Source organism: Ictalurus punctatus, chromosome 19 (assembly GCF_001660625.3).
Source record: "Ictalurus punctatus breed USDA103 chromosome 19, Coco_2.0, whole genome shotgun sequence".
In the NCBI taxonomy this organism is placed as follows: domain Eukaryota; kingdom Metazoa; phylum Chordata; class Actinopteri; order Siluriformes; family Ictaluridae; genus Ictalurus; species Ictalurus punctatus.
The window spans coordinates 4,925,343-5,069,521 of record NC_030434.2 but is presented as its reverse complement, the minus strand read 5'-3'; the positions used below and the strand labels follow the sequence as shown (position 1 = coordinate 5,069,521).

The window sequence follows — 144,179 nt, the reverse complement described above, 5'->3', positions numbered from 1 at the left end:
TTGGAATGGACTGATTAACAACAAACAGATTAGAGCCCAGGAAAACACCATGTGCTGGCCTGCAGCTTAATCTGCCAGCAGTGCACATTGCTGTGACGTGCCTTCACCTTTGAGCCTGGGCACAGCCAGCAGGAGATACGAACACATAAGAGTTGGAGTTAGGAGGGAGGTTAGAGCATGCCAAGCAAAGTCTTAGCTGGTCTTACTGGCTGTGAAACTATGTCCGGCCACAATCACCATGTCCACATGATTAAAACAAGGTTTAGCCAAGAGCAAGTACAGTGTAAAATGAACACAGGAAAGCTTCATTTAGACTTCATTCATAATGGTGTTCATTCATTCAAAGTTTTGCTTTCCTGCATTACTATAGAAATGTGTGTTCAGGTTTTAATGCTGCTTGACTACTCTTAGCCTGTTATAAAACCTGATTAATACACAAATGTGAATCACCTGATTAACTTCCTCACTGCTCCAGCCTAGTGTGCAGAACTTGAGACACAATGAGTGCCAGGAAATAAATGACTTAATTTTGTAACCATAGCAGTGCTTAATATTCAAACATCTGATCATAGGAGTAAATGGCAGGATCCTTTGTGACACTGATTCCATGCTTACATAGATCTCCGTTTTGTTGTCAATTTATAAATTGTTTTGCATTTTTCTTTTGTAACACTGAAAGTGAGGAGACGGTTGGACAAACAGTCAAGAATACTTAGAATATTTATGATTTTAAAAAAAAAATGCTTTAGAAATCCACATTATTCTAATATCTAAGTGCTTTCAGCATACTAATGCATGGTTAGATTGTATTGTCTTAGAGTGTCCTAACAAAATATCTATCATTGCACAAAAAAAAGACATATTATCAAGTGAAAATATATTGAATATAGTCAAATTGATCTAGTATTTGGTATTAATCAACATATTTCTTTTAATAATTTCAACAATGAAATAGTCATGTTCTATAAACGTTAGAATTTTTACAAATTTGTTTCCAGAAAGAATCAAAATGATCTGCAAATACAATAATCTTAGATCTGATTTATAATAATCTCATATAAAGAAATATTAGATAAACTTGTCTATATTCAAGATACTTTCAAGTGCAGTGAGCATATTCAGTGTAAGCTATTTTCATGCCATTGAAGGTACATCGTCGTACCTCCTAAAGTGTGGAAGTTTGTAGTGTCTAGACTCCTGACATACCCTGTGTTTGTCCCTCTGTAGGAGTCCTCCTGTGCCTATGTGCTGATTGTGACAGCAGTGTACTGGGTGTCAGAGGCAGTGCCATTGGGGGCTGCAGCGTTGGTGCCAGCATTCTTATACCCGCTCTTTGGGGTTCTCAAATCAAGTGAGGTGAGTAAACTGTTATGACTGGCACAGTTGAATTAATAACCTTATTCAGTGTTCCAAAATGGGAATTTTCAAATGAGAATTTTTTTTATATAGATGTTTGATAGATGGTACAAAGTCAAGATTTTACATGAAATCATGCTGGACATGTACTTGAACCTGGATTAACTGTAAAGCTATTGATTAGTTTCACATCAAATATATTAAAACATTTGTCAAAGTAGTATTCAGTGAGTCCAGAAAGTATTGACCCCCATTGTTTATTTCCCTTCATGTTGTATTGCAACATCAAATTGAAGTATAAAATATAATTATATAGTAAGTATATGTATAAAATATAAGTACGTGTTTGGTAGAAATCAAATACAGCTCAAGATCCAGGTAACACCATTCATGTGATCAAGCACGATGGTGGTAGCATCATGCTCTAGGGTTACAATTCAGTAGGAGAGACTGGAAATATATGTTCCTGTAGGACAGTGAGCCAAAGCACAGGGCAAAAAACTACAAAGGAATGACTTGAAGAAAAAAAAGAAGGTTTGGGTTTTGAAATGGTAGAGTCAAAGCCCAGGCTTAAATCTAATTGAAAACTTGTGGCATGGCCGGAAAATTGTTGTCCACCAACATTCTCCATCTGATTTGGCAGAGTTCAAAATCCAAATGTGCAAAGCTCATAGAGACACATCCAAGACAACTCAAATCTGTAATTGCTGCTAAAGGACAGTTCACACTGAGGGGATGAAAACCGATAAACTAAGCAGTTTTTGAAATGTAAAAAAAAAAAAAAATATATATATATATATATATATATATATATATATATATATATATATATATATATATATATATAATTTTATTTCTGTGGAGAGTCACTTTAAAAAGGAGCAGAAAAAACTTGTAACTAATATACGTAAATGTGATGTTGCAATACAGCAGAAAGAGAAATAATCACTAGGATGTGAATACTTTCTGGAGGCACTGTATATTAGAATTTGTATTTCAGAAAGACAGAGAATGAGGCAGAGAGTGAAGAGAGTCAGATGGTCAGATGAACTTGCGCAATAGTCCTTCACTGTGGGGCCATGTGCTCTCGACCTTTTGTTAAATTCTCTCAGCATCAGATCACGGATATACTGCTGAGTACACCTGTATAAGTAAAAGAAGCAATAGTAGGGTCTTTTCTAGGCCATATATTAATGGAAGTGTATTGTGGACAAGGCATATTAAGTATTAAATGATATTTTGACTCTTAGACAATGTAGATAAATGGAAAACACATTTATTTTAGAGTAATCAGAGAATTTTAATAAGATGAATAAGAAGGAAAGTGGAAGTAAAAAAAAAAAATGATTAGCAATAATATACTGTATAGTGTAGGTAATTATATGGGTCTGCTCTTGGACCTGCTAATATACAATACCAGTCAAATTTTAGACACACTCATTCTTTATTTTTATTGTTTTCCCCCCACATTTTAGAATAATACTAAACTCATCAAAACTCTGGAATAACACAAATGGAACTATGGGAATTATGTTTTTGATAAAAAATCCAAAATAAATCCAAAATAATTTAGTATTTTAGCATCTTCAAAGTACACACCCTTTTCCCCTACTTATTATAAATACAATGTTAGATTTCTAATGAAAGAAATGAATGTCGGCACAATTATATTTTTGTCTACAACACCGATTTCAAACATTTCATCATACACCTTCAGATCAAAAGGTTTTTAAGATCATGAGAAACCTTTCAGTCAAGTGTCTCCAAACTTTTGACTGGTAGTGTACATAATTTCCAAAATAATGAAATTAAATGTTTCTACATAAAAAAATACTATTAAGAGCAGTAAACAGTAAATGAAACAAAGTCAATGTTTAGTGTGACGACCCTTTGCTTTAAAAAAAAAATTGTAGTCTCAGGTAAAATTAGTGCAGTTTTATAAGGAAATGAGCTGTAAGTTTTATTGAGCATCTTTCAGAACTAGCCACAGTTCTTCTGAAGACTTTGCCTGGTGCACTTGTATATTATTTTTGCAGTGAAACCCAGCAGCCATCATTATGTTTTTAGTCTGACAAAATGGTCTGTTACATAATATGCTCCTTTCTTTACTGTTACATTTAATGACAATAACAACAATAACATTATTATTATTATTATTATTATTATTATTATTATTATTATTATTATTATTATTATTATTATTATCATTATCATTATTATTATTATTATTTAAAATTAGGTTGACCAAAAGTAGTAAGTGATTAGATACAAATAACTCTATGTCATGGACTAAGACTTTTGGACTTTACTGTGCTACATCTGAAAGTATGCCATGATTAGTGCATTGCAGCAAACAAATGCATCTCAAAAGTCTTGCGAAAGGGATTTTTTTGCTGACGGTTTATTTTCCAAGGGCCCTTTGGTTTAGAAATATTTTCCTTTAACACAACACAACATACTGTGGTTTCAAAGACTTCACATTGCATGCAGTATGGATACTCAGTACAGTGGGATATAACATTCACCCCACTTGACTGTTAGTTATTTGAGCCACTCTGTTATAGAACACAAATTAAACCCAGAGGTCTTATGTAAACCACAATGCTGACACATGTGACTAAATTCCACTGACAAACATGAAAAAGCAACCAGTTATCTTAAGTTGGTCGAATCATGTTCAGTAAATATGTCTTCTTCTTTTTTTTTTTTTTTTACACAAGACCACCATGTTATGCGGTCGTGCATATGCATGAGTGATGTGTAGAAGAGCAGTATACAAGGCCTGTGCTGAGAGACTCTGGTCATAGATCACTGTGAGGATTAGGATTAGAGGTAATATAAGATCATAGTCAAAGTGACCAAAGCAAATACAGCTGTTTAAACTGATCTCACTATTTGGTTCTCACAATTCTACATATTATTTCATTTATGTTTTATTGTTGTGGTTCACTGCTGCTGCTTCTTAAATGATAGCTGGTAGATGCTTGTGCTATATGTGTTATCATCACTACTACTTTCAGTAATGAATAAATACTCTTCTATTTACATGCAGTGTAAAACATTTACTGTAAAATGTATAGTAATTCAGTAGCAGCAGAGTTGCCAGTATAAATGTACTAAACTGCCAGTTAAATAAATAACTGTAAAGTAAAGCACTGTAGTATCTTATTTAGTGTAAATAACACATAATCCAGTACATTTGCTATTTAAGATGATGGTTTTTTTTTTAATTGACTTGGATACAACTGAGCAGAAGGTTAAGGGTTTTGCTCAAGGTTCCATCCATGGCAGTTTGGCAGTGCTGGGATTTGAACACACGACTATCTAAATCTATAACTCAAAGCCTTAGCCACAGAGACAGCACAACTATTGACTCAACCACTTAAGCTTTACTAAACCAAAGTTTTACGAGCACATAAACTTTCTTCACCTAAAATAGTCGCTAAAATAAAGGCCTTATATTTCAACCATTCTCACCCCACCAAAGACTTTGATATCCAACCATGCATTGCATTTTCTGGTATTTTACTGTATAATGCACTGCTCTAATTCCCTAATCATTTTTGTGAAATCCTGTAAAATAATAAAACAGTATTTTTCTGTAAAAATAAATACTGTAAATTTACAGTGTACCTTTTTTTTTTTACAGTGTACCTTTACAGTGGTGCTTGAAAGTTTTGTGAAGCCTTTAAAATTATCTATATATTTCTATAAATATGACCGAAAACCATCAGATTTTCACACAAGTACTAAAAGTAGATAAAGAGAACCCAATTAAACAAATGAGAAAAAAATATTGGTCATTTATTTACTGAGGAAAATGATCCAATATTACATATCTGTGAGTGGCAAAAGTATGCGAACCTCTAGGATTAGCAGTTAATTTGAAGTTAAGGTGAAGTAACAGTCAGGTGTTTTCAGGCAATGGGATGACAATCAGGTGTGAAAGAGTGCACTGTTTTATTTAAAGAACAGAGATCTATCAATGTTTGATCTTCACAACACATGTTTGTGGAAGTGTATCATGGCATGAACAAATAAGTTTTCTGAGGACCTCAGGAAAAGAGTTGTTGATGGTCACCAGGCTGGAAAAGGTTATAAAACCATCTCAAGAGTTTGGACTCCACCAATCCACAGTCAGACAGGTTATGTACAAATGGAGGAAATTCAAGACCAGTGTTGCCCTCCCCAGGCATGGAGACCAACAAAGATCACTCCAGGGGCAAGACGTGTAATAGTCCACGAGGTCAAAAAGGAACCCAGGGTAACTTCTAAACAACTAAAGGCCTCTTTCACATTGGCTAATGTTAATGTTCATGAGTCCACCATCAGGAGAACACTGAATAACAATGGTGTGCATGGCAGGGTTGCAAGGAGAAAGCCACTGCTCTCTAAAATTAATATTGCTGCCTTTCTGCAGTTTGCTAAAGATCACATAGACAAGCCTGGAGGCTATTGGAAAAAATGTTTTGTGGATGAATGAGACCAAAATAGAACATTTTGGTTTGAAATGAGAAGCATTATGTTTGGAGAAAGGAAAACACTGCACTGCAGCATAAGAACCTCATCCCATCTGTGAGACATGATGGTGGTAGTATCATGGTTTGTGGCTGTTTTGCTGCATCTGGGCCAGGATGGCTTGCCATCATTGGTGTAACAATGAATTCTGAAGAATTCATTTTCTAAAGGAAAATGTCAGGACATCTGTCAGTGAACTGAATCTCAAGAGAAAGTGGGTCATGCAGCAAGACAACGACTCTAAACACAAAGTCATTCTACTAAAGAATGGTTAAAGAAGTATAAAATTAATGTTTTGGAATTCAAGTCAACGTCCTGACCTTAATCCAATAGAAAAGTTGTGGAAGGAATGTATGTGAGGAAAACCACCAACAGAGTTGAAGCTGTTCTGTACTGAGGAACGCGCTAAAATTCCTCCAAGCCGATGTGCAGGACTGATCAACAGTTACAGGAAATGTTTAGTTGTACTTATTGCTGCACATGGGGGTCACACCACATACTGAAAGCAAAGGTTCACATACTCACAGATATGTAATATTGGATCATTTTCCTCAATAAATAAATAACCAAGTATAATATTTTTTGTCTCATTTCTTTAATTGGGTTCTCTTTATTTACGTTAAGGATGCTGATGTTTTAGGTCATATGTATGCAGAAATATAGAAAATTCAAAAGGATTAACAAACTTTCAAGCACCACTATGCATCACAATAATTGATTATAATTAATTAATAATTAATAATACAGCCTTCATAGCAAACCTAGACCCTTTGCCTCAACAACAGCACAAAATGTTATTATAATCGCAACCTTTAATTAATATTTCTAAACTTGCATGGATTAATCTCATTCAGAGCAAGGAAATAATTTTTTTTTACTCTAATTATACAAGTTTTCGTATGTTTATGTTTTCAGGTGGCCTCAGAGTACTTTAAGGACACAACGCTCCTGCTGATGGGAGTTATCTGCCTGGCTGCTTCTATAGAAAAGTGGAACCTGCACAAACGCATTGCTCTGCGCATGGTTATGATAGCGGGAGCCAAACCTGGAATGTATGTCTAACCTGCAGTTTCATAAACAAAAACTTTCATTACACAGAAAAGCAAAGTTGATACACTGATAATTTGAACAAATCTGTAAAATCATTTAATAATTATGTGCTATGTCATTCAAGCATTAGATTCTGGGTGTGTTAGGGATAAAAGAGGAAACCTGGGAGTTAAAAGGAATGAGAGTGTTTCCTGGATGAGTAAAAAAAAAAATTTAAGAAGCTTATTAGCTTCTTTTATTAAACATTAGTAAGGTTCCTGAAACTTTTTTAGGGAACATTATTTAATACGTTTCCTGATCCTGTAGTCAAACTGATTGAAATATTAACGACTTATCTCTCAGCAGCACATAATTGTAACAAACTTCTGAAATTGCACTGGGGAAAAAAAGCTGTTATGTAAAATCCATAAGGAAGAATTTGTCATATCAAGAAGAAATCCTGATGTCTGGCAGTGATTTATACCTGATATTGTCCCAACCATCTCCTGTGTTTTGTAGGGAACTGCAATTAGTATAAATGGATAGGTAATACTACAGCTCTTGGCAATTCTGAATACATACACTACATGGCCAAAAGTATGTGGACACCTGACCATCACACCCATATGTGGTTCTTCCCCAAACTGGTGTCACAAAGTTGGAAGCACACAGTTGTACAGAATGTCTTTGTATGCTGTAACCGTACAATTTCCCTTCTCTGGAACTAAGGGGCCCAGACCTGTTCCAGCATGAAAATGCCTCTGTTCACAAAGCGAGCTCCATGAAGACATGGTGTGTCCTGAATACAAATCCCTAAAGCCATGCTCCAAACTGCATTGGAAAGTCTTACCAGAAGAGTTGAGCTTTTTATAATAGCAAAGCGGAACTAAATCTGGAATGGGATGTTCAATACACACATATGGGAGTGATGGCCAGGTGTCCACAAACATTTGGCCATATAGTGTTTTTCGCTTGGCTTGATGTCAGTAAATATACTGTGTGGGTTGAATATTGATCAGGTTGGTGTTGGAATTCAATGTGATGCTGAAGTGTCAGAAGTTTTGGGTAGATGTATTACGGACCCATGTAGGAGTTGATGTGTTAAAAGCTAGCGTTGGTTGGATGTGTTGCAGGCTGGTGTTAGGGTTCATGTGCTGCACTGTTTTCCTGTCAATGTGGCTGAGTAACACCTCCACTACGGCCATGGTGATGCCTATTGCTGAGGCTGTGCTGCAGCAGCTCATCTGCACTGGCATCGCTGACTCTCACGATGACTCGGATACTGTGGAGACACAAGAGGACGAAAACGGTACACACATATCATACTATAACATACTGTACTATAAAGTAAATTATATAACTCTTCATTGTTTTACCATCATGTAATGTGTAGCTGAAATAATCTTTATAAAACCTTCACTTTATTTTGCATATAAAGAGAGGAACCTGAGCAAGAATCAGCTCGAGCTTTCATTCTGCAACAACAGGTGGGGAAATGTAATGGATCAACTTCTTCAACAAGGCTTTTCATTCTGAAATTCATTCTATATTATATCTTTGTTTATTTCCATAGCTGTAAGAAACCAGAGCTTTGCACAGTTGCTGAGGTAAGACACATGACCTCATCATCATCATCATCATCATCATCATCAGCAGCAGCAGCAGCAGCAGCAGCAGCCATAATGCCATATAGTGTTAAGTGTGCTACATTGCATTTTTTTTCCTTTTCTGCCCCACAGGAATTTAATGGTGTTGCATTGAAGCCAATTCAGGAAAGAGACTTTCCAAAGCAGACTAATGGACATCTGCCTGAGGTAATAAGATCAGAATATGAGGCTGTGATCTTACAGTAACATACTGTGCGACTAGAGTACGATGTTCAGCAGACATTTCAACTCTGCCACTTTCACAACAACTCAAACCTGCAGACCCGAGTGTCATGAGCGTTTAAGTGTTTATCAAATACAGCGAAGAAATACCAGAATTTCTAACAGATTATGAGTCAAGTTTAAAACAAACTGCTGAACATCTGAACATAGTGAAACATTCCTCCTTGTTAAATCAGCACTAACCATTTGCACTCGGCAGGTTTCAATTGATGTTCCTGTGCCAAGGAAACCCAAAATCCGGAGGGACTCCATGTACCCAACCAAGAGGGACCACATGATCTGCAAGTGTCTGTCTCTGAGCATCACGTATGCAGCTACCATCGGTGGCCTCATAACCATCACAGGCACCTCCACCAATCTCATCTTTGCAGAGCAGTTCAACAAGTAAGTTGTCTCTTGTGAATGATGTTAAGTCTTTTGCTCAATTAGTGATCATGAGTTTTAAGGATTTGTTTAAGCAGGTGTACACAAGCCACTCACAGACTTTCCCAGGAAATAAACAGCCTTTTGATGTAAACTGATTGTAGTTCAAAGGTCTGTTGTACCTTTCCATACAGTGACTATATAGAAATAGGGGGGGAATGGCAAGCAAGTGTGGCCTTCCGAGTATTTATTAATGTAATAAAGTGACAATTTGCTATTGAATTATATTGAGAGTGCAATAAAGACACTTTTAGTCTGATGTCACATAGTGCTGATCAAAGTTTTTTACTACAAACTATGAGTGTTCTGCTCATCCACAGCAAGTGAAGAGATAAAATTGAGTGTTAGTCTGAAGTAGTCCTGACAGTTTCCTTACACAGGCCATATACTCATCAGACCCACAAGTTTGCTCTTATAGGAAAATAAAAAGATACATTTTAGTAAGTAGGTAAGTAAGTGATTAAAATTGGGTATACACTACAGGTCAGTTTAGACACACTCATACTTTATTTTAATTTTTTCCCCACATTTTATAATAATAATAAAGTCATCAAAACTCAGGAATAACACAAACGGAACTATGGAAATTATGTTGTGATTAAAAAAAAATCCAAAATAAAACAAAATAATTGAGTATTTTAGCATATTTAAAGTAGACACCCTTTTTGTCTAGAATTTCCAGAAATGTATTCTTGGTGTTTTCTCGACCGATTTCTTGAGGAATTTCCCTGAGATGCTTTTTAAACAGTATTAAAGGAGTTCACACCGATGCTGGACTCTTATCGGCTGCTTTTCCGAATATTTCTCTCCGAGTCGTCTGTTTAAAAAAATATTTTTTTTGTAAATAAGATGTAAGATTTCTAATGAAAGAAATGAATATGTCGGCACAATTATATTTTTGTCTATGACACCGATTTCAAACGTTTAATCACACACCTTCAGATCAAAAGGTTTTTAATATCATGAGAAACCTTTCAGTCGAGTGTCTCCAAACTTTTGACCGGTAGTGTATATAAAAATGTATAAATAAATACATATATACATACATACACACAGTATAGCACTTATATATCTTTCTATAATATATATATATATATATATATATATATATATATATATATGTGTATGTATATACCTTGTACATATAAGTACCTTGTACCTTTAACAGAAAGACTGAGTTTCAGACCCTTTGACCTAGAAATAAAGGGAACAATCAGTTGAGGGAAAATTGCAGCCACATAGAGGCGGAGCGGTCAGTGATCACATACAGAGTTAAGCTTCAGAATTTAACCAAAGCGTGACATTATGAGATTAGGGGACGTTCGAGTAAAAACCGGAGATAACATTAAGTGTGCTAAATCAATGAGCTCTTGGAATGTACAGAGGTTAACCTGCTTCATGACTGTGTTTATAATGGGTGACGTTAGTTTACTAAAAATGTCAACTTTGTGTAAATTAACCAATACAACTGAATTCATATCTACAAAGGGTTCATGGAGAAGAAGGTCAAATTAAACTCCATCAATCAAAATGAACTGTATATATTTCTCTAATCCTGCCTAGGTTATGTACAGTATATTCATATAATGAATGTTTACTGTATTAACTTTATAACAATTTACATACCAGTGTAATGAATTTATACCGAAATACCGAAATTCTTTTGCAGTCGATATCCAGATGCCAAAGTCATCAATTTTGGAACATGGTTCATCTTCAGCTTGCCTATTGCTCTCATTATGTTGGTGTTAACTTGGCTCTGGCTCCACTTCCTGTTCCTTGGATGCAAGTAAGAATAAATGTTTTGTTCCTCTTTAGACGTAGATTATTTCAGTAAAATTGTATATAACCTTCATAAAAGCAGATCGTTTGGAGAAATGTTGCTTCATTTTTTCCAAAGGGGTCATGTTATTTTGAAGTTCATGATAGATTTAACAAGTAGGCATATGACTGTATTTATTTCTGAAACCTGTGATGTGCTTAGTTTCAGGGAAACTTGTTCTTGGAGTAAGAAACGCAAAACCAAGCGGGAGATTCTCTCTGAGAAACGCATCCAAGAAGAGTACCAGAAGCTTGGTGCCATAAGGTAAAAACACCAAATAGCTCTCACTGGCAGTTATAAACAATAGAGTTATAATATGTTTGCAGTATAGTGTGGAAACTACATCACTTTTTTTTTTTTTACCAAACAGTTATCCAGAAGTTGTGACAGGAGTCTTTTTCATACTGATGACCTTGCTGTGGTTCACAAGAGAACCAGGATTTGTCCCTGGCTGGACGTTCCTGTTTGAGGAGTGTGTGAAAATCTAATATGCTAATTTTCCACATATATCTTGATTTCTGTTCATGATCATAATGACATTATGACTGATGATTAACCCTTTCTTTCAGTATACTGGTGTTCCATTCCACCAGAATAAGCAAGTTAATTATTTTATTGCCATAAGTCTGCTATAAGATTAGTCAGGATACTGCTGGGTTGCTGTGTGTAGAGTATCATGACTCTGGGTTTAGCTACTGGTGAGCAGGCCGATGGGAAATGTCAGGGGTGTGAGCCCCCTGCTGGACAAACAATACACACCTCTCCACAATAACACTGGTACAAAGATAAAATGGACAGCACAACTAAAGGTTTTTTGATAGTAAAACACTGTATACAACTGCCACAATATAATTATAATATTTAAACCTAGTAGGCTAGGTAAAAAAGAGAAATACTTATGTAAAAACTGTAAATTCTTAAATCTCTGAGTGTCTATGTTAATATGAGCCATTAACCACTACTGTGGAGTGTACTGTGATTAATGATTATATAAATTACATAAATTCGATCAAATGTACAGTATAATATAAGAACTACTAATGAAGGCAGAGCTACAAACAGTTCAGTGGATAATCATAAAAATATGAAGGTGCAGTAATCTGATTATATTAAGAAACATGAATGTTTATTGAATACAGTGCATTTATATGGAAATATACGAATGTGGAATTTACTGCTTGATCGCCACAGATAATCTCAATCAGCACAAATAATTGCGATTATATCAATTTATGCCAGGTCTATCAGTGTGACTAAAAAGACTAAAAGGCTGAACATCACATTGTGTTCACTGTACAAGACAAAAAGAGAAATGAAAAACTCAAAACATTACTTCAATAGAATATCTGGCACTGACGTTACCTGAATTCTGTTGTGCAGGAAAGGCTACAGGACTGATGCCACAGTCTCTGTGCTGCTTGGCTTCCTCCTCTTCCTCATCCCTGCACGCAAGCCCTGGTCATGTTTCTCTTCGAGCGGAAGCACGGGTCAGAACTTACATTTTTACTTTTTCTCAACCTTCACATTCAGCAGGTCACAAACTCATTTGATAAAATTCTGTTGGTATCTTCTTACATAGTGATTGATTCTGAGGAGGACAATGAGGATGAAGAGGAAGGCCCATTGGCACCCATGATCACGTGGAAAGACTTCTTGAGACTGATGCCATGGGAAATAGTTATTCTGGTTGGAGCAGGGTATGCGCTGGCAGCAGGGTGTAAGGTGGGCTAAGAATATATACATCTTAAGCACATATACTCTATATCATATACAGTTCCCTCCACTAATATTGGCACCCTTGGTAAATATGAGCAAAGAAGGCTGTGAAAAATTCTTTGTTTAACCTTTTGATCTTTTGTTTAAAAAAATCACAAAAATACTCTCCAAAAAAAAAAAAAAAAAACTTTGTTAAATATAGGTGTTAAATAAACATGTTAAATGATTTAATGAAATTAATCAAAGCACTAAAGTTATTTTGTTTTATTCAGCTTTTAGTAATAAAATAAAATGAATCTTTATAAACGTAAATTGTTAGTTTGTTCACAATGTGTACTGTACATAATGTGCACAGGTGTCGGGTTTGTCCATGTGGATTGGACGTCAGCTGGAGCCGATGAGTGGCCTGCCACTGTGGGCCGTCACACTACTTGCTTGCTTGCTCGTGTCTACTGTGACTGAATTCGCCAGCAATCCTGCCACTCTCACTGTCTTCCTACCCATCCTTTCTGCTTTGGTAAGAAAGCACAGGGCAGATTTCAAATAAGGTCTACGTCCAGGTTTCCGTTAAAGCCACTATTGACAATGACTGTTGTTTAAAATGCAACAAAATTGAAAATTCAGGCCTGCATTCCCAAAATGACACCAGAAACACTCACTTAGTATTGAAGTTCTGCAGGTCCTAAAGTACACTCTCGCAAGGAATCAAATGCAAATGTTCATATTAGCTACTATTTTGTGAATATTCTGTAATGGGGACATGGAAATCCAAATAGTCACTGCATAAGCGGCAATCATGGATCATTTTGTGACTCAAATAAATAGTAAATTAATTGACTAAGAATATACAGATCCGATATTGGTGTCGTAAGTATTGGCCAATACCTGATTCTGACTTTTTCCCCCCAACTTTAATAATACAAGAACTGTTCAATGGTGCTGTTGTGAGGAAGTCTGGTTTGCAATATTTCTTTAGTATTATGTTGAGCTTATAAGAGGAAACAACTAAACTGTGTATAATGCATGAATCAAAGATATCCAGAGCTGTATGTTGTAAAAACTGCTGTAAAAGATGTCAAAAATGTCAGCGGGAAATAGTCCAGCTAGAAAATATCCAGATCTTATCTGTGACAGATGCAACAGTGTGATATACGTTTTGGCATTTCATTTTTAGAACTGCCACAACAAAATTTTTGCAACAGCACCATCATTTCATATTAAAATCAGCAATACATTTTAAAAAAAAAGTGATTCCAAGGACTGTTTCAGCAAAAAAAGAAACGTGACTCTAATTACGTTCTGTATTGAATGGCCTCTTTCTTTTTTACCCTCACAGTCAGAGACTCTGCAGATAAACCCCCTGAACACACTCATCCCAGCCACCATGTGTGTTTCCTTTGGAGTCATGCTGCCTGTAGGAAACCCACCAAACGCCATTGTGTTCAGTTATGGACATTTGAAAATCAGCGACATGGTTAGACACGTTTATGGACATACTAAGAGATAAACAGTTCCAGTTATTAATTGTGTAGTCTTGCATACACAAAATCAGTATGGTGATAAATAAATTCAGATGATCCTGTCCACACAGTAAATAAATTTGTTCTGTTGTGTCTCTGATCAAGGTTAAGGCTGGTTTCGGGGTGAACCTGATTGGAGTTATGGTGGTCATGGTGGCTATAACCACATGGGGCGTCCCGCTTTTCCAGCTGTCGGAGTTCCCTGCCTGGGCAGTAATGAGAAATGTAACCGATGGCTTGTAGAAAACATGGAGAGAGAGAGCTGCTGAAATGACAGAAAGGAATGGACAACTTTTTATACATATGCTGCAAGAGGCACATTTTTCTCCTCCGATTCCCTCGGTTTGTGCTCCTTGTGCTTGCTTCAAGTGAATGGCCTTAGGTAAAATGCCTTAGACAACATGGGAAATATGGAGACCTCCTCATGGTGTCCACCTTTTCTTTGAGGGTGATGCTATTTTCTCTCAAATTTGGTTTTCACATGAATGTTAAATAATGCATTTAAACACACAATGAAGTACAGTTTTTTTTTTTTTTTTTTTAAACATAGATCAGCGTTGTGTTGAGCTGGGATTTATTTTCACCATTAAATTATGGTTGATGTAGAACTCGTGCAAGCGGCTTTTATAAGGTGGTTGGAAAAGCGTTGTGTACCTTGTTGAGTGATCTCACACTGCTACTGTAATTTGTTTAAACAACAGCCACATATTGCAACATTTAAAACATCATAAATCACTGTACATACTAAGAACTGTTTCATTATGTACTACGATAGGACATTTATTTGCAACCAACACCTATACAAACTATAATAAAATAATGATAACATAAAACAATCATAATTGATATGTTTCTGCATTAAACATCACAAAAATATGGACTGTTCATTATGCTTATTGTTAAAGCCTTTTGTCCTCCCACATGTATATAAATCACACTAGTCAGAAATGACCACGGAAGACAATCTAGGATCCTTTATCGACTCCAGTGTTGGCTTTGTGCAGTTCAAATATAGATCTTTTCAATGATCTATAATTTTGGCGCTTCCTTAGCCGGTTCAAATCCATCCTTCTCAATTTTCTCCTTGTACTTCAGGAAGTCCCTTCGTTTGTTGAAGTACTTCACCTGTCAATAGAAAATAATGCACATCACTGTACATAAGCACTTCACAACAGGATATTAATGAAAATAAATAAATTTTATATATATATATATATATATATATATATATATATATATATATATATATAAAATCAGTGCCCTCCACTAATATGGCACCCTTGGTAAATAGGAGCAAAGAAGGCTGTGAAGAATTGTTTGTATTGTTTAACCTTTTGATATTTATTCAAAGAATTTTCAAAGAAAATATGCTGCTGTCATGGATAACAAACAATTGCAAACACAACACAGATTTATAAAATAAAATCTTTGTTAAATATAGGTGTGCAACAATTATTGGCAGTCCTATGAATTCATATGAGAAAAATAGATCTGAAGTATATTCCCATTGATATTTAACTTTTTTTAGCACTCCTGGGTGAATAGGAACAGGAAATTGTTCAACCATGACTTCCTGTTTCACATGGGTATAAATATGAGGTAACACAGAGGCCAAATTCCATTAGTCATTCATAACAATGGGTAAGAGCAAGGAATGTAGCGATGATGTGCGGCAAAAGGTTGTTGAGCTCCACAAAATTGGGCGTGGCTATAAGAAAATAGCACAAGCAATGAAAATGCCCATTTCCACCATCAGGGCAATAATTAAGAAGTTCCAGTCAACTGGAAATGTTATGAATCAACCTGGAATTGGACGCGTGTCTGTATCGTCTCAACACACTGTGAAGATGGTCTGAGTGGCAAATGAATCGCCAAAGATCACAGCTGGAGAATTGCAGAAGTTAGTTGTGTCTTGGGGTCAGGAAAACTACAATCCGAAGTCAACTACATCACCACAAGTTGTTTGGAAGGGTTTCAAGAAAAAAGCCTCTACTCTCATCCAAAAACAAACTCAAAAATCTTCAGTTTGCCAGATACTACTGGAACTTCAAATGGGATCGGGTTCTATGGTCAGATGAAACCAAAATAGAGGTTTTTGGCAATAAACACCAGAGGTGGTTTTGGAGCACACAGAGAGGTAGCCATATGGAAAAGTACCTCATGCCCACGGTTAAATATGGAGGTGGAAAGAAAATGTTTTGGGGCTGTTTTTCTGCCAGAGGACTCTATCAAATATCAACAGATATTAAATGAAAACCTGACTGCCTCTGCCAGAAAGATTAAAATGGGCCGTGGTTGGATCTTCCAGCAGGAAGATTATTCCAGCAGAATGGTCCAAAACATACATCAGTCCACTACTGTTCACTCTGCTGACTCGCGACTATGCAACAATGCACAGCTCGAATCATATCAGCAAGTTCGCCGATGACATGACCGTGGTGAGTCTCATCAGCAAGAATGAGCAAGAATCAGCATACAGAGAGGAGGTGCAGAAGCTAATGGACTGGTGCAGAGCCAACATCCTGTCTCTGAATGTGGACAAAACAAAAGAGATGGTTGTTGACTTCAGGAGAGAACGGAGCGTCCACTTTCTACTGAACATCAATGGCTCCGCCGTAGAGATCGCCAAGAATTCCTTGGTGTTCACCCTGAGGACAGCTGAGAAGATTGGGGTCTCTCTTCCCTCCATCAAAGACATTTACACAACACGCTGCATCCGCAAACTCACCAGCATTGTGAATGAACCCACATATCCCTCACACAACCTCTTCACTCTCCTGCTGTCGGGACAAAGATATCGAAGCATTTGGGCCCTCATGGCCATACTGTGTGACAGCTTCTTCTCCCAAGCCATCAGACTCCTTAATACTCCGAGATTGGACTCTCTCTCACACACACACACTCAACTGAACACGATCCCACTCCCATTGCAATATTTGTACACTTCAGTATTGACTGCATTTTTCTGCTGCTACTGTACTTATAAAAAAGATCATATTTAATTTCTTGTCACTATTATACACTTTACCTGGCTGCTACCACCTGTTATATCAGACACTTCCACACTAAAACTGTGTACTGGTCAGTGCTACATTGTCACTTACTGTGCCCATTGTCCGGTTTTAGTAGTTACTGTACTTTCTTGTGTTGTTAGCACACGTTTGCACGTACACTTTATTTAAAAATGTGTAGATCTTATTTAGTTCAGTATCATCTTGTGGTTAGTGTGTTGTTTGATGTAGCACCAAGGTCCTTGAGGAACATTGTTTCGTTTCACTGTGTACTGTACGAGCTGTATATGGTTGAAATGACAATAAAGCCACTTGACTTGACATCAAAATCAACACAAAAATGGTTTACTGACTACAAAATCAAGGTCCTGCCATGACCATCCTAGTCCCCTGACTGAAAATCATAGAAAACCTGTGTGGTGAACTGAAGAGGAGATTCCACCAGCGTGCCTCGGAATGTGAAGGATCTGGAGAGATTGGTCTCAGATCCCTTGCCATGTATTCTCCAAACTCATCAGGCATTATAGGAGACGACTTAGAGGTCTTATCTTGGCAACGTGAGGTAGCACAAAGTATTGACTAAAGGGGTGCCAATAATTGTTGCACACCTATATTTAACAAAGTTATATATATATATATATATATATATATATATATATATATATATATATATATATATATATATATATATATACACACACACACACATATATACACACACATACGTGTGTTGTGTTTGCAATTGTTTGATATCCATGAGAGCAGAGTTTTCTTGTGAACTGTTTTTAACAAAAGATCAAAAGGTTAAACAATAAAAAAAAATAATTCACAGCCTTCTATGCTCATATTTACCACTGGTGCCAATATTAGTGGAGGGCACTGTATATATCTTAATGTATGTATAAATAACTAATGTAATGTTCCAACTGAAAATACCATACTGGTAAAGAACAGTCAGCATTTACACTCAAACATATTTGTTGTTGCTTTTTTTTTTGATGAAGAAAAAAAAAAAACACAGCTGTCCAAAATTTTCATCTAGCTCTGATACCTGCATCTGAGTGGAGAAGTGTTGTTCTATCCTTTGCTCATTCTGGCAATGCAGTTTGTTTAAAAAGGAGAGACTGGCTAATCATACCAATCTACTCTCTGTGTTCACTAAGGTCTTACAGTCTAAATATACATGTTAGCTGCCTGGGTGCATGTAATCACCACGTTCACTCATGATGGCTAGTTATTATATAACTATAACGAGCTTCAGCTTACATCAAAATGAACAACATACCCGAAAACCTCTAAAGACGTCCCCACTGAAGGTCTGTTACACCAGCAGAACAGGACATGGCTTTGTTACAGATCTGTCAAGAGCTTCAGGTGTGTATCGTAGAGTACATGCGTGTTCATGACTCGACTGTCATGTTCAAAACTGTCAATCATCTCATCAACCATGCACTTTTATTCATTACCTATAAATATATAACTCTTATAGAACACATTTATGATAAGGAAAAATACTTGGAGAGATATCAGGGTCAAGTGAATGTGTAACAACGACAGAACACTGTTCCCGATAATAATTTGTGGAGATGTGAACTGAAAATAGTAATCTGCCTGGGTGCCATTCAACCTGGGAATGAGCGGTGTTAAAAACTGTATGGCAGTCAGCCACTAGAGGGCCTCAGAGACATTTTGGATTCACTTTTAAATCCACATAGACACTCACCATCCACTTTAATAGGAACACCTGCTCATTTATGCAGTTATCCGGATCGGCCAATCATGTGGCTCAGCACAATTCATAAAATCATACAGATACGGGTCAAGAGCTTCAGTTAATGCTCACATCAAACATCATAATGAAGAAAAAATATGATCTCTGTGATTTTAATAGTGGCATGGTTGTTGGTGCCAGAAGGGCTGGTTTGAGTATTTCAGAAACTGCCGATCTCCTGGGAATTTCACACACAACAGTCTCTAGAGTTTACACAGAATGGTGCAAAATAACAAAAAATACATCCTGTGAGTGGAGGGTCTGCATGCTGATACACCTTGTTGACGAGAGAGATCAGAGGAGAATGACCAGACTGGTCTGATCTGACAGGAGATCTATAGTAACTCAAATAAACACTCTTTAGAACTGTGGTGAGTAGAAAAACATCTGAGAATGCACATCAAACATCAGACTTTGAGGTGGATGGGCTACAACAGCAGAAGACCACATCAGGCCCCACTCCTGTCAGCCAAGAACAAGAATCTGAAGCTATCATGAGCACCTTACGCTAACTGAAATGTTAACATTAACTGCGTGATTTTATGCATTGTGCTGAGCCACATGATTGGCCGCCTAGATTACTGCATAAATGAGCAGATATACAGGTGTTTCTAATAAAGTGGACAGTGAGTGTATGCAGTCATTTACATGCACGTGTCAACACAACCTTGTTGCACTATGTAATAATCACTAGAGTACTGTTAAAATCTTGGAGCTGAATATTCGTTTATAGCAGCAGCTTTGACAGTAGTTCTGCAAGGTTTAGATTAACGCACTTGTTTTTATAAGTCATTGTTTCTATAGTAACAGATTCACAGGAACTTGTATAATAAATGGGCTTTAAAATGTTGCTGTTTAATATTGAAATGGTGAAGTATTGTTTATTTAACATTTATGGAAGGCGTCTCCAGTGTCAGCAGTCAGGTATAAGACCTTCAGAGACTTCAAGAGAGAAGAATTTTGCCCTTTCTGGGTTCTCTGTAACAGGATATGGTGAGACGTTGTCTTCAAGAGAAAGAAAAGTAAACAAACTGATTTTACAGATAAGTGATAACAGGAACGATTTTGCAAACATTCCATTAAATTAAATTAAATTAAAACTATAAATCACTCACCGTTGTTGATTATTTTCCTATAATACCAAAGTATATAGCTGAATAGCATACAGATCTTGTGTTAGTGACAAACGTCCTAGTTCATAGTGATGGATATTTCAACTGATTTTTCTGAATCAATTCGAATGAACTGCCCAATAGATAAACTGAACTTTTGAGGTTTTGATCTGTTTACCACACACAGAGAGAGAGAGGGAGAGCGAGAGAGAGAGAGAGAGCGCGCGCATCCAAACATACCTATAGTACCTCACATTTAATGGTTTTATATGGTCACTCTGTTTCTTTGGATAAGACGTAACACTATAGAGAGACAGAAACCCATCACAGCCTAAACTACTGGATCAAATGTGCATTAAAACTTACCCACTGAGCAGGACAATTGGCCTCAAATTCTTTGCGATAGTTCTCGCAGGTGGTTGCGTTGTCTTGGTTGAGGTCCAGGCACTTCCACAGCTCATCTCTCGCTCCCCAGCAGGCTTTCCTCTGCTTAGAGTTTGGAGCGCTCATAGCTCCCCAGTGAGTCCTGTATGAACTTGTATAAGCTGTGAGAATGAGGCTCCTGTGTGGAATAAATCACAACTCATTAGCTGTATTTATAAAACTATCATTATAAAACTCATTTTAAGGTATACATAGAGCAAAGTTCCATCCATCCATCCATCTTCTATACCGCTTTATCCTTTTCAGGGTCACGGGGAACCTGGAGCCTATCCCAGGGAGCATCGGGCACAAGGTGGGGTACACCCTGGACAGGGTGCCAGTCCATCGCAGGGCACACTCACACTCACACACCCATTCATACACTACGGACACTTTAGACACGCATGTCTTTGGACTGGGGGAGGAAACCCCCGCAGCACGGGGAGAACATGCAAACTCCGCACACACACAGAGACCAGCAGCAGGAATCGAACCAGCGACCCTGGAGGTGCGAGGTGAACGTGCTAACCACTAAGCCACCGTGCAAAGTTATACTTTTAAATTTAATATACTGTTTTGTTGAGAAGCCAAGACAGGTAAAGTTTAGTCACACGTTAAACTGATTATCCGGAGCAGCATGTTAAATCAGGAGTGTATCTGAAGGCAGATCTCCAGGAACAGGGTCGGTGATCACTTTTACTTATCTTTTGATAAATTAATACAAGTACATTTTTCTTCATATATTTTTAATCATTTTTCTTAATGGATTGGTCAATTAAGTTTTGATTTGTCCATTTATCATTAAAAAAATTTAAATGTAACCAGAAGTTACCTAAGGGCCAGTGTTGACCATTCCGTTAAGCCAGTGTTGGGTGCCAATGATGGTACGATGTAATATTGTCCACTGGGCCAACATTGGGCCAAGATAGTCAGTCAACTATACATCGACCTAGCTAACATATAATAGGCAGGCTTATAATGAAAAGTGCACCTTTGCCAACGTTGGGCCAGTCTTGGGTAATATTGTTCACTGGGTCAATCTTAGGCCATCAAGGCTGACTAATATTTAGCCATTTTTAAATCCACCTAGCCAACACTGGCCCAACATTGTATAGGGAGGCCAACATATCCACACAAAACAGACATTGGACTCTATGTTCAAAGGTGAGAGCTTATCTTCATCCTTCATTATGTAATTACTTACTGGTTGAACATCTTCTTTTAAAACGTTTCCTGTCTATGCAATCTGGTCATGTTGTTCTTAATGTAGTCTCAATAACACTTTCTAAATCTGAACTGAGTGTAACTTTTAAGCCCCCATAGTGTTAATAAAAGCTAACAGGAAGAACAGAATCCTGCCTGAACAACAGTTTTAGTAAACTTACCAATGAGAATCACATAGCAGGACGACAGCAAAATAGTTTCAGCTATAATTTAATATGTTTAATATGATCCACAGCTCGTGGTAACGTTGCAACTTATCATATAGAACCAAGGACACAGCTACTACCACAACCACATTCCTGCTACATCCGGCGCCGAGTGATGACGATGGCGGTAACGACTAACTGTAAATGTGATACATGGCCACTAGATGGCGGTGGCGTTACTTACCTCGCTGTGCTGAAAGTGTTTGTATTGACCGAGGGTTTCCTATATTTTAAAATGTTAAAATACTTCTCTTTCTCAGGGAAGACCTGTAGAGAAAATTGTTCAGTCTAAACAGCTTCTTACAACAATTACATTAACTGTTAAACGCCTTTCTTCCAGAAATGTATATAGGTGTATATATGTTAGAATTAGACTAATAAATAAGTTATGTAAAAAAAAACAACAACCAAAAAACAAACAAACAAACAAAAAAAAAACATGAACAATAATAATAAAAAATTACAAAAAAGAGCAAAAGTTTGACACGGCATATATAATATCAACAAACAAACAAACAACAACAACAACAAAACCTTGCAATTAGTACTGTTTTAAATTAAAGATTGGAACATGGTTACAGTCATTGTGATTGACAAAACTATATATATATATATATATATATATAATTACAAAAACATATAACATATATATAACACTATAGAAACATTTCCAATAAAGCTATTCAGAATGTATCTCACTTTTTTAGTGACTTTTCTGAACTACAGTACTTTCTGGAAGAACATATAGTGGATACCATTAAGAACCAATAATGGTAATGGTAATGATTTTAATGCTTAGTTGATGGTTTGTAATGGTATTCTGTGACGGTTTCTATTGTATTTTTCAGCAGGGATGTTGAGTTTCCTTGGGTAGCTTGAGTGTAGGGAATACAGCAGCCCAAAAAGTCACACTGCTGCCTCAAGCCATGACTTCACAATAGTCAGTACAACCAGATCCTCAAGGCCTATGGATATGTCCAGTGAGTTGAAAGCAATGGACAACTGAAGCGCCATCTCCCACCATTACATCTGTGATCACCACTACACCCTTTAGTGTTTGGTCAAGCTCCTCCTCCTAAATATTTTCAACATAAAGACATAAAACTGCCTGATTCGCTTTGATATCAAAAGGCAAAACACTCCATAGGATGAAGTTCTCTTTTATTGATGAAAGTCCACTAGTGGCAATCTAATAGTTTTTCTATATAAAAAAAATAAAAAATAAAAAAATTAAAAAATAAAAAATAAATATCTGTGCTTCAAGGAATAGTGCAGGCCTTAAACTTAAGTGCAATCTCCAATCTGTTTGGTGGACATTTTGGGAGAAACTTTATGTCAGGACTATCTAGTTTGATCTTAGTCATTTAATTTAGGTACAATAAGGAGGAATGGTGGCTTAGTGGTTAGCATGTTTACCTCGCACCTCCAGGGTTGGGGGTTCAATCCCTGCCTCGCCTCCGCCCTGCGTGCCTGGAGCTTACATGTTCTCCTCATGCTTTGGGGGTTTCCTCCAGGTACCCAGGGGTCCTACCCATCCAAAGCCATGCATTGTAGGCTGAGAGTGTGTGAGATTGTGCCCTGCGATGAGTTGGCTGGTTGTGGACATTTTGGGAGAAACTTTAAAAAGAACCTTGTGCTTCGAGTCCCGTGGTATAGGTTCCAGGCACCCTGTTATCCTGTGTATGATAAGCGGTACAGAAAATTGATGAATTGATAAACTAGAAGATTCTCCATCTGGTTTGCTCCTGCTCCATTTGCCTTCATTCAGTCACTCTCTGCTGCTGTTGATGGATCTACATGGTTACCCTAAAGACATGCACTTTCCAAAAACAGCTTAAGCTCTGTTAAGTCTCAGACGGCAGGCAAATCCATGCCCAGATAATGTCCATAATGCGAGATTCATATGACACAAGCTTCCAGGCTTTGGTAGCCATGGCAGTAGGGCATGGGACATCATTGGGTCATCAAGTTACGGTGTTATAATTAACTATAGGATATGCAGTAGACAAGCGGAACTGGCATGTGATGTAACCCAATGTGACAGGCATCAGTTTGTGTCACACTGAATGAAACTGGAGAGTTTGAAGTCGAGCTGATATTACTGCTTGTCAGTACTACTGACAATGACCTGCTTGAATGTCATTCAAATACCACACAAATTTCATACATAAATTGTACAGGGTCGAAGGCTCAATCCCCTCTGGAGGTTATGGAGTCATCTGCTGGATTCAGTTAGTTGAACAGTATCACTGTGCATATTTCATTTGCTTAAATTCAATTCAAATTTAACAGAGATAAAATGCTGGAGTGTAAGTGGCCTAGCGTAATCGGTGCATAGATGTGGTGTGAAAACATGATCAATAGTACCCTGTTTACTACACTTTTAATTTAGATGCTCTCTATTGTAAATCTTGAACATCCCTACAGGTGACCTGTTTTCATTTGTCTTTTCTTCTGTTCATTTACCATCTAGTGGCATGTGGCATTTATTTCGTGTGCCTCTTAGAGTTCCTACTCAGTGGGGCAACAGAACTGTTTATTGATGGACGATTGTGCAGGACTCTTGCACCCTGTACTTAAATATGTACACTAATTCATTATTTATGTCTACTAAGATCATTACTCGTAATTTCCAACCTCAGACTAGGAAAATACAAACTTGGAATTCCTACTCCCAGGAACCCAGGACGGTCTCCTCAACCCCTGTGTTCAGCAAGCGATGTCATGGCTGCTCACAGCATAAACAGTAAACAAAGCATCACTTCTTACCTTTAAATACATTCTAATGTGATACAAGTTGCTTTAGATCAATCAACATACAGACTCATTCACTTGTTAAATCTATAACACTGACAACAGCTTACAGTTCTGAGGAGGAAAATATAAATTACTCAAAACACGTACCTGGATAGCTTGTTGCTCGCGAAAGACGAACATAGAGATGTCCATGTACCCAACATTTTGTAGCTCAAACACACAGAGGTCGAAAGTGACGTAATTCTGGGAACATAGTTCCCATTTCCAAGGTGGTATTACTTCATTATGTTGTTGTTTTTTTGGTATTTTTCCCCAACTGATACCAACATAGAATCCACCATAAAACCTCCACATCCACATTTACACCATATGCATGATGGGAATTTGTGTGCTCCCATTCTCAGGGCTATTTCAGGAAAGACAGAACAATGAAACCCTGCAGACTGAGATCTCGAGCAAAGCTCCAGCGTGGTGCAGTATTCAGAGTGTATGTACACAATGGCCTTTATATAGATGTAAAAGAATCCCTATCAAATGCACTCAAACAAAAATGCTTTCTTGAAAGAGAAGTAAGGAGCCTGCATAAATTAGAGCTAATCTCAGTTCAATTATGTAAATTTATGCAAAAGGATAACAGGAAAGAGCATGTTTGTGTGCACTATGGCTAAAAGACAGGACAGAGGAGACAGTTTCAGTTGCCTGAATTGTTACCTTCTCTCCACTGTGTGATGTGGCTTGATGAAGTGAATTGATTTGGACTAGGCACCAAACTACAGCGTAGTCGTCATGCACATTAACCCATTCATTCATTTTTATTAACTGGTTTATAATGCTCATGTGTGTGGTGGATACATAGACTATCCCAGGAATACCCCTCCCATGTACACACACACACATTGGACACTCCTAGTGGCAATTTAGTGCAGCTGGTCCACCTACTAAGATGTTTTTTGGAGGTTGGAGGAAACAGGAGAGCCCGGAGGAAACCCGTGGAGAGCCAGGTAAAACATGCAAAACTCTCCACAGACACTAACCTGAGCTCAGGATAGAGCCTGGGACCCTGGAGCTGTGAGATGGTGAGGCAACCTGCTGCACCGCCATGCTTTTCAGGAGGTAGAATCTATAAGCATTGTGCTAGCTATGGTATTGGGTAGCAACTGACTAATTAAGCAAACTATTTTACCCCACAGAATGTTTAAAAGATTATACTTTATGTAAATCAGAGGGCTAAGCCAAGCTGCATAATGGAACTTTAATAAGTAGTGGCATAAAGGCAGGGGTGAGGATGATTCCAGAAGCCCAAAGGGACTGTAGGGAGACAAAATTTTCTAGGAAAATGGAAAATCAGTTGCAAATGGTGGATAACACATTTTGCACTTACAGTGAGGGAAAAAAGTATTTGATCCCCTGCTGATTTTGTACGTTTGCCCACTGACAAAGAAATGATCAGTCTATAATTTTAATGGTAGATTTATTTGAACAGTGAGAAACAGAATAACAACAAAAAAATCCAGAAAAACGCATGTCAAAAATGTTATAAATTGATTTGCATTTTAATGAGGGAAATAAGTATTTGACCCCTCTGCAAAACATGACTTAGTACTTGGTGGCAAAACCCTTGTTGACAATCACAGAGGTCAGACGTTTCTTGTAGTTGGCCACCAGGTTTGCACACATCTCAGGAGGGATTTTGTCCCACTTCTCTTTGCAGATCTTCTCCAAGTCATTAAGGTTTCGAGGCTGACGTTTGGCAACTCGAACCTTCAGCTCTCTCCACAGATTTTCTATGGGATTAAGGTCTGGAGACTGGCTAGGCCACTCCAGGACCTTAATGTGCTTCTTCTTGAGCCACTCCTTTGTTGCCTTGGCCGTGTGTTTTGGGTCATTGTCATGCTGGAATACCCATCCACGTCCCATTTTCAATGCCCTGGCTGAGGGAAGGAGGTTCTCACCCATGATTTGATGGTACATGGCCCTGTCCATCGTCCCTTTGATGCGGTGAAGTTGTCTTGTCCCCTTAGCAGAAAAACACCCCCAAAGCATAATGTTTCCACCTCCATGTTTGACGGTGGGGATGGTGTTCCAGGGGTCATAGGCAGCATTCCTCCTCTTCCAAACACGGCAAGTTGAGTTGATGCCAAAGAGCTCCATTTTGGTCTCATTTGACCACAACACTTTCACCCAGTTGTCCTCTGAATCATTCAGATGTTCATTGGCAAACTTCAGACGTTCATGTACATGTGCTTTCTTGAGCAGGGGGACCTTGTGGGCGCTGCAGCATTTCAGTCCTTCACGGCGTAGTGTGTTACCAATTGTTTTCTTGGTGACTATAGTCCCAGCTGCCTTGAGATCATTGACAAGATCTTCCTGTGTAGTTCTGGGCTGATTCCTCACTGTTCTCATGATCATTGCAACTCCATGAGGTGAGATCTTGCATGGAGCCCCAGGCCGAGGGAGATTGACAGTTCTTTTGTGCTTCTTCCATTTGCGAATAATCGCACCAACTGTTGTCACCTTCTCACCAAGCTGCTTGGCAATGGTCTTGTAGCCCATTCCAGACTTGTGTAGATCTACAATCTTGTCCCTGACATCAGTGGAGAGCTCTTTGGTCTTGGCCATGGTGGAGAGTTTGGAATCTGATTGATTGATTGCTTCTGTGGACAGGTGTCTTTTATACAGGTAACAAACTGAGATTAGGAGCACTCCCTTTAAGAGTGTGCTCCTAATCTCAGCTCGTTACCTGTATAAAAGACACCTGGGAGCCAGAAATCTTTCTGATTGAGAGGGGGTCAAATACTTTTTTCCCTCATTAAAATGCAAATCAATTTATAACATTTTTGACATGCGTTTTTCTGGATTTTCTTGTTGTTATTCTGTCTCTCACTGTTCAAATAAACCTACCATTAAAATTATAGACTGATCATTTCTTTGTCAGTGGGCAAACGTACAAAATCAGCAGGGGATCAAATACTTCTTTCCCTCACTGTAAGTTTGAGTACAGCACAAAAACTGCGTATTAAGTTCTTTCTCCGATACCACTCACAGAACCAGAATTTGGACCCTGCTCTGGCTGATTTCCTCTCATCTGTTACCAGGAAGAAGTCACACCGACACCATCGTCCAGTGAAACCTTCTTAGTTTAATGATGCAGAAAACATAGTATATATACACACACTGAAGTATTGATGAAGAATGATAAATGCCAATTGGAACAGGTCACAGATAAAATCAAAACACCTATTATGTATGTTCAAGTGATATAAGAACTACAAGACGTCTAGTCTATCAGATAATAAGAGGAGAAGAAGAACCGAGAGAGAGAGAGAGAGAGAGAGAGAGAGAGAGAGAGAGAGAGAGAGAGAGAGAGAGACAGAGACAGAGAGAGAGAGAGAGGTGATGAAAAAGCGGGGTGATTAGGAATGCTCAAAACAACACATACCAAGAACACAAAACAATTTGGTTCCAGTACAGCGTGACACAAACTAGAGACCTATGGAACTGAGACTGAGAGATCATGCCTGAAACTCATCACTGTGTTAGACAGCATTTAACCACTTTTTGGTATGTGTGGAATGTGGAGTGTGCTTTTTTTAAAATGATTATTTCTGTGCGTTGTCATTAGAGTATGTAAGCTATACGTCATCATTTTCTTTTGATTATTTTATATTATTATTAAGTATTTTCTGTTCTTAATTGGGAAGATAAGAATGATGTTTAATTTGTTTGATGTTTTTCTTTCATGTCAGTAATAAGTGTTACGACCATTTTTTGACCTAGTCTCTGTCCTGATACTCAGATCTACAAAAAAGTCAGTTAATCTCCAGTAAATATTTCTACTACAGTTGTAGTTGGAGGTAATTATCATCTGACATGAACTACACAGCAGATGCTACATGTACTTGTGTTATTTAAATAGAATACAGTTAAATATTGGTTCAACTGATACATTTAAAAAAAAAAAATTTATCTTGTTAGCATTGAGCCACACTATCCACTGACACACACTAAGATTTTTGTGGTAAAATTCTGCTTTATTTACTCTGCCTGTTGGATATTTTCCTGCTGGCAGTGCTGTACATTTTGTGGTGGGCGTTAGTTAGGAAGAGACTTGACCAGGAAGCATGGTTAAAACAACACACTTACTCTTTTATTGGCAACTCGCATTTCCTGCACAGTAAAAGGCCTGTTGGTTAGCCACAGATGTATATATGACAAAAAAAAAAAAGAAACGTGCAGCCACACTACAATATTAATGCTTCTCATTTCTTTAATTGTGCCTCATCATTTCCTTTCCTTGCCTCTCTCCCTCACTTCTTATCTCCTCTCTTCGAGGAAGCAAGAAAGGTATTTAAGGATAAAACAAGGGGAGGAGGAATAGAGAACACATGCATTTGCCCAATGAGACATCCTCAATCACTGAAGTGTCACTTAACTTATTGTCATGTTTCCCAGCTGTATTAACTGTATAACAGATCTGCTTATTCAGAACTTATTACACACTGAATTAACCTTAATTAAAACATTATTGCAATATTATTGCATTAAAACTTCTTGTTTTAGCCTGAACAAGAAACTCATCACCCGAGTCGGTTTTAGAGCATAAGGCATATTAATTTTATCTTTACCTTGGACTTTTTCCAAGGATTTAATTTGTACCCACTGTTTATTGAATTAACATGATTCATCAATTTTATGGTTCTGTTTATTGGATAATAATATAATGAATTATGTGCCAAAATAAATGTGATGCGTAGGAAGCACCTGTGTATCCTCGATTTAGAAACCACCTCTTCACCTCTCTCCTTAAGTCCGCCCAATACAAAGAATTTAAGAATTGATACTTCCTTGGAGATCAATCAATTTGCAGGGCTAAAAGATTATCAATTAAAGTTTTGGGATGTACTCTATACTCCATTTAAAATCATGGGTTTAACTAACTATGAGGACACCAAGGAATTGCATTCCTTGACTACCCAGTTAGCAGTGATGCCTGTTGCTCAGCTGAGGACGACATTGTCGGTTTATAGACAGAGGTGACTTATGTTTAGCTCTCATGGGACATCATAAGCCAGTCTGCGAAACTTGAGTGAATGTATATTAGGGGTTTTATGGTAACCGCCTGGATGGAGCTTGTCTGTTTAAACAGTGTGTAACATCTTTGTCCTAGTATGGAATATTTGTTTTATATAAGTGTGTTCAATGATTTTTATGTAAATATATTATATAAAACAGAGGGGCACATGGAGCAGCAGGTATAAGCTCCGGATCCACAAGACCCTGCCTAGCATAAAGCAATACACAATATGAAGATAATATACAAAACAACGAACATCTCAGTTCTGTTATTCACAATTACTAGAAAATTTTGACTCTTTGTTAATGGTAAGATGTCAACTTGATTGTTCTTTAATTTGAAATCAGTTTACTGTGGCAATGTTGGAAGAATAAAAATAAAGAAAATATTATGTAAGAATCAGTGATAGGTCTTCGATTTGAGGCTAATAAAAAAGCTATGTTTCAATAAGTAGACAAAATAAATGGAATATTCATGCCCTGATCTATACTGTCTGCTCCTACAACATGAAGTCAGAAAATGCACTTCTGGTTGAGAATACTGAGTATACTGTTTATGCCAAAACATATAAATGTGAGCGTTTATGAGGGCAGTTTGTGGTTTGTAAAATTTAAACCTCATTATTAATGTTCTTTTTTAAAAAAATTTAGACTAGAAATCAGCTTGCTAGTTTAGACGTTAGACTACAATCTCCTTAGTTGGCTATACACACTTATTGTTAGTTAAATATTAAGTTGTACTGTGTAGCATTACTCAATAATAACATACAATGAGAATAATTAGTAAGGAAAATCACATGACAGGGTGGTTTGATATAACCTGATGTGAAGCAGAGTGCCATACCACCTTGATGTGGATTTTGTTTCTCCATAAAATCACATGGTCTGGAGTGTGTTTTTCTGCTATTCTTATACCAATTTGTCTTTGATTACAATGTTTAATTTAGGAATTAAACATTATATTTATTAATTTATGCATGTTGCACAGTTTAACGGTGGATTCAATGTTGTGGACCATACGTTTAAGACAGTGGTGCTGCACCAGCATTTCTCTCTCTCTCTCTCTCTCTCTCTCTCTCTCTCTCTCTCTCTCTCTCTCTCTCTCTCTCTCTCTCTCTCTCTCTCTCTCTCGCTCTCGCTCTCTCTCGCTCTCTCTCAATAAACACATATAGTCATTTTACTAAGAAACCAGAAAGTATAAATTCCCCTGTCCTGAAGACATCCCTATGCTGGGAAACTTTACAAAGCAAAAACATTTAACATTCCATAAAATACATTTAAATAAATTTCACCACATCAATGATTAGTATACACGTTAATTTGTTAATCAACAACACATTTTTAAACTATGTTTATTATTAGACTTATATTACAAGAAGATTTTGCTGTACAAGTCCCTGTGTATGAGCTGTTACTATAGAAATGTATTAGAAAGAGGGCATTAATATAAACCTACTGATCATGTTACAGCTGGAACACCTGTCTGACTCTTGCTACTGTCCTGACCAATCAGATTTGAGAATTCAGCTGCGCTGTGGTATAAAGATCATTATTAAGTAATGCATTAAAAGACAGTATCATAATTCAGAAATCGACAGCAGACTTGTAAGCAGGCCTTGTAACACAGCGTGGTGCCCTAGGGCAGTGGTCTTCAAAGTGGGGGCCACCAGGGGGCGCCCGGGGGGCCTCAACAATTTGGTGTGAAAAATAAACAAATGTATGTTTTCTCTTTCTCACTCTCTCTCTCTCTCTCTCTCACACACACACACACACACACACACACACACACACACACACACACACACACACACACACACACACACACACACACACAATCAATTCCTAATGTAATGTAAAGATGTAAGATGTAATTATTAATAAAAAAAAAAAAGGGGGGGATATATTCAGAAGTCTGTATTTTTTATGTGTTTTAAAGACATCTTGCAAAAGGGGGGCCTCGGTTAAATTTTAATGCCATTAAAATTTAGGCCCCCCAGCCTTGCCCTGGAAAAGTTTGGGAACCACCTTATCCCACTTTACACGTAAAAAAAGTTACATTTACTATGAGTATAAAGACCATAGATTTACATGAACCTATAGCTAAAGTACAGGCTCACCATACATACTACAGAAAAATTTAAGACCCAACCAAAATACCTGACACCATAGACACACATGGACCTACAAATGCCATTCTAGCCGTTATGCTCAGTTCTCACAATGCAACTCACATGCCAATGCAACATTCCATGCAAAATATCATTTTTCCATCATAAATGGCCTGTATTAGGACTACATGCAAAACCATTACAGAGTATGCCTAAAGAAATCATTGCACACACGTATCAAATAAGCTAAGTCCAAGAAGGACTGTAACAAGCAACATATCAACAACTGAACTCAGCAGCACAGAGACGCACAGGCGCAAATCACAAACAGGGAAACTTACATACACTGACTTTACAAGCATTACAAGCTGAGCAACCAGTTAAAAGAGAAACCCGTTCCACAAATATCAACTCGACAACAGTGTCACATATTTGCCCAGAAATAATAGTAAATAAGCCTTACCTTTAGCAGAACATCATCTTTCATGACTTTGTGCATGCAACGTCGTTAATTAAATCCTGAAAGTTTTTTTTTATATATCTGAAGAGAAAACTTACAGATACATTGTAAATGGTGGTTATGTGCCTTTGTAGTTGATGTTTATTTTAGTTTGCGTTTCACAAAACCGCCTAGCTGCTGCCTATCCATTCTGAATTGTCTGATTTTTTGTTTTTTTGTGGACTCAAGTGTGTGTGCGTGGTAGGGCACATATACCCAACCACAATTCTTTATATACATATATATTTATATTCACTCTCTATGGCTAATATATATATATATATATATAAGATATGGTAAATATTTTGAAGGTTTAGTTATTATCTTAATCATTTGGTGCCCCCCATTCGTTGATGCCCCAGGGCACTCCCAGGGCCAATCTCATATGGATAATCCTGCCTTGCTTGTAAAGGAAAATATATTGGACTTGATATTGATTGAATTAAACGATCTAACAAGTTTACGGAAGAATGAAAGGATGACAGCTGCATTAACTTGTGGACATCAGTACAGTTTTGATCTTGTCTAATCGATCTCCACCCTCAGTCACTCCTACTTCAAACCAGCAAGGCATATCAATGCGTTTTCTGTCGGATGCCGAAAAGTCCTTGTGCATGTAGCGTTAACAGTGTGAAGTGCAGGGGGTGATCTGGCCGTGTTTATGAGCCGGTTGGCGAACCATATCGGGGACACTGTGGATTGCCGTGTGGAGTGGAATACTGAGTGAGGGGATCGACATGGACCTTCTGTAGCATCCTCACACGCAGCACGTCGCTTCTGCTTTAAGGGTCTTCACTCGCCCGGCTTCAACCACAACCGCTCGACAATGTCCGGGATCAAAATCAGCTTTTGCTTTTTAATCTTTCAGCTGTGCATCATGTGTTCAGTAGGTAAGAACCTGTGCATCTGGAGTACAGACGTGAAGACGCAGGATGAGGTTCAGGATGAGGTTCAGGATTAGGTTCAGGATGAGGTTCAAAGCGCGTTTGCCGTTAGTTAATTATTTTATTGCATATTTGTAACTTTTTTATATGATGATGATTATTCCAACATCTCATTTAATTTCTCCTGTGCATTGCAGTTCAGTCTCACAGCACTGTGACAGTGTGTTGTTTTGCTCCTATGTTTTGGATCTAAAATGAATATAGTCTATCTATTTATCTGTCTGTCTGTCTGTCTGTCTGTCTGTCTCTCTCTCTCTCTCTCTCTCTCTCTCTCTCTCTCTCTCTCTCTCTCTCTCTCTCTCTCAGTCTATCCATATATTTATGAATGATTATATACATAATGTAATTTGTTTATTTAATGTTGACAAATTACTGGTTCCAAATTCTTCATCAAAAAAAGTATGTATTTCTGGACCCACATACATCATCAAAAAAACAAGAGAAAAAAAACCAACTATAGGTTTTTTGCTTCAATGCATTCTTCCATGCATTCAGGCCAGCAATGCATTCATTTGTCAGTCCCTGTTGATGTTCAGGAGCTTCTTGTCTTCTATAGCTTCTTTCAGCCTCACATATACTGCGTTTTGAGATCAGAGTAGAAAGGGGGCTTTTGTTCACTTCAGAAATGATCCTGTTGTCAATAATCACATCATCACTTCCACTCACAGCTCTTTTTTTTTTTAAACAGATTAGGCAGTTTGTGCATTTTTCCACACTGATCTCATGCATTTATTAAAATGTTCGCTAGTATTGTTCGTTTACATTTGCATCTTTCTGAAACCTTCCTTTTCCCCCCTTTTATTATTATTTTTTAAACAACTTTGCCAGTGTTGTGGATTGCACGCTCATAAAAAAAAAAAAAAAAATTCAAAATTCAATCTAAAACTCTTTGGTTTGCACCTCTGGGAAAACACCCATAGGTTAAACAGAGTGTTTCTCTATCAGAAGTACAATCCCTTCAGGAAGCTAATATTCCTTACCTATCGAAGTATTTCCTACAAGCAGCAGCATATAAAATGTACTTTAGTAAAGTGTTATCTGCTTTGCTTTATGCGTGAGCCGATGATGTAGTAACGTACTGTAGAGCTGGCCAAGTGTCAAGTGAGCAGCCAGCTGTCCAGTGACTTATGGGTTCCCAGGCATTCCCACTTTAATGTCACAGGCAGTGTTTCATTTCAAATATAAACTGTGGGAATTCAGAACCTGTTTGCGTGCGGACAAAGTGTTTTCTCAGTGTAGGAAGCACTTTGGATGGATGTGCAGTTTTTAATTCGGCCAGCCTACACAGGACAGAAGTGTGACCAATCAGACCATAGCTGTCCCAGTCTTAAACCAAGTGAAATAGTATTTGATGTAGTGCCTATACTGTGTTTTTGGCTAGAGGTAAGACATCATGGTGTTAATGCCATCTGCTGGAATGAGGTGAAGCATCATCTACCATCTGCCCTTCTGCTCATTAACTCTTAGCCTCTGCTATCAACACTGATATAGTGATCCATCAAAAAAAAAAAAAAAAGATGTCATCTGAAATAATTAAAGTCAGGTCAGTAACAATACTCCATTTTCAGAGTGTGTAGTTTCCCATTCAAATCTACTGCTGATTTTTTTCATGTGTAAAGCTTGTGATGGCAGATTTGCTCTCAGTTTGTGTTTGTGAACTGGCACATGCTACACCACTTAACCCACTGTGTATGGTTGTGTATTTATTATTCAGTGAAGCAAAGACTAAAGGTCCGTAGGACAAGTATGAGGGCTCGCGGGCTTGTATGGCATCAGGGAGCATCTGTCTCATTCAGTACAGCCCATGCCATATTGCATTAGACTGACCTTTTCAAACGTTTGATATCACAGGAAACATAATTCAGTTTTTCCTTTATTGAATGCGCTGGAATGAGAACACTGATATTCCCGTGACAGCCCCAGCAGCATGAATTCACTCAATCCATTTGAACGCTCAGCCATAACATATACACAGGGTCATCAGTGGTTATGACCAGCAATGTTGGAAAGTTAATTAATGAATGATCTTGTTACACAGTTAAAAGTACATTTCACTGTAGTTATGAGTACTTACAATTTCTCAGCCTGCATTTTCATTCGGATGGTGAAAGTCACTCCGAAGGCTTTAGCTGTTGCAGCCGTTCTTTAGCAGTGACTAAAGGGTGATAAACCGTGCTATATTTGTCAAACCATTAGCCTAGAGTTTCTCTAAAGAATGCTACAGAGACTGTTTCATATGCACTGAATATTTCATGGGAGAATCTTATGAAGAGCTGCGTTACGTGCTCCAACCTAATGCAGTTTTCTAGCCTCCATGGCTTTGCCCTAAATAATTTTTGGCAGCACGAGCTGAACATTCACTGCTAGAAATAAATAACATAAGGAAAACTTTCAGACATATTTAGCAGGCACCCGAGGATACACAGAATGATATTATCATATTACCTCATCTTACCTATTAGATTGTTTAAAACAACCTGCCTTCATAATCCATGTCACCTCGACAGGATTATATAATCAGCAGCTATGGTTGTTGGTTTATTGCTTGCGCATGGCATTAGATGCAGACTGCAGCGATAATATTACATGGACTCACATCATATTGAGACTGTATTCTTTAATTTGTGTTGAATTTGAAGTTTGTTGTTGGAATTTCATTAGGATGATGTGCTCAAGACCCCCATAGCTACTCAGATCCTTTTCCCTTTGTATTCTTTTGAAGAATTTAGACATTTTTCTTAACTAAGAATGTAGTCTTGTAGAAAATGATCTCCAGATCCCAAAACCAACTCAATTCAAACCCAACTGTATTTCGGTCAAGATTTGCAGTGATTTCTGTTGGAGGAGGGTTTACCCTTGCATTGGAAGACTCATGATACAGATGCTAGATGAAACCAACATTGTGCACTATGTCTGTTGCCATGGCAGCATAAACCAGGGTTATGAAACATGCTCTTGAATTTTTGATTGAGTCATATTCCACACGGAGCAGTGTCTCTGTAAGACCTTACACGAACCAAAGATGAACCTTTTCTTACATTTCAAAAGGGATATTAGCATATGGTGCTAGATCTCAACTTTTGTTCTGGAAAGCTTCATGCACACAACCCCTTGTTGCTGGTTTAAAGTGCAGTAAGTTTATTTAAGATAAGCCCCCCCCCCCCCCCCCCCCCCCCTTCTGCCTGAGAAATACAATCTGCTCAAATGGGAGCTCTCAGACAGAACAAATCTAGTCAAGCCGTGGAAAGGCCAGTGGTATTAAATTCAGTTTCTGGCGCATTTCCACTGAAAACCTTTTTTTTTTTTTTTTAGTCTACTGGGAGATAAATAAAGTTGTTATTTTTTACCAGTCAGTAGGAGTCCAATACAGAAACCAATTATTGTGCCTTAAATTGTTTTAAGCCATTTTAAGGTGTGAACACGTGTGAAGCTTTGATAGCTTGACAAAAGAACTTTATTGTACTTGACTTAATTACTGTCAGTGTTATTCTTTAAAGCCCTATATTGTAAATGATAATAATTATAGAAAGATTGTTTTCCGTGGTAACTGTAGTACATACAGACCAAAAACAAGAACACGCAAGAACACACAGCGACGGAGCTGATGTTACTTGAGAATTAAAGGTACATACTGTATACTCAAGAGTTTTTAATTTGATCAATTGAAAAAGAGTCCACTTTAAAGAAAAAAAAAAAAGTGAACCGATAATAGAACCGTGACACTTACAATCTTGACTTTTGCATTCTTTTGAACTTTGTGTTGTAACTCTCTTCAACTGCAATGTAAATGTTTAGAAAGGGAAGAAGTAACACTGGGGTCATTGAGGTCTACTTGACTACGGGAAGGTGTTCTGTACCCACACTTAACTGATGACTGCTTGTCCTCGGGTGCTTTGGCAGGAGAGACTAGCAGTGTTAATGTCAGGAAGGATCTAGTCCTGTTAGTTCTGTTTAGGCAAAAGGTTGTTGTTGTTTTTTTATTCATGAATACTTAAATGATTGTTTACTTGAAATAAAAAATGTAAAATAAATTTAATGAATGTATTGATTAAAAATAAATGGCCTGAGTCAGTGAGATGTGGTGAACAATATATCTATTACTAAGTAGTGAACTCAACAGGAGGGATAAAGGGAAATTACAAAGGGGGCTGAGCCTGTGACCATAGTGATGGATGAGGCAGTGCAGGAAGTTCCAGTGGCAAAACGCCATCGCCAACCCTGCGTGTTGTCTAGGAGTTTCCTTTGGCATGTCCTGCATGCTGATTAGAGACCTGCTCCCTGTCGGATATGCTGTGATGAAAAGCGTTGTGTATCATCAGCACTGGCAGCATAGGCGACTGGTTCTCTTAAACACTGGAAGGATCACTATACACATACCAGTTCCACATGCTTTCATTTGGGATGGCAGGTAGTCGTGCTGCCAAAGTGATGTTTCTGCACAGACCTTTACAGCCTAGAAAAGTCTACTTTTTTTCAGCTGGGCCAGTTTCTTCTGTGTACAGCAGCAAAATCCTACAGTACCACCAAAGCTGAAAGTTTAAAAAAGGTGCCCTGAAGTAACACTGAAAGCAGGACAGTAGGTCCTAAATGCCAAGGGATGCTCTTTAATCCAGTGCTTCATATATTAGTTGCAGAAAGAAAGTGGCAAATTTCAGTGCATATCGACTACAGCTTTGTAGTCTATTTTATTCGTAAGTTCCACCATATGGCAACCCCAAAGAAAAGACACACAACAGTGTGAGAAAGCGTAGCCAGCACAGAGGGCATGATTTATAGGCTTTAAACTGCATGAGCTAAACGAATGTCATGGTTGTGGATGTAAGGAACTGTTTCAAGAGAGCCTAAAGCTCACGGCTGTTGCTTGTTTTTTTCACTTTCAGCAACTGGGACTGCTTTCTCATGCTTATTGGATGTCACTTGACTTCTGACCCTCACGCTAACAGCTGGTCTGTAACACATAGTGGATATACATACTCATGCATGCAATAATTAAATCAGTTGGTCACTCAAGCCTCTCCATAGCACACTCTGACACACACACACACATACAGATTCTTAAAACACATTCCTAGAACCGTATTTTGGTTCCTATGATGTGCAGTCTCATATCTCTCTCAAGTAAAAATGTTTGTTAACCCTGACCCTAGGAAATTTCCCGAAAATAACTGATGTCTCGCACACCTACATTGTCCTTGTCACAGTTTATTCAGAGAACAAGAACAGCAATAAGTTTTTATGATGCACTGAAAGGAGTATAACAGTAAATAAGAGGCAACATTGTGACTAAAAACAAACAGACAAACAAACAAACAAAGACATCAAAGTGAACATAACCACTTTTCAAAGTTTCTCTGTAGAGAGACTCTGAACTAGGGTGTAACACAGTGCAACTATCTGCATCTGTGTCTTTTCACTGCTCCAAATAACTTTAGCGCTCTAAATAATCTTAGTGCTCCAAATCTGCCTATCACTATGGAAAACACTGCAAAGAAAAAGGGCTGCTGGAAAAAACAATTTGTAAAAACAATGATGTCTTTCTCAAATCAAATAACTTGTTTATACTTCACCTAATAATATTTGATCAGATTTAATTCAGTTTTTTGGGTTTGTTACGTTCCTGAAGCAACAGAAAAGTTAGTCGGACACGCTATGAGAATCTGTGATGCAGCTTGGACGCAGTGCTGCTGCTGCTCGAAATGGAGTCTTTTAAGCTGCAATTCATTATAGTGCCAGTATGATTTTCAGGGAAGGTTTTCTTTTAATAACAACGAAGAAAGTTTATTTTAGAACTTAAGAACTGGTTTCACAGCTTTCTTAATTTAAAAATAAATAAATAAATAAATAAACATCTTTGTTTTTTTATTCAGCTCTGTATTTGTATCAATTTAGAACACATCTGAATAATGTACTCATGTGAATGCAGGCTCTTTGCTCTCCATTCATTGGTACATAAAAAAAATTGCTCTGCGGAGCACTCTGGTTCCCTTCATTCTCCCTTTCTGGCTCAAAGAAGAAAATATGACTTCTATATTTACGAACATAATGTTCAATCAGCTGTTATATTCTGCACATTTGGTGGAAATAATTAGCATTTAGATTTTTATTAAGGTTATTGTGCTCATTTTGGTGCCTGAGACCCAAGAACTGCGTGTTTCCAGCTTTGATAACTATAACTTGATTACCTGAAAGAGATAATTTGCATGATCTGTCAGATATTGACTTCTCTGGCTAGTTGATAGCAATGCTGTAGAGCTTCGAGAAACTCTGTTTAAGACTTTTAGACCTGCTCAAAACAACTGTTTACATAAATATATTGATTAAAATCCATACAGTAATGAAAGTCTATGTATAGTGATATATTGGTTAGTAAAAAAATACACTAGGGCTATACAGTGGGGCTTTTAAATAATCCAAAAGAATTTAGGAGGACACATAATTCAGTTAGCGGTCTGCAAGCATAGAGCTGTTCGGTTGTTCCAGCCCTGTACAACATGCGTTTCCCACCAGCAATGTCAAAGCCTCTTCACTTGTGTAAGGTTTCAGGCCAAGGCTCAAGACACATGCAGTATAAAGTCTGTGATATTCAGAGCACTGTTGTATGTTAGCCATCCACACATTTACATTAAGGCAAGATTTGACCCTACAGCAAATATATGATTATTTAAACCAGCATGACCTGCATTTGGGCCGTATTTCAGACTTTTATAACAAGATACAGCACATGCTGCATCATCTGTTTTAGGGTCTGCCTAATTATCTTATTTATATGTGAGCAAACATTCAGCAAATGTTTAAAGGCCAACTCATGTCTTGTTATAAGCTGAAACTGCGATTTAGACAAGGGGATAATTTCAAGAATTTCATGCAGGAGGGATTTTATTCTACATTCCCTTTACCAGCTATAAAACTGAAGCGAGCTGTTAGAGGTTTGCTATTGAAGAGTACGCACGCTCTTGTTGTTGTTGTGTCACTCTGAATTATAGCCAGAATGTGTTTTATTAGAACAAAGAACTTTCTCTACGTATAGGGTCATGACCGTGCTGACCTTAGACTGACCTAAGACATTCAGCTTCACTGGAAAATGTATAGGCGCATTTTAAAAAGTGGTGTCACAGTTGTGTATTCCCAAAATATATTCAGTTATGGACTCAACATGATAAGTCGGTATGAATAAACTTCACAGGGTAGAAGTCTGAGCACTCGGATTTAGTAAGACTGCAAATAAACATTGCAGATGTGCATGGTCAGTATGCAGTTAGTGGGAATGTTGTGGGTGACAGTTGTTGCAGATTCACATCTTAAAAAGTCTTCCTTGAAACATAACCTGAGCGATGATTTGGAAAAAATTGTGTGTATATATATATATATATATATATATATATATATATATATATATATATATGTGTGTGTGTGTGTGTGTGTGTGTGTGTGTGTGTGTGTGCGTGTGTGTGTGTGTGTGTGTATAATGAATACATAAGAATACACATAAGTACATTTACATTTGCATTTATTCATTTAGCAGACGGTTTTATCCAAAGCGACATACAGATGAGGAAATATGAGCAAAGCGATATATATCAAGTGGAGAACAATACAAGTAGCGCTACCGTACAAGATATTTTAATTGAGTTCTAGAAAAGCAAAGTGCACAGAGTAGAGGTGTAAGAAATAAGTAATCATTTCAAGGAATTTTCTCATTATTTTGAGATGCTAGCGCATCAGGTCGGCATATTTTTTTATCCATAAGATGTGCATCATTTTGTCTTCATATTGCAGAAATGGCCTTCCACAACTTTAATGCCTGTCCTTTAGTTATGTTAATTTGTGCTCACAATTGCCATTTCCAAAGTGACTTTTAGGGATTGTAAAACGCAATAGTAGTGCAAAATTAATCTATTTGCATTGACACTGCACTGTATTCTTAAAACTTTATGTACGAACACTTTAATGCATTTGAAAGCCACTGTCAAGCCATAGAACCTATTAGTAAATCACGTGTTATCAAGTTCGTTTTTTGTAAAATAAGGGCCGGATTCTAGTACTGAGAACTTTTTTTTTTTCTTCACACAAAACGAATGCAATTTTAAAATCAAACTATATTTACATTTTATTATGATTACATGCCGTAAAGATTGCAAAGTGCGATGACTGCGTGACTCAGAATTCATTGACTGAGATTTATTTGATCGATAGTGGGTTATCTGCTATCTTAAATAGTAGATAGTCTTGCTTTCTGTCTTGGTTTTTGAGTTGCTCGATCCCTGGCTCGGAACTGAGGAAAAAGAAAAAACTGTCTCATATTTACTTCATTGTATTGTGATTGCAATGGTGTTGGCATTCTTCATTGTTGCCTATTTTCTTAGTAAATTTTACAATGAGTCAGAAAGCTAATCAGGCTACTAAATAAAGTGACCAATCAAATGTATTTTTTCTTTTAGTTAACAAATAACCATCAGTATAGCAAACTCTGGAAGTAAACAGTTTTAGTGCTGTGCTAGCCTGGAGATTTTTTTCTTCTTAAACGAACAGAAATATTATAGATGTGGATAGAAAATAAGGATGTAGTTCTGAACCAGGGATTTGATGAAATGTACATTTTCGTGGCTTGGCCCACAGCCTGTGAGATTTTGGATCAGGTTTTGACCCGCTATAATATTTCTTGGCACCAATCTATTAAGGTTTAATTATTGTGGAATGCTTTTGATGTGCAAGATCCCAAACTTGAAACACTTTTAGGTCATTTGTTGCATTGCTGTTTGTAATTTTGGAGTGTTTGTTCATGTTTGAAATGCGTGTATGTGCCTTATATGTATAAAAGCTGCTGTGTGCTTTATAGTTAGAACACACGCCTTTTGATCTCCATACTTTCATGGCATCAGAATTCAGAATCTCTCTTTTGCAGTGTGTGTGTGTGTGTGGCTGTATGTACACCAAATATGACACTGATGTGTTTTGTCTCTGTGTGCTCAAGGGGAAAAAAACAGCAACAGGTCGCATGAAGAATTGAAATGATAATGAGTCATTTTCATACTCAGCGTGTTCATTCACACAAGTAATCGAAGTGATACTGCTGCTGTGAAGGAGGACGATAAACAACTACTGAAACAATTCTGGTTCTCGCTGAAACAAAAAAGAAAGCATCATCCAGTTCAATCACACACATGTATCCTATATATGAAATGTAGTTAACATCCAGTCAATGTTTATTTTGTGTAGTTTGAATGGCTTTTTCCACTCTTCCAAAAGATATGTTTTTTCTCTCTCTCTCTCTCTCTCTCTCTCTCTCTCTCTCTCTCTCTCTCCATTTCTGTCTGTCTTCTAATAGGCCTAAGCAGCAAATACCTTAGAGACCAGCACAGGTTTACAGAGGATGTGGACTGGTCTTACACAGGTGGGTGCTTCAAGAACAAATCCTCTTATTGTCAGTGTGCTTTCTCCACTCAGTGTGTTGTATCTGGACAAAACCCAGCAGTTTTTATAACTATGCCCCCTTCTTCTGGAAATGGAGGGTTGGGGATATAAAGTCTCTGATGGAAACGGATGAAGGAAGGATCAGTGTCATGGCCACTATCTGACAACTGGCCCTCTGCTGAATGAACGTTCTGAATAAGCTCCAGTAACACCTATACATGGCATTTAGAAGAAAGGAATAGCCTTTAGGTAACTGAATGGTATTAGGACACTGCAAGAAAATATCTTGGATATAATCAAATGTACTATTATAAGATCCTAATAGACATAGACCTAGAAATAACTTTGATGAGCGTTTGTAATATTTGGTTTATTGTAATGTTATAATAGGAAATATTAGCAGTATTTGACTATATTCAATATATTTTCATTTGGTAAGATGACATTGTTTGCAATGTAGCAAATTACAGCACGAATGTTGGTACTTGAGGACATATTCTTGTATTGTATTCTTTTGTTTTTTAAATGGCATTAGTAACCTGCTGGTAATGTTAGATGAGAAAATTTCACATTTGCTAATGTTTACTAGGTAGCCATGTAATGAATTTGGAACTAGCATATATAGCTAGTAGCAAAATCTCAGCTAGTACCCTTTACACTGGAAAACATAACATTAGCTGGCTAGTTTCATCTAAATTCGAACTTTTTCAGGAAAAAGTTTGACAAAATCATGTTAAGTTTGGAGATAAGGTTGCCTTGCATTATCTAGCTGCTGAATACCTAGCTAGCTATACTTCTAATTTAATGGTAGTATTTTACATCAAGATTCTCTTAATTAACATTGTCTACTGCATTAGATAATATTAACAAGCCACATTTCACTGTTAAACCATAATGTTACTGTAATGTTACCAAAGTAATAAAGTAAGTTAACATGCGTATTAACTTACATTTTCTAAAATGGAAATTAAATGTATAGGATAATGTTTATTTGATCCATGACTAAAAATTACTAAAAAATGAGCAAAACTTAGATTACTGTATGACATGTTCCTTGTGTTGTAAACTAAATAAGCTCTGGTCTCCAGGTGTAAATATGGATGTTGCTCTTCAGCATCCGTTCTGAATTTGGCTAGAGGAAATCCACAAATATGTTCTTTAAGGTGTTGGTTCGTATTGGTCAGTGTGGCCTTTCAGTAATACAAGCGTTAGGTTGCTTATGTTAGGTTACTTTAGTAAAGGAACAGCTGTGCTGACAACATAATGTGGTGAACAATATTTAAGTGTTTTCTAACAATATTTATTGTGTTGTTATAATCATTTCACCAACTTTGCATTATGCATCAGACTGCTGCTAATTTAGCAGCTGTCTTATCTTCCATTAACATGACTCTCTCTCTCTCTCTCTCTCTCTCTCTCTCTCTCTCTCTCTCTCTCTCTCTCTCATTATTTTCTCCAGTAAGTGTAGGGAAAGCGGGAGCTTGACCAACACATTGTTTATGCACTTAGGCAATTTTATATGGGCTGAAATAGGTGCTTTTGCACTCCCTAATATTGGGCTAGGATCTGTGCCTAGCATTTCATATAGCAGTTGTGTGACAAATGAATAGAAAATAGACAATTAAACAGTAAATGTTTCAAATGTTAAATATAGCTATACACACATTTCCTTCACAAGCTGCACACATCAACAACAAATCATTTCAGCGTGCCTTCTTCATCAAAGTCCCAGTTAAAGCTTTTATTTATGTTATCAGAAAGCTTTTTATACACAGTCAAGTCATGTTTTGTAAATGTTTGCCATATTTCACCACTTAAATATTTTTTTCCATGTTATCCCTGTATCTAACTGATTGCTCCAAAGTTTGTGAAAAATAGATATGACCGTGAATGATTAAAATGTCTCCAAGATCTGTTTTTACAGAGAGATTGTGAGTAACCTGACACTAAATACATTTAGTCGGTTTTCTTGACAGGCTCAGTCGTTTTATGAACCAGACTTTGCTCTCTCATGTTTTCCCTGACAGACACACATGAACAAAGCAAACATAAGCAAGAGTAGGCAGCTCATTAGCTTACATTTCTTCGTCGTTTTGTTTGGCAGCACAGCAGCATGGAGGAGTTGGTGTCTAAAAAATTCAACATCAGTTATAGGGAACTGGTTTGGATTTTACACAGCAGACAATAACAAATGCATTTGAAAAAGGCACTCCTTATTAGAAAACAAGTAATCGCTGGAACAACATCACTGATGGTTTATTGATCATTTCAGTATCTTATACATCTGAGGAAAAACCTGGCATCACTGTAAAATATTGTGCAAATCTAGTCCGGAAATGAACTCACTCATTTTCTATTTAAAATATTTTTGACTTGGCTGACAAAGTTAAAATCATTCATGTTTTACAGTGTTCTTAATTTGAGCATATGTGTGGGGGCCTGGGAAAACCTGTCATTTGTCACTGTGACTGAATTGTGGCCAAAAAGACAAAAAAAAAAATTTTTTTGCCAAAATATTTTTTTTCCTGTGTATAAATATATATACAAATTTTACAATTATACCTTATACAAATTTTGAGACGTCAACATTTAGAAAAAGATAAATACATTTCACAAAATGACCTGGAATGGTTTTTATTTACTTTTCAATTTTACCTTTATTTCCTGCAATTTTCCTGCAAAGATCATGTAAGACCAGTTTAACCACGAGAGTCGACATACAGATGTCTAAAACCTCATACACTCACTCACTCATGCACTCATTCACTCACTCACTCACTCACTCACTCGCTCACTCACTCACTCACTTATTTACTCACTCACTCACTCACACACTTACACACTCACTCATTCACTTATTCACTCACTCACAAATTCACTCACTCACTCACTCACTCACTTATTCACTCACTCACTCACTCACTCACTCCTTCACTCACTCATGCACTCATTCACTCACTCACACGCTCACTCACTCATTCACTCACTCACTCACTCACCCATCTACTCACTCATTCACTTGCTTACTCACTCACTCCTTCACTCCCTCATTCACTCAATCAGTCCTTCACTCAATCACTCACTCACTCACTCATTCATTCACTCACTCACTCACTCCTTCACTCACTCACTCACTCACTCCTTCACTCACTCACTCACTCTTTCACTCACTTTTTCACTCACTCATTTACTTTCACTCATTCACTCATTTCACTCACTGTCTCACACTCATTCAGTTGCTTACTCACTCACGCCTTCACTTACTCATTTACTCAATGGCTTATTCAATCACTCACTCCTTCACTCACTCACTCACTCCTTCACTCGCTCAATCATTCTCATTTACTCACTCACTCACTCATTCACTCCTTCTCATTCACTCTTTGATTCATTCCTTCACTCACTCACTCATTTACTCACTCATTTCATTCACTCATTCATTGACTCACTCACTCATTTCACTCACTCTCTCACACACTCCTTCACACACTTACTCACTCACTCCTTCACTCACTCATTTACTCACTCACTCATTAATTCACTGTTTCACTCATTCACTCCTTTACTCACTCACTCACTCAATCATTCACTCCTTCACTCACACACTCACTCCTTCACTCACTCACTCATTTACTCACTCACTCCTTCACTCACTCATTCATTCATGCCTTCACTCACTGTCATTTCACTCATTCTCTCACTCACTCCTCCACTTACTTACTCACTCACTCCTTTCATTCACTCACACTCACTGATTCACTTACTTACTCACTCACTCCTTCATTCACTCACTCATTCACTCCTTCACTCATTTCACTCACTCTCGCACTCATTCCTTCACTCACTCACTCACTCATTCACTCACTCACCACTTCATTCACTCATTCCCTCACTCACTCACTCACTCATTCACTCACTCATTCACTCACTCACCACTTCATTCACTCATTCCTGCACTCATTCACTGACTCACTCACCCACTCATTTCACACATTCTCTCACTTTCTCACTCACTCATATATGCACTGAGTCATTCAAGTATTCACTCTCTCATTCACTCCTTCACTCACTTACTCCTTCAGTCACTCACTCATTCTCTCACTCATTTCATTGTCACTCACTCATTCACTCACTTACTCACTCACTCATTTACTTACTTACTCACTCATGCCTTAATTCACTCACTCACTCATTTCACTCACTCACTCACTCACTCATACTTACTCATTCCTTCACTCACTCATTTCACTCACTTTCTCATTCACTCCTTCACTCATTCCTTCACTCACTCACTCAATCAATCCTTCACTCACTCATTTCACTAACTTGCTCATTTCATTCACTCATTCACTCACTCATATGGCACCTGCATCGCAGCCAGAATTCAATCTTTAAATGCAATTTGGGAGTAAGCCTGTAGTTTACAGACCTATATATAGTAGAAAATAACACCTTGATTTCTGAGGTTTGACATGCCGTTGGTGTCATATTTATATTTACAAAGCTAACATCTAGAATCAACACGTTACAGTGTATGTAGCCTTGGCTGTGTCATCTCCCTCTTTCAGTATCTCTTATATCCCCTGTTCGGAAAGTGTAACATTGCCTGTGTACCATGCCAATCAATCATGCAGTGCACCATAATGCTAGTAAAGCTTCAGTGGTAAATACAGCTCGTGAAGGAAAAAAGAGAAGGATGGGGATGGTTCTTTGAAATTGCTTAGTAAAATAAGTCAGTATAGTGTCTGACCCTGTTCTAATAGACATGAAAAGACAGCTAAACTTTATCAGCATAAGCACTGCATATGTAAACACCATATGTATTGCTAGTGTTAAGATATCAGCAACCTGGTCATTTAATATACATTGTCTATTTTAAATTTTCCCAGCTTTACTGGAGGCTGAATTCACGTGTTCACTGTGTTAATTGAAATGGCCCAGCAAAAAAATAAAAAGCAGTATCGCTGTTCTGGTACTTTTAAAGGACATTATATATGGGGGGGGGGGGGGGGGGGGGGGATCCCACTCTTAAATTATTAAAAGAGGCCAAGGTATTTGTAGCAGTGAGAAACTCTTCTCCACAGTGCTGTGTAGCTTTTTCATGAGCTGGAAAATCTGTTTTCTGGAGTGGCTTGGAGAGGAGGAGGGAAGGCAACCAGTGTGTATGTGCACTGAACTGTGAATAAATATATTAACATGTGAAAGAGTGGGACCAACACAGGCTTAGTCCCAAGACTCCCAAAGAGCAAAAGAGAGGGCAGAAAGACACATTACTCCACCATACAAAAAAGTCCTTTTTTCTCTTTCACTGACTGCAGGACCTGACACACCTCCTAAGTGATTCAATCCTTTAAAAACACTTAAAAATCAGAAAACTATACCTAGCAGCACAAAGGATGTATTTTTGATTAGTCTCTTCATTTCAGCACAAAGTGTTAATATACAGAGGGGGAAATACGTATTGAACACGTCAACCTTTTTTTCAGTAAATATATTTCTAATGAGGGCACACAGTGGCTTAGTGGTTAGCACGTTCGCCTCATACCTATTCCCACCGTGGCCCTGTGTGTGCGGAGTTTGCATGTTCTCCTTGTGCTGCGGGGTTTCCTCGCGGTACTCCGGTTTCCTTCCCCAGTCCAAAGACATGCATGGTAGGCTGATTGGCGTGTCCGTAGTGTATGAATGGGTGTGTGAGTGTGCTTGTGATTGTGCCCTCCGATGGCCTGGCACCCTGTCCAGGGTGTACCCCGCCTTGTGCCCGATGCTCCCTGGGATAGGCTCCAGGTTCCCCCGCAACGCTGAAGAGGGAGTAAGCGGTAGAAGATGGATGGATGGATGGATATTTCTAATGAGGCTATTCACATGAAATTTTCACCAGACATCAGTATTAACTCAAGAAATCTGCAAATATACAAAAATCCAAACATTAAATTCCATAAATAAAGTTATGTGTAATGAAGTGGAATGGCACAGGAAAAAAGTATTTATTTATTTAATACTTAGTGGAGAAGCCTTTGTATGTAATGACAGCTTCAAGATGCCTCCTGTATGAAGAAAATAATTGGCCAAAGTATTCAGGTGTGATTTTGGCCCATTCTTCTAAACATATCGTCTTTAAATCTTGTTCAGTGGGATTCAAGTCAGGGGATTGACTGGGCCGGAGGATTCAGAAGTTTTGAAATATGTCTGTATCTGATTCTTTCAATATGTTTCGCAACAATAAGGTTGCGAAGGTCTTGGAAGAGCTCTTTGCTTTTATCCATCATGAGATGTTTCTCGTTTGACACCTTGGTAATGAAAAGCCTTTTTATAGACCATTAATTTACTAACCCAGCTGATATTAATCTGCACAGATAGGGGGTATAATTACTTACAGATTTCACCTGGTTCCTTGCCTTACCTTGCCTTGGAGAACTGCTTTTTCTTAGCGTGTTCAAAACTTTTTTCCCGTGTCATTCCACTTTATTACACATAACTTTATGTATGAACTTTAATGTTGTGAATTCTTTATATTTCCACATTTCTTGAGTTAATACTGATGTCTGGTGAAATTTTCATGTGAATAGCCTCATTGGAAATATATTTACTGAAAACAATGTTGACATGTTCAGTACTTATTTCCCCCACTGTATCAGGAGCCTATTCATCCTTATTCAGCAAAGTTACATAAGAGTAGCTATCATACTGATATCCTGTATGTTTAAATTAAACATCATAAGCTTATCTTCCTCTTAATTATTAGAAACATAAATGACATTTATGAAAATAAACAAAATCTGGTCATGTTACCCTTAGGTAAAAATGATGACCTCCACATAATCGTTATAATAAAAATACAAACATAAAAATATCCATGTTTATTTGACAAATTTATCCAAACACACAAAGCTTCACATGCATTTATTACTTAAATTCTTCAAGCTTCAATGCATGCATTCATTGCTCTGAATGACAAATTGGTATCCTGTGATAAGAAGAACATCTGGGTGAGCTGCGTGTCCAGTGTCTTGTGTATGTTTCTAAGCTGCCTCTGCGTGCTAGACTCCTCGAAATGCCTTTGCCATTTGTAACCATAGCAGCAGTGACTGCGGCTGATTATAGCATGTCATTGCTCTGCCGTGTGCCTCTGCAGGGGCCAGATGAGACTCCGCAGCATTATGAGAGCTTCACCTTTCCATCACAGCTTGCAGTACACAGTGCTTTTAATCTCTCAGAATATGCTTGGCCTGGTTAGGGCTTCCACCTGATGCTACCAGTCTTTCTAATAACAGTGACTTCACCCACCCTGCAGGACAGGTTTCTACAATACACCAGTAGGAAAGCAGTAGGCTTCTTAAAATCCATTTAGAGAGGCGCTAATTATGTGTCAGCTGGTGGGGAGATTTAAAGGCGATTAATAATGAAGATGAGGTGAAAATCGAGTCTGTAATCTTGAAGCTGTGCAATTATTCAGCAGTGTGTGTAAGGTGTTAAAGTATGTGGGTGTGTGAGTGGCATATTTATTTTACATGCATAAGCTTGTGAGACCCATTTCCATCTGCCTCTTACAATCTGCATACATGATTCAGCTTGCGGCGCTGTACCGTATCGTTATGGTGATATATTTCCCACTCTGCCGTGCAGTGACAAATAGTATTTTCTCTCCATTCAGCATCTGTAGTAGTGAGGCATGCTATAATATGCTTTAGTATCATAGTATATGTTATATGAAATAAAGAAAAGGCAATTCTAAACATTTCATACATCATTATTTTTTTCCCCAGGTGAAGGGTGAAGATGAAAGACCTTGGGGAGATAGAATACTGTTAGATTTACTCAGCTGGTCAACAAATATTCACTGAAATGTGTCTTCAGAGCAGCAAGTATCATGATCAGTTCAGTGACGCGACCAGTCAATTTCTGCTCTCGGAAGAAAGAATATATTTCAATAAACACATCGAAAGCTCTTACACTATTTCATACATTTATCATACACAATTTTAATAGATTGGACACTGCCACTTACCCAGGACAATGAAATATTCATTCTTACTGCATAAGGTGAAATCTTTTATAAGTTTTGTTTAAGAGTTTCTGTCATCAACTGCTGTTGTTTTCCTTAGCCGACCTGTTCCATGTCTGGTTGTTAGTACACCAGTGATTTCTTTCTTTTTCAGGACATTCCACATTGTTGTGTTGGCTATGCCCAATGCTTGTGCAATGGCTCGGATAGATTTTCCTTCTTTTCTTAGCTTCAAAATGGCTTGCTGACTTTTCTTTGCTCCCTGGTCTTCATGTAGGTTTATACTTTTTTTTACCAACAATTGCAATCTTCACAAGTGAAACCCAGGGATCTGACCAAGAGTAGACATTCAGACCTATTAATTCTTTAAACAATCAATCTTACAGGACACATCTGGGCAGCAGGAAACACCAATCAGTCAGATGTTCCACTATTTTTAATCACTTTAAAAAATGGGTGATTGAAACAAAAGGTGCCATGTTCTAAGTTGTTTAACACATCTGGATGCAAATATGAGGAAATGAAAGCTGAAATTCTGATCTGTCGTCTCATATTTATTTTTGCTCTGAACCCCAAATGTCTTTGATGTATAGTGAAAACATTATATAGAACTGCTGCTCCAATACTTTCAGGAGGGGACTGTAAGCGTATCTAGGTCTAAATGTAAACCTTTTCTAACTTTTCCATATACCAGAGTATTATTTTTTTTAAAGCCTACATGAAGTTTGTGTAATTACTACCTCATATCATACATTTAGCACAGAGAGAAGAGCATTTGAAGAGAAGAGCAAAATCAAACTTATTTTCAGTGTATCATGTAATATGACTGATATGTTGTGGTTGAATCGAGTCCTATTGCAAACAGAATTTTGCTTTGTCCAAAATAATTTTCCATGCATCACTTCCAGGCTCATTTTCCAAAATTTGTCAGTGGCCACCTGTATTCACTACAGAGGGGTGTATTTTGTGCTGACACTGGTAAACTCAGTTTGAATTGCATTTAACACTGTTCTATAGATTGCTATTTGGCAAATCTTCTAGCTACACATTTTTTATCTTAAAAAGGGAAATATCTTGTCATACTGAATCTGAGACAGCTATTCCACATAGCTGGAGTTACTGATTCAGCTAGCTGTTTCATTATAAATTGACCTTGAATTTAACTCTATGGACAAAATTTTCTCATTTATCCTAATTCAGTTCAGTGCCAAATTTAACTTTCATTTAAAATCCATACCTAATGACTTAAGTGCTTAAACTCTTGTGGCTAAAAAAAAAAAGTGGACAAGAAACAGAGCTAAAACAAGTTAAAACAAAATAAAAACAGAAATATTATAATCTCTGCAGGAACTTTGAACCAACAGCACTGGGTAAAGAAGTACCGCTCCTGCAACGGAGCCAGGCAGTCACCCATCAACATTGAGGAAAGCTTTACCCAGGTTCAAGTGCAGTACCAGGATTTGCAGCTAGAGAACTGGGACCAGCTCATGACTGATTCTACTATCACCAACGATGGAAAAACAGGTTGGCTTACTGTTTCTTGGCTCAGAGGCATGCTAGATAAAGAAAACAACATACTAATTTGTTTTTGTTTTTCATTTAATCTAAATTAAGTGATGAATGTAAGAAGGAAGTCATGCGCTTCATGCTGGTGAAAATTTAATTCAATTAAACTCTTATTAATCCCTCCAAAAACAATGAATTTTTATTTTATACAAATGCATGTATATCCTAATACATTTTCCTGAGATAAATACACCTGTCTCTGCTAGCAGAATAATTAATTATCGTTTAGAATGCTATCTGCTGAAATGGGAATCATTCTTTGGTGCACTTATTAGTTGAAACAACATGTCTTTTCTCACAGGTCTATATAGGTACAGAATTATCTGTAGAGGAACTGAATGGCTCTTTTTTTGCATGTTCTCAAGCATAAAATGAATCCTTTGTGGAAGTGAGTGCAGTAATTCTTTGTAAAGTTCATTGTTAATTATTACATTTTGTGTGTATGTTCCTGCACGTACATTTCTCAGTGGTTATCAGTGTGAATGGACAGTACTACGTCAGTGGAGGAGGACTCAGGTCACGGTTCAAAGTAGCCAGGATCACGTTCCACTGGGGCCGCTGCAATGCCTCATCAGATGGTTCAGAACACAGCTTTAATGGCTACAAGTTTCCTCTAGAGGTAAAAGCTACTTTGACACATCTTAACACACACGTCTAACACAGATTCAGAGCTTCCCAGGTGTATTGTAGGATCAAGAGACCGAGATGAGGATTAATGCTGCATTCCATTGTACTCGGAACCTCAGAAAATCCAACCTCCGACACAGAAAAGTGCAGTAGAAAGCCTATTCAAATTTGAATTCCAAGTCAGGAACTCGTGCAACATCCACCTAGCTGTTAAATATCTGGCGTAAACACAACTGGCGTCACAGCAGCGTGGCGGTGCACAGCCAACAGCAACAGAATTCCCTTTGCATCTTTTTCTACTTGATAAAACTTGATTTTACATAATATGTAGCTTTTGTGTTGAGAACAGTTGTCCAACTGCTTGGCAAGTTTAGATCTGTAACATGATTCTGTTGACTTAAGTTCAATTTTAAAATAATTAATGTAGATCCTCTTCATATGTTTATAAAACTCAGAGACTAGCCATACAAACATGACTTTTGCATCAATTGCAATGTGTTTGGATTAGAACTCAAAACTGACTTAGAACTGAGTTTTGAGTACAGTGGATTACAGCATCAGCCTTATCTGCTGTTCACGATCTAGCACAATATACACTGATCAGCCATAACATTAAAACCACCTACCTAATATTATGTACTGTACCTTATGCTGCCAAAACAGCTCGGACCCGTCGAGGCATGGAGACCTCTGAAGGTGTGCTGTGGTACAACATCTGGCAAAAATGATGGAATCACCACATTTACAGGATGCTTACTTGGGTTTTTTTTACTTCGTAGCAAATAAACAAATCACAGATATGACAGAAAACAATTTTTGTTTAATAGCTTATCATTCTGGCTTCGTGAACCATACCTCTATCAAATAAAATGTAATTGTTTAAATGAATGGCATAGTTTTTTCCAGATCAAGTAGAGGAAAAAATTATGGAATCATCAACAAAAAAATCGCAATTAGTACTTTGTTGCTCCTCCTCAGGCTGGCCGAGTATTCATGCAAACACAGTCGGTTATGTCTTAAGTCTGTGTAAACAGTTGGGGAAAAAATTGGAGGTGTGTCAATATATTAGATCTGCGCATTAGGTCTTAAAGTGACAGCAGTGTAATAAACCTGCTGCTCTCTGGGTCATTAATGTTCATCAAACAACAAAAGACAAAGAGAAAATCACACACACACTCATTTGACTGAATAACTTCAGTAAATTTTATAAGAATCACTGTATATGTCACACAGTGAAGTCTATTTCATTTTATATTTAATTGCTTTATTCAGTTTCCATAGTATTTCTTACTTGAACGCTACTGATAGACCTGAGAAATTATCATGTTATCGTGAAATAAGATTGTAGTCGTATCGCCCACCCCTAAACATTAGCATTTGGTGGCTCCAGTCTTGAATTTTATGTAAAATGTGCAATGCACTTCTTGTAGTAAATATCATAAACCCTGCTGATGGGGATTTTTAACATTTATTTTAGGAACTAAAATGAAATAAAATTACAAGAACAGAGCCGTGTTCAGAAATGAGTTTGTTGACATTCATAGAGAGATTAAAAGCAGTAATAAATCATGAAGCTTGTTACGACATGCTGCTAAATGTAACTCTACTCTGTACTCTCTCGGCCTATATAACTGTGGGGGAGACGCATTAAATTGCTGAAATGTCATCTCGAACTGGAGGACACAATATGGTGTGATACAATAACAGCTTCATTTGTATTTTCATACACTTGTAATATAATAAAAGTTCTACATATACATATACATTTTATTTTTTTCTTTGTAATCATTTTTCGATAGGAAACTAGTTGAGGTGCTGATGACATGAAATAAAAACATTAAATGGAAATGGCAAGATGTAATAGTGGTATTTTATGTTACATTTATGTTGCCATTGGTTAGTGAAGGTTAAAATATTAATTTAACAGCTCAGTGTTGAGTTTACAATTGCAATTTCAAATCTTTTTTTTCAATTTAATTACTTTCTGGACTCGGCCGGACTCGACTCGGACTCAGACTTAAGTCCAACTCGGCCCCTTTTGGATAACCAACCAGACTCGATTGGTTAAGTACTTGGTATTGACTCGAACTCGACAAAGGTGGACTCGGACACAACACTGCTTTGAACTAATTGTCATGTTGCTCAAACCATTACTGAACAATGTTTGCAGTGTGATGACTTGCAGCCAGAAGCTCTGTGCAAGTTTGAAATGCTGGTTGATGCTTTTTATATATATGGCTCTAATAATGCTTACATGCTGTCACTCACAGATGCAGATTTACTGTTATGAGGAAAATGAGTTTGAATCTATAGATGATGCTCTGAGGAGTAATGGCAGAATCACTGCATTGGCCGTACTTTTTGAGGTGAGTCAGTGCTTCTCAGTTCAACAGTACTTTTTTTTTTTCTTTTTCCCTTGGTACTCAGAAATGTACATGGTTTCACAGGAGAGTGTTGACGATAATGAGAACTATGCTGCCTTAATCGATGGGGTCAACGCTGTCAGTCGTTATGGTATGTGTTTTTTTGTTTGTTTGTTTGTTTGTTTTTTTAAATTTGGTTCTTTTGAATGCAGTTCAAAATTGTTTGCATAGATTATTGGCAGGCCGTGGGCAAAAGTAGTGAAGAGAAACGCACTGTGATTGTGATTTGTTCAATCTTTAACATTACAAGAGAGAAGAATGAAAAAGTTTTCAAATGAAAAAGTTAATAAAAGTTTGCCAAATGTATGAGCCTCATTGTATTGAAATATCAAATACATTCTTCAGCTCCACATTTTAAAATGGTGCAGAAAAAAACAGAACAGTTTTATAGATCATTCATCTGGCTCTAGATACAGCTATTTTATGACAATGTCCTATTTTCAAATAGCCTACATTTGTAGGCAAACGTGCTTACCGTATTAAATTTGTTTTAAAATTTAACGCGTAAGCACGTTTGCCTCACACGTCTGGGGTTGGGGGTTCAATTCCTGCCTCTGCCCTGTGTGCAGAGTTTGCATGTTCTCCCCTTGCCTCAGGGGTTTACTCCGGATACTCCAGTTTCCTCCCCCAGCCCAAAGACATGCGTAAGGGATGTCATGAAAAGGGACTGATTTTATATGAATAAATTGTAAAACATTCAACTGTGACTGCTAAATTCAACTTTTGCTATAACTTATAACTAATGAGCTATATAAGCTAATAATAAGCTAATAAGTTATATAACTAATAAGTTATAAATGTGCTTTGGCACATTTTGCTATAATCTTTGTGATATATGTTGTGTGTCTTTTAATTTTTAAACCACTTATAGTTTATCTAGTTGTTAACAGTTACCATTGATTAAACATGTACTTCAATTTTAACATAGAATGCAGTAGGAGTTTTATGGCATATGATTACATGTTTTTCTTTCTATTTGATATGAAGGTAAAAGTAGTATGCTTGAGGCCTTTCCTCTGCTTGGTCTACTGCCTGAGTCAACAGCAAAATATTTCATCTACAATGGCTCCCTCACCACGCCACCCTGCACAGAGACAGTGAAGTGGATTGTGTTCAGAGACACAGTGCCAATTTCTGAAACGCAGGTCAGAGCTTCTCTGTCCTCTTTTATGTTCAGTTCTAATTTACACTTACTCTCACTTACATACACACAAACTTTCTTACAGCATGTGGATTTTTTTTTTTGTATTTTCTTATATTTTGCATCTTGATCACAATCGTATCTATGAAGGGAATAACACAAAATGGACCTGGCTAATTATTTGTATGCTTTTTGTTCATTCATTCATTCACTTATTCAACTGCACAGTACTGCACAGTACTCAAAGATGAACCAGGGCTCCATGTAGCTGTGATGCAGCAATGCTAACCACTGTCACACCTTTTTACACCCCATCTTATCCTTACTGAAACCTTATTGAAAACCTTATTTAAAACCTTATTGAAAACCTTATTGAAATTATGTCTTTCCTTATGGAAGCTAACAAAATTACTCTAAAATGCTAAAATATTAACTGTGGTAATGTGTGAAGTCTCATAAATACACCTAACAATGTATCCGTACTCTACCAGGTACAGTGAAATAAAACAAGACGTATGCTGTAGACACGTTTTAGGTTGCTACTGTGTGTGAATACATTATTTTATTAAAAAAAGACTTAATATCTGCTATTTCAAGCCAGCTCTGGAACAAATTAAGATCAATGTTGTTGATGCTTGTTCTAATAGGAACCCTTCTTAGAGCCAGACATACTTTGACATAATGAACCATAATCCTGTCTTCTATAGGGGCCACATGCCCGAGAGGGCCAGCGTTAACCTTATAGAACCAGGAGAAGTAGCACAAAAACTGGGAAGCAGCGGCATGTGGCTCTATGTAATGCCCATGAGGAGAAGAAGCTCCTCATGGGAGTGGCATTTGATGGCAGGGGTTGTGCATCCAGCCTTTCTATGGGCCATGATGATGACGGAAACTACTCAGTGGTCTAGTCTCTACTTAGACAAGGGAGCCCATCATGCAGGGTCTAACTCTATCCCTAAGCCTTCATGCAATACTGCAAGGTCAATCTTATTTTTGTGTGTGATTTTTTACATGGGGCAAAGCAAGCTTATCTCCAGAGTATGCAGTTCTCCCCCATTCAGACCCATGTTTCAGTTTGGCATCTTGCATAGGCTCATAAGGAGGGGTCTTATGCACCTTCACCAAAAATGGGATATCCTACAACAGACTCTTAGGGAAGCATGGCGGATGGAGGCACCATTCCATGTAGTTGTAACAAAACTTATTAGCCTCCAGAGAGATTTCATCCTTGGTGTTGTTGTACACTGAGAAGGAAGTCACATATGTCTTTACTGTATTTGGTGACTTGTTATTATCTTTTGCAGTCCCTGGAGAGAAGTTTTTAGGGAATCAAGCAGTGTGCTGGATCTAGTTTATGGAGTGCACACCATTCACCAAACAGCTTCCATCTAAAATATAAAAAACCTATGTACTAGGGGCTCTTGCATTCAGGAATGTTTCCAAGACTGATGGGCTATAGTCCTTAGTTGTTGAGTCAAAGAGAGAAGCCACAGGCACAGATGACTTGGCTGAGTGTGCCAAATCTCTCCTTACTTTTAGGACAGTAGATCTGCTCAGGGAAGAAGCTGCCAGTGTGTTTCAACCACCAGCTAAAGCAGTATTAGGACCAAGGGTTTTCCAGCCATCTCATGGTCATGAGCAGGACTGGGCCTGTTGCTGAATTCTGCACATTGTGGGAAGAATAAGAGGAAAAGTATAAAATAGATGGGGAGACTAGTCATGGCCCAGTGCATCCTGTTTCTACAGACCACCCTTGTACATCTCCAGCATATGAGATGTGCTCAGTGAGACTAACCATGGGGAGGCTTACCTGAGGACATTCTGTGCAAGGTGGAGAGACTGTCTGTAGTGAATATCTCGCAACTGGACCTCTTTCTCTAGAGGCAGTGAGAGTCTTCTCTACAGTCTCTAGTGGCCCTTCTTTCAGAAACAAGAGCCAGTTTTCCAGCAAACCCAAAAGGATTAGAGCTGTGACTACGCTTATCAATTATAGAATCCCTAACTGGAGTGACAGGGTGTCTAGCATTCTCAATGACTATAACATCTCAAAAAATTTAACTGGAATGCCTGTTCATGGACGGCAAACCATAAAAAGCATCTGTGTTCCAGGGTTATAGGGACATGAAAATAGGCATTTCACAGATACACAGATGTAAGGGAGTCTTTAGGCTCCAGTTCAGCCCCCTCAAATCTAGAATTAGACAGAAAACACTGTCCTTCTTCTGAACGAAGAAGTATTTTCACTATAACCCTTGTTTAAACTGTGGAGTATACCTTCTCTTTAGTGGTGCTGTTTAGAGCCCTTCCCACAACGGAGGTCACCTGTTATGGGCCTGAGGGTGTGACTCTCCCTGCTGTTGCCTGACCTAAAGTATGGACAGTATGTTTTGGTCATTCTCCTGTCTAGTGCTTCATTGGAAGCAGGCCCAAAGAGCGACCCTAGTATTTTTCAGGGTTAATTAGAGTATGTCCTGCAATACAAATTTTGCTAACCATACTTGGTGCAAAATGCAAACTTGGTTGGTGGAAAGTCGATTCATATCCTTGCCTATGTATCCTACTAATGGGGTTAATCCTAACGGGGTTTCAACCAGCTCTCCTACAGCGAGATCAACTTCTACAGATTGTTTGAGTGAGTGTTTCCATGTGGCTAATGTATTTTCAGTGCATGCCAAACACAAAGTAACATCATAAGTTCCCAATAGAATGTCATCTATAAGTCTGCTTTTTTTTTTCTGGACATTGTGCTTCATCTGGTGAGACAATCAGCATCCCAATAAAGGCATCAAGTAGTCCTGTGGCTCAGCCCAACCTGGTCATGAGCAATCGTATTTGCTAAAATGTACACCACAGAGGTTGGGTGTTGTTGAGCTGTCTGTACAAATTCTCCATTGAACGCTTGCATTGTAGCACTGTGAAGGCTGTTGTGATTGCCGCTGTGCCTTTGGTGCTGTGGTTTGTGTAGCACTATTTGTTCCCATTTAAGCTGTCCCATTTTTAAGAGTGGCTTCCACAAATAGTTTAGAGCCTGAGAGCTGGCAGAGGCAGACCTGGACTCATGTTTGGACATTGCTGAGACTAGAGTTGAACATGGTGGTTCAAGTGCTAGATCATTATCAGCCTGAAAGAATCTCTGGATATGGATGTTGCTGAAAATCTTTTTTTCTCTACTTTTTATTATGCTTATCAGTTCTCGCCAAATGTGGGCACATGCGATTAGTTTGCTGTACGCCATATGGTGCACGTGTGGTCCGACATGTAGGACGTGAGAAGAACAAAGGCTGCATACTGTGTGATAAGTACAAATACTGCAGTACAAATATTGTGTGATATGCCACTTTGCGACTTTGTTGGAAAGACTTGGCATGCGTGTGTATGCTCACAAGAAGGATGTGATCCCCAGGATGGTGAAAACCTGTTAAAAGGAAAACCTGTTAATTAAGACTTTTAGGTTTCATTTGGGAACATTATCAAAGCATTAACAGACTTTGTCTGTGTAAGAGTAATATTGGACCCTGCAGTAAAATTTTAACCCTTAGAGTTACAGGTTGTTGTTTTTTTCTTTTCTTTTTTTTTTCTTTTTTACAAGCATTCTCATAATTAAAGGTTTGAATCTTGCTTCTTAAATGCACAAGTATTTATATGTGTGATTGACACTTATGAAATATGCGCCTGATTTGCTTCTGTCACTGTACTGTATGTGTTCCTGTGTATGTGTGTATATAGTTAGAGGTGTTCTGTGAGGTGATGACAATGCAGCAGGCTGGATACGTGATGCTGACAGATTACCTGCAGAACAACTACAGGGAGCAACAGCAGCAGTTTCTGGGACAGGTTTTCTCATCTTACACTGGCACAGAAGACATCCTTGCTCCTAGTGCGTATAACACACAAACATGCCATTGACGTTTACCTGACATGGCCATGTGCTCTAATTCAGTAGCTCAGTCCCTGGGGTCACTCTAGTGTTTGTCTCCTTTTTCCTGTCTCAAACTCTGATGATGGCCTTCTCTTAAAAAAAAAAAAACAATTCACTGGCAGTGAGTTAGGCGTTGCTAAGTAACATCTTTTCCCCTCAGACTGGCCCTTCCTTTGTTCCTTTTTTTCATGTAGACTTGCACTGAGCGGAAAAGTTTTTTTAGTATGTATGCTGCTTTTCTGGTCCATCTCTCCTTTTGAGTCTCCTAAAATACCGTAAAAGACATTCCAAAATGTGTTTCATTATATATTCGGCTTCTACTTGCTTCCCCATGTTAAGTTGCTCACAATAAGCGCTTTTGTCCTCCACATTTCGACCTTCATGCTTTCAAAATCTCACACTTAGACTTCTGCAACAGTCTCACACAAACACACACACACACACACACACACACACACACACACACACACACACACACACACACACACACACACACACACTACTATAACCATTTAAAAATAACACTAGCTGCTCTTCCAACATTTCATAGAAGCTTCTAACACTTCGTTTTATATATCCTCACGTTCTGGTTTACAGATTTTTCCTAAAAAAAGAGTGTCCTCTCTGTGGGGGTGGAGGGATCCCGATTATTCAGTGCTAGAGGGCCTCAGACTTTGGAACACTGGTCCAAAATCTCTCCCTGACTGTTCATTGTCCTTTCATAAAACCCTCTTTCAAACACAGTCATACTTTCCTCTCTTCATTTCCCCCTCGCTTCTTCTTAGTGTTCTTTTTTATTGTAAAGATTCCATGGCTGTGAGAACGGCACTATATGAATGACAGAAATCATTATTATAGATGATTCTGACCAAACTTTCTTGTGCTCAGTGTGCAGTTCAGAGCCAGAAAATGTTCAGGCAGATCCCCAGAACTACACCAGCATAATGGTGACGTGGGAAAGGCCGCGTGCTGTCTATGAGACCAGCATTGAGAGATATTCTGTCACCTACCAGAGTCTACAGGGCAAAAATGCTCAGAAACGACAGTACCTGACAGATGGGGATCAAGATGTGGTAAGTTGTGTGTAAATTTTTAATTATAATTAAATTTGGATCAGACATTAATGATGGTAAATCTTGATGAATGAATTACACGTCTTGTGGTGGTATAAAGATTACTATAATAAAAGAAAACAAAAAATATCAATAAAAACTACAAATAATATTTTAAATTAAAGCAAATATAAAAAATAAATATTTTACTTAAAGATTAACTGAAACTAAAAAGAAAAATAAAATATATAAATGTATTGCGGAAAATACTATTTAAATTTTCAGCAAATGTTATTTCTTGTTTATTGAGAATAATTCTGGGTCACTAGTGGGATGAATTAGATTTGCACTGATGTTTTGTTCTTGTGTTACAGGGTGCCATTATCCACAACTTGCTGGCCAATAACAGCTATGTTGTCCAGGTGGTGGCGCTGTGCACCAATGGCATGACTGGACGCATGAGTGACCAAGTTATAGTAGACATGCCTCTGGAAGACCCTGGTAACCCACCCTGCGCTCCAATTTATACTCCACTCCAAATAAACAGTAAAAGTATTCAAATCAGTATTTTTTTTTTTAATGCCATAATAAAAATGGGAATCTTTTTTAACACTTATTCTCCAGAAAATGATCCTGATCCTTCTGTTGAATCAACACAATTAGAAGAATTTACTGAGGTAGGATTACTTTGTTTTGAAAACTATGGACATCTATGATTGCAAAAATGCACCAAATACATGTGCTTTGTTCTTTGCATGAGTAATAAATGAGACAGATTTTTATCATTTTTATTTTAGGAGACCTCCCAGCCTTCTTTATCTACGGGTAGGACAAGCAGCAAACCCAGGGTATTGCCTGGTAGTACCTCTTCCTCCAAGAGCTCCATATACATCACCACCTCCACCAATCACCCAGGATTCCTGTTTCCAGCTATCAAGGCAACTACATCATCTGAGCAACAGTGGATCACTGTGGAATCTCAATCCTTTTCACCTGACCAAGCAAGAAGCCATGACAAGCAACTTAGCAGCCACATTTTGCCGGAGGACGAAGACACCATGCTGGTAACTGATGTTCACTACGAGGGCTTGAAATCTAGGACAGCAGTGTCCGGACTAATTGACGAGCAGCTCAGTCTGCCTACTCTCCTCACCAGAGGTGTTCAGGATCAGGGCAAGGGCCAAGTGTGGATGACCAAGCCTAACATCACTTCAGTGACCTCAGCTCCCAATGCCGAGAGCAGAACTATATACGTCACCAGTAACACTTTGTCTGTCTCAGTGAAGAATGCTAATGAACCCACTCAGCCATTGTTTAATGGTAAGTCCGAGAATCTTACTAATCAAAACACCAACCATGGAAGATTAAACAAACAAAAGCACAGAATACAGTGGTTCAGGCTGGTACTTCTGAATGTTCCAAAAAGGGCACACCATAAGAAGTATGAAATGTAAAAAAAAAAATAATAATAATCAAATCACTCGAAATACAAACAGATATGGTACATTGGTACAATAATAAAAATTGTCTATGTCAGACAAATTGTCCAAGAGTCAAAGACTACACATTTCTCCTCCACGCTCCCTAAGTCCTTCTCAAAAGAGGATTTGAATCCTCTGTTTTCTAAACCCAGTGGATTAGGTAATCTGCTATCTTCCTGGAGCAGTTAGAATGGAAAATGGACAATGAGCAAATTAATTCTGCTCCCAAAGTCATGTCTAGATATCCGTTTATGAATGTGCAAGCTAGTGAAAGAGCTGAGGGTGAAAGCAGTAGGGATATGGACTTTTACCCTGAGAGGAAAGCAGGCTGAGGGAGGAACTACAGATCCTGTGAGTGCAGAGTTTTATTGTGGAGGAAAGGTGTGTCTGGGAGATTTCTTATGAACCCTTATATATCCACATACCTGTGAATTCTTGACCCATCAAACACAGAGCCAAATGCAGGCGAAACTTTTGTGAATTCCCTTGTGCCTTGTGAAAGATGTGAGACTTCATCCAAATCTTTTAGAAACCAACAACTCAGACCATTCTCTAGACTTCACATATACAAATATAACTACAATTGCAGAATCAATGGATTATTAAAATTGCATTTAGTTGTTTATTTTGTCCTGCCCTGAATAAGCTATTTCACATAACAGATGTTAAGGTATAGTCCACAAGACACAATAATAACTGAATTTACACAAATGAACCGGTTTTACACACGCTTGATTATTAATACTGTGTGTTGTTACCTGGATGATCAACGACTGTGTTTATATTTTGTGATAGTTCTTCACGAGTCCCTTGTTTGTCCTGAGCAGTTAAACTGCCCACTGTTCTTCGGAAAAATTTCCCAGGTCCTGCACATTCTTTGCTTTTCCAGCATCTTCTGCATATTTGACTCCTTTCCAACAGCGACAATATGATGTTGAGATCCATCTATGATCCATCTAACTCACCATATACAGTACTGTATAATCCATATAGATATGTCTTCATAGATTCACCATATTCAGTAATCTATACAGATATATCTTTATTAATCCCAGGTGGAAAATTCCATTATCTCTGGAAGAACAACCAGAGCTAACAATCCAGCTAATTCCTTCACATGGCACTATTATTAGGCTCACAGTATACAAGGAACACTTTTACACATCTAAACTGTTCAGAGAATGGAACGAGAAAAAGCAATCAACAGTGAGAAAACCCAGCTACAGATGACTAGTCACCAAGTGGCTTAAATGCTATGCAAGCATTAAATAGATGTAAGCTAATGAAATACTCTTTGGCTTAAATAACATTTGTCTTTCCCTGGACAGAGGCGAGCAACAGCAGTCCAGAGTCTCGTGTGGGAATGGTGGGAGGGACAGAGAGAGAAAAGAGGACAGTGGTGCCGTTAGCAGTGGTGTCCACCCTTACTGCAATATGTCTGCTGGTGCTGATCAGCATTCTCATCTATTGGAGGTACTACCAAGCACACACAAGAGAGAAAAAAAGAGAATACACTTTTCAGCACTAAATGATATGATTATATGGTCAAACGCATGTGGACAGCGGAACATCACACCCATATGTGGTTCTTCTTCAAACAGTTGCCACAAAGTTAGAAGCACATGATTGTATAGAATGTCTCTGTATGCTGTAACATTACAGTTTCCCTTCACTGGAACTAAGAGACTCAAACCTGTTCCAGCATGACAATGTCCCTGTGCACAAAGCGAGCTCCATGAAGACATGGTTTTAAGGTTGGACTGGAAGAACTCGAGTGTCCTGCACGGAGCCCTGACCTCAGCCCCACTGAACACCTTTGGGATGAACACCGACTGCACCCCAGACCTCCTCAGTGCCTGATTTCACTAATACTCTTGTAGCTGAATGATCACAAATCCCCACAGTCACACTCCAAAATCTAGTGGAAAGCCTTCCCAGAAGAGTGAAGCTTATTATAACAGGAAAGGGGGACTGAGTCCATATCAATGCCCTTGGTTTGATATGATTGATTATTCATATGAATTATTTAACAAATAACTGTTTAATCTGTTTAAATGTGGGATATAAGTGAGAACAGCTGTAACTAAAACATTCGGCATTTGTGTTTTGTTTTCTTTTTGTTTGTTGTTTGTCAGTGTGAGGAACAACTTGTCATTTAACATCTTGTTCTAATCTAATGATTATTCCCTGTTACAATCACAATAACCAATTTGCATTACAAATAATGAATTTGATCAATTAAAAATAATGTGAAAAAAAGACACATGAAATTTCATTCTTTACCTTTAAAAAAAAATCTAAACGGTGCTAAATGTCACTGAAGTTCATCGTAATTACCCCTAACAAGCCAAATTTAAACAGGATAAATTTAACCAGCCTCATTAAACTATTAAACTGCTACACATATTTTACTACTACATAAAAAAATAAATTAAAATTAACAAGCCCCTTCCATGAAATGTAATATGAGGGTTTAACCTCAAGCATTATACTGTATTTTATTTAAGTTACCAAACATGACTTTTCGGGTGTTCGGGTGTTCTACTGTTGTGAGTGAAAATACCTGTGTTTTAGATACTGTTCTCTGGACTCCTCTTGTTGCTGCCAGTATTCAAAGTTCGGTCTGCGATATGTGGTGTTGCAGGTGTGCAAGGAAAGAAGAGACCACGACTCTTCCTTGTGTTTTCTATTGGTCATGTTTTTAAGGGTCACAAATGCGCGTTGATGTTGATATCAACTCAGCAGAACTTTTATCTTTTATTCCGAATGTAGTCTGATGGCTCTGATAAGCATCTTGTTATCTCAGCAAGAAGCTTTTATGTGCCTGGTGAAATCAGTTGGTCCGTTTTGTGTTCTTAACAACTGCCTTAACAGTTTTTTCGACCTGTACACTCTTACACTATAGCATGTCGGTTAACCACAGAGCTGTGAAAAAGTATTTGCTTCTGATTTTTCTGTTTTTGTGTGTATCTCATACTGAATTGTTTCATAAATTAAAACAAATTAAAACTTTTTCAACAGTATGGAGTTGGTTAAAATGTCTTACGCAGTAACACACTATACCAAAATTGAAAGAAATTCCAGAAATGATGAGGAAGGTGATTGAAATACATCAGTCTGGGAAGGGTTACAAAGCTATTTCAAAGGCTCTGGGACTCCAAAGGACCACAGTGAGAGCCGTTAACTCCAAATAGAAAAAAAACCCCTCAATACAGTAGTGAACCTTCCCAGAAGTGTCTGACCTTTAAAATTCCTCCAAGACCACAGCAATTAATCATTCAGGAAGTTACAAAAGACAAAAGTTCAACATTTAATGAACTACAGGCCTCTCTTGCATCAATAAAGGCCACATGACTCCACTATCAGAAAGACACTGGGCAAAAATGGCATCCATGGAAGTGTTGAGGTGAAAACCACTGCTAACCTAGAACACTAAGGCTCATTTGAATTTTGCCAAAGCACACCTAAATAATCCTAAACCTTTTTTGGGAGAATGTTCTGTGGACTGATGAGTCAAAAGTGGAACTGATTGGAAGACAGGTTTCCTGTTACATCTAGCGTAAACACAGAATTCCCCAAAAAAGAACATCGTACCTATGGTCAAGCATGGTGGAGGGAGTGTGATGGTGTGGGGATGCTTTTCTGCTTCAGGGTCTGGGCAACTTGCAATAATTGAAGGAAACATGAATTCTGCTCTCTACCAGAAAATCCCAAAGGAAAATGTCTTTAATTATTAGTTATTGCTGCTGAAGGTGGCACAACCGGATTTTAAGTTCAAGGGGGCAATTAGTTTTCACATGGGTGATAGGTGTTTGCTTCAATAAAAAATGTAAAATAAATAACGTGTGTTTACTCAGCTTGTATTATGATGTATTTTGTTTGCAGATCTAAAACTGTTTAGTATGAGATATACACAGAAACAGAAGAAATCAGATACTTTTTTTGCAGCACTGTAAATGACATCAAATATAAAAAATCCAAGTCATAATTGACATAATTGATTAATGTTGACTACTTGTTGCAGCTCTAGTGTTTTAGTGTTTAGCATTAAAATCTGACTAAGAAATGTGTGGGGTTTTTTTGTGCTTGTGTGTGTGCAGGAAGTGCTTTCAAGCAGCAAATCTTAATGTAGAGGATAAAGCATCTCCCAGAGTCATAACAGCTCCATCAACACCTCTGCTCCTTAATACAGGTAAATGTACACACACACACACACACACACACACACACACACACACACACACACACACACACACACAGTTTAAGATCTTAGCAATTTTCTGTCCACACACATACACACCTGCAGTACATATATATTGTACATACGTGAACACGTGCTTTTTCAGAAGAACATGCAGCCCTTCCAGTGAAAGAATTTGTGAAGCACGTCGCGGACCTTTACTCCAACAACACGTTCTCTAAGGAGTTTGAGGTATTCCTCGTGTCATTTTGTTTGCTTAAATTGTTACACCACTTAATTTATTAGGATCTACATGAACTGTTAAGTAGAGCTGCAACAACTAATCAATCAAATCGATAATAATCGATTGTGAAAATTGTTGTCAATGAATCTCATTATGGATTAGTTGGTCTGTGTGCTGCATGAGGTATATTTACTCATTACATTACTTCTGTTCTGAAAACACGCTTCAGAGAATATATACTAAAATTGTGTCCCAAATGAAGTACTGTACACTTACACTATGTACTATGTACTCTACCGTCTAGTGTGTGGATTTTAGAAAGGTAATATTTTCTCAAATTTATATTTGACTAGCGTTTTTTTTTTACTAAAGGGAAGTATAAGCCGCTTCCTGGTCAACGGCGCATGACGTCATACGCACGCTTGCATTAGCAGATACCCAGACTTTCTTCAGTTCACTGTTTATATCAATGTTACCTTTTATTCCCAACATGACCTCAGTCACCATCAGACAGAGGTGTGATCGTCACGAGGCTGAGGAATATTAAACACTGTGGAGATCAAACAGTGATGCACAAGCAGAAACTTAAGTTTATATCCAAAATGCTCCACTGTGTGTAAGGGGCAGGGGAAACTGGTGCGAGTTGCTTAAAAGGTTTAGTTTAATTTAAGCTTATTGTCATTATATGTTGTATTTGTGCGCTTGCAGTGTAAATCCTGTCGTTTATTATAACGGAAGCGATGTGTTACTAATGAGACCACGTTGCTCCTCACTCGTGGTGTAAACGTACTGATACAGAGTGGGAGCGCAAGTAAGCTCTGTCATGTCTAATTAAAACTCTATGATTAAAAGTAAAACAATGTTCCTAAAAGCAGTGAGTAACAGAAACCACAAGGTGCAGTGAAAGGGAGTTTTTATTATGAATTCAGAACTGTAGTTTAATTCAGTGCCTTTTGTGCATCCATAAAAAATTATGCATAAATACTATAAAATTATAAAACCTATTTATTTTAGTTTATATATAAGTATTTTTGTATTACGTTTTATGGATGCAAAAAAAGCACAGAATTAAACTACAGTCCTAAATTAATAATATATATTTACGTTTGCCTCACACCTCCAGGGTTGGGAGTTCGATTCCCACCGTGGCCCTGTGTGTGTGCAGAGTTTGCATTTTCTCCCCGTCCTCCGGGTACTCAGGTTTCCTCCCCCAGTCCAAAGACATGCATGGTAGGCAGATAGGCAAAGTGTCCATAGTGTGTGAATGGGTGTATGAGTTACTGTGCCCGGGGGCCATCTTCAGTCTTGCCACTGAATCATGGTGGTCACTTTAATCCAATTCACGCGCAAGTCGAGTTCCAGTTTGTGTTCTCCATAATGGAGGTGGAAATGGAAACTTCAGTCTTCGTCGAAATCGACGGACGAACTTCTGTGTGTGTGTGTGTGTGTGTGTGTGTGTGTGTGTGTGTGTGTGTGTGTGTGTATTGGGTTCTTTTCTGTTTTGGACAAACAGTTATGTAAAGTTTTAGTCTGAAGTTCATATTTGTAACATTCAGTTTATAGATTTTATTTTAAATAAATGGAAAAAAAAGGTACTGAAAGTTTGGCCCGCCCCATCCAATTAATCGATTAATCTTGGGGGAAAAAATAATCGGCCAAATAATCAATTATGAAAATTATCATTAGTTGCAGCCCTACTGTTAAGAACTGTGAAATATAACAGGAATGATTCCACTGACTTGCAGAACGAGAACTGAGCATGTGCAGGAACTTTGTCTAAATCACCAGCATGTTAGCACACACTGCCTCACGCTCAAATGGATTCTTTCTCAGTCCTGCTAACCTTCAGGGGCAGTGTATAACACCTGAATAACCCTTTATGTGCCTGTATGCTGAAATATTAGACCAACGTCACATAGTGATGTATGACACAGTACTCACAACAAACCTTTTTTTTTCTTTTTAAATACTGCACTCATGCAACAATCATTCCCTTTTATTTTCTCAATGTCGGACTACATGAACACCATATGGAGTGTAAGAAATTACAGACTGCCTCTCAGCAGATTCCACCCTGAACTTCAATTCAATTCAATTCAATTTTATTTGTATAGCGCTTTTTACAATAGACATTGTCTCAAAGCAGCTTTACAGAAATATCAGACCAACTGTGAACTGTGTTAGGATAATCTTGTTCCCCAAAAAGACCATTTATCTCGGTCTCAGCAATATGTGTATAATACCACCTACAGTGACATTCACACAGTTATAGTAAGGGAGCGGCAGTGGGACATCACGAACCATTCCTGAACAAAGGGTTACCTGACCGTAATTAGCATTCAGACAGACATCTGTCTCGATAACCCTATCACCTCACCATTTGGGGTCACACCTGTAACAACATCAGTACTGTGAGAACGGAAAGCGATCACATCAAATGCTATCCTTAATTTACATTTAGAATGAAACTTAATTTACATTACATACAGAAAACCTGGTTTGAAACACAGTACAAAATGTCTGTTCTGATATTGTTCGGGGTTCACTTTGACTCCGACGAACCCGAAGTGCTTCATGTACTTTGTCACCGCCATGCTGTAATAAAGTTATTCTTCATTGAGATCTCCGACATCCTCTTCAATTTTTCTTACAGGAGCTATCTGCTTAGCAGCTTGTGATTATTGTATGAGCTACAGGTTTAGTGCCCTTCGAAGATATGAATAACCTTCTCTTATTAGCATTCTACCCTACTGGGCACTGTAGCATCTGGTAGCATTGAGTGTTCCACATCCTGTCAGGTTCTGCTAATTAACTGGCAATTTTAGCTTGTTGCTTTCATGTTCTTCTAATTTAGTTTACTGACATTGTTTACTGATGAGTCTGCTATTCTTAGCTATGATTCCCACTGATAATAATCAGCTATGTTACCACTAACTTACCATCATTACCAAGGATGCTGTGTCTGACTCAGACTATATACTGTGTTGACTGCGTGGGGATGCCAGTGCTGAGACACATACTCAACTGGCAGATTTTAATCCTGACTCAGAGCTAAACTGCCCGTTGATTGTAAATGGCCAGGTCCAGGACAACCTATAAGCATGGCGATGGGCATTTTTACAGCTCAAAACGTCACTCATTGGACAGTGATCACATCAGATCATTGGTCCTGATGAAACTGTCACAAGGGTGTAAATTACAGTTCTGATGCTTGTCCTGAGCCTTATGAAGGGTTTAACCTCACTGATCTCACTGATTTCACAGCCCAAATCTTTTCTTTGTTTTTTGGGCAGAGGTGCTATAGAAAGGTAGATCCCACGGCGCTCAACACTCTCTGACCAATTTATTTGGAATTAATTCATTAATTAATTAGGAATCTGTTCATTCATGGAAATATCTAATCAGGGCATCATGAGACAGCAGCTCAGGACATAAATGCATGTAGGCATGGGTCAGGAGTGTCCGTTAATATTAAGATCGAACATCAGATTGCGGGAAGTGTGATTTCAGTGACTTTGACCATTGCATGGTTGTTAGTGCCAGACAGGCTAAGGGTTACATTAATATTAGAGTTAGGGTTAGGGGTTATGGTTATATTAAGGTCAGGTTATTACCATTTTATCCCTGGTTTTGGTGATGGTACTTGGTCAAGGCTTTATCCGCGGTTGAGTGTGGAAATTGTCTGAGGCTAAGCTGTGATTCCTAACTCAGACTTTGTTGATGGTAATTGGTCATGATGTTATCCATAGTTGGGTATTGTATTGATGGGAATTGTCTTGGGCTAAGCTGTGACTCCTCTAATTATCAAGTCTGCGAATAATAAATCAGTTGTGCGCCTACCCTCAGTGGGACTGGTGGTGAGCAGGAAGGGCTGTGCTGTGGAATTTTGCTGATTTCAATGGTTGTCCTTCATCCATTTTCTCGTGTTTTCCCACAAGCACAGATTCAGGGTTATTCCAGGTTATGAACGTGGCACCTTTGAGCATCTCTAGCCCCTTCTGGCTGTTAAGATTAGTTACATATATAACTGTATGTCTATGTATGTCTATAACTGTTATATGGTTCGGCGAGAAGGTTCCATGGAATGGCTGTTGTATGAGACCGCTATTTGTTGTGACTACTGCATCATGCATTACAATGCATCACATCTGATCATGTGTGCACACATGCACAAGGGATTATTCAGGTGTTATGCAGTGCCCCGGGACGTTGTACACAGTTCATATAACCACAGTTACATATGTAGCTAGCGCTTTATGTATCAGCACTGGCTGTTCACTGTTTGTCCTGGACTCTCATTGTTGTGTTTTTTTTTTCTGCGTTTTCACTCCTCATCCCCTGATTAGAGCTTGAAAGAGTCTTACGAGGTAAGACATGTCAGTCTATGTTCATTCTCCCTTTAAATGCATAACTGTAGTTTGTTCTTGTCTCGTCTGTCCTGGTTATTGTTAACGAAAGCATCATTGCATGCACTTTGCATGACTCCAGTGTGAAATGTAATGATACCTAAACTGGAAAATTTAGTTGATAGAATGTAGGGAATTGGACAGGCTTTACACAAAAAAATGTGTGGGTTATTTCACAGGAAATTCAGTCCTGCACCGTGGACATGGGTATTACAACAGACAGTTCAAACCACCCAGACAACAAGAGCAAGAACAGATACATCAACATCTTGGCCTGTAAGAGAACCAATTACTTTCTTCTACACAAACACATACACAGTACAGTCTGTAAACAAACCTGTGACAGTCTTTGTGTTAAAGAGAACTGTTGATTGAACTGAAATGGACACACCCCCAGAAAGAAAGAAAAATCAAGTAATTTTTCTTTCTTTTGTTCCAGATGATCACAGTCGAGTCAAGCTAAATCATAATGCAGAGAAAGATGGAAAGACTGGAGACTATATAAATGCCAGTTATGTGGATGTAAGTGTAATACGTACACATTTGAGTGTATTTAGTGTAAGGTATTAACCACTATAGAAAGCTACAATCTTTTTATTGACTTATATTGATTTAGACAGGTTTTAAACGCATTGCAATAATAACAATCCTGACCTGAAGCAATGATACTGAGGTGTTTTTTTGTGTGTGATGTCTTAGATACACTTAATACTGTTGGGAACATTCTCCTCTGGTATGATTGACACTGTGTGCCTTTTTTTTTTTTTTTTTTTAACAAATCTTAACTAGAATTATAAATTGTTCTAGGGCTACAAACATCCAAAAGCTTATATAGCAGCCCAGGGTCCACTGAAGACAAGCCTGGAAGACTTCTGGAGGATGGTGTGGGAGCAGAACGTTAGCGTCATTGTCATGATAACCAACCTGTTGGAGAAGGGTCGGGTAAGGTGACGTAGACTTGCTTTATGAGAAGATTGTTCAGATTTTTTGGAGAATGACTTATACAACTCATATTCACCAGGCATGTGAATATGATTTTTAGAGACAGATGTGTTATATTGGAGCTGGAAATCAATTCTGCAGTGGAAGAGTTGAGCACTTTAGAATGCTTTGCTTTGTATGTACTTCCTGGCCCTGTTCACTCTCATGTGATATGTCTTTATCTGGTTCTCAAAAACAGGTGATAGAGATAAAAATTGTTGTGATTCCATTTATTTCATTTCATGAATCATACATAAAATATTCAATATTTATTTTGTTGTGATAAGTGCTCCCAGAATGATTGATAGATTTTGGGGGTTAATCTCATTGGCTGGAAAATATGCCCATAAATATAATAAAAGTTTGACGGATATTAATGAGGAATGACGTAACTGGACAAAAGTAAATCTGTAATTATTAGCAGTGATCTCAAACATCTGGAGCCCACTTTATAGTACATATCAAGACATATAGTATATACGGTATAAAATATCAAATAACTCAAATATCAAATTGCCCACAGAGAAAATGTGACCAGTACTGGCCTATGGAAAACCAGGAAGAGTATGGGAGTTTTCTTGTCACACTGAAAAGTACCATAACGTTGGCTTACTACACCAAGAGGACCTTCACCCTGAGAAACATCAACAACAAAAAGGTTCTCCATCATCATGGTTCAACAGTCTGAGCGAGATTTATACAGCATAATGGCAAAACTGTCTGAACTTTATAAAAAGGCAGATTTTAGGATCATATTGTTTACGTGTCCATTTCATAGGGTTCTCTGAAGAGTCGCAGTCAGGAGAGAACCATTGATCAGTACCATTACACTCAGTGGCCAGACATGGGCGTTCCTGAGTACACACTTCCCGTGCTCAAATTTATACAGAAGTCGTCTGAGACGCAGAGCGCTGACTCGGGCCCTGTGGTGGTGCACTGCAGGTAAATAGCTGGAGTGACACTGAACTGAAATCTGTGTGTATGTGTGTATGTTCTTTATAAATACTATTAGAGTTTAAAAGATGCTTGGAAAAGATGCTTTATGAATATGTTTAGTGCTGGAGTGGGACGAACAGGAACTTACATTGTGATAGACAGCATGCTGAAGCAGATAAAGGCAGAGCGGACGGTGAACATCATGGGTTTCCTGAAGCACATCCGCACCCAAAGGAACTATCTGGTGCAGACTGAGGTAACAACAATTCAGTATACACATGGAGTACAAATCTATACTATTACAGGAGCAACACTTGACCTCTTGCTGCACTTTCCTAAAGAAATGGATACAGTACGTTCTGTAAATTAACCTGTCCAAATTTTATGGCCCGTAGAAATGATGGGAGAAATTACACAAAGATCTGATAGGAATCACAGAATGTATGTATATTAATTATCCAGTGTATGTGAATATCCTGAATTAATGGTGTATTTAGGTTCTCTTGGAAGCTTTGAAAGACACACATAGAGATACGACCTGACATTAAACTCAATGTGTGCTGATTGGTAACGGATGGGGTTGACTCTCAGGGGACTGGAACGGGAATACGTGATCCCGTTTGATGAATCAGCTGGCGTGGTCTGTAGGTCATTAGCTTGCTGAGGAACCTGGGAAGCCAAAACAACAAAACTTTCAAACTATTATTGTCCAGTTGCTTACTTAATGCACTGGGCTCCCTCAAGAGTTAGTGTTAAAAAAAATCATATTTCATTCTCACTGTGGTTGCTAGGACTACGGTTGCTACTATGACCCTAGGACTGCAATTACCACATGCAGTTTTGCACTCGGGTCTCCTTTGAACAGTGGACTAGTTCAACAAAGAGACTTCATATAAAAAACATAATTTCTTAACTTTCCTTTACTTTCACACTATCCGTTGTTACCCAGATGAGGATGGGTTCCCTTCTGAGTCTGGTTCCTCTCAAGGATTCTTCCTCTTAACATCTTGGGGAGTTTTTCCTCACCACCGTCGCCACTGGCTCGCTCAATTGAGATAAATTTGCACATTTAAAATCTGTATCCTGTGTTTATATGTTTCTGTAAAGCTGCTTTGAAACAATGACCATTGTAAAAAGCGCTGTACAAATAAAACCGAATTGAATTGAATTGGTCTAATTCCCTAATTCTTCTTGCTATTCTTTCAGGAACAGTATGTTTTCATTCACAACGTGTTAGTAGAGGCCATCAGGAGTAAAGAGACACAAGTATCAGCCAGCCACATTCATGCTTACGTCTCTGATCTTCTCACTCCTGGACCAACAGGCAAGACTCATCTAGAGAAACAGTTTAAGGTATGATGAAATTTAAAATTTGCTCACTGGCTTTGCTTTTGGATAACAAGGAACGAGACAATGATCTCATCTCTTTTTTTTTTTATTATTGTAGTTGATCAGCCAGAAGTGTGCAAATCAGGATGACTATGTGACAGCACTGAAAGAGTGCAACATACCAAAGAACAGGACTTCTGCCCTCATGCCTGGTGAGTAGCACTGAGGTATATGCCATATCTCTTTCAGATCATTAAGGTCTAAGACTACAAGACCAAGTTGCTTTGTGGCCCTTACATTAATAATGGGCAGTATGACTGTTGATCTGGTATACCACTTGTAACTCTTCTTAAAGTATGCATACATGAGAAAATAACATATTACAAACACGATATGTCCAAAGGTATGTGGACACCTGACCATCACACTCATATGTGGTTCTTCCCCAAATGGTTGCCACAAAGTTGGAAGCACACAACTGTATAAAACGTCTTTGTGTGCTGTACAATTACAATTTCCCTTCACTGGAACTACTCTATACTCTTGGCCATATAAGATATAATCCACACAGAATGTGACTGGACAGAACAAAACATTAAACAATGCAAATAAATAGAAACCAAAAAATACCAACACTCACCGTTCACTTTATTAGGAACACCTGTATACAGTACGTGTACATTCATGCAGTTGTCTAATCAGCCAATCATGTGGCAACTGCGCAATGCAAAAAACATACAGATACGGGTCAAAAGCTTCAGTTAATGTTCACATCAAACATCAGAATGAAGAAAAAGCGTGATCTCTGTAAGAGGTCGACTGATTGGTTCGAGCTGCCAGAAAGAATGCAGTAATACATATAATCACGCTTTACGAACGTAGCGAGCAGAAAAGCATCTCAGCATGCACAACACGTCAAACCTTGAGGTGGATGGGTTACAACAGCAGAAGACCACATTGGGGTCTACTCCTGTCAGCCAAGAACAAGAATAGGATGGGTTTCTTTATTTAGTTGGGTTTCCCTCACGGTTTCTTCCTCATATCATCTTAGAGATCTTTTCTCTGAACCTATGCTGTTGCATTCTTTCTAACAAGTTCTTTAATTTGACTCATGCCTGCTGTCAGTCCTCTACTCTGCACTCCTCTACTTATAGGAGCCTGAGCTGCAAATCCTTCTGTTTCTTTCCATTCCTGCTGCAACAGCACAGCAAAGGTGGCCACTTATTTCATATTAGGAAGCTGAGCAGCCCAATCTTCTGGAACTTTCTGCTTCCCCTGCTGTAGCAATTCTGCAAATGTATTTACAGTTTTCTGTCTGAGCCACTGAGCCTGCTGTAACAATTCAGCAAATGGGCTACCCACATGAGGTCATTGTCACAAGGTTATGACTTTGTTATTTGTATCTGGCAATGGAAAAGAGCATGTCAAAAAACTCCACTAGTTCCAAAGGAAGCTGCCCCTGATGTCCAGAATGTACGAGTAGAACTTTGTGTCTTTTGTGTGTTTTTAAGTCCACATACTGCTCAAGAACAGTATATTATTGGTTTTAATATTGATCTCTGTGTGCAGTGGAAAGATCCAGAGTAAGTCTGTCTTCAACTGTGGCAGATTCTTCAGACTACATTAATGCTTCTTACATCATGGTGAGAACTGTTTCCACATGACTCTTTCACTGTAGTGAGATTCTTAAGATTATCGTGATTGACAGTTGTAGAGTGTGTTCTGTTTACAGGGTTACCATCAAAGCTGTGAATTCATCATCACCCAGAAACCCCTGGCCAACACTATACAAGACTTTTGGAGGATGATCTGGGACCATAATGCTCAGATCATCATTTCTCTGCCCGATACGCAGAGCCTGGTCAGTCATTGCGTGTACACACGCACGCACACACACACACACACACACACACACACACACACACACACACACACACACACACACAAATAATCATAGGTTGTACTTTTCTATAGCATTGATATAACTTGTTTATTTACAGAGTGAGGAGGAAGACTGTGTTTACTGGCCCACTAAAGAGCAGCCAATCAGCTGTGAGACCTTTACAGTGACACTGGCAGGAGAGGATCAGATTTGTCTGTCTTATGAAGAGTCTCTGGTGGTACATGACTTTATATTGGAAGCCTTAAAAGTAAGAAAACCTATTGAGATACCTTAAACTTAAACTTATTCAGATGCCATCTGTTGATGATGACATACATATAAGTCACTAAAAAGAAATGGCTCTTTTTTTAATAAGGAAAAATGCTAATAAACATTTTATTTTATCAAGTATTCTCTCCCCTTTTAACTTTTCTACATGTTGTAGTGTTATAGCCTGGGATTAAAATGGACTAATTGGGTTTTTTAATATTTGATATACAATATGTCTAACATTCAAAGGTACACAATATTCTTTTGTAACACAAAGGTTATTTAAACAAAACAAAAAAAGCACCAATACTGGATTAGTACTTATAGAACCACGTTTGGCTGCAATTACAGATGCAGGTCCTATAGGATATGTCCCTTATCAGCTTTTCACATCTGGATTCTGAGATTTTTTACTATTCTTATTGGCAAAACTTCTCAAAACCAGTCAGACTGGATGGACAGTGCTTGTATACAGTAAACAGCATTTGGATTGAGATCTGGGCTTTGACTTTCAAGTCAATCACTCCAGAGTAGCATTGGAAGTATAGTTAAGGTTGTCCTGTTGGAAGTTGAACCACTGCCCCAGTCTCAAGTGTCCATTACAGTGCAGACTGGAACAGGTTTTTTTCTACCTCTATTTGGCTCCATCCTTCTTTCCCTCAACTCTGACTAGTTTCCCAGTTGTGATTGGTGAAAAGTATACGTTAAAAACGATGCTCCCACCACAATGCTTCAATGTGTGGATGTTGCTCTCATTTTTCTTTGTGCCATTGACAAAATGTTTTGTCTCATCAGACCAGAGTTATACCTTTTTCCCATATCTTTGCTGATTATCCAACATGCCTTTGGACAAACTCCAAATGGGATTCCATACGCCTTTTTTCAATAATGGTTTTCTTTTCTCCTCTCCTCTTCCATAAAGCCCGAGTTTGTAAAGTGTCTGGCCATGGTTGTCCTGTGAACAGCTTCTTCAGTCTGAGTTGTGGATCTCTCGTGCTCCTTCAGTTAGTTACCCTTGGGCTCTTGGTTGTGTCTCTGACTAATGCCCTCCTTCCTCAGACTTTTGGTGAATGCCAATGGATCAAGTGCTGATCTTTGGGATGTTTGAAGTTTGGGATATTTTTTTAATACCCAAACCCCGATTGATAATTTTCCAGGACTTTTCCCCAGACTTGTTTTGATAGCTCCCTGGTCATCATGATGCTGTTTGTTTAGGTATGTTCTCTAACAAACAATGGGGCTTTCTGGGAACAGGTGTGTTTACACTATATTGAGATCATGTGACACTTTGACATTTTGTTCATTCAACCAATTATGTCTTCTGCTAACAACCGGCTTTAGCAGAAATAATGTAGGGTTTCATAGCAACAGGGGTGAATTCTCATGCAATTTCAACTTTTATGTGGTAAATATTTTTTGCTATTATGGGCTATTTTGTGTAGATTCATGACATATAATCACAAGTCCATTTTCAGTTCCACGTTGTAACACTACAAAATGTGGGAAATTTCAAGGTACTATACACTACGAGTTTGTTCTCTTCTATACTCATTTTGGTTAATGCTGTCTGTGTCACTGAACGACAGGACGACTATGTGCTGGAGGTTCGCTGCTACCAGGCTCCACATTGGCCCAATCCAGACAGACCCATCAGTAATGCCTTCGAGCTCATTAACATCATCAGGGAGGAGAGTGCACATCGAGAGGGCACTATTGTGGTCCATGATGGGTAGGTGTTACAGGTGGCACAATGCCAAAAATATATGGACCATCTATAATGATTTTTGGTATGTTATACAACGTACATTGTTCTATATGATGGTGTAATAAATCTATTGAATAAGAATTCTGAGCAGGACAGTGGAACATTTTTGTGAATAAGCAAGATACATTTGAAAAAGCAGTGAACTTTGAGTGTGGAAGCAAAGCAAGTGTGTGCAAAAGAATCCACCAACCTCTTTTTTTCCTAGCCTCAAGTAAGTTTCCCCTTGTTAGCATTACTACCCCATAGTTAGCTGGTGACTTGCTGCTGTTCATCTCTATGGGTTTTCCAGGCATTTTCAGGAATTTAAGATAAAATTCCTAAACATCTAAATTTAAGAATTCCTACTTATTATTATAATTATTATTATTTGTGCAGGTATGGAGGCTCCAGTGCTGGGATCCTGTGTTCCCTGATTACCCTGATTAATCAGTTAGAAGAGGAGAACATAGTGGATGTCTATCTGACAGCAAGGATGACCAACCTGATGAGACCAGGAGTATTCACTGATATTGTGAGAACCCTTCATTCAAACTTACCTGCCCATTTATTTTTAATATTTCCACTTTATACAGGAGTCTGTATATTTACAGAATCCTGTTGAGATCTCAGTCTCAGTGGGCTTGGTCCTTATAACACAAGAAATAATGTATACATAAAGGAGTGATTTAAAATGTAAGACATTAAAGTTGCTCCTCTCTGTTTTCCCAGGAGCACTATCAGTTTCTTTACAAAGCTATATTAAGCTTGGTGAGCACCAAGGAAGATGAGAAAACACTTCATTCCACTGAGAACAATGGCAACATCCCGGCTGGCTCAGAAAGTCTCGAGTCTCTTATGTAATGTAAATAAGTCATATGTTTTGAGGTTTTCAAATCTAAAGAGATTACATAATTTGCCTTTGTTTACATCAAGGCTAGAACATGGCCATTTGGCTTTACATCCCCCAACCCTTAAAAGTGTCTGTATGGGACATTCTGGTACAGGATGTGATTTGGTCTATAATCGTGCCTTTTTGTAAAACGTGTACTTTATAAAGCGATTTGATATGTTATTGTTGGAACTAATGCCAAAATTTCTACTCTTTTCAGAATGTTGACTGCCGCATTGCTAGTGATGTGTATTTAGTTGAGTTAAGAGGTAATATTTATAAATAAACAGATATACACAGATTTTATAGACAAATGTAGCTCAAATACATTGTTACACAAAGAAACATTTCAGATATATGACTACACACTGATCACATCAACAGACCAAACCCTATTTGTATAAATACATTGTCTATTTTACTACTTTTGTTTGACATAAAAGTTTAACCATGTTTTTTTTTTTTTAATTATTATTATTATTATTATTATTATTTAGGATATATGTGTATACAGTTAAGTGACAGTGCTGTTTTATTCCTTGTCTGTGTTTCGTTATTTTGGTGCATGAATTTATGTAGATGTAAAGCAACAATTAATGTCTGTGAACGATGCCTGTAAGTTTGTTATTGCGTTTATGAGTGTCTAACTGCTGATTAAGTGACTATGCTGTGTACTTCTTTAAGTGAGACAGGAAGAAACACTACAACCTCTAAACTTGCCACTCGCACGTATTGTGTAAGAATCTCAGTGTAATAGTCACATCTTAACATGTGAATTAGAAAAACAGAGGACCCGGTATTAACGAACATTCCACTTTCCCCTCAAAATAAAATGAGGTAAACTTATTCTGTTTTTATTCTACTGGGGGTTTGTTGATTTAGTTGGTTTTATATAAAAAATGACTTACAGAAGCAGTTCTTTGTGTCCTTTATGTGACAAAAACTTTTTTTATACAGCTCTCTACATGTGGATTATGTTTCTAAAATATACATCTGTACCAGGAGAGCTGCAGCACCTCAACTCTACATCACCAATAATGAGCTTACAACAGTTTCACCCAGTGGACACATTATGTAAGAGATTTATTGATCATTATTAAACATAAATAAATGTGAAATCAGCAAAAAGCCCAGTGAAACCTCAAATGGTATGGCTAGTATGAATAAATCCACAACGTGAGTTCAGACCGGCCACTTCCACTGGTTTGCAGGGGCTTCTTCGATCAGTGGTTCCCATGGTTTCCATTCTGCCATCTTTCTGGATAACGTCAGCTCGGACTCCGCCTACAAAATATTATACATTTTTACACACTGCAACTTCGAATGTTGTGAGATTTTCAGCTTATTCATGTGGCTACTGTTTGGAGTCAGTATGTAATTATAAAAAAGTATGTACATATACGGACAAAAGTTTGTGGACACCTGACCATCACACCCATATGTGGTTCTACTCTAAACAGTTGCCACAAAGTTAGAAGCACACTATTGTATAGTATATCTTTGTATGCTGTGACATTAAAATTTCCCTTCATTGGAACTAAGAGGCCCAAACCTGTTCCAACATCACAATGTCCCTGTGCACAAAGCGAGCTATATGAAGACATGGTGTGTGAAGGCTGGTGAGGAAGAACTCGAGTGTCCTGTACAGTGCTTTGACCTCAACCCCTCAACACCTTTGGGATGAACTGGAACACCGACTGCACCCCAGACCTCCTCAGTACCTGATCTCACTAATGCTCTACTCTAATACTAGATGAATGAACACAAATCCCCACAGTCACGCTCCAAAATCTAGTGGAAAGCCTTCCCAGAAGAGTGAAGCTCATTATAACAGATCAATCTGGAATGGGATGTTCAACAAGCACATACGAATGTGATGGTCAGGTATCCACGAACGTTCGGCCATTTAGTACAGTATACGCAAATTGATATAATTGAGAAAAGAACTGAAATTGGTTTCCTGAAAATTTTATCAGGGAATTTGTGTCATTTATAATTCATTTAACAAATTACAATGTTTTTATTTAAAGATCGCTACATAGAGTATACATACATAAGTGATCCATGATTTTTAGAGCTTTCCAGAAAATGGCAAAATGTACAAGCTAATAGACAATAGTCCAAATGTTAAATTTTTTCCTCTATTAAATTTGTCATATTTATTTATTTTTTTTAGAAGCTATAATATTTTCAAATATTACCAAATATTTTCCACTCTCATTTTTAACTGGACTGACAACATGAAATAATTCTTAATGACATGTACTGCATATGTTTCTTACAGTATATTATAGATATTAGTTGATTGTGATGCTGTTTTTTTCTTTTGTAGTTTATTTTTGCAATACCAAATGATGAAATCCGTAACCTACAGCAACCATTGCGCATATGCACGGATATTTACAGAGACGGTATGTGCGGTCATGTAGTTATATCTAGATTATGTATTATCCTCTCTCCTGCTCTGCTGCTCATTTGAGAGAGAAAGAGAAGAGATTTCTGTCCATGGTGCAGCTATAGTGTGTAGGAGTTTAAGCAAAATTGTGGCCTTGAAAGCAAAGAAATTACCCCTACATATGATAAACAGAAAAGCTTTAAATGGTCTACAGCCTTTTTTTTTTAGCATAAACATGGCTTTGTTCAGTGTCAGTGCATCAGTTTTGTACTCACCTGTGCGATGACCTCTTCAATCTGGCCACAGTTAATTTTCTTTTCAAGCTTCCCTACATCAGGTTCCTTTAGAGAACATCATACTGTAAGAATCCACACGCCACTGATCTCAAAGATACCGGGGGGGAAATAAGTGTCGAATGTGTCAACATTTTTTCAGTAAATATATTTCCAATGAGGCTATTCACATGAAAATTTCACCAGACATCAGTATTAACTCAAGAAATCTGGAAATATAAAGAATTCACAACAATAAAGTCCAATATTTTCATATGAATAACATCATTGGAAATATATTTACTGAAAAAATGTTGACGCGTCCAATACTTATTTCCCCCAGTGAATTACAGTTCATAAGACTCGGTTCATATTCAGTCTTTAACTATTGTTTGGTAACAATAACAACTGGAGGATTTGGATTGATGCATCAATGTAAAAGGCAACTGATGATATTAAGTTGAGGCATAAATTGATTATCATCAATTATAAATGATTACAAATCAATTATCTAAAAAGGAGAGACAGTTACTTACCGATTTGACAAGGTTGAGTCGCTCGGTTATTAGCTGCTCAGTGTACTTCCTGTAGGCAGCATCCTGAGGCATGGCTTGGACACAGCCCAAAATCTTGGTGTACAAAATCCTAAGACGCTTGGGGCAGAGAAATGGCACCATTCAACGGTTGCATATCTATATTTGCTACCTGGCATATGGTGAATGGATGTATGCCCTCATTTACTACATTTTACACTTGAGAAATCTATGTTGTTTAATCAAAAGCCATCCTGACTTACCTTCCTTACCACTATTATAACTACATAGCTATGCATTAACGTAGTTTATTAAAAAGCAGGGACTTTACCTCATGTGGGTTCAGGGAAACAGCGAGGCCCACCAAGCCTGTGGTCTGAAACAAATGAACAGTTAACACTATATTAAATACCAATCACAGTCACACTTCTGTAACAACAACAACAACAAAAAATACGCTGTTAATCATCAGATGGGTGATTACAAAAAAAAGTAAGTACCAGGTGAGAAGGCATTTTAAATTATTAAAAACTTTTATTAAGAGTTAATTAGTTCATGAGGCAACGACAGCTGTCTTGCCTAAAATGCTTGAATCAAGAAGTTTTTAAAAACTCATTGTTATTAAAGTCCTCCTGAAACTACAGATCTGTCATTAAATAAACATTTGTATTCTGTAGACACATGCTGTACAACTAAATGCTGTAAATGTAAACAAATAAGCTATTTAAAGTCTTAGTATAATCCATATGTAACAGTGCAGTACTCCATGCAAATTATATGATCTTTAGTTGATCACTCAGGGCTTTACATTAGTTAGTCTTCATATGCATAAATTTGCACATAATCAGGAGCAGGATGCGAACGTTCCATACACGTCCCCCCCCCAACCCCCCCAGATAAATTAATACCACAGATGTTGCTTTGGTTATAATATTTACAGTAATGTTGTAGACTGTTGCTTTAATTGAGAATCAAATAAATAAGCACAACCAATATTCAATTTACAATTAACATTTTAATAAGCCCTTAAAAATACACCACAAATGGTGCATTTCTCATTGTAATAATTCCACACTGGTGATGACATAACTGCAGCGCTAAAGTTTAACATCATCTGATTGCGATCGGTTCATGAGATCGGCCAAATTTATAAACTATCGATGGAGTCATAGGATGTGATTATCGGCTGATACTGATTGGCTGACGATCGATCGGAGCATCCCTTTAATTGAAAAACACCAATGCTACTTAAGTGCTGACAGTGCCCCCTTGTGGACACAATTCATCTTGCTAAACATGAATTACAATTCAGATCCGTATGATGACACCTGATTACCAAAGTCTATGGCTATCCAATTTAAAATCATTATTCAAAGGAAACAGACCTTCCTTTGTTTCTTATTGAAGAGTTTCTCATACATTTATTTTGTGTGCTTTACTAGGAATATCCACAAGCTACAAAAGAAACACCAAAAACCTATGATATTTCCTGTTAATTTTAATAAATGTACCAATGAAAGACTAAACTTTGTTTAATTCCTCTTAAACACTAAAAATCTAAAGGCCAGACAGAGACTTTATGCAATAATTCCTGCATCTCTTAAAGCTACAACACGTAAGATGTTGGAATTTCCTTCCCTCTGGTAGAAAAATGCTATTGTGAGTTACTTGCAGAAGATTTTGTAGCATGACTTGTTCTCTGCTGCACAGATTAACCTCACAACTGCAAGTGCACACATTCATAGAGTAAAAATCACACCAATAATGTACGGTCAACTGTTTACTACAGTATGTGTGGCTTTGGATGTGGCCCAGGTGTTCAGGAAATGTTGCCGTTTCCTAAGAATTACAGAAACATTACTGTACAAGAATAAAAATCTTTATTGTGCACATCAATGGAACGGTCATAGTTCCTGACTACCAGGTAAAAGAGCCGAATCTCTCATGGTGCTGCTGTCTTGCCTCATGTCTCTCTGCATCGTGACATGGCTCTGCTCATCACCACTAACTGCGGGTAAATAGCTAAAGTACAGCTTAGAGAACAAAACTATCAAGTCTGCGCACTTCTCATGAATGTAATTACTTATTTCGTACTCCAGCCTTTCAAATGAGTTATGCACAGACTGGATAGTGTTCTCTGATATAATCAAATATACAGAGAAACACATAAGCACCTCCTGTTAGTTGGTAGCCTGCCATCTTGAGTTCTCTAGCGACACAATTTTACAACTCAATAAAGAGGATAATCCACAACCGTCAACCTGGTTAGAAAATGCCTTTTAGCAAGAAAAATAGCCAAAACTCAATCAGTCCTGAATCTTTCTTCCTATATATATTGCCATCTTTCACACAAAGGCTGCCACTGGCTTTGTTTACTGACTCAATAGTTATGTTTTTTTTCAAGCAGGAAAGAAAATTACATTGTGGCTTTACGGTTTAAGTATCTTGTGATATTATTAGTAATGCTTTTTTAAAAAAAAAACACACATTATACTCATTCCCAATAAGTCAATCACCTTCTTCAGTTACATAACATTTAAATACATTCTTTTGAACAACTATAACATACAAAAAAATATTCCCTTGTTATGCTACTGTAAGAGAAAAGCCGTCACCACAAATCACAGCCTAAATTTTTCCAGCACAGTTCTTCAGTATAATGCACTCTGTTCACAAAGTACACAATCTACTGTCTCCCTGTGGGTGTCAAGCTGTATTTGCACCCCTGCTGCCTGGTCCATACACACCAGTGTGCTGTAACTTCCATCATTATTCCACTGAACAGAACACAAACTGCTTGAACACACACCGCTGTACCGATTAGAGTGTCGGCACATAAGCCTCTGTGCTTTACGTTTTATAACACTGGGAAAGCACAAAACTTTCTTGGTTACGACCCTCGTCTCCGTCCTGATCTACAACGCAATCCCCCGTCCTGATCTACATTGCAAGTCCCCCGTCCTGATCGACACGACAAGTCCCCCGTCCTGATCGACACGACAAGTCCCCCGTCCTGTTCGACACGACAAGTCCCCCGTCCTGATCTACATTGCAAGTCCCCCGTCCTGATCGACACGACAAGTCCCCCGTCCTGATCGACACGACAAGTCCCCCGTCCTGATCGGCACCGCAAGTCCCCCGTCCTGATCGGCACCGCAAGTCCCCCATCCTGATAGGCACCGCAAGTCCCCCGTCCTGATAGGCACCGCAAGTCCCCCGTCCTGATCGGCACCGCAAGTCCCCCGTCCTGCACATTTTAGAGTTTTCGCTGCTCTGACACATCCACTTAAACTCAGGAAAGGCTGTCAATCATCTGATTATTTGAATCAGGTGTGCTGAGAGCAGGGAAAACACTACAATGTGTAGGACAGGATAGGACAGGGGATGGGACAAAATGCAAGAACACAATGAGCACACTGCAGCTCATAAAAATATAAAACAACATTCCTGGAACTGTGAGGATTTTAAAGCTCTGATCACTATACAAAAGTAGTTTATATTCTAAAGCAGTTTACATCCTCAGCATATAACGTAATTAATTTCACATGACCTACATGAAGCTAAGCTCTTAAGGAATCCATGGAAATGAATTCAGATTGAATTTAAACTCTCTCGCGCGTAGTACCACACTATTCATTTCCTCCATGCTTGTCCAAACTAATATTTGTCCCGACATTGCACAGTCTACTTAGTTTAAGAAACTGCAGTCACTGGTTTATTGGTTTGTTGTTCTTTCTTTAACTAATACTAACATGGAGTTCTCTGGCGTTTTATTACACTGCAGCTCTGTTATTTATCTAACACGCCACACCAATAGTCCTGCGGAAATAAGGACAAAACACGAACACCCTGTACAAAAGCTGCATCCATAATTCCTCGTTACGACACGTTATACAAATTATTAAATGACCTCCACACGTACCTTTTTAATCACACCAGCCATATCTACCAGCCGTCTACGCTCCTTTCCGTCGCTAAAAGATGACGTCGTAGCATGACTCTACAGCGCTCTCTGCAGCCCGGTGTGTGCTGTACTTTTTATTTTCATGGAAAAAAAAGAATTTACATGAAGATTTGAGTATTAAAAGCTACTGAATTCTTAATGTTCAAAATTAAAGAACATATATATATATATATATATATATATATATATATATATATATATATATATATATATATATATATATATATTTCTGGGTTGAAAACCAGAATTATCTATATTTATTTATTAAGTAATCTGTATTTATTTGTTTGTTTATTTAGAATTAACCTCCTTGAAATTCAAGTGTTCAGAGATAGAGAAAAGAACATCAGGTATTTATATTCATATATGTAAAAGATTTTTCACAAATTTAGATTTAATAATTCAGTTTTCAAATATTCAGAAACCTATGTTCAGTCAGCAAAATAGAATGAGGAATAATAATAATAATAATAATAATAATAATAATAATAATAATAATAATAATAATAACAACAACAACAATAATAATAATAATAATAATAGTAATAATAATAATAAATGAGTTTAACTCAGGGCTATGGGCCATCGTGTGTTGTGTTGTTTTGTATCTCCTGCAGTTGTCTGCCCCTGTCAGGAGCGTGCGCCTGCATCACCACATCAACAGAACACTGTGCAATTATGATCTTTAGCGGGAGGCTGCAATGGAACAGAGTGATGGGGAATTAGACAAAAACCTGATACCTGTTTGTGGTTATTATTGATTGATTCATTCGTTATCTCTCTCTCTCTCTCTCTCTCTCTCTCTCTCTCTCTCTCTCTCTCTCTCTCTCTCTCTCTGTCCTTTCTTCCTCTCTCTCCCTCTCATATTGGTCAGATAGATGTTAATAATAAATCATGTCAAATATCAAAAGGAGTACTTCAGATCTAGTCCAAAGACCACATTCAGTATACGATATTGCACTGAGTAACATTCCATAATGTCTTACAGCAATAACAATTACAGTGTTTTCCATTTTCTACATTCATAAACAATTATTACTAAAATGAAATATAATCAGTAAAAATCACAGTAAAAAAGCTGTCACTTAAATGTAAGAATATTTTATTAGTTATTTCTTTCAGTAGCAGCATAACACAACAACAATAACACAATCAATCTCTACAATCATACGAACACACTGCACAAACAAAAAAATCTCTGATTTTGTCACAACAGTTATAAGCACAAAATTGTATAGAATGTCTTTGTATGCTGTAAGATTACAATTTCCCTTCACTGGACCTTAGAGGCACAAACCTGATCCAGCACAACCATGCCTGTGTGCACAAAGCGAGCACTATAAAGACATGGTGTGTTAAGGTTGGAGTGGAAAACTCCAACTCATGCACAGAGCCCTGACCTCAACCCCACTGAACACCTTAGGGATGAACTGGAACACCAACTGCACCCCAGACCTCCTTACCCAACATCAGTGCTTGACCTCACTAATGCTCTTGTAGCTGAATGAACACAAATCCCCACAGCCACACTCCAGAATCTTGTGGAAAGCCTTCCCAGAAGAGCAGAAGTTAGTATAACAGCAAATGGGGAATACATCTGCAATGAGATGTTCAACAAGCACACATTTGTGTGATGTTCGGGTGTCCACAAACTTTTGGCCACTAGGGGCTCTCATAAAGATTCTTGAACTGAAATTACCTTGACACATCAACATACAAGAAGTGATTGGACCAGTATTCACAATTCCACACATAGACAATGTAAGTTCAGAGTAGATAGAGAATACATGTGTAAATATACATATATACAAGCTCAAATGCTTTTACATAAGATTCCCAAACATATAAGCAATGTACACTTTCATTCAGACATTAAACATTCTACTCAAACGGATTAACATAATATCTGTTTCTTAAAACACAGTTCCTTCACACAGTGACACACATTGAAGCTTATTTTAAAGCTTGGTCTCGAGCTATATACTCTTGGTTGGTGGAACAGGGGTCAAGTCTAATTATAAACCGCTGTTTTGTAACTGCATGAAGTGTATCTCATTACATTACATCGTACAGGAGGAATTCAGTCCGACTTTCATATCACCGGCGTTTGGAGCTGATGTATGTATACATGTGTGGTTGGTTGTTGTTAAAATGGCAGAGCAACTGGACGAAGAAGAAGCACAGCTTATTGATTTAGCCATCCAAAGAAGCCTTCAGGACAGCACTTTACCCTTCTATACAAAATGGAGGTGTGTGACATAATCAAATGCTTAATATTTCTTTGCATGTTTCAAACTAACCGCTCCACTTTTTAAAAAAAAAAATGTTTTAAATCTCTCAAGTACATTGGAAACGGCGAGCGAGGAAAATCTGAAAATTTTATCAGCTATAGACCAAGGTACAGCCCATTTCTGTTATCTCTATCACGTATATGCTAATTACACATTTTATGAATAATAATGTGAACATATTATCTTTTTAAAAAAATGATTATCATTACAGTGTATTTTCATTCAAAGTGTATGTTATCTTTGGTTTTGTAGACATTGAGCCTGGCAAGATTTGGCCCTGATATATGTGTACAGTATGTAGGCCTATATGTATAATATTTAATTGGACATCACTTATTCATAGCAAAGCTCATGAGAAAAAAAGAATATTTAAAATCAGACAGCAAATATACAGTATACAGAGCACAAACAACTCTTTAAAATGCTGTTTATCTGCTCCAGGTGACTTGGCCACATTGTGGGCAATGAATGGGAAAAGAAGCGCATTTGCAGAGACGGACAGTAGAGGTTGGCTTCCCTTTCACAGAGCCTCAGTGCAGCCAAACGCAGAGATTCTGGATGCTGTTCTACTCGGTGAGTGAAGAATACAGTAGTTAAAGATTACAATCATTCCACTCATTGCATTTTACTCAAAGGCAAGTAATACAGGTAATACAAGTAGTGCAGGCACAACACATGATAGATATAGGTTAAAACACTAGGTAAAAGTCTTAGAAATGTCCAATGTAAAAATTGGATGTTATATTGTCTAATCCCATAGGATGACTGACAACAGCACTCAAAAGAGCTGTCAGTCAAAAGAAAAATCAGTCTGTGAAAACTGGCTTCCATTTGTTTTTAGACTTTGTGTACTGTTTTGCTGGACCATTGCTGGCAATGTACAGTATTTTTCAAGAAAAAAAAAAGGTTCTGTAAAAGGTTTCAAAGTCAGGTGTACTCTTGTTACTCTTGAAGAATTGATAAATAAATATTTCAGGTATTAATATAAGTTTGCCCTATGGGATTCATATCCATACAAGGTTTGCAAAAGAGAAAGTGAGAATGAATCCCAAAGCTATCTAGCCTGTTAAGAAAATTCTCCAAAAATTACTTTGCTATTGCACAGTAGTCAAACAAATAAACACTCCTAGCTATAACAGTTTGTGTTACATACAGGCACCAGGGACTGTTCAGGGACAATTCAGGGTATTTATTTATTTTTTTTTTTAAAAGCAAAAGATCATTTTTAGGTAATACATTGTGATTAACCTTAAATTGAAAAAACTATTTCCCGACACTACCTGGTGACCAAAAACTGGAATGATACTTGAGCCTACATGACATACTGTATGTATATATATATATATATATATATATATATATATATATATATATATATATATATTCTTTGCTGGCACTATTCTGGTACATCAGCGTCATTGCTGCAGGTTCAGGTGCATTGTGAACATTCTTGACATCTTTACACTTACACTTACAGTTGTATAAGTGGCATTTGCAGTTAATTTCACTTTCTATTTTAATAATATAGCAGAGAGAAATCCTTGATACAATAGTGCACTAAGACCGGTTTGGTCTGGCCCATACTTTTGAGTTAACTGCATAAATGAAATGAAATTCCTTTCCTGTAACACATCTACTATTTTTTTTTTTTTTTTTTTTTTCCTACAACAATTCCTACATTGTACCATGCCTTGTTTTTCATTACTAGATATGTATTATTCTTCTGTAGTGGTAAGTGTATGTTTATTAAGTATATAAAAATTAGGTAAGCTCCTTGTGTAAGAAACCTCAAGATTTCTTGTAAAATATTTCTGCACATGCAGCCCCCTTTTTTCCATAGATATATAAAAAGTTTTATCCACATAATAACAATTGTAAAATTCAGTAATTTCGTTGTAATAAAAGTGTGTTCCTTTTCTGACTGCTTAACCATAACACTGCTGTTTTACTCAAATTCATGTTGAGACCTGAACATTTTTCTAATTTATTTCACAAAGACATAAGGCCAGTGATTATAGTACCTAGAAACTATAAAAGTTATGTTGGCACTGTTTTTATGTGCAATTTAGTCAGATGTATATGGGTGCCTTATTGTCTTGCATGATCCACCATGGTTTCAAGGGAAGATAGTTCATCCCATTAGATTTGGTTGTAAGTATGTTTACTTGATTGTTTCCAGAATACCCAAGACACAATGAAATTCTTGTGCCACAGTGGCGCATCCATGCAGTAACTGTTACAACATACAAGATAAAATTGTGGGGAAAGATGTGCAGTTGCACTTGCAAGGAAGCCAACTAGACTTGTTTGCTGGTTCAAATGATGTTTGTCAATTATTGCAGAGACAAATCTACTGGCAGCAGTTATGAATGGGCTATGTGTGCTTTTATTTGTTTGATCAGCATCCCATGAGTTGTGCATGGAGGAGGTTACAGCTGACGGTGAGACGGCACTGACTCTTGCTGCCCAGGCTGGACATGTGGAGAATGTGAAGCTGCTCCTGCAGCATGGTGCCTCCCCACACAACACGAACAGCAAAAACGAGTCCCCACTTCTGCTAGGTAATGATTCCAAGTAGCACGTAATGTTTTATTTATATAAATATGCCATGCTTCTCTGAGAATAAATTTAAGTTCCAGCTTTGTCCTAACATTTAAGTTCCAGCTTTGTCCAGAGACGGGACTCTTAATGTTCGTTCTTCAGTGTTTACCCCCAGGACTACATTGAATGAATCTCAGAAAATATACCTTATATATTTAATTATTTAAAGAACTATCATAAAGTATATAAATCATAAAGCATAAAAGTATCATAAACAACTACAAAACAGAGCATAGAATTTCCGGACACAAAACACAAATTAAAAAACAGTGTTTATACAATTATATAAGACTTGTACTGTGTATAAATATTAATCAATTATAAAAGAAACAAGTATAATGTTATTTTTAAAAAACATTATTAATAAATAATTATTTTATATTCATGAGCCTTCATGTATTCTTTCTCCTTCTACAGCGGTCAGGGTTGGCTCCTATAACATGGTACTGGCACTGATATCAGGTGGTGCGTTTGTGGAGCAGGTGTGTCTGAAAAAGTGGATGGCCATTCACGAGGCAGCCAAGGTGGGCTGTGCTGACATCCTGATGTTGCTACTGAGGCATGGCGGGAAGGTCACAGCTCGAGATGGCCACGGTGTCACACCACTGGGAATCGCCGCTGAGTTTGGCCACACTGACATCTTGGAAATCCTCATTCAAAATGGTAAGATGGAGCATGAATGTGGTTTTAAACAAAGACTGAGTGTCACAAGTAAGAGGATAAAAGTTCTTACTAATTAAGATTATATATATATATATATATATATATATATATATATATATATATATATATATATATATATATATATATATATATTATTGTCAGAATCAAAATGATTTTATTTTTACAATGGCAATGATATATAGTGATATTTAATAAATAACAAAATATGTAATATATATTATAATAATTACACGACTACTAACACTACTACCACTACTACTGCTAATACTACTACTACAATGACTACTACTACTACCACCACCACCACCACTACTACTACTACTACTACTACCACCACCACCACTACTACTAACTACCACTACTACTACCACCACCACTACTACTACTACCACTACTACCACCGCTACTACTACTACTACCACCACCACCGCTACTACTACTACCACCACCACCACTACTACTACTACTACCACCACCGCTACTACTACTACCACCACCACCACTACTACTTATTAAACTACTACTAATTAAATCATAGACACACCTTCTTAGACAAGAAAAAAAAACATCAAACCGTGTACATGTCTCACTTAAATTGGCCTCTAAATGGCAATTAGTTAATCATTGACAACTTAATTATGGTTATGAGTCTAACTGGTCATCTCAAACACGTCAATCTGGCAGTACTAAGGCTCTCAGTTTTGAAGAATCAAATTAATCCATATGGAAGAGTGGTGACTAGTAAATCTGCCATGCATCATTTTATCCTGGATTTGTTAAGCAGTTTACAAAGAACCAGACCCTGATCGATGATCTTGAGCAAGCTGCTTTTGCTATCATGCTTTTCTTCTCCACTAGGGGGAGATGTTGCTGCACAGGCCACTAATGGAGACACGGTGTTATATGACGCAGCAGGTTCCGGAAACCTTGACTCCATCCTTTTGCTCCTTCATCACGGTGCAAATCCTAATGTGGCCAGTTTCGCCTTTCAGCTTCCCATTCATCGTGCCGCATATGAAGGCCATTACCTGTGAGCCTATAGCACAAAAGCATCTCCCTAGTTAATAACAGCTGTTAGTAAACACATGTCCTGTGGTATACAACAGAGTGATGAGCAACAGTCAGGATTTCCAGGTCACAGTTTTTACGACAAATTGACAAGTTTTGGAATAAGGTTGTAAGAAAGAAAAGCAAGTCGTTTTTGGTGAGGTTAGTTTAGTGAGGTTAGCAACTGCCAATATCTTGTTTTAAAAGCAAATAATCAAATTAAATTTAACCAATTTCCAAAAACATAGGCCATGGCCAACAAAAATGAAGTGTCAGTGCAGACAGTGTATCTATGGTGCACAGAACAATTTCTGCTGTAAGATATATTGCGAAGATTTGGAGAGGCAAAGAGGGATTGTGGAGTGGATATTGTGCATACCAGGCAATATTAAAAAAGGTGTTTTGTAGCCAATGAAAATCAGAGGCTGGAATGGAAATTTTGGTAAAACCTGGCAACTCTGCCTACACTTATCATTTAATTATTTGAGTTGCAGTTTTATATGGATCTGGTATATGTTTGTAAAACATCTAAGGGGACAGAGAGCGTGATTAGAAAAAGATAAAGGCATATTCTCAAACCACGCTTTTTCTTTGCCAAAATTAAACACCAGATGATGTTAGTTAGTGCTAATTTTGCCAGTTGTCTTTGATTTCGTCCTGCAGTCCTTTAAGTCCCTTAAGACTAAAATGAATTTTATTGTTGTATTTTAGTAAAAATGTAATTAAATTTTAGTTAATGAAATATATTTCTACTACATTATATGCATTGATTAGCCAGACAGCAAACTTCAGAGTTATTGCCATCTTTCAGGAGATGGAAGGAATGAATGGACAAAATGATTATATAAGTTTGAACAAATTGGAGGGACAATTGGAGAACTATAGGGACAACTATTACCTTTCCACTAATCATTATATAATCATTATATTTTTTCATAAACATGTGGCAAAATTATTGAAAACCCTTTAGAAATTGAGGCTACAGATATAGACATGAAAGTTGTTCCTCAGCATTCTTTCATCGCATCTATCTCTTTAAATCAATAGCGCTCTGAAAACATTGATCCCTATCACAACTAAGAGGGCCATACACCAGTCTGGGATGAGTCCGGTACACTCTGCTGCCGATGGAGGCCACGCTTCCTGCCTGAATTTACTTATCAAGAAGGGCTTTGATGTCAACTCTCTTCTGGGTGACCACATTTCCAACAACTATAATGACATGAGGAGGACAGCGCTGTATTTTGCAGTGTGTAATGGTGATGTCACATGTACTGAAATGCTGTTGGAGGCCGGGGCAAAGCCTGATCTTGACCCTCTGGTCTGCCTCCTTGTAGCAGTTAGGGCCAGTCACTATGAGCTTGTGCGACTGTTGCTGGCCCACGGCGCTAATGTGAACAGCTTCTTCACAGCTATCAGTGACACAGTGTTCCCCACAGCTCTACAATACTGTCTTCATGACGAAATAATGGTGCGTTTATTACTGAACAACGGCTATCGTGTTGAAAGCTGCTTTCAGTGTGACCACAACTTCTGCATTTGTACACAAAGCTACACAACGAGCGATGACACTAGCAGCTACTTCAACAAAGTGACAGTGAGTTCAGGTTCTGATCCAGCTAAAGATGTCTGTGTTTTGGATTTGCCTGTAGCTGCAATTATAAAGTAACACTATATTATTTGATATATTTTCTTGTGTAGTTTGCTTATGAGAGTTGGTTTTCCAACACAGTGAACACTAACTGATCAAAGATTTAAAAATGGAATCCATGGAAGTCCTTTTTCTGGGCCAGTTTAAGGCAGGCCAGGCTGGCTTAATGATGATAATATTTTTGGTTTTTGGTTTGAATTCAGTCTTGATCTGTCTCAAAATATCTATTAGTCTGCATGTTGTGCAGTTTTACAAATGTGCTGTTATTCAAAAAAGGCTTAATGTAGATCAGTCAGCATAAATGTTATATGGATTTAACAGCAAAAATATACAGTTTTGTGAAAAAATAAGTACACCCCATGGAAATCATTATGTATATTTTTTTACACAGCAGGACAAGCACACTTTTGATCATCTTTGAAATATTTTATATTTATATATATTTATGTATTTATAAATATATATTTTTCACAATTGAAATTAGCAAAAAAAAAAAAAAAAAGCAGATCAATCACATGGAAGAAGTAAGTACACCCCTACATTTATCACACCTTCAAATCCATAAAATTATAATCAGATGTTCAAGATTGGGTGCCATTGATTAGAACCTGCTTAGGGAGTGCAGGTGGAACCGATCTTACATATACCCTTCTCATATATAGTGTCTGGTGTTCCCTATGCTATTGAGGTATGTGTCATCATGCCAAGCTCTAAAGAGTTCTGTAAGCCTTCAGAAAAAAAGGTTGTGGATGCTTATGAGTCTGGCAACAGATTTTAAAAGATTTCCAAATTATTTGAAAATAAGGAAAATAATCTACAAATGGCACAGATTTCAAACGACTGCCAATTTGCCCAGGACTAGTCGTTCCAGCAAATTCAGCCCAACAGCAGACCGTCTGATGCACACTGTCGTGTGGGCAGTGGTGGTTAATTGGTTAAAGGCTCTGGGTTACTGATCAGAAGGTCAGGAATTCAAGCCCCAGCACTGCCAAGCTACCACACTCTTGGGCAAGGCCCTTAACCCTCAATTGCTTAGTTGTATAAATGAAATAAATGTAAGTCGCTCTGGATAATAAGGGAGTCTGCCAAATGCCATAAATGTAAATGTAAAATGTAAAAAGGAGTCTCCAAGATCCCCAAAATTTCATCACAGGATCTGCTAGTAAGTCTTGCAACTGTTGGTGTCAAAGTGCATGCTTCTACAATCAGAAAGAGATTGCATAAATTTGACCTGCATGGGACGTGTGCCAGGAAAAAAAAGCCTTTGCAAGATTATAGTTTTCCAATGAGCATATAGGCAAAGACCAGGCCTTTTGGAATAATGTGCTCTGGACAGACAAATCAAAGATAAAGTTAACAGTAACAGTAGACATGTTTGGCACTGACCAAAGACAGCTTTTCAGAAGAAGCACCTCATACCAACTGTGAAGCACCATGGTAGAAATGTTATGGTTGGGGGGGTTGCTTCACTGCCTCAAGGACTGCATTCATTGATTCAACTATGAATTCTGCATCATATCAAAGAGTTTGTGAAGATAATGTCAAGCCTGAAAGTTGAAGTTGAACTGAAAGTGGACCTTTCAACAGGATAATTATAGCACGCTAACAAATCCACCAAGGAATGACTCAAAAAGAAGAAATGGAAAGTTATGGAATGGCCTAGTCAAAGCCCTGGTTTGAATCCCATTGAAATGTTGTGGGGGGTTTTGAAATTGGCAGAACATGCAAAAAAAAACAACCCTCAAACATCTTGCAACTGAAAGAATATTGCATGGAAGAGTAGTCAAAAATTCCAGCAAGCTGATGTCAGAGACTGGTGGACAATTATGCAAAACGTCTACAAGAATTTATTTTTGCTAAAGGGGGTAATAGTAGCTTCTGAGGCCAAGGGTGTGCTTACTTTTTCTACAGAAGAATATCACATCTATTTATATTTCTGTTAATGAATTATTGAAAAAACTATTTTACCTTGGTTTTGTTCAAGCACATCAACTTTATTAATAGGCACTGTTTCAAAGATGATCAAATGTTTTGTCTTAATATGTCAAAAAATCTAACAATTTCCATGGGGTGTATTTTTTTTCCCCACATGGCTGTGAGAACCACAGAACAGTGAATAAGAACAGTTTCCCAGAAATTTTTGTCATATTCCATAGAAGGGTCACAAAATTGCAAATCCATAAAAACACAGTCTGCAAATCTATTAAAAAACAAACAAACAAACAATACAGTCTTTACAACAGAGTGCTTGTTGCTAAGATGTTTCAGTATAAACCTGAACACTTTACCAGTAATAGCAGTAACTGGCTCAAGCTGAGTCTACAAATCTAATATGCTACATGTTCTGTGTCTATTAGTTTTGTGATTTCGTCAGTGTGAGCTGGCTGAAGCACCTGGTAGGACGGCTTGTACGCACTCTGCTGGATTATGTGATAGACGTTCCCATCTGCCCCAAACTGCAGAAGATCTTAGAGATGCAAAAGGAGTGGCCTGAGATCTGTGACATTCTCAGTAAGCCATAATACTATATGTGTTCTATTTCATTGTAGTTATTTGGCATAAAAGTGTATGGTAAACATATGATGAACATCTGTCCCTTCTTGATGTGAATTTAGGAAACCCACGCTATCTGCAACACCTGTGCAGGCTGGTTATAAGGAAGAGGATAACCCTGAGAAGACTGAACAATCCCAGATTTATGAGTGAGCTTTCTTTCCCCCCTGCTCTAAAGAACTATCTGATCTACAAGGAGTATGACTTGTATGGAAGAATGAAAATTTGATTTAATATTACATTAATTTGGTATAAAGAATATATGATAGTAGAATGTATGATATTAGCTTCCTTCTGATACTAATACTCATGTAATACTCATGTATTAAAAACAGAACTTGGTTAAAGTTGAACAGTGCTGTGTTGTCATTGATATTAAAGTTTATATACACCATAGCATAAAGATATTTAAACTCTATTTTCATGGTACTATACCTTCCTATGTTAACTCAATTAGTTTATTTTCTTTATTTCCATAAGACAGTCTATACAGGATTCTGTGGAGTTTTTTTGTTTGTTTGTTTGTAATGCTTTATTTTGCTGCAGCATTAAAAAAAAAAAAAAATTGTGATGCAACTTGCAGAGTTTTTGTGCGTTTTTTTTGCAGAAAACTACTTCAATTGGTGAAATCACAATTGCACCAAATTGTTTTGCAACGTCTTTCGCAGTGATGTTTGTTGGTAAATGAGACCTTTCTGCTGTACTCATGTTTGATGCACATGAAACAAAGAGGGCTTTGGCTGAATGAGCTTTGGTCACATGACCTGTCTTGGCCCAATTCTCCTGAAAATCTGTGGTAATTTAGAAAAATCGCAAGCTCCTCTGAATATTGTCGAGTTTGCTTGATTTTTATGTTGCTGTAATCCGTTGTAATTTTTAATTACTGTAATCCGCAAAATCATGAAATTCTGGAGGGACTGATAAAGAGCTCATTTCACAATAATAACTAAGAGACAGATTTATTTCAGGTTTTATTTACTTTATCAGATATTCAGTGGATTGAATATTTCAGTATTTGGTGACGTTGCCTATTAATTGCTTGAACTTGAATCAGACTCTTACTGCATCCTCTCACAAGCTTCTAACAATACTTTGCTGGAATTTTTTGCTCAATCCTCCTGACAGAACTGGTGTTACACAGTAAGGCTTGCTCAGAAATGCTTTTTCAGTTCAGTCCAGGAATTTTCTATGGGATTCATCTCAGGGCTTTGTTGTCTTGAAGCCATGTTGGGTACAACTTTGGAGGCATCTTTAAGAATATTGTCCTGTGACCACATTTTAATTTTCTGGCTGATGTTCCTTCAGTATTTCTATATAATCCTCCTTCCACATGATACTATGTATTTTCTCAGCTTGTTACCTGTATAAAAGACACCTGTCCACAGAAGCAATCAATCAATCAGATTCCAAACTCTCTACCATGGCCAAGACCAAAGAGCTCTCCAAGGATGTCAGGGACAAGATTGTAGACCTACACAAGTCTGGAATGGGCTACAAGCAGCTTGGTGAGAAGGTGACAACAGTTGGTGCGATTATTCGCAAATGGAAGAAACACAAAAGAACTGTCAATCTCCCTCGGCCTGGGGCTCCATGCTAGATCTCACCTCGTGGAGTTGCAATGATCATGAGAACAGTGAGGAATCAGCCCAGAACTACACGGGAGGATCTTGTCAATGATCTCAAGGCAGCTGGGACCATAGTCACCAAGAAAACAATTGGTAACACACTACGCCGTGAAGGACTGAAATCCTGCAGCGCCCGCAAGGTCCCCCTGCTCAAGAAAGCACATATACATGCCGGTCTGAAGATTGCCAATGAACATCTGAATGATTCAGAGGACAACTGGGTGAAAGTGTTGTAGTCAGATGAGACCAAAATTTAGCTCTTTGGCATCAACTCAACTTGCCGTGTTTGGAGGAAGAGGAATGCTGCCTAGGACCCCAAGAACACAATCCCCACCGTCAAACATGGAGGTGGAAACATTATGCTTTGGGGGTGTTTTTCTGCTAAGGGGACAAGACAACTTCACCGCATCAAAGGGATGATGGACGTGGCCATGTACCGTCAAATCTTGGGTGAGAACCTCCTTCCCTCAGCCAGGGCATTGAAAATGGGTCGTGGATGGGTATTCCAGCATGACAATGACCCAAAACACACGGCCAAGGCAACAAAGGAGCGGCTCAAGAAGAAGCACATTAAGGTCCTGGAGTGGCCTAGCCAGTCTCCAGACCTTAATCCCATAGAAAATCTGTGGGGGGAGCTGAAGGTTCGAGTTGCCAAACGTCAGCCTCGAAACCTTAATGACTTGGAGAAGATCTGCAAAGAGGAATGGGACAAAATCCCTCCTAAGATGTGTGCAAACCTGGTGGCCAACTACAAGAAACGTCTGACCTCTGTGATTGTCAACAAGGGTTTTGCCACCAAGTACTGTCATGTTTTGCAGAGGGGTCAAATACTTATTTCCCTCATTAAAATGCAAATCAATTTATAACATTTTTGACATGCGTTTTTCTGGATTTTTTTTGTTGTTATTCTGTCTCTCACTAATGGAGGTCCATTAGTCTTTTTTTCTGAGGTCTTAGCTTAACTCCTATTTATAACAACTGGCCAATTGTCATGATTTCCCCTTGAAGCAGCGTGCTCTAAGCGTGAATGCGTGAGCACCTGCTTTTCCATTGTTGACAGTAGTGACATCTGGACACATGTGTTTTGTTTATGTTTCTGTCATGTCTCCTCCCTGTTCTGTCATTCGCTGGGATTTCACGTGTGTCTGTATTGCCCTCAGCTGCTAGCAGTTTAGACACTGATCATGTCCACATATATACCGCGCGCCTCCCAGCACACAACGCGGAAGATTATCGTAGAGTTAGATTAGTTCGTTTAGTAGTCATAGTCATGTTACATGTTTAGAGTTAGTTCACGCTGGATTATCCGCTCCAAGTTCCTCGTCATAGTTCATGTTTCTCGTTCTGTTTATCGACCCTGTTTTCCGTGACCACGACCTTGATTCATGTTTAACCCTGTGTATGCCTGTTTGCCGCTCGCCTGACCTTTGCCTGTTTTGGATTACGTTTTGGATTTGTCTGCCTGTCTCTCCTTTAAAATAAACACTGTTCATACTGCACTTGCATCCGTCCTATCTCCGCTCCGGCACGATACGTGACAGAATCTTCCGCCAAAACATGGATGCAGCAGGAGAACGGAGAAAACGCAGAACCTGGAAGTCGACGCCAACCGTCCCCGCTATGGACTCAGTCCAATTCCCACAATGGACATTTATGGAGCTTCCTGATCCATTTGACGGATTTTTTCGGTGCCCCAGAATATTTTCTGGTAGACTGTCAATTCTATTTCTCCAGCCTGTTAGACCCTAAGCCAGAGGAGAAGCAATGGCTCCGATTCATGTGGTCCCAGTTCTTTGGACCAGCCCATCAGTAGGTGCAGCTCCAACTGGATAAGCACTGTAGGAACCTGGACAGTGTAGAACAGTTTGTGGGGGAGTTCATGATGCGGTTCGGGAGTCCAGAGGCAAGGGTCGAGCTAGAACAACTTTTCGGGGCAGTAAGTCTGGCAGGCAAACCTGCCCTGCCGTTTACCCTCTACTACAGGCAAACTCATGCAGAGCCCCAGCCGGAGGTTAACCTGGTGACCTCTGAGCTCGAACCTGAAACCCACGAGGTGGGCTCACCTGCCGAGCTCCAGCTAGAGGTCAACAGGGAGGCTCCAGCATCAGAGCCCCAGCCGGAGGTTAACCTGGCGACCTCAGAGCTCGAACCTGAAACCCAGGAGGTGGGCTCACCTGCCGAGCTCCAGCTAGAGGTCAACAGGGAGGCTCCAGCACCAGAGCTCAACCCTGAGGTCCAAGTCCAAGTCCAGTCTCCAGTCTCTGAAGTCCAAGTCCAGTCTCCAGTCTCTGAAGTCCAAGGCAAGTCTCAAGTCTCTGAAATCCAAGTCAAGTCTCAAGTCCCTGAGGTCCAAGTCCAAGTCAAGTCTCAAGTTCCTGAGGTCCAAGTCAAGTCTCCAGTCTCTGAAGTCCAAGTCAAGTCTCAAGTTCCTGATGTCACGTCCAAGCCTGCTGATCCAGTTGACCAAGTTCCGCTAATATCTAAGCCTAACAACCAACTTCTGCTCACGCCCAAGTCTAATGACACGGCCGACCACATTCTGCTCAAGCCCGAGTCTACCGTCCCAGGTCGCCCAAGTTCAGCCCACGCCCAAGTCTACCGACCCGGTCGCCCAAGTTCATCCCACGCCCAAGTCTACTGACCCGGTTGCCCAGGTTCAGTCCACGCCCAAGTCTACTGACCCGGTCGCCCAAGTTCATCCCACGCCCAAGACTACTGACACGACCACCCAAGTTCTGCCAAAGCCCGAGTCTGCTGACACGCACAGCCAAGTTCTGCTCATGTCCATGTCTGCTCACATGCACAACCAAGTGTCTTTTGAAACAAACAACCAAGCTCTGCTCATGTTCCCATCTGATGACCCAACCAACCAAGTTATGTTCACGCCCGAGTCTGCTGACACGCACAGAAAAGTTCTGCTCACGCCCGAATCTGCTGACACACACAGCCAAGTTCTGCTCACGTCCATGTCTGCTGACATGCACAACCAAGTGTCTGTTGAAACAAACAACCAAGCTCTGCTCATGTTCCCGTCTGATGACCCAACCAACCAAGTTATGTTCACGCCCAAGTCAGCTGACGGGGACAACCAAGCTCTGCTCACGTCCACGTCTGCTGACATGTACAACCAAGTGTCTGTTGACACGGACAACCAAGCTCTGCTCACATCCCCGTCAGCTGACATGACCAGCCAAGTTCAGCTTGCAGGCTCCGCTGTGTATACGTCGCTCAGCCTTCCTGCTCAGCCGAGGACGTCGCTCTGCCTTCCAGTTCAGCCGAGGACGTCGCTCTGCCTTCCAGTTCAGCAGAGGACGTCGCTCTGCCTTCCAGTTCAGCCGGGGACGTCGCTCCGCTTTCATGCTCTGACGAGGACGTCGCCCTGCTTCCCTGCTCCGCCGAGGACGTCGCTCTGCCTTCATGCTCCGCCGAGGACTTCGCTCAGCCCGCCTTCCCTGCTGTGAGCATCACTCCGCTTTCATGCTCCGCCAAGGACTTCGCTCAGCCTGCCTGCCTGGCTGTCGTCGTTGCTCTGCCTTCATGCTCCACCGAGGACTTCGCTCAGCCTGCCTGCCTGGCTGTCGTCGTCGCTCTGCCTTCATGCTCCGCCGAGGACTTCGCTCAGCCTGCCTGCTCGGCTATGGTTGTCGCTCTGCCTACCTGTTCAGCCGGGGACGTTGCTCCGCTTTCATGCTCCACCGAGGACGTCGCCCCACTTCCCTGCTCCGCCAAGGACGTCGCTCACCCTGTCTGCCCGGCTGTGGTCGTTACTCTGCCTCCCTGTTCAGCCAGGGATGTCGCTCCGCTTCCCTGCGCCGCCAAGAACACCATGCGGTTTCCTGGCACTGCTTGGGACATTCAGCCCTGGGGGCCAGGGCCGCCAATGAAATGGGATGACTCATGGCACTCCGGGAAGAGTGCCTTTGGGGGGTGGGGGGGGGTGGGGTTCTGTCATGTAGTGACATCTGGACACGTGTGTTTTGTTTATGTTTCTGTCATGTCTCCTCCCTGTTCTGTCATTGGCTGGGATTTCACGTGTCTGTATTGCCCTCAGCTGCTAGCAGTTTAGACTCTGATCATTTCCACATATATACCGTGCGGCTCCCAGCACACAAGGCGGAAGATTATCATAGCGTTAGATTAGTTTGTATAGTAGTCATAGTCACATTCCATGTTTAGAGTTAGTTCACGCTGGGTTATCCGCTCCCAGTTCCTCGTCATAGTTCATGTTTCTCGTTTTGTTTATCGACCCTGTTTTCCGTGACCACGACCTTGATTCATGTTTAACTCTGTGTATGCCTGTTTGCCGATCGCCTGACCTTCGCCTGTTTTGGATTACGTTTAGGGATCACGTTTTGGATTTGTCTGCCTGTCTCTCCTTTAAAATAAACACTGTTCATACTGCACTTGCATCCGTCCTATCTCCGCTCCGTCACGATATGTGACACCAATCAGAAGCTTCTTAAATCCTTACATCAGTTTCTGAAATTATCCAGAAATATTACATAGTTTCATAGCCAGTTTCACAATTCTTTAAAAAAAAGAAAAAAAAAGAGAAAAGAATATTGCAGTAAAACAGTGGGCAACAGTATCAAGAAAACAAGACAGAAATGTAAAGAAATGAGTGTCTGTGGTATAATTAAGGGATGTGCAAGTTTAGATGTAATGTAACATAAACTGGCCTTCTAGATGAGCAAGTCAAACATAAACACAGGTAAACGTTTGCATATTTAATGTGGTAAGTATTTGGTACACTATAACATGAAAGCACGACTCACAAGGGCTCAGTGCTTATTTCTGCACTCTTTCCTCATTACAGAGTTGGGCTTATTTTGGGCATGAACAATGCTGCAAGGATCGGCTGACAAGGCCTCAGTACAGCCACTGACTGAGCTCACATTCTTTTTGTGTATCTATCTGGTTGACTCCCCCCTCCAAAAATAGCTACAGCATCACAGACCAGGGCTTTGTTATGTACCCCTCTGATCAAGTTCTTAAAGCTCCTCCATCTGCTCCAGCAGTGCCTTCTGATATCCGTCACCTTCAAGCTTGTGTTCGTTAACACTACAATCTCAACTGAAAGGACAGGTTTGCACTGTGGTATTTACCTCACAGAAGGCCATGAGTACCTTTGGCTATCGCCGAGAGCTGAGCAAGTACGAGGACTTGGATGAGGATGAGCTGCTTGCCTCACTGACCGCTGAAGAGCTCCAGGAATTGGAAAAGGAGCTGACCGATATTGAGCCAGATGATAAAGTCCCCATTGGACTAAGGCAGAGGGACCAGACAGTTAAAACCCCCACGGGCACATTTAGCCGAGAGGCTCTCCTAAAATACTGGGAGAAAGAGACACGGCAGATTCTTGAAAATGAAAGGATGGGGTCTTCAAGCCCCCAGGTCAGTAACTCACAAAAATTAAAAACTATATTAAAAGAAAAGAACAACTATATTAACTGTGATCATTTGTTAAATAGATTGAATTTCATGTACATGCCAAAAGGAATATTGAGTTGTACCATTTTTAAACATATGTTTATTATATTTATAATGAAAAGTTAGAATAGCATAATAGCTAGAATAATGTACTTATTTTCTAACTATTATCTGAACACTATAATGCTGAAATGCTGCTTGCAATAAATGCAATATAACCGCTGAGCCCAGACCTTGAAATGTGTATTCCAGATTTGTTGTGGATTCCAGGCTGGTGAAAATAATGAAAAAGACAATATGACAGAAAGCGATAGCGAGGAATCAGAAGAGGAGAAAGAAGCTGAGGATGAGAAGGAAAATGGTTGTATAGATGATGATGAAGACGATAATGAAGAGAAGGGTGAATTAGAGGAGCCAATTACTGAGGAGGAGGAGGAGGTGGAGGAGGAGGAGGTGGAGGAGGAAGAAGAAGAAGAGGAGGAAGAAGAAGAGGAGGAGGAGGAAGAAGAAAAAGAGATCGTCAGAAAGCAGGAAAATAACCTCAAAAAGGAGAGTGTTCTGGAAAAATGTGTTCCTCTGCATAACATGTACAACGGTCACTCAAGCCTCAAGCCAGACAATTCTGTGAGGAGAAATTCACCACAGGAGCCAAACCAGTTGTCAGGAAACCCCACTGTCCTGGATGAAGCTCTGGAAAAGATCCTCTGTGATGACCCTGACACCACTGAAGTCAATCTCAACAATATTGATAACATTTCCCAAGAAAACTTGATCCGCTTTGCAGAAGCCCTGCGCTCCAACACGCATGTGCGGGCTTTTAGTCTGGCGAACACTCACGCTGATGACCCAGTAGCCGTTGCAATTGCCAAAATGCTGAAAGAGAACTTCCACATTACTAAACTAAACATTGAGTCTAACTTCATCACAGGAAAGGGTATCCTAGCACTGGTGCAAGTGCTTGCACACAATAACACGCTAACAGAGCTACGCTTCCACAACCAGCGCCATATCTGTGGAGGTCAGGTAGAGATGGAGATGGTAAAACTGTTGCGAGAGAACACCACGCTCCTCAAGCTTGGCTATCAGTTTGACCTGCCTGGTCCTCGAATGAGCATGACTGGCATCCTCACACGTAATCAGGATCTTCAAAGGCAGAAGAGAATGCAAGAACTGCGTCAGCAGCAAGGAGGTACCTCAACTCCTATTAACCCACGCACAAATGCGCTACAGAAGAGCACACCTACCTCTTCTCCATATGGGTCTCCTCGGAGTTCACCATGGTCATCTCCAAAGCTGCCACGTAATGATGTAATAAAAAGGAATCCTCAACCAAGTCTTCCACCACCGCCCCCACCTCCACCACCACCTCCTCCTCCTCCACCAGCTCCTCCACCACCTCCCCTCAAATCCCAGAGCATCACTGAGAAAAGAGGTCCAAGCAGAAAGATTGCAGAAGTGATCAAACTTCAAGAAGCAAGTGCCAAAAAGCAGCAGGATCGGGGCAAAGGCAAGTGTAAGTCCAAAAAAGGGAAGAAAGGGGTTCCCAAGGAAAACGGGACTGAAAACATCCTTAAGGAGCTGAAAAATGCACTGAGGCCCATCACGGACAGAGACAGTTCCAGACCCTCTACCCCAATGCGGTCGGCCCATGACGAACTAATGGCCTCTATTCGAGCAAGCAGTATCAAATCCCTCAAACGGGTGAGTATCATAATACAAGAATACTATAACAGGCAAAAAGATTCTGCAGCCACACATGATACTCTGTAAAAAAAAAAAAAAAAGAGAGAGAGAGATGAAATCTGAAAAATGAAAGCTGACCAACCACAAAAAAAAAATTATTCCCTGTAGAACAAGTGTCAAGATTATCTGCATTCCAATGGTGCCTGATCATTCCTGTCATATTTGTTTGCACTTACTTATTACACGTAGGTATGTGTGGGTGTAATGTTAGGATTTCCTTCAGGCTGTTTTCCAGACGTTACAATAGAGTTTAACATGCGCTTTATAATGACACGTTCTGGATTGTGGTAGGTGCTGCTAGAACATACACAGGAAACACAACTAAACTATAATCCTTGTGCTGGATATACCTCTGTCATGTTACTCTGAGATAGCAGGATGCCAGGATTTACCACTCACAGCCACTATAAATAGATTCTATTTACACTGTCTTGATAAGTCAAATACCTCTCTGTGCTGGGCAACATCATGACCAGACTAAATAAACAAGACTTGTCTTTCCTATTAACAGAGGGCATCTTAAAATTTGACATATCATAATCAATAGGAGCAACAACAAATAAATCTTTCTACTTTAACTAATATAAAGACACATTTATTAAATGAATGGATCTTCATAGACTTGAGTTATATTGTAATTAGGTGCAAACTACATTACGAATCTAATGTTTACTCCGAATTGCACTCAAAATGCACTCAGGTGAAAAATACACCAAATGACCTGTACTTTTCTTTAAACAGGTGGATGTTCCCCAGTATCTTCAGTAATGCGGCGTTTGTACCAAGAAAGAAAATAGAACATTGCCACACATCATCTCCAAAGATCCTTTCCATAGCGCTATGTTCATACAAAATACTTTTTAATTAATCTGCATAGTTAGTGCAATCTTGTTCACTTCAAGTTCTGTCTGTATGAAGTTTTGAATGTTCTCCTGATGTGGGTTTCCTTTGGGTTCTCTGGTTTCCTCCCACCTCCTAAAAAACATGATAGCAATATGGCTAAGCTAAATTACCCCTATGTGTGAATGTGTGTGTGTGTTTGACTGACATCCCATCCATGGTGCATTCCTGCCATGCACCCAGCATTCCAAGGACAGGCTCTGGATCCATCTTGACCCTAAAGCCCTACTAGAAGATGAATGATGAATGAATGTCCAGAACATCAGCCTATGTATAATTTTCAGCTGATATGTCATTTGAAATTGCATGAAAAATGAAAGGAAAGTACCAGAAAAGGTGATGCCATAGAAGAATTTCATTTTGTTTCCTCAATTTGGTTTTCCATAATTTAAGGTGGCAACAGTAGACATATGAATGGAAATGGAACCATTTAAGTGCAACAAAATAGTTCTTCTATACAGTAGCAATGCTCTAAAGAACATTCTCTGGAACAGTTCATTTTAAGTGTGCCAGTTTAAGTCATCAACTCTCACAGCTCACTGTGTACAACTTTTGAACTACACTTTATTCTAACAGGAAGTCTACTTCATACATATCCTATAAATTAAGTTGTTATTATTATTAAATTAAAATATTGTTGGATAAGAGAAGCAATAGGCTAACCTATAAATGGGAGGGACTAAATAGCTGCAGTTTGTTCATATTTTCACACAAATAACTGTAACCGTGTCTAATTGTTTTGCATGAAGGCCTGTGCTTATAGTACACTGATGAAAACAAAACAATAGTTTCTCAATTTAATTTATATTTCTGTATTGATTTATTCTTGGTTTTTTTAGGTTAATTTCTGTATAAATGTAAATATTTGCTTTGATCTGGAAAATTAAACCTTTACCTTCATTTATTATCTGTCAGTTTACTTCGTGTCCCTTGGCTCTCTGTATTTTTTTTTAATGTAATATTCTGCAGTTTTATAAAATATATTGACGGTTCAGAGTAAATTTTATACCCAAGAATGAACAGCACGTTGATTTGAATATTGTATGTCACTTGTGCTTCATTTCAAGTGGCCCAAAGGAGATTAAAATGGCACCTTCCCTGACTAAAATTACACCACAAATGACTGCTAAAATTAAACAGTGTTATGACATATATATATATATATATATATATATATATATATATATATATATATATATATATATATATATATATATATATATATATAATCACAGTAACTCCTAATCCTGTCCATGTGCATTTGTGTGTTTTGGAAAGGCTCCCTGGGTCTAAATCCACTCCACAGCTGTTCAAGTGTTTCAGTGGTAACTTCATCAATCAGCTGTGTTCCTCTCCTGAGGCCAAAGAGTAATGTCCTCACAGAATAAAACCTGAAGCTCTTGTTACTTTTGTATTTTGTTGAATCAAATCTTCTTTGGTCAGAGAACAAATGAAGAACATGCAATTTTGTCCCACTGGTTTGTCTGAAGTGGACTGCAAAAGAAACGTCTTTCTCAAAAGACTGCAGGCTTTGATATTTTGGAACAGCTGATAAAGGTCAAAGGAAACAAGCAGTCAAAGCAAACAAGGCACTTAAAAGATTAACAAGCATATCAATCTCATATCTGATCTATCTGCTAAATCCCTCTAGCAGCAAAGGGTAATACAGGTAACATATTTGTCCATGCTACAAAGATGATACTATATATTATATACAAATACATTTAATGTAACACTTAAACATATGGCAACTTATTTTTCTCCCAGACATCACAAATATCAAAAGCAGAGAACCAATAGAAATGAGTGGAGGTCTGGGAAAACCTTTCACATGAAATGAAATGTTGGACATATTTTCTACTATATACATTTCTGAAAATTATGTATAGCATTTTAAAGGAGAAAATTACCTTTAAAGTATCAATTCTGACTCAACTTAAATACATCAACACATTTATTGTCTACAAGCAACTGCTTTTTCATTTAATTTGCATTTAATTTAATGTGCAATAAATTATAGCAGCCTCTATTCTTAACCGTCTGGCTAAATATAGTGTTCAGAAGCCCATCCAGTAGTCATTTTAATCAATAATAATGTACCTTATTTTATATACAAGGAGCAAATCACTTCACTTTGTTGTGCTGAAAGGTAAGCCTTCACCCCAGTCTGGCGTTGTGTGCATTCAGGAGCAGGTTTTCTTCATGGACCTCTCTATATTTGGCTGCATTCTTCCTTCACTCAATTCTGACCAGTTTCCTCATCCCTGCTGCTGAGAAGCACCCCCATAGCATGATGCTGCCACCACCATGCTTCACTGTAGGGATGGTATTAGCCAGTTGATGAGCAGTACCTTGTAAAGTACAGCTCTTGGAATTCAACCCAAAAAAAGTTCCAGTTTTGTCTCATCAGACCAGAGAATCGTTTTGCATTCAGAGTGCTCTGAGTGCCAGCTGTATGTGTTTTCACTCAGGAGTGCTTTCTAAGAGCTACTCTACCATAAAGGTAAGACTTAAGACTTAAGACTGCTTGATGGAGTATTTCTGAGATGCTTGCCCTTCTGGCAGGTTCTCCCATCTCTGCAGAAGACTTTTAAAGTTTTGTTAGAGTGGTCATTGGGTTCTTGGTCACCTCCCTGACCAAGGCCTTTCTTACTGAGTTTGGCCAAACGGCCAGATTTAGGAGAGTCCTGGTGACTTCAAGCTTCTTCAATTTCACAATGAAGGAACCTTCTGTGTTCCCGGGGAAAATTAAGAGCTTTAGATATATTTTAGACATATTCAACCGAGTCAGACCCGTCTGTTATCTTGGCTCCGTTGCTCTGGTGGCCGTTGCTCTTTTTTTTTTGCTTTGTCATTATGGGATATTGTGTAAATATATATATATATATATATATATATATATATATATATATATATATATATATATATATATATATATAAAGTATCTTTAATCAATTTACATGAAATCTATAATATAATAAAATGTGCAAAAACTGAAGGGGCCTTAATCATTTCTCAATCCAGTGTTTAGATTTTTGTTTAAATTATTTACCTTATATTTACATTTATGTTATATTAACTGTATGAGGCTTTAATAATGTTAAGAGCTAAGACCTTTAGCTGACAAACTAGAAAGCTAAAGTACCTCTACATTTACAACCTATTTTGCTTATGTAGCTTATGTATAAATAACACTATCAAAGAATGATAAATTTACAATACAATGCAAATGTACAATCACTGGACTTCGATGCTACAATAACTGCCGATCAATTCAGTCACTTATTTGTTGTTGGCTAAATTTCCCGTATTATTTTTGGTCCATTTAAATATTTGAAAACTTTGTGGGCTGCCATTTGTACAAAGTGTGTATGTGCTGTTCTCTAGTTTGACGATGTGACGGTGCAGATGCATCACGGACAATCTGATATCCTGTATCTGATTACAAAGTGAAACCACTTGATAAAATCGTGACTATGTGAGGAAACTCACACTTTACTAGCAAGATTTTACACAACTTTAAACAGACTGACTGTTTTTATCGCTGGTCTTTGGTAAATTTTGATCTTTTCATGCATAGACAAGATTTTAAAAGAAAAACATGCCCACTTCATTCTGGTGAAATTTACTTAATATCTCTTGGGGTAGAGGTCTATAAGTATATTATAGGCAGAAACACCCAATCATGGTTAAACCTTGGTTTTGGCTGTTTTTGCCAGAATTCAGCTACTGCAACATCGAACAAGTTTTCTAAGACTGCTACACAAATACCAAACAAATTATACACTGACACTAAAGGTAGACTACATAATTATGCCCCATGACTGGTGTGTGTGTGTGTGTCAGCTATTAAAATCAGGGTCTATTGATGTTAAATAGACTGAAGTCTGGGCTGACCTCCAGCATGTGATATTGGATCATCTCAGAGGTACGCAGTTTTCAGAGCGATCCTAATCCTCCAGTAGCTGCACTACACATTTTACTGTTTAACAATAACTATTTTTGGACTTGAGCTGAGCTGAGTCATGCGTACTTGGAACAGGGGAAAAATTCAAACATGAAAGTAGAACCAGTGTTTTAATGCTTAATTGACAAAGAATTGTCCACGTAATCACTCCTTCCAGATGAAAGCTTAGCTGCTACACTATATGGCCAGAAGTATGTGGACACCTAACCATCACGGCCATATATGCCCATGCCAAAACAACAGGTATTGATATGGTGTTGGCCCCCCATTTGCTGTTATAATAACCTCAACTCCACTAGATTTTGGAGCTTAGCTGTGAGGATGTGTGTTCATTCAGCTATAAGTGCACATTAATCTGGAGTGCAGTCGGTGCTCCAGTTAATCACAATGGTGTTCAGTGGGGTTTAGGTCAGGGCTCTGTGCAGGACACTAGAGTTCTTCCACTCCAAACTTAAGACACTTTGTCTTTATGGAGCTCACTTTGTGTGCACGGGCATTGTCATGTTGGAACAGGTTTTGGTCTCTCAATTCCAATGAAGCGAAATTGTAAAACTACAGAACTACAAAGACGTTCAGTACAACTGTGTGCTTCCAACTTTGTGGAAACAGTTTAGGGAAGAACTACAACCGAGTCTGATGGTCAGGTGTACACATACTTTTGGCCATGTAGTGTAATAAGGATTACCTTTATATGTGTTAGGCATTATAAGTGAAAATGCACATGATACAAGAATTAATTATGGAATATACAGTGCATCCGGAAAGTATTCACAGCGCTTCACTTTTCCCACATTTTGTTATGTTACAGCCTTATTCCAGAATGGATTAAATTCATTATTTTCCTCAAAATTCTACAGACAATACCCCATAATGACAACATGAAAGAAGTTTGTTTGAAATCTTTGCAAATTTATTAAAAATAAAAAAATAAAAAAAAAGCAGATGTACATAAGTAGTCACAGCCTTTGCTCAATACTTTGTTGAAGCACCTTTGGCACCAATTACAGCCTCAAGTCTTTTTGAGTATGATGCTACAAGCTTGGCACACCTATTTTTGGGCAGTTTCTCCCATTCTTCTTTGCAGGACCTCTCAAGCTCCATCAGGTTGGATGGGGAGCGTCGGTGCACAGCCATTTTCAGATCTCTCCAGAGATGTTCAAACGGGTTCAAGTCTGGGCTCTGGCTGGGCCACTCAAGGACATTCACAGAGTTGTCCTATAGCCACTCCTTTGTTATCTTTGCTGTGTGCTTAGGGTCGTTGTCCTGTTGGAAGATGAACCTTCGCCCCAGTCTGAGGTCAGAGAGCTCTGGAGCAGGTTTTCATCAAGGATGTCTCGGTACATTGCTGCATTCATCTTTCCCTCGATCCTGACTAGTCTCCCAGTTCCTGCCGCTGAAAAATATCCCCACAGCATGATGCTGCCACCACCATGCTTCACTGTAGGGATGGTATTGACCAGGTGATGAGTGGTGCCTGGTTTCCTCCAGACATGACGCTTGCCATTCAGGACAAAGAGTTCAATCTTTGTCTTGGTCTGAGAGTCCTTCAGGTGCCTTTTGGCAAACTCCAGGCAGGCTGTCATGTGCCTTTTACTGTGGAGTGGCTTCTGTCTGGCCACTCTACCATTCAGGCCTGTGAAGTGGAGTGGAGTGCTGCAAAGATGGTTGTTCTTCTGGAAGGTTCTCCTCTCTCCACAGAGACACGCTGGAGCTCTGTCAGTGACCATCGGGTTTTTGGTCACCTCCCTGACTAAGGCCCTATTCGCCCGAACGCTCAGTTTGGCCGGGTGGCCAGCTCTAGGAAGAGTCCTGGTGGTTCTAAACTTCTTCCGTTTACGGATGATGGAGGCCACTGTGCTCATTGAGACCTTCAATGCTGCAGAAATGTTTCTGTACCCTTCCCCAGATCTGTGCCTCGATACAATCCTGTCTCAGAGGTCTACAGACAATTCCTTGGACTTCATGGTTTGTGCTCTGGCATTGTTAACTGTGGGACCTTATATAGACAGAGGTGTGCCTTTCCAAATCATGTCCAATCAACTGAATTTACCACAGGTGGACTCCAATCAAGCTCAATTTTGAGTGTCATGGCAAAGACTGTGAATGCTTATGTACATGTGCTTTTTTTGTCTTTTTTATTTTATTTTTTTTAATACATTTGCAAAGATTTCAAACAAACTTCATCCATGTTGTCATTATGGGGTATTGTTTGTAGAATTTTGAGGAAAATAATGAATTTAATCCATTTTGGAATAAGACTAACATAACGTGGGAAAAGTGAAGCGCTGTGAATACTTTCAGGATGCACTGTAAGCACAGTGGGTTGAGCAGCCTCAAAAGTAACTACACAAATAAGAGAGGGTGTGTGTTTATCCCAGATCATTAAATAAAAATAATTTTTAAAAAAAGGAATGGTTTTCTTTTATCAGATATGCAATCACAGACACTGTAAATATTGACATTTATTTGAGTGAGTGCACAATTTAATAAATCTCATCTCAACACTTCCAATTTCCAATGTTTTGCAGTTTCCTGATACATACATAAATCTCAGACAAAAAAAAAAAAAATAAAAAGAAGGTATTTAGTCTGTAGTCAGATTAATGGCTGGGATCTCTATGAGGAATTAGTAAAGCATCACAGCATATATGTCATTAGCATGACACATGAAAGCTTTAAGGCTGAGCTGACATTTATTTATGTATTTATTTATTTAAAAATATTTGAACACAGTTGACTAAAATAAACCAACAATTCTCAGAATATCAGAAATAAAATATTTCTGGGTCTCTGGTTGATTTAAAAACAAACAAACAAAAAAACAACAACCAAAAAGTACAATGCTATAGCAACCGATGTTGCAAGAAATCTTCAAGCACGATGTTTTTTTTTTTTTTTTTTTTTTTGCATATCTCTGTAATATTATTCTCTATTCACATAGCAGATTTAGACTTTAATGTATGTAAAAATATACGATTCAAACTTTAAGATTTTAAGAAAATAATGACAACACGCTAGAATCTGAATTTAGAAAATGTGAGGTACAGAAGAAAGCTGTATGCAAATAGTGTTCCCGCTTCCAGTATAATTTGCCAACATTAAGTTTGTTTCACTTCCCTTCGGTAAAAAGATGGATCAGAATAATAATAATAAAAAAAAAAAACCCGTTCCACACTACAAGTCTAGAAAACATGATGTAAATTGCACACTGAGAAGAAGAGGATAAAGATAAAGAAACCTATAGGAAGGTAAAATGTGACAAACCTTTTCCTGATGAAATGAGGTATTACATAGATTAATAGAAAAAGCAAAGATTTAAATTATAGTCGGAGTAAGAGACTGAAAACAGTTTAGTGTTTTCCTTTCAGATGCCGTGATCAACTGGGGGGAGAAAGTGCTGCTAGTCCTCCCATTCCTCCTCATCCTCGAAGTCATCTTCGTCATCATCATCATCTTCGTCTGCAGAAAAATATGTTTAGGTTACAATGTGATCAAATGCTAATGAGCTCGCTGTAAGACACTATCAAAAATCACAGATAAACCTAGTACTCGGGTTAGGGACATGCTTTATGAAACTAGACAAAAACCATACACACCTAAACACACACTTATTTTGCTATCCTTGTGAGGGACCTTGATATGATTATTAATACAGCTAATTCATTCACTGCCTATCTAAATAGAAGCCAAAACTTAGAAAAGCCAGTTAAAATCATTGTAAATATTTTGCTTTAAATAAATAAATCAATAAAAAAAAAAACTGCCAAATGTCCCCACAAGGTCCAAGCTGTCAGATATTCCAATCCTTATCCAAATCCAATTAATACTCTTATCCAAATGTCCCCAGGATATGTCTTGGGCACATTTGGTCCTCACCAAGATCAAAACCTCACCAGAAGTCACACACATCCTAAGTAGTCTGTGTATGATCCAAAGTGCTGGGTTAGATGTGAGTGTTACACACCTGAAGAGTGGATGGCTTTGCTCCTCTTCTGCATCACCTCCATCAGAGCTCCCACAATCCCTGCTGAGGGGGCAGGAGATGCAGGGGCTGGGTCTGAACCTTCCGTTACCTACAAAACCACAGCAGTCAGAATTAATCCGTCAGCCAGCAGAACATGTCTGTTACATGCAAAGAAAATAACCTATAAATATATAATTTCCATATACAGCAATATTTTATTTAAAAATATATATATATTTACATGTGTAACTCAATTTTCTATTATAATTTAGATTTTCCACAAATGTGATGTAATAATAATAATAATAAAAAAAAAATGATCAGCACATATAAGAAACCAATTATATGGCAACCATTTCCTGACTTGCATGCATAATTTAAGTCAGAATTCAATCTTGATTGGAAAATGTGTATTTGCATTTTTTTTGCACAGCAGCATGCAGAAGCCTGGAAAAAGTGCTCCTTATCTAAACAAGTCCGATTCTGCCATATCTACTTCTCTTTGTAATGCACTTCCTCTTGCGAACACTAAACATGGCCAAAATAAAATGTAGGCAATCCTGTTCATGGTTGCATTTCGAACTAGCATACATGCAAGCTGTGCCGCTTGCTCAGTCCGTCTAATTAAGCATTTAATGTACAGAGAGCAAACAAGGTGTTTAAAAACAAACAAACAAACAAACAAACAAACAAACAAACAAAAAAAAACAGAGGGATGAGACCTCAGCTTTGTTCAACAGTGGAAGTCAACAGTGTAGGAATAGCTGCGAGTTCTGTTATGTTTGTAGACATTAGCTTGCCAAGAACAGCATTTCCGATTCAGAGAAAATCTAGAATATTAAAAATTAAAACCCTCAAGGAACGGTCTAGGGGTGTCAAAGATATGGGCTGGGACAAGACCAGTAAAAGCTCTAATCAAGTTCGGCAAATTAATTTAGAATCCATGTTATAAATGAAATTCATATTGTGGACCAAAATCGAATTAAACGATTAAAAAAATAAATAAATAAATAAAAAAAAATAAAAAAAAATAAAAAAGGTGCAAGTCCCTGTTGTTTCACTAGGGGGCAAAATTGAGCAATAAACTTCACATATAATTTAGGGCTTTTCTTCGTTCAGGGGGTGAATAACATTCAATCACTTAAAAAAAACCTTGCTATTTGTAAATAATTTTGCAGACTATATTGATTCATCTCCCACTTTAATATTATGAGATATTATGTAGGTGACATATGTATAATCCACTTTCAGATAAATTGTGTTATTTGTCACTAAGCTGTTTTTTCTGGTCTAGCACACTCGACACTGGACTAAGTGTAATGTAACACGGCCCGTTACCTAAAATGAGTTTGACATCCCTGATCTATTCCATTTCTTTCATATCCGAGTCTGTCTAAAAACATAAGGGTGTTAATCATAACCATTATATAACCATAATTATTATATGGATGCGGGAGAGTTCAAGGATAAACGGAGATAATAATTATTATAAATAAATATTGTTAATATATAGAAAATTGATATTAAAGACACTCTTTAATTAAAAAAAACCCTCTGTAATATCAATTAAAACATTCATGATGCACAAATAAATGATGGTCAAGCCACATCAAAGATGAACTCACTGTTTTGAGCTGGATGCCCTGTCGAATTTGGTCTAAAAGTGAGCCTCGCCCACCGTCACCACCGCCATCGGTTACGCTCTTGCCCCCTTGTTCGACTTTCTTCAACGCTGCTCCGCCTTTGATCTGATCCAGGAGCGCAGACCTCCCCCCTGAATCCGAACCTGGGAGAGCAGAATTGAGTGGAGGTGGTCCCGGGGGTGGAGGTGGAGGAGGTGGAGCTGGTCCTCCTGTGGAGAGCGGGGGAGGTGGGGCCTGTGGATTCATAGAGGCAGGCATAGGTGGAGGTGGCAGGGGGCCTCTTGTTGGAGGAGGAGGTGGAGCTCCTATGCCTGGTCTGGAAGGAGGAGGAGGAGGAGGAGGAGCAGAAGAGGGAACTCTGAAGGGAGGTGGGGGAGGCGGAGCTCCACGAACACGAGATGGGGGTGGAGGAGGACCACCTGAGCTTTGGAGAGGAGGTGGAGGAGGAGGACCACCTCGAGAGGGCGGAGGAGGAGGGGGAGGGGCTTGAGGGAGATAGCAAAACATTTTCAGCAACATATATATTCTGCACACACAGTAATCACACTGAAACCATATTGAAATATTGCGTTTCTACAACAGCAACCTCACCTCTTGTGTTAAAACACTGCAAAACATACTGTTAGCATTTAAAATCTGGAAAGGTATCATGATATATGATGAAGTTTTGGCTTTATCATCTACCATTAAAGTGGACATTTAAGGTAAGACCCTACTTAGCAGCATCACTGATTTATTTACAAAGTGAACTTATTGTACTGCGTCATTTTAACAGCTTGAAGGTAAAGAATCCAACTAACACTCAATAAAGCTAGTATGGTGTAATATAGTGCGTCACCCCTATCCCCACACATGCGTCCACTCTCTCACACACACACACACACACACACACACACACACACACACACACACACACACACACACACACACACACACACACACCTTACCTTGTCTTCTGAACTCAGTCTTTACAGCCTCCACTCCTCCTTTTTTCTCGATAAAATCATAGATAGCTTTTGATGTCTTCTGGTCTTTTAGCTGGGCTTCAGAAATACCGCACACGTCAAACAGCTTCTTCAGTTCTGGGTCTAGATTATTAACCTGGGAATACACAAGCGACCAAATAATTGGTAATTAGGTATGGAAAAGGGTGATATTATAACACTCAACAATGGAAAACTATCAGTCTGCATTATTTGGCACCGTGTGCAATGGATATTCACATCAGTAATCAATATTAACACAGCAAAGTGCAGTTTGTTTGTTTTTTTTTTTTTTTTTGTTTTTGTTTGTTTGTTTTTACACAGATGGGGCAATTAGCTTTTTTTAAATTATGTAGTGTCAGGAATATGAGGTCATTTTACCAGTTTCAAAAAGAATTCTGCGATATATGGACAACAAAAAAAAAAAAAAAAAAAAAAAAAAAAAAAAAAAAAAAAAAGTAGGCCATCCTTATTCCTCTCCGTTATTCTCCTACCTCTAGTACGAACATACTGTAGCTACTAAAATCACATATTTCAGGACTGCAAGAGTGAAAATAAAAGTCCAAACATACTATCCTCGTAAGGTTCACATTAGTAATGGTAACATCAGCTCTCAGTGATGTATGAGTATGAACACCTGGTCATTTCAAACATTATAATCTGATTGCTGCATCACACATTAATACTTGACCGCTACGTCCTTGAGTCCTTCCTTGTTTGGAAAAGTTGTCTGCTGTGTCAAATGTTATGATGCCTTTAACTCAAAAGAAGGTGCCGACTATGCCATGACGTAACGTGCTGAGGAGGTGTTTTGCATGTCAAATGTGGCATTGAGAGTTTATTTACACTTGTGTAATATCTGGCTATAATATGGGGAAGTGCTGGCTTAGCAGTTAAGGCTCTCGGTTACTGATCGGCAGGTCGGGGTTCAAGACCCAACACTGCCAATCTGCCACTGTTGGGCCCTTGAACAAGGCAACCCTCTCTGCTTCTGGGGCGCTGTATCATGGCTGACCCTGCGCTCTGACCCCAACTTCCTGGCAGTATGCGTAACTTCCAGGGTATGCGAAGAAAACAATTTCACTGTGCTTTACTGATTATGTGACCAAAAAAAGACTCATCATTATCATTATAAAGTAGCTCAGATCTCCTGAAGTAGTTTGAGTAACTGGATTAAATCTGTTTAAAGACATGTCTACACAAAAAAAGTTAAATGTACAAACAGTCACTGGTGGGGATGAAATTACTTGCTTAACAGCACTAATTTCATAACATACACATAAAATTTCCTTCCCAGTGCAAAAAAATAGGTGGTTAATGGAACAGATTTAGAAAACAAATGGTATTTTTAGACTAGTACAGACAGAAGAGACATTACCAGGAGGTGTTGTATTGTTTAAATCATGGAAGGTGGAATTGTGTCACTTTCTTAAGCAAAAAAAAAAAAAAAAAAACATTTTAAAATGTCAAAATCAATTGGACCATGAACGCTAATGCTAGAAATTCATTTATCTACTGATCTTTTATTAACATAGATAAATAATTTTTTTTTAATGTGTGACCTAGGATCTTCACATTTAGACAACTCCTAAATGGCTTCCAAGTCAGTAAATATGCTTACTACAGAAAGTATACCATAATATAATCCTATAATCCTGATAATGAGACTCATGAGAGGACCAAGGATTCATAACTGCTTAGATCAAATCCTGTACTTACATCAAATCCTGTGTTAGGATCCCAGCCTACATGACCAACATGCCTGACAGAGGGGAAAAAGAAAAAAAAAAACAAAAAAACAAAAAAAATAAAACACACAATGATTAAACTTTTATACTATTATATGTCCAACATGCATACCGTCATCTGGTAGACATCCTCCAAAAACTGGGGACTATAGAGGATGGGGATTTACTCATCTATCAGTGTGAATTGCAAGCATTTAATGCAATGGAGAAAAAAAGATATCTTACAAGCCCAAAAGTAGAATGTTACTAATAAAAAAAAAGGGGAAAGGGAGGAACGTGTGTAGTTTCCCCACATGCACATCATTTAATGTATGAAAAACAGTGTAACATTAATTAACAGACTCACCGGAAGTTGCTAGGTGTGCCAATTTCAGACTTTGTGATTTTCTTCTTTTGGTTTTTGCCTTTGCCCTTGTCTTTTTTGAAGTTGCTGTGGAAGTTGTTGTTGACATGATAACTGTTATTATATCGGCCATTGTTGATCTCAGGGTTCCTGATGTCCACCGTTGCCATCGGAAGTACAGGTTCTGGAACTAAGAACACATTCCTATAACCTATAGGACATGCCCACCTTCCACTACCGCTGAAATGTGTACTTGCTTAGAGAACCCTATAGCATATATACATATAGTAGGCACCCTAGATTTTTTTTATACCAATCCCTGGCATTTTATTTCATTTATATTCTTATCCTATATTTTGTGTACAATTTTATTTATAATTTGCTTCTATGAGATGATGCACATTAAGGACCAGTCTAATTTGATGTAAAGATTTGTACATTAGCAGGAATGTAGCACAACATGGAGGTGAAAGCAGCGGTCTGTTTATTTAAATGTGAAAGTGCAATAAAAATATGTCCGTGAAATCAATGAATAATCGTCATCTCAATATTGATCAAATATAATCCTGATTATCATTTTGGCCATAATCCTGCAGCCCTAGCCACTGTACCTTTGGTCTCTTGTTTGCATCTCTGACAAATGCCTTTCTTGTCTGCTCAGTGACCTGGCTGGATGGCTTTCTATAGGCAGAGTCACTGCTGTGCCATATTCTTTCCATTTTGAGATATACGCCATTTATTGAAAAGTTTCCACCAAAGGAAGTAGTGAAAGCACATGGTGTAGTGAGGAGGACAATGCTACACCAATACAGAGCAATTCGTAGAGCTAACTAGCGAACAGCATGGTCAATGATAGCTAATAAGCCTGATAAGGAAGAAAAAACAACTCAGAGTTTCACCAGATAATGCTATGAAAAATTCACCATGGCAGAAAAGATGACAGGAGTTTACTTTCAGCTTCGGATGAGAGATTACCTATAGCTCTGTACGTATTCACAAGCTGTTAAGCTAAATGTGGTGGACACATGGTCCGATGTGTACAAGGCATGAAAAGCTGATAGCTGTACGATAGCTGTGTTTAATGCAAATAGAGGGTCATGTCACAAAGTGACTTTGTTGGAAGATCACTACATACATGCACAAAGTTTTCAGGCGATTCTCACCATCCCTGATGTTTAGGATTTAGCTCAGTGTTATTACTGTACTTGCCAGCTGACCTGCTATGCATGGCTATGTTATGACTGACAACTACAGATGTGGCTATTAAAAATGCGCGTCAAAGGAAATGGGATCCTACGATTTCATGCAGGATCACGCGGAGTCACGTGCATGTTGCTGGCACAGGAAATACAAAACCAGTAATGGGCAGTCATGTTTCAACTGAATAAAACACAGCTTGCTAGTAGATATAGTACTTCTGCATGGACATATACTGCATACACATATTCTTTTATGTGGAATGTGTGGTCGGTTAGATTTAAGAAAATATTACGTATGGTTTGCATAAAAATATTATGTTTCTCATCAGAACTTACGATAAACCTAATTTAAACAAGATTCTAATTACAAGAGTGACAGTGGTCGAGTTATTGTACCTGTACTACGAGACTCGATCACGCTCACTTTATATAATTAAATCTTGTCATTAGAAACTTGTTTAGATTAGGTTTATATATATATATATATATATATATATATATATATATATATATATATATATATATATATATATATATATATATAAAAACACAAAAGACCTACATGGTAATTTCCAGTGTGACTGGAAGTGGCTGTGCCTCTAGGCTGGGAGGATGCACACAGCTTTAACATGAACATTTTAGCAACAGGAGGGAACTTTATAAGGAGGTAGTGTAAGCCATTTAATTTAGGTTACATATGGTGGCAAGAACATCAAAAGGATTGGAGTAGTGCTACTGTGCTTTAAAGAAAAAACACATCTGGGGAACAGTGTATGCATAATTCTTTCTTTGTTAAAGTAAGTGAAGTAAAGTAAACATTCAACTGTTGTCAAATCATGATCATGGATTAAAATTCAACCTACCATTTGGCGGCTCAGGTCTTTTTTCTGGAAGACAAAAATAAGATAACCATTATTATGTTTGACAAAATTATTTGTTAACGCACTTTTAGGGACATATAGTGAGGAGAGAGCGAAGTTGAGGCAGTAAATTGAAGAAAATCTTGTGACACACTTTAATAGATTGAAAGCCCAATCACAAGCAGCTGTTATGGAGGCTTCATGTGGACAATTTGGCCCGTTTTACGGGATAACCTGGTGAGTCCGCAGACATGCAGAGGAAACTAACTTAGGAAGTGTTTTAAGAAGAATAAGTTATGTGCAAAGGTAATTGAAAGCAGACCATCTCGGTAGGACTCCACAGAGCTGCAAAGACTTCAAAGTACAAATCGTCTTCAAAGGAGTATGAAGTACGAAACAGTCAGTACGTTTACATGGACAACAATAATCCGATATTAACCCGATTAAGACGATACTCTGACTAAGAAACAAGCATGTAAACAGAGATTATTGATGACCTTAATCCGACTAAAGTCATACTCGAAGTAAACACAAATCGAATTAAGATGTGTGGAGTACTAGTATTCCTGTTTTAGTCCTTAATCACATTATTAAGGTTGCATGGGAGTTTTCACCGCATTTTGTGACATGACAGGTGCAGTGAGTGGAAAAAAGTATTTGATCCCCTGCTGATTTTGTACGTTTGCCCAATGACAAAGAAATGATTAGTCTATAAATTTAATGGTAGATTTATTTGAACAGTGAGAGACAGAATAACAACAAAAAAAAATCCAGAAAAACGCATGTCAAAAATGTTATAAATTGATTTGCATTTTAATGAGGGAAATAAGTATTTGACCCCCTCTCAATCAGAAAGATTTCTGGCTCCCAGGTGTATTTTATACAGGTAACGAGCTGAGATTAGGAGCACACTGTTAAAGGGAGTCAGGGACAAGATTGATGTCAGGGACAAGATTGTAGACCTACACAAGTCTGGAATGGGCTACAAGACCATTGCCAAGCAGCTTGGTGAGAAGGTGACAACAGTTGGTGCGATTATTCGCAAATGGAAGAAACACAAAAGAACTGTCAATCTCCCTCGGCCTGGGGCTCCATGCTAGATCTCACCTCGTGGAGTTGCAATGATCATGAGAACAGTGAGGAATCAGCCCAGAACTACACGGGAGGAACTTGTCAATGATCTCAAGGCAGCTGGGACCATAGTCACCAAGAAAACAATTGGTAACACTATGCGGTGAAGGACTGAAATCCTGCAGCGCCCGCAAGGTCCCACTGCTCAAGAAAGCACATATACATGCCCGTCTGAAGTCGGCCAATGAACATCTGCATGGTTCAGAGGACAACTGGGTGAAAGTGTTGTGGTCAGATGAGACCAAAATGGAGCTCTTTGGCATCAACTCAACTTGCCGTGTTTGGAGGAGGAGGAATGCTGCCTATGACCCCAAGAACACAATCCCCACCGTCAAACATGGAGGTGGAAACATTATGCTTTGGGGGTGTTTTTCTGCTAAGGGGACAGAACAACTTCACCGCATCAAAGGGACGATGGACGTGGCCATGTACCGTCAAATCTTGGGTGGGAACCTCCTTCCCTCAGACAGGGCATTGAATATGGGTCGTAGATGGGTATTCCAGCATGACAATGACCCAAAACACACGGCCAAGGCAACAAAGGAGTGGCTCAAGAAGAAGAACATTAAGGTCCTGGAGTGGCCTAGCCAGTCTCCAGACCTTAATCCCATAGAAAATCTGTGGAGGGAGCTGAAGGTTCGAGTTGCCAAACATCAGCCTCGAAACCTTAATGACTGAGATGTGTGCAAACCTGGTGGCCAACTACAAGAAACGTCTGACCTCTGTGATTGTCAACAAGGGTTTTGCCACCAAGTACTAAATCATGTTTTGCAGAGGGGTCAAATACTTATTTCCCTCATTAAAATGCAAATCAATTTATAACATTTTTGACATGCGTTTTTCTGGATTTTCTTGTTGTTATTCTGTCTCTCACTGTTCAAATAAATCTACCATTAAAATTATAGACTGATCATTTCTTTGTCAGTGGGAAAACGTACAAAATCAGCAGGGGATCAAATACTTTTTTCCCCTCACTGTACACACATGGTAGTGCTCAACCGTTTGACGGCTAACAAGAGAGCACGGCTGTGTCTGAAACCACGTATTTACCTATTATATAGTAGGCAAAATCTCGGCTACTATATAGATGGCAAGTACGCGGTTTGGGACGCAGGCCACGGCTTCAAGCAGTCGTCTATTTGTACGTGTAGCGTGATAAATAATTAACTGCGTTTGAAGCTTTCGTAAAATTAAAAATTAAACACCCAAAACTGTATACGGTAACATAACGAAGACCAACTGTATGTTGATATGTGAAATTCTGGAGGGAATGTCCGACGGTGTGACGTGGAGACGTAATGACGTGTACCGTTAATTGATCCATGTTCTATAACATGTACAAGAGGAACATGAAAGGAATATTCTAAAAGTGACTCATGTAAACACCTTAAATCACAATATTGTCTTATTCACAATAAGGTCAATAATTAGATTACTGTTATCCATGTAAACGTAGTGAGTGAAACAGTCAAGAGAACAAGGAAGGGGGAAGAAAAAAAGGATGCTGCATGAGGAAGACCGAGGCATTCCATCAAAAAAAGGAGAGAGAGAGAGATTCACCATGTTTATATTCACACAGTACTTTAAGTACAGATAATATTCTGATTTCATTCTAATGTACACACAACACCGCTGTAACTAGAGATAATCGGTTTTACATATATTTTTCCCGATATTTAAGCGTGTTTAAGGAAGTGAAATTGATGAAACGGTTACAAATGTTTGTTCAGTACAATGTTTTTATCATTGTGTCAAAAACAGAAGTAAAACTGCAAATAAATATCGGTTCTGCATATCGTTTATCGGGCACATAAACATGCAAATATTGGTATCGGTTATTAAAAAAAAAAAAAAACAATATCAGTCGATCTCTAGCTGTACGCTCCATAACTAATGCTCAAACATTATTATATCAATAAAACAAGTGAATAAGAAATTAATTAAAAACATTGTATTTAATTAACATTAATTATGTTTTTTCAGTTGCTTAAATTGGACCTTACTTGCTTGTGTGCTAGTCTGATCTGAAAGCCAGAGAGGAACATATTCTATGGTCAGTAATACATGCTGATGTCTGATGTCGTGATGATGGCTTTCCAAAGTTTTTCCTCACTAAAATGATCATACAGCCTTTTGCAAGGATGCATTCTGCTTTTTTAATGCACAGGGACGTGAAGACTGACTTTGCAGTGTGGAATTTGATTCGATATTGCAATACAAATCTAAAATATAAAGCTGTTTTTACATTTGCATGTCTCCGCACCGTGTTATCCACAGTATGGTCACAAAAACACCAATGCTATAAAACACCACAACCTTGTGCCAGGTTCATGAAAATATGGATATCTATCTTAAGTTGAAAACATTAATATGAAATATAGTGATAAAACGTATCTCCTGTTGTGGACTACTCAAAGAAAGTTATTTCAAAAGTGAAAAATCAGACTCAATTACAGGGTGTTTACATAGCAAAACATTTTTTTTACATAGGTAAAATAACAGTAGTGTATGGGAGTTAAAAAAAAAAAAAAAAAAGAAAAAAAAAAAAAGAAAAAAAAGATCACCGTCACAGGACCGTGCTTACCAGTTTTCCTGTGTCTTCTCGTCACCAGGTCGTCAGTTGCTTGTCTGAATTGCTTGGCCTCTTGTTCATCAGCAAAGTTGAGGCCAATCTGACATTTCTGTGTTGGGGTAAAATTTAATTTGCATCAAAAATATACATACACACACATATATATATATATATATATATATATATATATATATATATATATATATGAATAAATAAATGAATAATAATTAATTCCACAATTCTGAAAGAAATGCAAATAAAAACTTTATTCTCTCCATTTCAACAAGTTGTTCCACAGTAACTGGTCTCATCAACAGAAAACACATTACTCTAATTAACATTAACACATGAACTAAATTCTGAAGATTAAAGTAAGATTATTAATTTATTGAATGTTATTAATACATATTAATTCACATTCACTCTCCACAAACGTGTATATTAACATTAACTGGAAATGAAATACTACTCTGCAAATATATTTGCCTATGCAATATATACTTTTTTGTCAATTCATCTTTATTTAACTCTTTCAACAGTGTACTGGTGCTTTAATTCAGCTCGAGCAGCACGGCAAAAAAAAAAATTAAATTTTGACTCGATGCTGAAACTCCCGCTTCACTGCTGCTCACTTCCAATGTAAAATTTTGGCAGTGCAGAGATTACAAACTGCAGTTTTTTCATCATTCCACACAAGAGACATCATCTTTACACACAGCACCAAATCCATGTGTTTTCCTGCCCTTTTTTGATTGGCAGGATATAATTGGCCCTGATCGTCGGATCACTGATGTGTTTTATCAGTAGGCATATCATAATATAGATTTTTTAAGCACATGCAAAGAAATTCTGTAGAGCAAAGATGTCTTCAAAATAATGAAGTTAAATGTTTCTACATTTTAAAAAAATACTGTATAGATCAGTAAAAAATAGTAAATGAAATAAAGTCAATATTTGGTGTGACAAAAAAATAAAAATAGCAGTCTCTGGTTTTATTAAGCATCTTACAGAACCAGCAACAGTTCTTGAGACTGATCATCACTGTTGCTTCTTATTTTTGCAGCAAAATACAGCAGCCTTCATTAGGTTTTTCATCTGAAAAGTGGCTCTTACATAATATATGAAATATAATAGAAAACTAATGTTTGGGAATCTAAAATGTTTTTTGTACTGACTCGATAATGTAGAAGTCATAAAATAAAAAATAAAAAATGTATATCAAAGTTTGAGCTAAAAAAATAGGGTGCCTAAGACTTTTGCACAGTACTGTGTATAATATATATAAAATCTCAAGAGTTTCTGCTACATTTGCCGGTCAACATGTCTGGGAATGATAATGTTCACCGGACAAACAGGAAAAAAATCTGGTCATCTCATTTTGGTGTTTATTTTGCACTGTAAGATTTTGGACTATGCACATTATATGCGATTGTGGGGCGGGGGTGTGGACGAGCATCAGCTGTGGATGGAGAGGAGGCGGGTCAAATAGACAGGTAACGCATGATTCTGACCTGAGTTGGATTAGCCCGAGTTAACTTGTGCACCTTTACTTCTTTTGTGTGTTTGTGCTTTCAGTGATGAGCAAGAGAGAGAGAGACGACCATCACAGACACACGTGTGTGTGTGTGTGTGTGTGTGTGTGTGTGTGTGTGTGGGTTGTTGAATGAATCTGCTGCAAAGCGAAAGCAAAAATGGAGAGAAAAAACAGGCCTTCTTTTGAGATGTAATCAGCCTGCCTCCCACCTCCTCATTCCCGACCTAACCCAGAAGTATTACAGCGATATAACAACAACAACAACAACAACAACAAGTCAAATGAAAGATAAAAGTATCAGAGTACACGTTACAGGAGAAACATGTGGAAAAAGATATTTGTGCAGAGACCTTATTTACGTGTGAAATTGCAAAGAGACTTTAGTAATATTTTTTACCAGACATTTTGTCCGACAATTTTTGATTTGATCGGGCATTTTGAATTTGTAACGATCAAAAAGTGGTATATAAATAAAAGATCGCTTTGTAAAAGGTCTGTAGAAGGTGCTGCAACACTGCATCAAAAGCCAATATTAGAAGAAATAAGTACAAAAATCGTTCTTTACTAAACGTGTGTCATGTAGCCTTCCTGGTCGAGCTCTAAAGACTTTTCAACCCAGATAACAGGCAGGATTCTTTTTGTTCTCCAGTCCAGCACTCATGCTGCCAGATTGACTTTCCCCCCCCTTGACAAAGTTAAATCCGGCTCATATGGAAGTACTGTCATCTCTAATCATGCATCACTATCCATGGCATGCTCATTTCCAAACAAGCTCTTTACTCCCAAACTCCTGTGTTTGATCTCTCTCCGCCTTTTTGACCATGCTTTAACACACTTTCTTGCCACACAAATCACAACCTTTTTAGACATTAACTGCACTTCAGACACATCCCCCTCCACTATCTGGAAGACACTTAAAATCTTACAGTATGTTCATGGCCAGATTGTCTCTCACCTACTTATTTCTCACCTGCTCCTGATTGGAACTCAATACTCTTTCTGTAAACAAATCCTCAGGACTGTAATTACAAGTTCCTTGAACCCATTTGGGGGTGTTAAAACAAATCTTCCACATAAACAATTATTTGTATATGAGGTAAGCTGCTTTGACAACACTTGATAACTGTCAGAGCTTCACACACAAAACTGCTACGATAAAAGTCTGCCAAAAAAATATTTCAATCTAAAATGCCAATTTATATACAGAAGCTTGTACATTGTTATACAATACAAAAAAAATAAAAATAAAAAAAAAAAAAATAAAAATAAAATAAAAAAAAAATAAAAAAGGCAGAGCACTTACATCTCCTGCGAAGGTCAGGAAGAAGGGTCTGGAACAGTTCAGCACAAAGTTTGAGTAGATCTCCTGGTCAAACAAGGTTCTGCCATCCTATGAAAGCATTGAAAGCATGAGTTTAGTTGAGAACAAAGGGATTGGGCTACTAACAGTATAACTACGATAATATAGCGTTTATATGCCGGCCCATTTTGTATATTCTTCCGTTCCTTTTTCTGTACTGCAGTGGTCTCTGATGAAATGTTTTGTTCCCAGCCATGAAAGTAAGTCAAGCACAGTTATTCGAATATTACCTTTAAGATAAAATCATATTTCATTCTTAATCAATACTGCCAAATTACCGATCGTAATACCAAGGAATCATGTGAATGGACTACGACTAGAGATACGCATCAGGTCTGTGATCAATAAAAAAAGCTGGAGACGGCTTGGGCAAACTTTCTGAGGGAGCAGGAAAGCGTGAACATGAAACATCTACTAAATGCTAGTTAGGTATGTTACTGTTCTATAAACCCTGGATAACCTGCAGGGGCAGCGAGAAACTATTTGAGAAACATGCATGCCGAGCGTGCATTCCACAAAGTTACATAGTGACGCATGCTGCAGTACATGCAATAAATATGGCTCTTACACAGTCATTCTCCCTTCACACTGAGCCAGAACCAGTTCTGAATGACAAGGAACCCTGACCAGTATTCTGGGTCTAAAGAATGACAATTACACACATATCTAACATTCCATTTCACCCCTCCAAACCACCAGCGGCAGTGAGGATCACTCAAAGACAATCGTTCAAATCAGATAAGAAAAAGCAGCTTGCATGAATCTCAAAAACACCCATGGCACTAAGGAGAGGTCAAACTTTAAAAATCACCCGAGTACTGGGACAACGGGGACATGAAAATAAGCAATTACGCAGATCCACCAACATGAACCAGTCCGATGGTTGCATGACCTGAACTACATCCGACCCTTAGAATACAAAAAGGAAGGGTCTGTAGGGACCTTCAATCGTGCCTCTGTCCAAAAGGAAATGGACTTCGAACAAGGTCTTCATAAAGGCTGGTGGTGTAAATGCAGTTACTATTCCTGCTATAAGGATCTGATGTAGTTGCTGTCCAATGAATGATGGTTTTGGCTGTAAAGCAACCTACTGCTAGACAATGGGGATGTGGAATATCCTGCAAAGATCATGACATGACTGACCAGACAGGGGAGAGATTACGGAGCGAACCGTAAAACTACACAACAAAATATTGCAGGGCTAACGTTAGCAAAGAGCACGATGAGTGGTTGCTAATATACAGGCTAGGGGAAACTGACCTGAAGCTAGCAGACACAATGGATAGGTGTTTTTAAAAAAAAAACAAAAATAAAAATAAAGAAGTAATGTGGAAAAGTGTACTGTGTCGTTTGTCACTTTGTGATTAATCTGAAATTGTGACACTAAGTCCAGTGATTTAAGGACTTGGCATAAATTCACTCTTGAGAGAAAGAAGTATAATTAATCGTTTCCTTGGCTTAATGATTGATGGAAAAAAGTCCAAAATACAACCACAGAACATTTCTGTACATCTGATGTACTTGAAGTAAACAATCGCCTTCTATTTAAAAGGTTAACAAACAAATAAGGATAATGACTTACACATGATATGCCATCCAATATTTAACAAAAAAATCCGAAGTGCACCGTTACCAACTCACTTTGATATCAAATACTCTGATAAAGTATGATCGCTGACTGTTGTCTTTCACCAGACAGGCCACACCACAGCATCTTCTTGTCCAGGATGGGCTTCCATCTGCTGCATACACCTGCACCACGGCAGAAGACATAGTCTACAGAGACAGAAGAACAGTGTCAAATATTAAATCTTCCACTGAAGTGCACAGACTTTTTCCTGTCTCTAAATAGCCTCTGAATATGTTATTGTGAGAAATGTAAGTGAGCTTAAAACAACGACAAAACAAAAACCAATGAGCAATTACACATCGAGGTGCTCGTTAACTTTGCAGGACAAAAAAAGCTTCAATTAACTGCAAGACAAAAGTTCACCAGCATTTCGGGGAAGATAGGGGAAGAAGGAGGAAACTAGGAGGTGGTATACAGGTTCCAGTATCTCAAGTGTCCCTGGAACTCATTACACTTACAAGCAGGAGTTGGCAAGTGTGGCAGGCGCTTGATGTCTGGGTTGTTTCTGAAACCGTCATGACCCGTTGACCACATAAGGTGTGAAACCTTCATCAAACTGATAGTCAGAATACCCTTAAATACTTATGTTTATTGTTTTAGCATCAGTTAACATCCATGAAAACAATCTTTTTTGCAACGTAAGACCAAAGAAAGTGTAGTTGATATCACACGGCAAATTTATTGCTTAATTACAGTGACGAGCCCCATTTCACAGCCCCCTGGCTGACTTGAATTTGGAACGTTACAGTGGCACCTTTATCATAAACTTCATCAGCGCTCTTTTCTACTGGACATAGAAGGAAATGCCGTCTCAGGTACATCACATCCCTTCGGGTCTTATCTACGTTCATTAGTATCCAACTGTCACATGTGGTTTGCCTGTTCTGAACTATGAAAATACCACGCTGTCACATTGCATGCTCGTGGATGCAGTAACATTGAAAAGGATGTACAGCAAAACTGGATGGAGCCATACATCAGATGTTCTGTAATATGCTCTACAGCAGACATAGTCAAACTCTCTCCTAATTCACTGTTTTTTGAGAACTTGCACCCCACTCAACCCTGCCAGGGTATAAAAAAAAGTGTCACATTTTGGTCTATTATTAAATGGAAAATAACATTTTATGCAGTGAACAGTTTTTTTTTTTTGTTTTTTTTTTTAAGATATAAACCATGACTGGTTTCAGACCATGTCAGGAGAACAAAGGGTTTTAAATCGCTGATCAATTACAATCACCTTTAAAAATTATTTGCAAAGTATCTAATTGTACACTTCGTTGTAGGCCTTTTTGATCTTTTTTTTATCCCCAGCCGAAAAAAAACAAAAAAAACAAAGCTATAATTTTTTTTTTCGGTGGCATCCCTAAAAACTATACAGTAGTTAACTGATGTGAAAAATGTGAAGCCCCTAAGCAAAATACTTATTTATTTTTTTGTATTTTCCCATCTCAGGCACGCCCCCACCCCTCAGATTGAATACCTCTGCTCTATCGTGTGAAGCGTCATTTTTAATTTTGGATATTATTTTATATACTTGACATTTACAGCCCATAAGGTCAGCCAGGTGTATTAACAGGAAATCTGTGGCTATTTCTTTCGGGGCACACGACCCAGATCCTCCTGAAACCTTTCAACACTGGTCATTTAAAAACAGAAAACAATGGGTTCCTGTCGAAGAAGAAGACTTTTGCGTAGTGTATCACTATTTTCCAGCCACAGGTGTTACCGAGTCCATTACAGCACATCCTGCCGCTCTGCTGATGCTGCAGTGTAGGCTCATTCTTATTCTCCATCTTGTTTGCCGAAATAAAAGCCATTTGCTCTGACACAGCACTTCCTTCTTGATCATGCAACAACAAGGGCATTGATGGTGAAAAAAAACAAGTCGCTGATTAGGGAAAAAAAAGGACGTAAAACGTGGGCTTGACGGTGATCTGCCGATCTAATAATATAGCATGAATCCAAAACATTCTCTCATCGCTTTATTTTTTTTATGTAATTAACAGCCATTATTTGAAACAAAATTCGCACAGAATAAAAAATAAACAGGAATATATTGCATGATTTCATGCACAATGCACGATGAAGCATGGAAACGATCAGTTACGCACTGAAATGCCTTACTGCATGACTTCAATTCTACTTCTCTGAACTTTGGCCTGACTGAGGAGGAAGTTTAAATCCTTCTACAGTTCCTAGAACAGTCGCAGATACCTGCTTAAACACAACACAGGTGACGCACTGGAATGAGGAAGCACAGCCCAATCTGGATATGACGCAAGCATGACCTAAAAGGTCACTTACTCCAGGGCAGGCTCCTACAGACCAGCACTTCCCGTGGCATAAAGATTTCTTTTTTTTTTTTTTTTTTAAATCCTCATGCTATATAAGCCGAGTGAGGGAAAATACTGACGCATGTTAGATAACTGCAGATCAGGGGGAAGATGGAATATTGAAGGAAATCAGAATACAGAATGCACAGAGAAATATCTCCTGATTTCTATGAGAAACAGAGAAATGAACCAGCTGTAGGATTTACTGATATTTAACTGTATTAAACCAACACACACACACACACACACACACACACAAAACCAGACTATAAACCCACTTATATCTTACCATGAGGTCTTAGCAAGGGTGTAGATTTGCATATGGACGGTAAGGACATATTTTGCGAGGGCAGAATTGTAGAATTTAGAATCTTTTAGTCTTTGATCTGTTGCTTTGTATAATTTCTATTTAAATGTAAATATAGATGTTATATTTTAATAAACCATTTGGTTGTCAACATTAAACAGTCCTTTTTTCTTTTTTTTTTTCCTTGTCCCTACCAATATTGAGACCAAACCTACACCCTTGGGTCTTAGACAAATTCCCTGTCTCTCACAGTCCAGCCTTGTGGTTTACTTCACACCTGAAGGAGACTATAAAGGCGTGTGACAGGCAGGTAGCATAGGTGTGTTTTGGAGAAACATAAATAATTTTCCACGCATAGTTGTGAGACAACTGAGGCTTAGGAAAACAAACAAACTCCTACGAGAATGATATACACATACATACACACACACACACACACACACACACACACACACACACACAAACAATAAATAACTATAAATAACTAATGAAAAATAAAAAGCTGGCTAACCAGCTTAGCTAGCGACTGTGAGGAATGTCTGTCTCGCACTAGGCCCTGAAACTAAACTAGAAACTTTCTTGGTGTGACCTGGAGAATGCTCAGAAACTTCCTGGAACAGATAGTGAACACCCACATTATTAGAAAACTACAAAATGATTTGTAACGTGTGCACGCGCGCACACACACACAAAAACAAAACGCAAGCGTGTATCATCAAAGCGTCGGCGCAGAGTCAAGCTGCTTTGAAACTTGTTACAAACTTACAGTGCATTTTCTGCCCAGGTGAGCGAACAGAGCATCGTTCTCCTGCCCTGAGAGCAGCCTGGAGCCCACGTTAGTGTTCCTCCTCTGAGACGGCTGTGCGCTCATCTTCCTCACACGGTCTCCACTTCAAACCCAGAAATCACAGCCGGAAACAAAAATATCACCCATAGAAATCAATCAAATCTGATCACTGACTCGGTCACCGCGGCCTGCAGTCGGACTTCATTCCCAGGGTTGTTTTGGTCAAGTCCAAATTTAAAAGAAAAAAAATAATAAGCAGAAAAAGTTCTGTAGTAGTCCAGAAGCCTAGTTTTTATTCCATAGGGACCCGGTTCACTACGGACTTGTGGATCTCTGAAGACTCGGAACTCATCCCAACTCCACTCGATCCAACAACATGGCAGCGTCGGGGAGAGAGAGAGAGAGAGGGAGGGACAGCAGTGATAATCACACGACTGGAATAAACTCCGTATGAAATGAAAACAGGTACAAGTCAGACATTTATCAAGGGCTGTTCAACACACACACGATAGACACGATTACAGTCTCTCTCTCTCTCTCTCTCTCTCACACACACGTCACGTACTTCCGTAAGCTGATCGCGTCAGTAAGAAGGATAGTGGGCGGAGCCAAGTGAGTCAACACGGATGACGCGTGCTATCAATCAAAGGGTGAAATCACAGACTGAAAGCATTCAATTCGGTTAAGGAGGTGTGCTATGAATTGTTACATCGATTTTACCCTGTCAATCTTTATTTAATAATAATAACAATAATAATAATAATAATAATAATAATAATAATAATAATAAACATGTTCCCTGATATGGGATCCGCTGTGCTCTTTTTGTGGGAATATGTCCATGTTGCAATATTTTGGAGAAAATTCTGTTTGTTTCTCTTTTGGATAGTTTTTCTTTGTGATATAAAGATGTTTTGTTTGGCATCAACAGTTTTGATAAAAGTTTTTGATGATAAATTCATTTATCTTCCTAGCAAAGTCTCTCTCTCTCTCTCTCTCTCTCTCTCTCTCTCTCTCTCTCTCTCTCTCTCTCTCTGTGAAAGAGAAAGAGAAACTGACTATATTTTAAAGATAATTCCATAAAATCCAAATAAATTTGACAGATCTTTATTGAAGGGTTTAAACAATGTTTTTCATGCTAATGTCTGTAATGTAAGACGCCTGAGACAGTGCTACAGGGAGACAGGAAGGACAGCTGATCGTCTTCGCAGTGGAAAATTACATGTAACCTTGTGTGCCCCCCCCCCCCCCCCCCCCCCAGACGTGATCAAGAACTTGCAAATGCCTTGGTGGAAGAGTGGAGTAACATCTCAGAGCGAGAACTGACAAATCTGGTGCAGTCCATGAGGATGAGCTGTACTGTAGTACTTAAAGCAGCTGGTGGACACCAGATACTGACTGTTACTTTTAATATTGACCCCCATCCCCCCACCCCCACCCCCTTTGTTCAGGGACTCGTTATTCCATTTCTGTTCATCAAATGTCTGTGTAACTTCTTCAGTGTTTGTGTCAGTTGTTGAATCTTTTTATGTTAATGCAAATATTTACACATGTTAAGAAATTTGCTGGAAATAAAAGCAGTTGAATGTGAGTAGGACGTTTCTTTTTTGCTGTGTGTGTGTGTGTGTGTGTATATATATATATATATATATATATATATATATATATATATATATATATATATATATATATATATACTATTTTTTTGTCTATAAAACTCCCTTTTTATGCTTTCTTATAAAGGATTAGATACATTTTATGCCTCCAGCAACTCTAAAGCTGTAAAATCAATCTCATTTTGTAATATTGTATATTGGAATGATGGTGTACTGTGTATACCCCTGGCCTCTTTCCAATAAAATAAAATAAAATAAAATAAAATCATTCAATCCACAGATTAACTGTTTCACCTTAAAATATCAAATCTAACAAGAAACACATATAACCAACTTCTTTACCAGTATTAATAATGATTTGAAATGATAATTGAATCATTAGAGTTTTTGAAGTTTACAAATGAGATCAGATCATCTCACTGTGCAGCGCAACACTCACCTGTAAAATAATAATAATTTAAAAAAGCATAACTAACTCAAAATGGTTCACTACAGACAGTGCTACCAAAACAAAATGTCTCCTATTATTGCTCAAACAATCCAATACAGTCAAAATACTAAACACTATTTTGTCACAGGCTTGGCTGTCACTGATGGTTAGGGCTAGGGTCACTAGGTCAATTATAAGGGGGTTTAGTCCCCACAATAAATGTTATTTAGCCCCTGACGCTCCAAATAAATAATGTAAATTTTTTTACTTATTAAATGAAATAATGTTGTTCATCTACAGTGTTGATTATGGAGCTGTGGGCAGTTAAATGGCACAGCAGCTGATTTGTATGGGCAGGTTAGGCAGAGCCTCAGCATTTATATCATAATCATAATGAGCATTTATTGTCACATATACATTACAGTGTAATTCTTTTCTAGTTCATACTCCAACATGTCAGCAAGTTGGGGTCAGAGCGCAGGGTCAGCCATGATGCAGCCCCCCTGGAGCAGAGTGGGTTAAGGGCCTCACTCAAGGGCCTACAGGGGCTGCTTGGCTGGGGCTTGAACCCCCAACCTTCCAATCAGTAACCCAGAGCTTTAACCTCCAAGCCACCACTGCCCCAATCAGCTGTTGAACAAATATTAATCATCATAAAGTCCTGATTCACAACTCCATATATTTTCAATTGTATTGAAATACTAACTATGTCACCAACGATTTTGAAAATGTTGTTATTTAACAAATATAAGCCTATTTTATTTTCCACTGATTTACTCGTGCTCTTAGATGTTGTGCAACTTAGCTTCCATATCGTTATTATTGCGCCTAGTGGTCAGAAATGGGAACTGTGTTAAACGCTGACAGAGATCCATATTGGCAGAATTTTTCCTGCTCCATGTTTGCTCTCTAAACAGTTTCAGAGGACAAGGAGTGGACAGACAGGGTTTCCAGATTGGGCTAGCTCAAAATGCTCTGTGGCCGCTAAGATCCTGTTTCATAATAAGTAATCTAAATCAAATCTAAAAAATAAAAAAAAGTCATTCTGCAAAATAGCAAAGTGTAGTGCAGTGTGTCTATGATATATAGAACCACTTCTATTATAAGATTCACCCACATTCTATCTATTTATTGCAAAGATTGGGAGAGGGAAAGGGGGATTATGGAGTGGATAACGTCTGTGCATCAAAAATACGTGTGACTTGTTTCCCACTCAAAGGCTGAGAAACTTGGACTAGTTTCAGGTCTTTTCTGTGGTTTTTGAGATGTAGTTGGGCTGAAAATCTTGCTGAAACCTGGCATTTCTGGTTAATGATATTACATCGAACACAGTTGAAGGTACGAATAAAACCACTTAAAATGAGCTGCTAGAATGTTTACGGGATGACTGAATCTCAACTGCCTATTACAGGGTTACTTTAAAAGATCACTAGAGAGTAGCCTATAGCATAAATCGAGTGTGATAGCCTCTCAACTTCATTTTGCTTGAGGCTATGTCATTATTAATTTCAGTCTGCCCCCACCAAAATTTATGGTCATGAGCTGCTGCTTGAGTTGCCACCTTTGTTGATCCTGGGCTCAAGTTCCTGTCCGTGTGGAGTTTCATGGGTTTGCTGTGTGAATGTGGGTTTTCTCATGGTTCTCAGTTTTTACTCCCACCTCCCAAAAATATGCCAGTAGGTGACATAGTGACTTTATAATGCCCCGAGGAGTGGCCTTAGTGGGTGTGTGAGAGACTCGAGACTGTAACTTTACACAGTAACTGCTAAAGTTGGAATTTTAAGAAACTTTCATATACCTGTTCTGTAATTCAAAACAATCACATCACCATGAACAGACTGTTGTTCAAAATAAGTTCATGTCAGTGAAAATGTCACGTAGTGTTGATCATTCCTTAACTTGAAATTTCTTTAGGAGAGGCTTCAGCTCCATCAATGTTTAGATAGGTAGTACGTGTCAAAGTAACATGCACATGAATGCCAGGACCCAAGGTTTCCCAGCAGAAAATTGCCCAGAGCATCAGACTGCCTCCACTGGCTTGCCTTCTTCCCATAATGCATCCTGGTTCTATGTCTTCCCCAGGTAAGTGACACACACGCACCTGGCCACCCACTTGATGTAAAAGAAAACGTGACTCATCAGACCAGGCTACTTTTTTCCATTGCTCCATGGTCCAGTTCTGATGCTCACGTGACCAATGTAGGCGCTTTTGGTAATGGACAGGGAGCAGCATGGGCACTGTGACCAGTCTGCGGCTACGCAGCCCCTTACACAGCAAGCTGTGATGCACTGTGTGTTCTGACTCCTTTCTGGCACAACCAGCATTAACTTTTTCAGCAATTTGTGCTACAGTAGTTCTTCTGTGGGATTGGACCAGATGGGCTAGCCTTCACTCCCCAGATGCATCAGTGAGTCTTGATCCTGTCACCAGTTCACCAGTTGTCCCTCCTTGGACCACTTTTGTTAGGTACTAACTACTACATACCGGGAACACCCCAAAAGTCCTATTGTTTTGGAGGTGATTTGACCCAGTTGTCTAGCCATCACAATTTGGCTCTTGTCAAAGTCACTCAGATCCTTACACTTGCCTATTTTTCCTGCTTCCAACACGTCGACTTGGAGAACCGACTGTTCACCTTTGTGGTACCATTATAACAAGATCAATTTTATTCCCTTCACCTGTCAGTGGTTTTAATGTTATGACTGACTGGTTTAAGATTAATTTATTAAATAAAGAATCTGAAGGAGACAGACAGGGTTGAAGGAGCAGTCCTGATGGAAGTTAGTGATCACGAATAAAGCAGGATGGGATTGTTTAAGCTTTAACATAAAATGAATACTGAATTTGATGACACAGGCCTATTACACATACAAGCAGTGTGCTCCCCACCCAAATAAATTCACAGCCTCTCCTATATAGTTTATCACATTAAAATACATTTTTAAACCTGTTCCAAAAAAAATAATGTGCCTTGTTTCTTATTTGGTTCTTATCATATGAATGAAGCTTGGGGTCGGGTGGAGGGGGAGAGCAGTGCAACGCTTGTGGCTCCAGCAGCATGTCGTAATCACTCACACATTACAGTCCATTCACATGCTTCCTTCGTAAGCTGTTGGTCGCTTTGGGTGTGTGTTGAACAAAACAAGCAGGTTTACCTGTCAAGAATAAAGAGCATATACAGTTGTAGGCTAGGTTTGTGACCTAGTGAGGAGGAAGTCTAACAATAAAGGATTAGAAACAATATTATTTAACAAAAAACACCATAAACTGGTCGATATGGTGAAATATTCTGTTAGGAGATATTGATTTAACATTTATGGAAATAGCCTGAAGTATCAGTGCTTTATAATAGTCAGTATGTTTTCTGCTGTGGAAGAGTCTTCTGGACAGAGGACTTTGCACTTTCCAGTTTGTCAGTAACATAAGCTACATTTTGTTTTTCTTATAAACTTCCAGAGAGAGGCTGGTAAGGGAGGCTAGTTCCTGAGTCATAACAGGAACTCACTTGTCTCTGAATGTGCCATAACAGTAAATGTAACCATAAATGGTTAAAAAGCACAATGTGTAGTTTATCCATAAATTTAAAATGATAATCATTGCTCCCAAGTAGTGCAACAAAAAAGCGTGAGCTCTCTCATTTGGAAACCATGATTTTGAATACCAACAATGCCCCAGCCATCTGTGGCTGGAAGACCAAGAGAGCAAAATTGTCTGTGATGTCTGGATGGGAGGGATGCATACTCTCTCTCTCTCTCTCTCTCTCTCTCTCTCTCTCTCTCTCTCTCTCTCGCTCTCTCTTTCACTCTCTCTCTTTCTCTCTCTCTCCTGTCAATCACAGTGACACTAGCCAATCGTGGGTGTCTGTGAGCGTAGGTATGCAGAAGAGGGATGATAGTGCTTTCCTTCAGGTCTTCTCTGAGCAGCAATTGGAAAAGGTGTGCATGGCTGGCTTCACGTGTCTTAGAGGAAGCATGTTAGCCTTCAACCTCCAAGGATGGTAGCTGTCATATGATAAAAGAAAGCTAGCTGGTGGCTTGGAATTGGCCATGACCAAAATTACAAACAAAAACATTATAATCAGTGGTAAATCACTCTGGTACAAGAGTACTAAAACACTCAAGGCCTATTATAGTAAAATAATCAACTTCAAGTTAGCATCAGGTTACATCACATCACACCGCCATGGATTATTTTTCTATATTGGCATGCCGTAACATGTTTTATTAATTACTTACTGTAGTCATGCAATATATGTGACTAACAGACAAAGGTGATTAAAATTAATACATGCAGGGTTTTTTTTAATTTATTGAAGAACAATGTCCTACAAATTTGCTGATAAACTACCTTTTTTTGTTTCTATCAGCATTTTTGAATTATTGCACGAGAGCCATGATTTCACACAATAAAGTACACTTATTTAACACCTAGACTATGTCATGTCTGTGAGAAGGTTACTGAAGATGAATGAATGAAGGAAAGATAAATAAATGTCTCAAAAAAGTAAATGCAGCAATAATAACCTCAGCAATTATTATTCACTTTATTTGATGCAGGCCTAGATTGGTGATTGGGAGTTTTGGGAGAAACCCTGTTGGCCTGAACCATGAACCCGTTAATCTTGCAACGTGATTGGTCATCATTCACCTTGACTCCATCGGGCTTCTGTAAATAAAAGCAGTGTGAAACAAAGCAATATAAATGCACTGAAGAATGGACAACAAGAAGCAGCCAGATGGAGGATAAAGCAAAGGACATGATAAATAAAAAGATCCCGAAGTATGCTGCACAATACAGCTAAATAACTGACATTTTTCGTAACTTCAAGTGGGGGTCAGTCGGATCCGAAAGCAAGTAGTAAACGTTATCTAATTATAGGCCATATTTACCACAATATTACTATCCAGCAAGTAAAACTACATCTGGCTGCATAATTGACATCAGTAAGCTATACAGCTGAACGTATTTTTGTTACAGTTCATTCTGAAAATCAGCTAATATTTTTCAGGATTGTCTCTGAGAAACCTCACGATAAAAATGAAGCCCTTTCACAAGCAGTAAGTGCCGTCACATTCCCATATAACATACAGCGAGCTAGCAAGCAGCTATAACTTAATGTAACAAAAATTGAAACCCAAAATTTAAAGTGAGTGACAGTTAACTAGCTAGCAGTTAGTAGTAAAGTTTCTATAATCTCTAGAAACGCACACGAAAGAAACTGTCACAACATTTTTTAAATTAATGTTAAAAGAAATGTAAGTCATGCTTTTCTTTTGAGACACAGTACATTACAGTACGTGGTCAGTGGTTCCAAAATTTGTTGTGGGTGTAGAGGGTGGCCTGGGTAGGGTGTGAAATTCCTGCCCTAAATATTTGCCTCAGTCCAACCTTGATTTGATGTGAAATTACAAGTGGTGTAGACAATGACAGGAAATGCAAATAAACATTTATACTGTCTGTTCCTGGAGCCAGTCAGTGAGACAGCTGGACTAACAGATGTCTGTGCTCCTCAAGCCTCTCCCCATGATTTTATAATTACATTTTGAGTTTTAGTTACTGCTTTGGACTAGCAGCTCTCTTGTCCTCTGCTTGAGTGGATTTTGTTTATTTAGCAAATAATACTTTTCAAAGCACCATTTGCTTGTAATACAGTACTCATTGTTTAAGAGTGGGGTAAGAGTCTACCAGCATATCTTGATTTAAAACATTTTTATTCCACTGTTCTTTCCAAAAATGCTCCAGATCTGTGAAACTGCGAGAGAATCTCCTGTACACAACCCTCTTCAAGTCGTTCCACAGGTTTTCAATAGGATTTAGATCTGGACTCTGATTGGACCATTCCAAAACATTGATCTTCTTCTTCTGTAGCCATTCCTTAGTTGACTTGGATTTGTGCTTGGGTCATTATTGTGCTGGAAGGTGAAAATTTTCTTCCTCTTCATCTGTCTAACAGAGGCCAGCAGGTTTTGTGCCAGAATAGATAGGTATTTGGAGCTACCCATGATTCCTTCTGTCTTAACCAGAGCCCCAGTCCCAGCTGAAGAGAAACAACACAATAGCATGATGCCGCCACTACCATGTTACACTGCAGGTTTGGTGTTGTTTGGGGGATGAGCTGTCTTATTTTTGCACTGAACATATCTTTTAGAATTATGCTCAAAAGGTTCCACTATGGTCCACATTGTTTGGGGTGACTGTATGTATGTTTTGCAAAATTTGAGCAGGTCTGATTGGGTTGTTTTTTTTTTTCTTTCATGAGAAAATGCTTCTGTCTAACCACCCTACCCCAGAGCCTAGACATGTCGAGAATATTAGAGATTGTTTTCACACTCAAGCAGTGCCAGAGTGGCTAATTGGAAGAACAGGTTTACAGTTAGACTAGAGAGCCCTCTTAGCCTATAATCAATATGGACAGTAAAAAGGAAAAGAAGGAGCAGAAAAAGCCAGATTAAAGAAGAGAAATGCATTAGAGAAACACATAAGTGCATGTGCCAAATTTACAGATTTGTTTGTGACAGAAACAAGCCCAGATAATTGCAATGCAGCTGCTGAGACAGGTCTCTATGGTACACACAGTGTAGCACTACATAATACACACTACTCTAGCAATTACTGTTTTGTGATAATCCCAGCGCAAATAATATACCTGCAAATAACCTACAAAGAAAAATTCATAGTAGATACTTTACATACTTTAAATCATGAGAAGCTTTCCTTCTACTTTTGGTTTAGTGTCACGTCATTTTAGCGTCACAGAATTTTCAAAGCATTGCTGGGAAATTTATGAATGACTGATTTGTTAGTTTCAAAATGGTATTTGGCCATCTCAGTGGAAAGGTATTTGAGATTTGTTTAGTTTCTGAGAAGCTCTATTCATATTTGCATTACTAGTGGCCTACTGTGTATGTTTGCCTGAGTAGTAAATGCCAAAACATTCTAAAGGAAATAGGGTGGAAATAAAATAAGAGTGCCTGTTTAAGCATAAAGTCCTATATATAATTAACAATGTAAGTTCAATAATGTGTTAATTTGCAATTAGCTATAGCATTTTATACTTATTTTAAGCCTAGAATTTTTTTTGACATATATTTATTCCATTTATGTTGAAAATAAACAGTCAAAAGAGTTTAAACTGTGGATTTGTCATTGTGGAAATCCCAAGTGAGTGTGTGGGCCTCTCAGATGACATTCCCGAACTGATAATCAGTCCCACTCCGGTCCTGCATGCAGGAAGAGAGCAGTATTTGACAGATATTCCTGCAGCTCCTTTAATATTGCTGTAGGTGCCTTGGCAGCGTCCTTGATAAGTTTTCTTCATTTTGGAGGGATGTCCTGATCTTGGTAATGTCACTGTGGTGCCCCATTTTTCTACTTCTTGATGATGGCCTTCACAGTGTCCCATGGTACATCTAATGTTTTGGAAATTCTTTTGTACCCTCTCCTGATCGATGCCTTTGTGCAATAAGATCCCATACAGGCTTTGTCATGAAATGTCATGAAAATTATACAGAAACAGCTTATCTTTATTTAAGCAGAATCGCTTGATGACAGATGTATGACAATTATTTTTGAATGTGAGCACAGTCACACGCCGCATTATAAAAGGTGTGTACACTTATGGAACAAGGGTAATTTTTTTTTTTCGAAAAAAACCCCCCAAACATTTCGATTTATTTTTGACTTGAAATATATTGGTTGCTGTATCGCATTAAAGGTGACAAAAAAAATAAAATAAATAAATAAATCTGACATGATATATTTTTATGTCGTTTTTACATCACCAAAACCTGCAGTTTTAAAAGGGGTGTGTAGACCTTTTATATCCACTATATGTAAGTAATTACACATGTACATAATCTGATGTAATATTTTACATCACTGACTGACACTTCATGATAAACAACTTGAGCTTTCAGACTACAAGCCACACCCATACATGACTGAGAAATGAAGTATGGAGAGAGAACCTGAAGAACCAGCCAGATGAGAGAGAGAGAGAGAGAGAGAGAGAGAGAGAGTCATTACAGAAGAACAAGCCAGTACAAGATCTGTTCAACTTCCCAGTAACAGCTTAGTTTTGAAAAATATGATTCAGTATAATCGAATGTTGTAAAAGAAAATGTTACAGTAGGTATTGGCCTTAAACTCACTGAAAAAAGGCAGGAAGAATTGATTTAGTGTGCATGCTGTTTGCT

At 38.4% G+C, this 144,179-nt stretch overlaps 7 protein-coding genes across 10 annotated transcripts in view; 4 read left to right on the top strand and 3 right to left on the bottom strand.

The window, feature by feature from the left end:
* Positions 1-14,718, top strand: part of slc13a4 (solute carrier family 13 member 4) — a 16,852-nt gene extending 2,134 nt beyond the window's left edge. Inside the window, exons 2-16 of the mRNA XM_017494833.3 lie at positions 1,228-1,356; positions 6,790-6,926; positions 8,037-8,212; positions 8,342-8,390; positions 8,477-8,510; positions 8,643-8,717; positions 8,992-9,176; positions 10,885-11,004; positions 11,200-11,301; positions 11,408-11,509; positions 12,418-12,524; positions 12,617-12,759; positions 13,109-13,270; positions 14,090-14,227; positions 14,379-14,718. Coding sequence (XP_017350322.1) covers positions 1,228-1,356; positions 6,790-6,926; positions 8,037-8,212; positions 8,342-8,390; positions 8,477-8,510; positions 8,643-8,717; positions 8,992-9,176; positions 10,885-11,004; positions 11,200-11,301; positions 11,408-11,509; positions 12,418-12,524; positions 12,617-12,759; positions 13,109-13,270; positions 14,090-14,227; positions 14,379-14,516 — 1,797 coding nt within the window. The 3' untranslated portion in view covers positions 14,517-14,718. The remainder of the gene's footprint in view (positions 1-1,227; positions 1,357-6,789; positions 6,927-8,036; positions 8,213-8,341; positions 8,391-8,476; positions 8,511-8,642; positions 8,718-8,991; positions 9,177-10,884; positions 11,005-11,199; positions 11,302-11,407; positions 11,510-12,417; positions 12,525-12,616; positions 12,760-13,108; positions 13,271-14,089; positions 14,228-14,378) is intronic.
* Positions 14,719-15,013: 295 nt separating this feature from the next.
* On the bottom strand, positions 15,014-22,127 carry LOC108280096 (cytochrome c oxidase assembly factor 6 homolog). The gene is made up of 3 exons (XM_017494873.3): positions 21,976-22,127; positions 20,534-20,729; positions 15,014-15,398 (listed from the first exon to the last, which is right to left on the bottom strand). Exons 2-3 carry the CDS (start codon positions 20,675-20,677, stop codon positions 15,303-15,305), a joined length of 240 nt encoding a protein of 79 aa, XP_017350362.1. The 5' UTR covers positions 20,678-20,729; positions 21,976-22,127; the 3' UTR covers positions 15,014-15,302.
* A 10,916-nt stretch (positions 22,128-33,043) lies between these two features.
* ptprz1b (protein tyrosine phosphatase receptor type Z1b) lies at positions 33,044-80,730 on the top strand. The gene is made up of 30 exons (XM_047162163.2): positions 33,044-33,347; positions 42,727-42,792; positions 52,162-52,338; positions 52,848-52,999; positions 55,278-55,373; positions 55,455-55,521; positions 56,418-56,575; positions 60,298-60,448; positions 61,379-61,563; positions 61,917-62,043; positions 62,167-62,219; positions 62,340-62,862; positions 64,352-64,496; positions 67,124-67,215; positions 67,370-67,455; positions 71,794-71,814; positions 72,033-72,129; positions 72,293-72,375; positions 72,661-72,795; positions 73,358-73,492; positions 73,613-73,776; positions 73,891-74,026; positions 74,977-75,123; positions 75,218-75,311; positions 76,669-76,742; positions 76,832-76,960; positions 77,100-77,249; positions 78,838-78,980; positions 79,392-79,527; positions 79,725-80,730. The coding sequence occupies exons 1-30, from the start codon at positions 33,284-33,286 to the stop codon at positions 79,854-79,856; spliced, it is 3,918 nt and encodes a 1,305-aa protein (XP_047018119.1). The 5' UTR covers positions 33,044-33,283; the 3' UTR covers positions 79,857-80,730.
* Positions 80,731-80,950: 220 nt separating this feature from the next.
* Positions 80,951-87,103, bottom strand: ndufa5 (NADH:ubiquinone oxidoreductase subunit A5). The gene is made up of 5 exons (XM_017494872.2): positions 87,007-87,103; positions 83,416-83,460; positions 83,088-83,204; positions 82,555-82,620; positions 80,951-81,168 (listed from the first exon to the last, which is right to left on the bottom strand). The coding sequence occupies exons 1-5, from the start codon at positions 87,025-87,027 to the stop codon at positions 81,067-81,069; spliced, it is 351 nt and encodes a 116-aa protein (XP_017350361.1). The 5' UTR covers positions 87,028-87,103; the 3' UTR covers positions 80,951-81,066.
* A 2,018-nt stretch (positions 87,104-89,121) lies between these two features.
* asb15b (ankyrin repeat and SOCS box containing 15b) lies at positions 89,122-98,435 on the top strand. Of its 4 annotated transcripts, XM_017494841.3 has the most exons (10): positions 89,126-89,297; positions 89,391-89,446; positions 89,592-89,632; positions 89,781-89,912; positions 91,742-91,900; positions 92,358-92,603; positions 93,483-93,654; positions 94,719-95,268; positions 97,680-97,833; positions 97,938-98,434. In XM_017494841.3, the coding sequence occupies exons 4-10, from the start codon at positions 89,804-89,806 to the stop codon at positions 98,102-98,104; spliced, it is 1,557 nt and encodes a 518-aa protein (XP_017350330.1). In that variant the 5' UTR covers positions 89,126-89,297; positions 89,391-89,446; positions 89,592-89,632; positions 89,781-89,803; the 3' UTR covers positions 98,105-98,434. The 4 variants fall into 4 exon arrangements, with proteins under 4 accessions (XP_053544424.1, XP_017350329.1, XP_017350330.1 ...); XM_053688449.1 differs by lacking the exon at positions 89,592-89,632 and having other exon boundaries at positions 89,122-89,297; positions 94,719-95,142; positions 97,938-98,435; XM_017494840.3 differs by lacking the exon at positions 89,592-89,632 and having other exon boundaries at positions 89,125-89,297.
* A 6,023-nt stretch (positions 98,436-104,458) lies between these two features.
* lmod2b (leiomodin 2 (cardiac) b) lies at positions 104,459-108,477 on the top strand. Its single transcript, XM_017494839.3, has 3 exons — positions 104,459-104,894; positions 105,183-106,631; positions 107,415-108,477. Exons 1-3 carry the CDS (start codon positions 104,619-104,621, stop codon positions 107,439-107,441), a joined length of 1,752 nt encoding a protein of 583 aa, XP_017350328.1. The 5' UTR covers positions 104,459-104,618; the 3' UTR covers positions 107,442-108,477.
* Positions 108,478-113,984: 5,507 nt separating this feature from the next.
* On the bottom strand, positions 113,985-134,522 carry waslb (WASP like actin nucleation promoting factor b). Its single transcript, XM_017494848.3, has 11 exons — positions 133,917-134,522; positions 130,519-130,653; positions 128,821-128,907; positions 125,996-126,092; positions 122,284-122,307; positions 120,225-120,411; positions 119,850-119,892; positions 118,095-118,248; positions 117,130-117,632; positions 115,505-115,613; positions 113,985-114,999 (listed from the first exon to the last, which is right to left on the bottom strand). The coding sequence occupies exons 1-11, from the start codon at positions 134,019-134,021 to the stop codon at positions 114,941-114,943; spliced, it is 1,503 nt and encodes a 500-aa protein (XP_017350337.1). The 5' UTR covers positions 134,022-134,522; the 3' UTR covers positions 113,985-114,940.
* Positions 134,523-144,179: the final 9,657 nt, after the last annotated feature.

Coding starts and splice junctions, on each gene's coding strand:
- waslb (XM_017494848.3), bottom strand. CDS start 134,021: ATGAGCGCACAGCCGTCTCAGAGGAGGAACACTAACGTGGGCTCCAGG. Junction 130,654..133,916: donor ACCTGGGCAGAAAATGCACT/GTAAGTTTGTAA, acceptor CTGTCTCTGTAG/ACTATGTCTTCTGCCGTGGT. Junction 115,000..115,504: donor CAAAGCCATCCACTCTTCAG/GTGTGTAACACT, acceptor ATTTTTCTGCAG/ACGAAGATGATGATGATGAC.
- ptprz1b (XM_047162163.2), top strand. CDS start 33,284: ATGTCCGGGATCAAAATCAGCTTTTGCTTTTTAATCTTTCAGCTGTGC. Junction 52,339..52,847: donor CACCAACGATGGAAAAACAG/GTTGGCTTACTG, acceptor TACATTTCTCAG/TGGTTATCAGTGTGAATGGA. Junction 78,981..79,391: donor ACTATTGTGGTCCATGATGG/GTAGGTGTTACA, acceptor TTATTTGTGCAG/GTATGGAGGCTCCAGTGCTG.
- lmod2b (XM_017494839.3), top strand. CDS start 104,619: ATGAGTACCTTTGGCTATCGCCGAGAGCTGAGCAAGTACGAGGACTTG. Junction 104,895..105,182: donor TGGGGTCTTCAAGCCCCCAG/GTCAGTAACTCA, acceptor TGTGTATTCCAG/ATTTGTTGTGGATTCCAGGC. Junction 106,632..107,414: donor GTATCAAATCCCTCAAACGG/GTGAGTATCATA, acceptor TTCTTTAAACAG/GTGGATGTTCCCCAGTATCT.
- ndufa5 (XM_017494872.2), bottom strand. CDS start 87,027: ATGGCTGGTGTGATTAAAAAG. Junction 83,461..87,006: donor TGGCTGGTGTGATTAAAAAG/GTACGTGTGGAG, acceptor CATTTGTTTCAG/ACCACAGGCTTGGTGGGCCT. Junction 83,205..83,415: donor TTTCCCTGAACCCACATGAG/GTAAAGTCCCTG, acceptor CTCTGCCCCAAG/CGTCTTAGGATTTTGTACAC.
- LOC108280096 (XM_017494873.3), bottom strand. CDS start 20,677: ATGAGCGCTCCAAACTCTAAGCAGAGGAAAGCCTGCTGGGGAGCGAGA. Junction 15,399..20,533: donor CCAATTGTCCTGCTCAGTGG/GTAAGTTTTAAT, acceptor TTCTATTGACAG/GTGAAGTACTTCAACAAACG.
- asb15b (XM_017494840.3), top strand. CDS start 89,200: ATGGCAGAGCAACTGGACGAAGAAGAAGCACAGCTTATTGATTTAGCC. Junction 91,901..92,357: donor CGAGTCCCCACTTCTGCTAG/GTAATGATTCCA, acceptor CTCCTTCTACAG/CGGTCAGGGTTGGCTCCTAT. Junction 93,655..94,718: donor GCATATGAAGGCCATTACCT/GTGAGCCTATAG, acceptor TTAAATCAATAG/CGCTCTGAAAACATTGATCC.